The sequence below is a fragment of the Phodopus roborovskii genome, unplaced genomic scaffold (assembly GCF_943737965.1).
Source record: "Phodopus roborovskii unplaced genomic scaffold, PHOROB, whole genome shotgun sequence".
Taxonomy (NCBI): Eukaryota; Metazoa; Chordata; class Mammalia; order Rodentia; family Cricetidae; genus Phodopus; species Phodopus roborovskii.
In genome coordinates this window covers 29,166,958-29,271,347 of record NW_026126434.1, presented here as the reverse complement: position 1 = coordinate 29,271,347, position 104,390 = coordinate 29,166,958, and the positions used below count along the sequence as shown (strand labels likewise).

General features: G+C 48.0%; 7 protein-coding genes across 9 annotated transcripts; 1 reads left to right on the top strand and 6 right to left on the bottom strand.

The window, feature by feature from the left end:
• Positions 1–7,197: 7,197 nt before the first annotated feature.
• LOC127224283 (HLA class II histocompatibility antigen, DO beta chain) lies at positions 7,198–13,087 on the bottom strand. Its single transcript, XM_051187252.1, has 6 exons — positions 12,925–13,087; positions 10,906–11,175; positions 9,985–10,266; positions 8,930–9,040; positions 8,659–8,687; positions 7,198–8,497 (listed from the first exon to the last, which is right to left on the bottom strand). The coding sequence occupies exons 1-6, from the start codon at positions 13,013–13,015 to the stop codon at positions 8,465–8,467; spliced, it is 816 nt and encodes a 271-aa protein (XP_051043209.1). The 5' UTR covers positions 13,016–13,087; the 3' UTR covers positions 7,198–8,464.
• An 11,210-nt stretch (positions 13,088–24,297) lies between these two features.
• Positions 24,298–36,566, bottom strand: Tap2 (transporter 2, ATP binding cassette subfamily B member). Its single transcript, XM_051187251.1, has 12 exons — positions 36,489–36,566; positions 35,315–35,815; positions 35,115–35,229; positions 33,594–33,724; positions 33,159–33,364; positions 28,600–28,797; positions 28,365–28,493; positions 26,871–27,059; positions 26,606–26,779; positions 26,287–26,446; positions 25,427–25,563; positions 24,298–24,724 (listed from the first exon to the last, which is right to left on the bottom strand). Exons 2-12 carry the CDS (start codon positions 35,805–35,807, stop codon positions 24,545–24,547), a joined length of 2,112 nt encoding a protein of 703 aa, XP_051043208.1. The 5' UTR covers positions 35,808–35,815; positions 36,489–36,566; the 3' UTR covers positions 24,298–24,544.
• A 1,796-nt stretch (positions 36,567–38,362) lies between these two features.
• Psmb8 (proteasome 20S subunit beta 8) lies at positions 38,363–41,046 on the bottom strand. The gene is made up of 6 exons (XM_051187249.1): positions 40,825–41,046; positions 40,017–40,164; positions 39,787–39,898; positions 39,278–39,407; positions 38,846–39,050; positions 38,363–38,635 (listed from the first exon to the last, which is right to left on the bottom strand). The coding sequence occupies exons 1-6, from the start codon at positions 40,969–40,971 to the stop codon at positions 38,550–38,552; spliced, it is 828 nt and encodes a 275-aa protein (XP_051043206.1). The 5' UTR covers positions 40,972–41,046; the 3' UTR covers positions 38,363–38,549.
• A 1,023-nt stretch (positions 41,047–42,069) lies between these two features.
• Tap1 (transporter 1, ATP binding cassette subfamily B member) lies at positions 42,070–52,376 on the bottom strand. Of its 3 annotated transcripts, none has more exons than XM_051187245.1 (11): positions 51,736–52,376; positions 50,849–50,963; positions 50,633–50,763; positions 49,497–49,702; positions 48,789–48,986; positions 47,490–47,618; positions 47,147–47,335; positions 46,246–46,419; positions 45,891–46,053; positions 45,115–45,251; positions 42,070–42,689 (listed from the first exon to the last, which is right to left on the bottom strand). In XM_051187245.1, exons 1-11 carry the CDS (start codon positions 52,259–52,261, stop codon positions 42,480–42,482), a joined length of 2,178 nt encoding a protein of 725 aa, XP_051043202.1. In that variant the 5' UTR covers positions 52,262–52,376; the 3' UTR covers positions 42,070–42,479. The 3 variants fall into 3 exon arrangements, with proteins under 3 accessions (XP_051043202.1, XP_051043203.1, XP_051043204.1); XM_051187246.1 differs by having other exon boundaries at positions 51,818–51,997; XM_051187247.1 differs by lacking the exon at positions 51,736–52,376 and adding an exon at positions 51,080–51,720.
• A 426-nt stretch (positions 52,377–52,802) lies between these two features.
• Psmb9 (proteasome 20S subunit beta 9) lies at positions 52,803–58,146 on the top strand. The gene is made up of 6 exons (XM_051187248.1): positions 52,803–52,926; positions 54,418–54,485; positions 55,489–55,620; positions 56,144–56,273; positions 56,663–56,804; positions 57,550–58,146. Exons 1-6 carry the CDS (start codon positions 52,867–52,869, stop codon positions 57,675–57,677), a joined length of 660 nt encoding a protein of 219 aa, XP_051043205.1. The 5' UTR covers positions 52,803–52,866; the 3' UTR covers positions 57,678–58,146.
• Positions 58,147–74,990: 16,844 nt separating this feature from the next.
• LOC127224277 (class II histocompatibility antigen, M beta 1 chain) lies at positions 74,991–83,767 on the bottom strand. Its single transcript, XM_051187244.1, has 6 exons — positions 83,290–83,767; positions 79,814–80,095; positions 78,309–78,593; positions 75,829–75,945; positions 75,664–75,699; positions 74,991–75,348 (listed from the first exon to the last, which is right to left on the bottom strand). Exons 1-6 carry the CDS (start codon positions 83,339–83,341, stop codon positions 75,338–75,340), a joined length of 783 nt encoding a protein of 260 aa, XP_051043201.1. The 5' UTR covers positions 83,342–83,767; the 3' UTR covers positions 74,991–75,337.
• A 5,171-nt stretch (positions 83,768–88,938) lies between these two features.
• Positions 88,939–93,275, bottom strand: LOC127224276 (class II histocompatibility antigen, M alpha chain). The gene is made up of 5 exons (XM_051187243.1): positions 92,762–93,275; positions 91,046–91,330; positions 90,234–90,512; positions 89,903–90,031; positions 88,939–89,480 (listed from the first exon to the last, which is right to left on the bottom strand). Exons 1-5 carry the CDS (start codon positions 92,844–92,846, stop codon positions 89,476–89,478), a joined length of 783 nt encoding a protein of 260 aa, XP_051043200.1. The 5' UTR covers positions 92,847–93,275; the 3' UTR covers positions 88,939–89,475.
• Between the last annotated feature and the right edge of the window lie 11,115 nt (positions 93,276–104,390).

Sequence of the window (104,390 nt, the reverse complement as noted above, 5' to 3'; positions counted from 1 at the left end):
TTTTTTTTTTAATACATTTTGGTACATCATCCGTTTGTGACTTAGTTTTCTTTTACAATTTTGTCATTTTCTTTTCCTCTGACTTCAGTTGTTAACTTTTCGTTTTGTCTCTTCCTGTTTCCTATCCATTTGATTGCTGGGTTTCCAATTCTTAATTTGGATTTTCCTCTGAGCAGTGAATGCATGCATGATTCCTCCTGGCCTTGCCACTGCAGCCACAGCTCTGCTTCTTGTCCTTAGTCTTGGAGACAGTATACACTGGTTAATAGAACCTTGAGTGATCACATCTATAGCTTTGTATTCTATGTGTTTCTGTTTTCCTTATTAACCAGAACAGTCAAGTGTATTAAGACAAGAACAGAGAGGGCTTTCTGGGTTTCTTAGCTCAAGGTCACCTTCTCCTGCAACCACAGCACGGTGCCATTTCACTAACAAGGAGGGAAATGATTTTATGACTCTTGTTTCTGTAAATTATTAATTTTTCCCTACCTACTTCCTTTCTCTCCTTAAAACCATGATCCTTGGAGTTTCCCCCATTGAAGCCATCACTTCACTCCCTAGACTAAGGCTTCCCTAAGACTGGCCCTTCCGGTTTCCCCTCCCAGTTTGACCTCCTCTGACCCTATAGCAACAACAGAATATAGCACAGCTGTGTGGAAGACTTGTTTCCATAACAACCCGGCTCAGAAAGGATGGTTGTGTGGTTTTGAGACAGGTTCTCACTAAGTAGCCCTGGCTGTTCTGGAACTCACTGTGTAGACCAGGCTGGACTCAGACTTATGGAGATCCTCCTGCCTCTGCCTCTCTCTGCCTCTGCCTCCTGGGTGCTGGGGTTAAAGTTGTGGGCCACCACCGCAGCAGGCTACAAGGTTATTTTTATGAAGGTGGTTTTCTCTGTGCCTGTTGCCACCAGGCCCCTCTAGTCTCTTCTCTCCTTCTATCTTATATCCATGTGGTTTGCTGGGGTTAAGGATGTTGCCCTATGGGTACGTTAAGTCGAACATCATCTTTCCACGTTCACTGTTCCTATCAGTCCACATTCCTCATCTGCCTCAGAACATAACCCTTGCCATGCAGGGGAATTAATTCCGGTAAATGTGCATATTGCTGTGGAAGAGGTGTTAAGAAAAGGCAATGTGCCTTTTGCTGTGAGAGGGTTAAAAAGAAGACGCAGATTAAACCTAAGGAAGGTTCAAGAAGATAGAATTATTAAAATTAGAGAAAAATTATGAAGGAAAACTGAAAAGTAGAAAAGAATAAAAATTTAAACTACAGATGGTTCTTGGAAGAGACTAATAAAATTCATGAACACCTATGAAATAAATACTACCAGTGAGAAGCAGAAGGTAGGGCTGCAGCTGCAGCCACACAGACACTGGGTGGCTAAGACAGGAGTTATTAATAACTTTTTGCCAACAACACAACAAGAAGATAGAGACAAAAATGGAGACCTGGACATTTATGGCAAATGAGGTGTGCCCAAAGTCATGTGAGACCATGTGGGAAAATAGCATAAGTCCACACTACACATACACGCACGTCACACACATGTATACCACCCACCGCACTACACACCACACACTACACACCATACCACACACCACAGACACCCTCACCAGTGATATAGGCACAGATTAGGGCAACTTCAGACCTGAAAGTGGAAGCCATGAAGTGAAGGTCTCATGTATGAGACACAAACCAAGACAATAGAAAGGAGGTTGGCGACTCATGGAAAAGTGCAAGCCCTACAAAAAGGAAGGTGGGGGACAGCGAGCCAGTGGTGCAGCGAGTTTCTGGATCTAGGGATCAGAGAATATGGAGTGCAGCTCTCGCAGCCCATAGCTCAGTAGATCTGCTTGAGTCTGAAGTCATTTGGGTAAATAAATAAAATTACAGGAATAGACTGGGCGGTGGTGACACACGCCTTTAATCCCAGCACTTGAGAGGCAGAGGCAGGAGGATCTCTGTGAGTCTGAGGCCAGCCTGGTCTATAGTGAGTTCCAGGACTATGCAGTGAGACCCCCATCTCCAAAAGAAGAAAAGAACACGTGCAGAAATGTTGAGATATTGATTTGGTAGCTTAATCGGAATCATTTCCTTGTGAATTTCATATTAATTCTCTGAGCAACAAGATTATTGGGTCTAAGTGTTTTCCTGCTCGGTTATGGACTGAAATTTCCTGAAGGATCTCACAGACTGATTGACAGGTGGGCATTTGAATGCTGTGGATCAGGAGCTAAGATCATCGTCACCATCTTTAGTCCTCTAGTAAGGACTGTCCACCTCCACATCTGACTGTACTAGTTAATTTTCTTGTTGCTGTGGCAAAACACTTGACAAAAGCCAACCCACCAACAAAACTTAAGGAAAGGAGGATTGATTTGTCTTAGAGATGGAGGGTGCAGTCCTTCCTGGTGTTAAAATCGTGACAGCAGGACCCTGACGGAGCAGCTCACACTACATCCACACCCAGGAGCAAAGAGAGATGAGTATTTGTTCTTGGCTAGTCTCTTGTGTGTTCTGGGCCCTCAGGCTATAGAAGGCACTGCCCAAATTTAGGATGGGTCTTCCAAACGCACTTAACCTAGTCTAGAAACTTAGAGATATGCCCAGAGGTGTTTCTCCAGGTGCCCTTCACTGTAGATATCCCTGACACATCTGTGTCTCCTGAATCCTGGTGACCCAGGGCTCCCAATGCCCGGCTCCCCTGATTACCTCCTCCCTTTATCGATCAGCTTGGTTTGCAAAGGGTGTTTCCTGCTCTGGGTTCTACTCGGTGCTACTCTTGATCATGCCTCACTATCCTTTCTAGTTTCTCTCAGCTGACCCACCTAGTAAGGGCGAGATGTTTAGTCCCTCAAACCACCTGTGAAAGACTTCAGCTGCCTCCCTCCCACCTTGCTGTCTCCCTCCCCCAGCACATTCTGGGGCAGAAACCTAAGTATGACATCACAGCACCTAAGTATAATGTCACTGGGCATGACTTCGCCAAACCCAAGTATGAGATCAGCACACCCGTCAGGGACAATGATGAAAATAAAAATGAAGCTGGCATCCTCGTGGACATCAGGGTCCAACTTCTTTCATCTTTGAACATGTGCTCAAGCCAGAGACTCTCCAGAGAGCTCCCAGCCCTCGGCCTGAAGTGGGCAGCATTACTGGCTGCTACTGTTTCCTAGACAGAGCAGGTACAGGCTTCCCTCACTCTCCCCATCTTGCAGATGGCTGTGTAGGGCCTCTGGTATGTGAACAAACCTAATAAGACCCCTTTATAAATATATTCTATTAGTTGGGTTCCTGTAGAGAACCCTAATTTTTAAAAAAAGTACATAAATGCAAAAGGAAACAGAGTCGTTTTCATTTTCAGATGACTTACTTATCTATATAGAAGTCCCAAAGAATTTACACATAAACTGGATTTAGTAAATCTATCAGGTTACATGATGGCAGATGAGTATAAAAAATACATTGTACTTAGCTGGGCAGTGGTGACACACACCTTTAATCCCAGCACTCTGGAGGCAGAAGCAGGTGGGTCTCTGAGTTCCAGGCCAGCCTAGTCTACAGATCGGGTTCCAGGACAGGCTCCAAAGCTACAGAGATGATGGGAGATGTCATTCTATAAATATGTTTCTCTTATTGGTTAATGAATAAAGCAATGTTGGCAATAGGAAGACAAGATAGGTGGGACTAGGAAACAAGGAGGATTCTGGGAGGTATAGTAAAGAGAGTCAAGATGTAGAGACTTGAGAGAGAAGAGGTCCCGACCCTCTCTCCAGTAAGATAAGACCACATGGAAACACTTAGATTGATAGAAATGGATTAATATTTAAGACAGAGCTAGCCAATAAGAAATGCTAGTAACAGGCAAACAGCTTTATATCTAATACAGCGTCTCTGTGTGTTATTCAGGGCTGATGTAGCTATGGGACCAGGCTGGCCAGCAACACAGAGAGAAACCCCGTCTTGAAAAAAATAAACTAAAATAAACTATACTTCTGCATACCAGTCATGAACACACAGTGCCTCTCTGGCTGTGATGACCTCCCCACCAGAACATGTCCTTGCAACAAATTATTCTCCATGGCTTTCCAGAGGGGAAAAAAGATGAAACGCTGTACTGTCAGTGTGCAGAGGAAAGCAGGTCACAGAGTGTGATCCTGTGGGAGGGAAGAGTGCTGAGTACCTGACCTGACAGCACTGGCCTGTGAGCCCAGCTACTCAGGAGGCTGGAGCAGGAAGACCCCCAAGTTCAAGGCCAGCCTGAACTGCAAAATGAGCTCAAGGCCACTGAGGTCGACTTAGTGAGATCCTGCTTCAAACTTAAATCAAATAAAGTGGCCAAGGGGGCTATGGATGTAGCTCAGGGGTGTAAGTGCTGCATCCACAAAGACCCTGGCTTCACTCTCCAGCACCGAGGAGAAAAATGCAGGAAATCATACCGATACAGTTTGGTTGCTTTTGTCAACTAATTCCAGAAGTTAAATATTTAGGTATATGTCTAGCGCTGTCACCTCGCCTGCAAGAACGACGCTCAACAACAGGATTCTTCTGTAGCGTAGCTTTATTGTGCGGCTCTTACCGCGAGATGAGGAAGGACCCCGAGGAGGAAAAAGGGCTCTGCTTATATATGCTCAGAGGAGTCGTGTCCGTTACTGATTGGTGCAGCCCACGATACTTGTGACAAACACCCCATGACATGTGTTACGTTACGCATGCGCATTGCTATCCTTCGGGTGGAAAACAACCGTGCCTTGCTGGCTCATGGACAGGAAACCGGCGCCCATCTTCGGGAATGGTACTGCTGGCTCTCTACAGGTATAGATCTAACAAAGAATCCACAATAGTATATGGTAAAAATAACCCACTAATTAAAATGTCAAAGAAGGCTGGAGAGCACTGGCTGCTCTTCCAGAAGACCCAAGTTCAATTCCAGCAACCACGTGGTGACTGCACCCGAACGAATGCAGGCAAAAACTACTCACACACAAAATAAAATGAATAAATCTAATCAATACTAATCAATAAACAAATGAATGGATGAAGAAGCATGCTGTTTGTGAGCTAGAAGAGTTAGCACAGAAAAGATGGAACACTCTTCAGACTCGTCACCATCTTTGCAAACACAGACTGAGGGCAAGGGGTTAGAATCGCAAAAACTATCTTGAAAAAGAGTAAAGAGTTTGGAAAGCAATCAACCCAACTGTAAGACTTCTACTGCCACAGAAATGAAGATATGTGACACCGGCCAAGGACCAGGCACAGACCAACAGGGCAGAGTAAAAAACCCAGATGCAGGCCAATGCAGTATGTCCCAAATAAATTTTTAGCATTTTGTTTTTTATTGTGTTTAGTGTGTGTTTGAGTGTGTGTGCGCGCGTGCGCGCCAGCCACTGTGCTGTGCTAGAGGTCAGAAGTTGCCAGGTTTGGCAGCAAACACTTTTATTCAGGGAGGTATCTTGCAGCCCCTAAATAACTTTTGATATAAAGGTGAAACTGAACCAGGAGATGGAGGTGGTACACACCTTTAATTCCGGCACTCTGGAGGAAGAGGCAGGCAGATCTCTGAGTCTGAGGCCAACTTTGTCTACAGAGCAAGTTCCAGAACAGTTGGGACTACACAGAGAAACCCTGTCTTAAAAAAAAAAAAAAAATGTTAAATTGATGCACTACAGAGAAGGTAAGAGTTTTCAACAAATGGTACTGAAGAAGGTAAACATCTGTCAGTAAAAGGACCATGCCTGGTGGCACATGCTGGTAAACCTAGAACGTAAGAGGTGGAAACAGGAGGGTCAGGGGTTCAAGGCCAGCTTCAGGTACACAGTGATGCTGAGGCCAGCGTGAACTGCATGAAATTCTGAAATTCCTCTCTCTCACTCTCTCTCTCTCTCTCTCTCTCTCTCTCTCTCTCTCTCTCTCACACACACACACACACACACACACACACACACCTTCAGGCAAAAAGCAGAAAACATAAAATCTCAAGACTTCTAGAGGAAAAAAATCTTCAGGCAGGAATATAGAAAGAGGGGATATTGTGGGGAACAGAATCAAAACTGAACCAGGAAGGAGTTCAGGAAGAGCTGAAGTGGGGCTGGGAGCAGCTGGATTTCTCCAGTAGAGCCAGAGTCTCTTGGACCCCATGCTGGAGCACAGGAGACATTGCCAGCAGCTGTCCTCAGAAAGGGCAAAACAAACAAACAAAACCAGTTTTACATTAAAAATAAGCAATAGAAAATTGCTTTATTTCAAATAGTTCGTGTTCTTTATTGGTAACATGGTACAAATGTTGAGACCATTTGAAAATGCACCAGAAAAATCTCCTACCAACTAAACTATGATTTATTTCAAAGCAAGCTAAATGTCATTCAAAAAGTGTCTGTATACCCACGATCAAGCCATCCAAAATCCCAGTATGGATGGAAGGGACTGTAGCACAAATAATACTGGCTAGCTCAGTTGGTAGAGCGTGAGGCTCTTAATCTTGGGGGTCATGGGTTCGGGACCCACATTGGGTGCCAATATGTACCATGAATAATATAAACCCACAGACATATATTGGGGTTCAAGCTGAAAATCAGAAAAGCAAAGCAGCCAAGTCACCAGAGAGTTCTTACCTCTACTGAGGCTGAGGCAATCCTGTCCTCAATGTGCCTGGAGATGACTGCCAGCTCTGAGACCCTGCTCCTGTCTTATATACCTCTCAAGTACTGAGATTAAAGGCAAAATCTCTGTACTCTTTTAGACTGATTCACTCTCACATAACCCTGGAACTCACAAAGATCCATCTGCCTCTGTGTCCTGAAACCTGGGATTAAAAATGTGTGCCACTATTGCCTGGCCTCTAAGGCTGTGGCTAGCTTTGCATTCTGACCTTCAGGCAATCATAAGCAATATACCACTACAAGGACTTGTAAAGACCCATCCTTAGCTGAGGCGCTCCTGCAGGCAGTTGATGGCTGCTGGGTAGGTAGAGTCAATGTTCTTCAGGGATGCAGCCCCTGATAAGCCACACACACACCAGAAAATGTTCCCATGTACATACAGGCAGAACTAAGTTGACTCAGTGAATTAAAGCAAAAAAAAAAAAAAAAAAAAAAGCATATGAGAGGTAAATGTGATGGGAGGAGAAACTGGAAGGGAGGGGGATGGGATGGTATGAAATTCTCAATAAGAAACTAATGAAAAACATTTTCTTTTAAAACAAAATGATGGTTTATTCAAGGGAATTGCTGTTCCACTCATAACTCATATTTTTACAGCTGCCTTTCCATCTGCATACAACAGAAATACTTCTAATTTTGTGAAATTATTAAAAAGACTGTTACTTGAGTATCAAGACTTATGAAAGCCAGTGAATTTCATTGCGCTACTAGGGTCACTATTAGGTGAAATTAGTTCTTTGTTTTAGAAGTGTGCAGCAGTGAACACAACAGTGAACACAACTCCAGTGCAGGAATCACAGCAAGACACCCACAGTTTTCCCATCATAGACTTTGAACTTCTAGTGCAAATAACAGTGAATAGAGCAAACAATACATAATAAATGAAGAAAGAATCCTAGAATTGGACTGTCACAATGTAGCAATCCCTTTTAAATTACCAGATCTGAACAATTAGCATCAATGGTTATTGTAACATCATGAGAAGAGAAATGGGGAGATTAAATGTGACTACAGATAAAGACATGGCCTCCTATAGACACCAAAAGAATGAAAACAACCTGACCCTCACCTCTGCATCAGGTGCTAACTTACAGAAACTATAAAGGGCAAAAGAATGTGTGTGCAGGCAACAAAATCCAAGTGTGAGAAACTCTTCACCATAGGCAACTCAGGCTTCTCACCAAATTTAATCTTAACAGAAAGAAGGGATCAAGTAAAACATCTGGAAGGCTAAGAGACAACAAAGACTGGAGTGTGGTACTCAGAAATGTACACTTGGCTAAGAGGCTGTTTACAAAAACCCATGTGTATAGTGTGTGCCTGCAGGTGTTTATTGGCCAAGGCACATCATGATGACTTCAACAGAGGCTTCCAAGGTCTGTGTCTTGTTGAGCTGGTGATTACAAGGTTTTTGCCTTAAACAAGTCATTGAATTATACATCCACTACAATTATCTGTTCCTGTTTTATTTTACAATACAAGGGATTTTAAAGTAACTCTCTAGAAGACTGTAAGCTATGGTTGGAAGACAGAAAGACTGGGGATTCCCCACTCACAGGGTTAGGGTCAGACCACACAGACCAAAAACTCTTGGGACTAGAGTGAATTGGGTCTAAGGGAATTTCTGGACAGTGTCCTGGAAATGGAGACTACTGAAGTACAGACAGGAGGGAGAAGGACCTAATGGGAAGATGCATGACTACATCCCATGACTCTAGAGCCAGTCTTCTTTACCCAACCTAGGGCCTCAGGCTTTTAATACTTCTTCAGGCTCTATAGGGGAAGCTTCCATTAGGATCTTACTGGGAATGAGGTGGATAAGCTCTTGAGACCTGCAGAAACAATGGGAGGATCTCAGAAGGCTTTCTACTCTCCCATTCCAGAGACTCAGAGACAATGGCTCAGACAGGCACCCCTGTCTCCCCTACTTGTTCTGGCCAAAAAAAACTAGACAATGATCGGCCAGCCAAAGACAAGGAATGGGAAAACTTACCTCATGGTCTGACTGGGTCTCCACAGATGCTGAAAAGAGAGAATGGGATCCCCAGTCAGGATCAAATGTGATTTTCCTGGGTGTGGGGAGGTGGCCTGCAATGCCAGCACTCCCCTGTGCTGACCCCTGGACTCCCCTGGCTTTAAGAACACTATCACAGTGATAACCTGAGCACAGCCCACCTTCCCTCCCTCAGATCTTTACAGTGAAGGAAGCTGGGGGTGGAGAAGACACAGGGCAGATGGGAAGGCTCTCCTCGGTGGTATGTTACCTTTCCGAGCCTTGAAGTAGATAACAACACCCACCAGGAAGACAATTAGCCCAAGCAGGAGTGCTGCACCTCCAATCAGTATCTTTTTCCATGGATATTCAGGCTGAGCCACTGTGGGAAACAAGATTTAAACTCAATGGAATGATCCCAATACCGGATGCAACTTCTTTATTTATTTTTTGTTTTGCTCTGTTTTTTTTTTGTTTGTTTGTTTGGTTGGTTGGTTTTTTGTTGTTGTTGTTGTTGTTTTTCCTGTGTAACCCTGGCTGTCCTGGAGCTCACTCCGTGGACAGGCTGCCCTCAAACTCAGAGATCCTCCTGCCTCTGCCTCCTGAGTGCTGGGGTTAAAGGTGTGCACCACCACCACTAGGCTGGACACAACTTCTTAAAACCCCAAATTCTATCTTGGACTCTATCCAATGCTGCTCAGGAAAGAGTTAAATCTAGAAATGGAGTTGCCTCCCACCTGTCACTGGTGTGTGTGTGTGTGTGTGTGTGTGTGTGTGTGTGCGCACTCATGAGCATGTGTGTGATGTATGCATAGAACAGAGGCCGACTTCAGGTGGCATTCCTCAAATACCATTCACCTTTGCTGTTGTTTTTGCATCAGGTTCTTCTCTGGCCTGGAGCTTACTAAGTTAGCTAGGCTGGGTGGCCTGTGAGCCCAGGGACTGCCTGTCCTCACCTCGCTGGCCCTGGGACTACAAGCAGGCATTAGAGCTTCTGGGGATCAATTTCAGACCCTCATGCTTGCATGACAAGCACTTTACCAACTGCGCCACACCTCCAGCCCTGTCCCTGACTTAGAGCCCATGGCAGTGTCCCTAAAGACTAAAATACTAAAGAATGCTAGATCCTAGGGTTGGAGGCCTCCTTACATGCTCTGAGGATGGCTGCCTGTCCTGTTCTCTCCCACCCTAGCCCTAAAATTCTCAGATCAGGGGACATTGTCTTGTAATCAAGATGAACACAGAAGTGACACAAATTCCACAGGTCAAGCCCAGGAATAAAACAAACAAACTAACTAAGTAACTAAAAAAATAAACAAAGCTTACTCCACTCCACAGAAACAGGGCTCTGGAGGCTGGGGTGTTCCACGAGGCAGCTGTAGATGTCTCCAAACTGTGGTATCATTTCCAGCATTACTGTCATCTGGAAGGTCCAGTCTCCATTCCTAACAAGTCCAGTGGACATGATGCCAGACCTCTCCTCCTGTCCATTCCGAAACCACCTAACTTTTATGTCCCCGGGGTAGAAGCCTGTCACAGAGCAGAGCAGCAGGTTGTGTTGCTGCAGCAGCGGAGTCCTCTCTGGGAACACTGTCACCTCCGGTGGTACTAGCAAGAGAGAAGAAGGATCACACAAGGACTGGAGCATCTAGAGGTACTGTGACCCATTTCCCAGACCAGCCAAGTAGAAGCTGCAAATGTAGAGACCCCTAAGACCCCTAGCCTGAGAAGCATGTATGGGTGCCCACAAGGAGGATTAGATGCCTGTGTCCCCCACAGTCACCCATTAAATTTAAGAGTATACCAGTCCTCAAAGTCCCCGAGAACACTGGGGTTGCAGAACTAAGACCACGATGTCCTATCCTGCAAGGACTATGATTCACAACTGGGGACAGAGCATAGTCTCAGCCCCCCCCCTTACCTGTCACCCTCTTACCCTGGAGAATAAATTTCCTGTCACAAAAAAGCCAGCAAGGTAGCTCAACAAATAAAGGTGCCAGCCACCAAGACAGAGGACCTGAGTTCCATCCCTAGGACCCACATGATGGGGAGAGAACCAACTGCCTCAAGTTGCCCCCGTCCTCTGTGTGTTCACGGTGGCATGCATGGAACACACACACACACACACACACACACACACACACACACACACACACACACGTGGGTGGGGGAGGTAATTTAAAACATTTTTAAGTGCCAGTCACAAGGTTCTTGTGGAGAACACCACTAGGCCCTGCCCTCACTCACCCTCTCTCTCCACGGTGAAGGGGGCCCCCAGCTTGTAGTTCTGCCTACAGACCATGTTCACAGAGGCTCGGCTCTGCTCCAGGAGGTCCCAACGTCTGTTCCACTGCTCAGCATCAGGCTCCCCTAGCTCCGTCAGCGCCACAAACACCCCCAAGTCACTGTCAAAATGTAAGTACTCCTCCAGGTTGAAGATGAACCTGACCACGAAGCGCACCTTTTCTGTCCCGTTGGTGAAGTAACAGTCCGCCTTTGCCTGGATCACAAAATCCTCTGGGAACCACAAAAGGGTTAGGAACCAGCTGCAGCTCTGGGAAAGCCTGTGCCTGGTACACAATGCAGCACTGGAAAAGCCTGTGCCTGGGTATGCCAATGCAACTCTAGAAAAGCCTGTGCCCAGTACACCAAGGTAGAGGGTGCAGATTTGAGAGTCATTTTGACTACAACATGCCCAAAAGTATATGGTTGATGTCATCAATGCTCAGCGTCATTTATTAAAAATTTGAAACCTACAGGGAAAACAATTTCCAGAAGTAAACCCTCCCCTGTCCAACATGTGGGTCCTGGGGATTGGACTCAAGTTGTCAGGTTTGGCAGCACATGGCTTTACCCACTGAGCCATCTGACGACTCATTTCACATTTCTGAACACTGCACTCATGCTGAAAGCACACTTGGGACGGTATCCGTGGAGAGGAAAGGAGAGGGAGGAGGTGGGACAGGAAGAGAAAGGCTTTCTGCAGTGATGGCGCTCTTGAGTTCTGCGCTCAGTTCTGCACTCTTGAGATCGAGACACAGCAGGTAGATCACAGAAGAGCTGCATGAAAAGCTCCAAGCTGCCACTTGAAGGATAAAGGCTGTTGTGCTTGAGCCTTGGGTCTGCTCATGCCTAAGCTCAGCAGCATCCTCCAAGAATGCCCAGCCTCCGCCAAGAGTGACCTCAATGGACATCCAGGCTCCCTTGTCTTGGCCACTGCATTGAGATGATGTACCATCCTCCAGTCCCTCAGCATTTCTACCCTTTTCTGTTCCCTCTTACAAGCTAAAGAAGCAAAAGATATGTGGATTTTTCATCATTTTAAAATCTGTGCTGAAGCCTGGCCTTTAATCCCAGAACTCGAGAGAAAGAGGCAGGCCAAACTCTGTGATCTACAGACCGAGTTCCAGGATAGCCAGGACTACACAGAGAAACCCTGCCTCAAAAAACAAACAAGCAAAAAGAAGAAGAAAAAGAAAAAGGAAGGAAGAAGGAAAGAAAGGAAGGAAGGAAGGAAGGAAGGAAGGAAACCCCATGCTGATTTTTTTTTTTTAATTTGTCAAATGGACACGATGAACTCAGAGCATCTTTTTGTTTTCAAAGAAAATTATGTTCCCTCGCTAAGGCTTGTTCCTCTTCCGTATTTGATGCGACCCAGACATTAAAGGGGAATCTTTTCTTAGCATTATCACATCCTGTTTTCTGCTCACAGCCCCACATTTTCGTGGTCTAACAGTGCCCGTGTTTACATAGTCCATCTCCCTGGCTAAAAAGTAAAAAGTAAGTTACACACAATAACCTGAGGCCAAAGATAATTAACATATTCAACTTGTCTGGCTTCTTCCCTTACACCGCAAAACTGCTCAGTACAATGCTGAACACTTAGTAGGTGACAGGAGAGGTCATCTCCAATTCATGAGATTAAACAGAGTCGTCATAGGCATGGACTGTCACTTAGGAGAGTCAGCGCTCTCAGACGCTGGCTTTCACGGTTCTAGAATCTGATACCGATACATAAGGAGCCCAACAAGGGAAAACATCTCTTTCTTCCTTCCTCCTTTCCCTGGCATCCATGTCTCAGGTACGGGAAGTCCTTTCCAGGCAGCTCATTGTAGGTGATGAAGAAGGCCCGAGGGCTTCTTGGTCAGTGGAAGGACAATTGCTCTTTAAGTCAGAGCCACTCTATTCTGAGACTTTGAGCTGTAAAGCAGAGTAACCCCGCACCAATTGCAGCAAAGACACCCAGAAACAAATTGCTGTTCTTACCTGGGGAGTCTCTGCCTTCAGACATGAAGGAATCTGGCCTCATGAGGTTCACTAGGAGAGCCACCACCCAGGGGGCCCTCCCAGCACCCATTCTTGAGGGGACAATGACAGTAAAGAGGGTGGTAAGCCCTTTAAATGGAACTATCTTCCACACAACTGAAAAAAAAAATCACAAAGTATAGATAACTCTCCAGCCTCCCTGAGACTGGAACTGTCTATTAACCAATCAAGACTGAAGACTTATGCATCATTTGTTGCTAGGCAGAACACTTTGATAAAGTTGCATTATGAGAGCCAAGAACCAGTTACCTGGAGGGTCAGTGTCAGTGGTTTAAGTCAGGAGGGCAAAATGTCTACAGAGCATGAAGTCCTAGGACAAAGCAGATTGTTTATTGTGCATCCCCATTTGTAGGTCCCTGAACTATTCTGACCAAGAAGTGTCCCTTCCTATGGGGTGGCTGACATGGACAGCAGAAGATGTAGAACAAAGAAGATGTAGACGGCTTTGTGGACATGGCTTGAAGGGAGCCAACAGTGGACTTATCACAAGACAGAAGACAGATTGTACCATGTCTTGTATGCCAGTCAAGGGGAAGAGGGAGGAGGAAATCAAGACAGAAGGACAGACAGACAGAATTCTCAAAAGAATAACATCATGCAAATATATTCATAAGAACAAAATATAAGGAAGCATGGGGTAGGTCAACAAAATGGAGGGACGAGATTCTATAGAACACACTGGCTGGCTACAAACCCCAGTCTCATCATCATCATCATGACAATGATGATCATGATTGACAGATATTTTAATGGCTATAATACTGTGCTGAAAATTTCATGGGAAAAGATATGAAAATTAACCCACCTCTGCCACCTCAGACAGCTTTCTGTTGCTGTGATGAACACTACAGCCAAAGCTACTTGCAGAGGAAAGGGCTTATTTCACCCCCTGGCTTACAATTCATCACTGAGGGAAGTTGGGGCAGGAACTCAGGGAGGAACCTGGGTGCAAGAGCTGATGCAGAGGCCATGCAGGGTGCTGCTTACTGGCTTGCAGGGTGCTGCTTACTGGCTTGCTCCCCATGACTTGCTCAGGCTGCTATCTTATAGAACCCAGGGCCACCTACTTAGGGATGGCCCCACCCACAGTGGGCTGGCCTTTCCACATCAATCATCAAGTAAAAACAAAATGTCCTACTGATTTGCCCAGGCCAATCTGATGGGGGCATTTTCTCAACTGAGGAATTTTATCCTGTTGACATGTTTGTATACATGCATTTAAGCACCTAAACAAGTCACTGGACGATGGCGAATATTTGTAATAACATCACCCAGCCACCCACTTCTTCTTCAGAGAATACTCCACAATAGCTGAACTTCTCATTTCAAAATGGGTGAGTTTATTAAGTATATAGAAAGCAAAATAAATAGAATAAATAGCCAGTAGCAGAGAGAAATTGGAGGCAATATTAAACACCATCCATTGGGTGTTCAGAACATCCAGCAGAGAGGACTACCATTGCCAACTGAGAGGGAGCAAAGGGACCGTGCCAAATGGATTCCCAAGGAAAATCACCTGGGGAAGTGCATGGAGGCAGCCATCTGTGTTCCCATAGGTGGGGAAGAGTCCTAACTGAGTAAATATGCAGTCCTAACTGGAGAAAGTAAACATCAAAGAGCAACAGATAGAAATGACATCATCAATCAGAAGCTTAACAATCGCCCAACAGAAACTGAGGAAGCTGAGACAGTCATCTGAAGTCCAGACCAAAAGAGCCCAGGATGGAGGATTCTTCCTCTCCCTGTGAGAGCTTCCAACGTCCCAAGTCCACCACAGGCATTGCTATACTGTGTCTCAAGGATACTGTGTCTCTAATGCCCTTAGCTGTTTATTGTTTTCTTTTCTCCCTGTGGCAATTGGGAGGCCGGTAACATAGATAATAAAAACCCAGAGACAGATATTGGGGTTCAAAACTGAAGATCAGAAAAGCAAAGCAGCCATCCAATAGCTCTTCCCTCTACCAAGACTGAACTGGAGATCCTGCCTTTCCTGTGACTGGAAACCGAGTCTCACATGAGGCCCTTTGCTTCTTCCCTATATACCTCTCTAGTGCTGGGATTAAAGGGTTGAGCTCTGTTTCTCTTTTAGACTGATTCACTCTTGTGTAGCCCTGGGTGGTCTTGACACAGAGAGATTCATCTGCCTTTGTCTCCTGAGTCCGGGGATTAAAGATGTGCACCACCACTGTCCAGCTTGTATGACTAGTTGGCTGGCTTTGCATTCTGATCTCCAGGCAAGCTTTATTAAATCATAAACAATATATCACCACAAAGGCCAGCCTGATCTAGGGCAGGAATTTTGGGGCAGAAGGGAAAGGGGCCTCCTCACTTCCAGAGTCAACTTCCAATGAGCTTAAGCAGCAATGTGAGCGTAATTAAGTAGTAATGTGCACTCACCAGACAGGCACTGCACAGCCACGAAATAGGTTACTGAACAGTTGTACACACTTTAAGTGTAATAAGGGAATTTCAGGAAAGCACATTTAGAGAACTGCTCTTTGGGGAAATGTGATGCAGGAATATGTACACACCCATAGCACAACTTTCTACTGCTGAGATAAATGCCATGGCCAAAAGCAACTCCAAGAGGAAAGTGTTATTTGCCTTACAAGTCTCCATTACATTTCCACTTTTGAGGGAAGCCAACGCACGAACTCAAGGCAAAACCATAGCAAAAGCTATGAAGGAACACTGCTTACTGGCTTGCTCTGCCTGGTTTCTTATATAACCAGGGATCACCTGCCCAGGAGTGACCCCTCCCACAGTGAGCTGGGCCCTCCCACATCAATCGTCAATAAAGAAAATGCACCACAGGCTTGCTCAAGGCCTGTCTGGTAGGGACACTTTCTCAATCAAGGTCCCCTCTTCCCAGGCAACCCTAACTGTGTCAGCCATGGAGTGACAATGGGAAGTGTTCCTCTTTGTCTTTTGAATTTTCAGCCTCATTAGTGTTTTACACATTCGTACATATTAAAAGCAGAATAGTGGGAGAATAAATGTTAGCAAGTGTTTGAAGACTTGCTCACAAGTCAAAGTCCACTTTGTCCAAGGGTGAGACCCTGTCATGTTAGTGACAGTTTCTAGACTTGGGCTCTTATTTTCAGGGTTGTGATGGTCACACCTGCCACATGGGGTTATCTTCAGAATAGAGTAAGAAGATGCACGTCCTGCATGGGGGCAGCCATAGCATTCAGGAAGCACCCAGGGAACACTCAGTGGCTCATACAAGTCCCAGGAATGACCCAGTTTTCTCTAGGGCCACCAGATGGCACCAGACTCCCACCAACACTGGCCCCTAGCTCACTAGAATAAGAACGGTCTCCATCCCCCAACCCCTGACTACTCCACATTCCCTCCTGGGAATCCATGAAGCCTGTGTGACCTCCAGGAGGCCTTCCCACTGTGCAAGGCACAGAGAACAGGACAGACTGGAGAGCTGTCTAGATGTTTCAAAGAAACCTACAAAGCTTTCCTAAGAGTGCCCCTCCCCCACTCATATTTCCGTACCTGTCACCCTTTACCAAAAAAAAAAACCAACGTAGAATGGATCAAAGACTTCGATGTAAGAGCTGGAAACACAGGTACAGGAGATACTGCAAGATCTCCATCTCCAGCAACACGGAGAGGTGGGTGGGGGTGGAGAGTAAGAACTGAAAAGTGGGGTTGCAGTAGGTTAAAAAACTTCTGAAGAATCAAAGAAACGAAACAAGAGAGACAGACAGAGTGGGAGAGAATGCTTGACCAGCTGTCCACCTGACAGGAGAGCAATACCCAGAACATGCAACAATCTCAGAACTTCAGACACTTGTTTGTGGTGCTGGGAATCGTGCTGGGCCTTCCACCTGCCAGAATAGCACCGCCGCCACCAGCAGCCCTGAAAAGACATTATTCAAAAGAAGAAGTGCATGAAACCAGGGGGCACTTGGGTAAAGCTCAGGAAGCAGGAGGAGAAGGGGTTAACGGAACACATGGAATGTAAAATGGGAAGGGGGAAGAAAGGGATGGTATAAACCTGGATGGGGGAAGAAAGGTGTTAGTGAACCAAGGCTAAGCATGCTAGAATATGCCGCGGGGAAGCCTGTGCCCTTCAAGTGCTAACTTCTAAGTTTTTGTTTAAGTTCAATATTTTTAACCCTCAGGGAAATGATAACCAGGACTACATTGAGGGCAATCAAGATGGCTCGGGGGAGTAAAGGCTCCCACTGCCACTCCTGATGACCTGAGTTCAACCTCAGGCCCCAGGTGGTGGAAGACAGAACCAACTCCACGAAACTGTCCTCTGGCCTCCACACATGTGCTGTGGTGGGAGTGCACATCCACACATAAATAATAGCAATTATTAAATAAAATATGATAAAAATAAAGTTCTAGCTACATTGAGTCCAACTCACCTCAGTCTGACTATCAAGAAAACCATAGGAAGGGCTGGAGAGATGGGATCAGCAGCTAACAGCACTTCCTGCTCTTGCAGAGGACCAGGGTTTGGTTCCCAACACACATGAAGCAGCTCAGAGTCTTCTGTTACACTAGTTCCAGGGGATCTGATGCCTTCTGGCCTCCTTGGGAACCAGGCATACAAGTGGTACACAGACATACACATAAAACAAAAATTGATAGGTTTTTTTAAAGAAAGAAAAAGGCAACACTTAGAAGGCAGAGGCAGAGACAAGGGCTCGCTGTGAGTTCAAGACCCAGCTACATGGTGAGCCCTGTCTCAAAAACAAACAGAAAAGGGGAAAGAACATGTTTGTGGCAATAAGTGCTTCTACACTGCTGAGGATTGTGACTTAGTCCAGCCACCGTAAGAACAGGCATGGAGGCTCCTCAAAACATCAAACTTAAACCACCACACAGTCAAGCTGTGCCGTGCGTAGGTGTGCACCGGAAAGAATCAAAGGCAGAGCCCGGCAGTGGTGGAGTAAGCCTCTAATCCCAGCACTCAGGAGGCAGAGGCAGGCAGATCTCTGTGAATTCCAGTCCAGCCTGATCTATAGGGCTAGTCCCAGGACAGGTTCCAAAGCCACAGAGAAACCCTGTTTCAAAAAACAAGACAAACAAAAACAAGAATCAAAGTATACAACAGACACCTGTATACCCACACTTAGTGTAACACATTAGGTTGTGGAACAGTCTACAAGCCAAAAGGTAGGTTATAGAGCAGAGTAAAAGCAGCCTACACGCCCATTGATAGGTTATGGAACAAAGTATAAATCCATAGGTAAGATGTAAAACAAGCTACATGCACATTTGTAGTTGTGGTATAACAGCCTACAGGCCCACAGGTAAGTTATGGAACATCCCACATGCCCATAGATAAGTTGTGGAACAGCCTACATGTCCACAGGTAGGTGGCGAAACAGGTAGGTTATTTGGGAGTTGGCTGCTAGAATAGGAAAACTCGGTCTACAAAAAGTCACAATGAAGCCCACTTATGATAAAATTAGTGGACAGTAACTTTTTAGAATAAAGCTGGATAAGCGAGAAAGAAACTGGAGGTAATGGGAAATTATGCTGCAGGAGGCATGGGTGAGGTGAACTCTAAGTGAACCAGAGTCACTGATACCTGTGATTGGTAGACAGGCCATGCTGGAGAGGTTTGGCCTCTGTTTGGGGTGAGGGAAGCTTCTGGGTCCCCTGTGTGTGGCTCTGCTGGAACACACACACATACACACACACACACACACTCATGTTTGCCCAGCTGTAAAACAGATGGGCTGTGTGATGACAGGCCTGTTTCTAAATCTGTGAAGACTTGACCACGGTTGCTTTTTTTTTTTCTTTTTATTTCATTATATTATATTATATTTAGTGTGTGTGTCAGAGAGAGAGAGAGACAGAGAGACAGAGAGAGAGAGAGAGAGAGAGAGAGAGAGAGAGAGAGAGAGAGAGCAGCTTTTGGCTCAGCTTGCATATATGAAGGTCAAAGGACAATTTGTGGGAGTTAGCTCTCTCCTTCCATTATGTAGGCCCAGGGGATTGAACTCATGGCATCCAGCTTTGTAGGAAACACCACTACTCAGCCCTGCCACGTGTTTTATTTTTATTTTATATATGTGGGCCTGCATGTTTGTCTGTGCACCATGTGAGTGCAGTGCCATTAGATCCCCGGGCACTGAAGTTACAGATGGCTATGAGTGGCCATGTGGATGTGAGGAATTGAACCTGGATCCTCTGGAAGATCAACCAAACCCCTTAACCACTGAGCCACTTCTCCAGGTTCTGCTATATTATTTTTAAGATGCTCTTCCAGGTTTCAAGAATGACAAATGTTGGTATGATTATAGCGAAAAATATCAGAGACTCCTCAAAGACCATATTCCACAAGGGCTTCAGCTTCCCTAAGGTCACTAAATGAAAGAGTCCTTTTCACCTTTTAAAAGAGATATTTGTGGGAGAGGGGAGGACACTCTGGGCAAGGCTTCTCCCTCCTGAATGCTTCTCTCACCCTGCCTGGGAGGTGGGTGGGTCTCAGGCTGTTGTACATTCTCATTCCACTATTACGCACACTGCCTGTATGCTGCCAGGCGGGGAGACAGTGAACAGCTGTCCTGGCAGGCTCTAGCTAGCACTGGAAAGTACCTGCTGTTTCCAGGAACGTCTTAGTTTCTGTTTCCTAGAATAGGAGTGTGGGGATCCCAGCACTCCCAGCACTCCCGCCACTGGTGAGTGAGACTACTTCTAATTCTCAGCTGCGGATCTGTGGCAGGAATTCATTTCTCCAACAGACTCACTATTCATGGTCTGTGAACCTGGGCTCTGAGCCAGGGTCAAAGACACACAGCTTAATGAGATATGTGGCTTTCCCTGGGAGCTCCTGGCCAGGGGGACAAGTGGGTGGGGATCTTAAAGGAGGTAAGAACTGGCCTCCTGGAAAGGAAATCTCCCAACTGAGCATCAGGGAGTCTTTTCCTGAAAACCCCCCAGTTAACTTCCAGAAGGGCTTGAGTGAAGCTGGGAGGGCAGTCAGGGAACCTGCTGTGGCCTGGCCTGACAGGATCAAGAAAGGGGGGTTGGGGCCCCTGTGTGCTGGGCAAAGGCTCCAGGCCTAGATGCAGGTCATAGATAAGTGGCATCCTCCAAGGGCCCTCTAGAAAGAAAACCTGCCTTCCTGAACAGCTGGGAGAGGGAAACTCAACAGAAACCTCTCTGGAGATGGAATGATCTAAGTAAGGCTGTGAATGGCAGCTATCTTTTGGGGAAAGAATACACTAGATTTGGATCCTCCAAAGAGCCAATGGCTGTACTTGGTCTGACTTGGGTTGGAGATTCTGGACAGGAGATATAATATAACTGTATTCAGAATTCAGATTCCAGGTATATACAACACCAGCTCCAACAAGTGTGACCCTGTGCAGTGGTTGGTTTTAAATGACCACTTGCAGGCTGGAAAGGGGGGCTTGTTTAAAACACTCTTGCAGGGCACCTGAGTAGGATTCCCACCCAGCACCCACATGCTGGCTCACAGTCACCTTTAATTCCAAATGAGGGTATCCAATGCCCTTTTCTGAACTCCACAGGCACCAGGCACGCATGTGATACACATAAAAACAGGCAGGTAAAAAGTCATACATAGAAAATAAGTAAATCTAAAATAAACTATTTTCAGTATATGTGCTGCCGAAGCAAGCACTAAAAGAAACTATTTTTAATGCCAACTTGTCACATTGAACATGGCGCTTAAAATGAGATATGTCACCCATAGACCCAATGTTTGAATATTTGGTCCCAGTTGATGATGCTTGGGGGGAAGTGATACGGCCTTGCTGGAGGAAATGTGTCACTGAGGGCGGAAGTCAGGAGTTCAGTCTTGCCCTACCCCCAGTTTGCCCTCTACTTCCTTTGTGGATGGAAATGTGAGCTCTCGGGTTTGCTGCTCTGATACCAGCTACTGAACCACCCCACCATCACCGACTCCCTCTTCAGCCACAAGCAGGATGAACAATCCCTCCTGTAAGTTGCTTCTGGTTATGGTGCTTGGTCACAGCAAGTAGCTAAGACACCCAGGGAGAAAGTCTCAGTAAGGAATTATTTAGACCAAGTTGTCTGTTGGGATACCCTTGATCGCCAATGTTGGAGGGCCCAGTCCACTGATGATAACACCACTCCCTGGGCAGGTTGTCCTGGACCATGTGAAAAAGCTGGCTGAGAACGAGCCTGCCTGGCACCATCACACAGTGGGCGCTCTGGTTCCCACTGCCCTTCTCTGGCTTCAAGGTGAGTTCCTTGGACAGAGGTAGTGCTATGTGAAAGCCTGCCTGTCATCACAATGCTTGTCTTCCCTCACTGGCAGACTGTGGCCTGCAATTGGAAGCCAATAAACCTTTTCTCTTTGGTCAGACAAAATGAAGCTAAGCACCTTGAGCAAGTCCTCTTCGAGCCTCAGCTTCCCCACTCATTAAGATGGAAAGGATGAGAAAGTGGATATGGTAAATACACACATCTTCACTATGTGAAGATGTCTCTGTCCTTCCTCACCTGCCTAAGGCACCTTCTGATTGGTTTAATAAAGAGCCAAACAGCCTATAGCTAAGCAGGAGAGAATAGGTGGGACTTCTGGGCAGAGATAGGAACTCTGGGAAAGAATCTGAGGTGGAAGATTCATCAGCCAGATGTGGAGAAGTCGGACGCACGGTACTGAGGAGAGGAAGTAAGTCACATGGCAAAACATAAGTAAATATAAACAGGTTAATTTAAGTTTTAAGACCTACTTGGGAACAAGCCTAAGCTAAGGCCAAGCTTTCATAATTAATAAAAAGTCTCCATGTCATTATTCAGGAGCCAGCAGTCCAAAGAAAGACCTGCTACAAGGGAACCATGTTGCATAGTCCCTGCTCCCACTCATACTCTACAAATGCAGCTCTTAGAAATGTTATTAACACTGTTAACTCAAGAACTGTGTTGGGTTCTTGCACAACCATCCTGTAGTTTCCCCAAAAAATATCAGGTACAGGTCCAGGCATGGTGGCACGTGCCTTTAATCCCAGCATTCAAGAGGCAGAGGCAGGTGGATCTCTGTGAGTTTGAGGCCAGCCTGGTCTACACAGTGATGTTCAGGACAGCCAGGGCTACATAGGGAAACCCTATTAAAAAGGGTGTGTGTGTGTGTGTGTGTGTGTGTGTGTGTGTGTGTGTGAGTAAAGTTTTTCCTCCCACCACCGCTGGTCTTGTCCCGCTGCCACGCCTGCCCCAATTAACACACTGAGACTCTGTATTTGATATAATGCTGTTGGCCAGGTACTAGTTTCTTATCAGCTAGCTCTACCTTAAGTATTAACCCATTTTTGTTAAATATAAGTACTTCCACGTGCTCTAATCTTACCGGGGAATGGGGCAGGCGTCTCGTCTCCCCAGTCTCTCCATCTTGACTCCTTCCTACTTCCTCTTTCCTCCTTGTCTCCTAATCCCTCCTACCTTCCTTTTCCTATTAGTCAACAGTGCTTTATTCATTAACCAGTATGAGAAACATATTTACAGAATGACATCTCCCATCATCTCCTCTTTTCTGTCTAAATAAAAAGAAGGGTTTTAACCTTAGCATAGCAAAACATATAACATAACAGTTATCAAGTAAGAATCATAGTTAACAATATTTAGTTCATTAACATTTAAAAGATTTAAAGAAAATATTTCATCATCTATCCTATCTTTGTGAGTCTGAAGTCCTATATGTAACTTACCTTTAATTCTAAGGAAAACTATAACCATAACTATTTGTCTTTAATTCCCTCAAAGACCACAGAAGGATAATACATAAACTCTAGAAATGACAGAGACATCTTGCCTTGTCAGTCACCTGAAGTTTTTCTGTAATCTTTCATCTTCAGCCCATAGGCCATAGTGTGTCTGGCAGACTCTTTAGCAAAGCAGGAAACTTTAAACTGTCTTTTTGTACTGGCAATTTTTCAGTCATTTTTCTCTGTGTCCTGTAGACTGTCTGGCAGACTCTTCCATGAAGCGGGAACTCTGTAGCAATGTCCATCTTGAATCAGTAGTCACTTTTCTGTGGGTCCTGCATGTCCAGTTTACACAGCATAAAGTCAAACAGTCCAGACAAGAGCAGTATCTTGTCCAAAAGGCTAGTCTTACCATATTGGAAGTAAACTCCATAATGAGTTTCTTCAATGTCCATCTTCCTTTTTGACGCAGGTGGTGTTGCCAGGAGCATTTGTGCCTCATTGTCAAGAAAAACCCTAAACCACATTAAATGCCATATTCTGCAGGTCTTTGAAGGGGTTTGAAGAATTCCTATCTATCTCAAAGACATCTCTGTGTATCTTGAAAAACCTAAGTAACTTAACTCTAAGCTTTGACTATCATAGGTAATTATAATCTGTACAACATTATACATTTCTAAATGAGGTATATAAATACAATACCTAAACAAAAGGAGAAATATACATATCACAAAATTGACCTTAAATTATATCAATAAATGAAATTAATTCCAAAACAAAGTATTCATATCTATACCATAATTTACTTTTTACCTTTAAAAAGAGAATGATTGTGTTTATTAACCATTTATAACCAACCCCATAACCCCATTTAAATGAAAACAAACATTTATAAACAATATTTGGGAATTTGGGCGTTGTTGCTTCCAAACTACTTTTTGCTGGTAAAGGGCACTGTCATGGGGGATCCTAAGAAGATGTAGAAATCCTGACTGTAATCTGCAAGTTTGGCTTGTTCAAACTATTTTGAATGTTGGATCACCAGGGACATTGTTTCAGGGTGTCTGGCTTGCTCAAACCACATTATACATCTCCCATCATGTATGTGTGTGTGTGTGTGTGTGTGTGTGTGTGTGTGTGAGATACTGGTGAGAATAAGGAAGGTTACAGGAAGGCAGCCTTATGAATATTCGTGTGGTGTTGGTGAAGTAAATGGCAGGACTACACTTTGTGAGATGTCTATATGAAAGACATCTATATGAATGTGTACTTATTCTTATGTACACATTGTATGAGTTACTTTCCTGTTGGTGCAACAAAACGCTTGACAAAAGCAGCTTGAGGGATGGTTTAATTTGGCTCACATAGGGGACAGTCCGCCATGCCAGGGAAGGCAAGAGTGAGAGGCAGCTAATCACATGGCATCCACAGGAAGCAGAGAGATAATGCTGGTGTTCAGCTCACTTTCCCCTTCTATGCAATCCGGGCCCCCAGCCCAGGGGATGGCGCCACCTACAGTTAGGGCGGTTATTCCAACCTCAGTTAACCTCATCTAGAACTCTCCCACAGACATGCCCAGATATTTGTCTGTGATTCTAGGTGCTATGATAATGTCAATCAATGTTAACCATAGCATATATTAAGGAAAAACATTTTATACATAATTTTTATAATAGGCAGAAAATACTGTTTCTAGAACCTCAAAACACTCACTCCACCCATGACCACCCCATCCCCCAACTCTCACCCACTCAAGGTCACCAAAACATAAAAAGCCCAAAATGGTCCCAGTCTTTATCCTGACTTTTCAGCCTCCAGCACAGTCCCGTGGGTTTGATTCTGGCCTCGGTTCTGAGAAGCACTCAGTGGGTCTGTGTCCGGAGACCTCACCCTTCCAGCTGCTGCTGTACCAGGTGAGCATAGACATCCTGATCCTCCCTGAGCCGGTCATGCTCCACCAACTGCCCCTGTTTGAGCACCAGCACCTGGTCGGCGTTCCGAACTGTGTGCAGCCTGTGGGCAATCACCAGCACCGTCCTGTCCCCCTTCGATCTCCAGGCCTGCAGCTGCAGAGGACAGTCACAAGCCTCAGATAAAGCAAGAATGGGACACCATAGCTGGGGCATCCCCTGTGGCTGTGCAGGGGCTGACTCCTATCGCCTGCCCTTCCTGGCTGTATTGCTGCCACTGGGAAAGGCAGCTATGGAGGACCAGACACCCCACACCACTCTCCTTTCCATCCTGAGGATAGTTACTTTTCATTGCCAACTCAACTTAAGAAAGCCCAGGGCATGGGCAAGGCACATCTTCGGGTGTGTCTGTGAGGACTGATGCAAGAATCCAGAGAGGAAAAAGATTCACCCTGAACATGGGTGGCACCATCCCATGCCCTGGGTCCTGGACCACATGAAAAGGAGAGAAAGAGGGAACCAGCTGGGTTGCCAGCCTTCGCTCTCTGCTTCTCAATCCACCAAGATGTGAAGAGTCCAAACCACACACTCCCACAGCCATGCTGCCACTGTGATGGCTTGTGTGCTCTCTCAACCCACGAGCCAAAATGGCCTGTCTTCTAAATTCTTTTTCTTGGGTTTTTGGTCTAGCAACAAAAAAGTAATCATTGCAATTCATGTGATTCACAGCTCTGCAAGGTACAGACACTCTCCTTACCAGAGAGACATCTGCCCACCCCTGCCCAGTTCCACACCACCTGACCCTTCAACATATCCCTTAATTGCACTGTCCCCTGCCCTTCCCATACTGGTACTCACAGCCTGCTCACACTGGGTGTCCAGGGCACTGGTAGCCTCATCCAGGATGAGGACCCGTGGGTTCCGCACAAGGGCCCGGGCAATTGCCAGACGTTGTTTCTGTCCCACAGCTAACTGGTCCCCTTTCTCCCCTATCTCTGAGGAAACCAGAGAAAGTTCCTCTTGAGGCACAACAGATTAGAAAACGTTCCTCCCAGCTGGGAAGGACAAGTTCACCCCACCTTACCTCCCATACCCCTGACTCCCCTATCCCTCCACCCCTGTCAGCTTCTGTTAGCCAATCAGGAGGTAGCAAAGCCTGGCAAGAGGGGAACTGGCAAGGAGGGAGGGTCAACAGGATAAAAACATCACCCCAAAGTAAATTCCTGTGTGCATGCATGTGAGCCTGTGTGTGTGTGTGTGTGTGTGTGTGTGTGTGTGTGCGCGCGTGTGAGGCTGTGTGCCTGTGCCTGTGTGTGTGTGTGCGTGCATGTGAGGCTGTGTGTGTGTTATATGTGAGTCAGTGTGCCTCTGTGTGTGTGTGTGAATGTGAGGCTGTGTGTGTGTATGTGAGCCAGTGTGCCTCTGTGTGTGTGTGTGTGTGCACGCCCATGCATGTGTATTTACACATGAGATTGTGTGTGTGCTGGGGGTGGTGTATGTATGTGGACTGCTCTTCAGGCAGTATCTGTCTGTTTATGGAACAAAGTCTCTCACTGGCTTGGAATGAGACCCTAAGGAGCCTCCTCCTGACTCTGCATCCCCAAAACTGAGACTACTCACAGCCTGTTTTTTTTTTTTTTTTTTCCCCATAAAATGTATTTCAGAGATCAACCTCGGGTCCCCATGCTTGCAACACAAGCAGTTTATCCAGTAGATACCTGTGTGTATCCCATTAGTCATTTCCCCTATGAAGTCGTCCGCACAGGCTTCCCGGGCAGCTGCCAGCACTTGGGCATCCTCACAGTCCCTCAGGCCGTAGGCAATGTTGTCCTTGACAGACCCGGAGAAGAGCACAGGCTCCTGTCCCACCAGAACCACCTGTGCAGAGGGGATGCGTGCAGAGAACTAGTGCCTCCCTTCCTGTCCCTCCACTGCCTTCCTCAGGATGGACCCCAGCCTTTCTTCCCAGGGGCTGCCTCATCTTTTCTCCAGATTTGCGCCTCTCTCCTGCCCCTCCCTCTTGGGAGCCCCTCCCACCTGGCGGTGCAGGTAGTGGTGATCATACTGGACCAGGGGCTGCCCATCCAGCAGCAGCTGGCCCCCGGTGGGCTGGTACAGATTCTGCAGCAGAGCAGCGACGGTGCTCTTCCCTGACCCATTGGGTCCTACCAGCGCTGTCATCTTTCCAGGATGCAACGTGAACGTCAGGCCCTAGAAAAGCAGGGAAGAGATAAGGGCAGCTTCCTAGAGAAGATGATGCACAGGCTGCAGTCCCTGACCATGGGGTCTCCCGCGCGGGTACCTTGAGTACAGGCTTCTCCGGGCGACTTGGGTATGAAAAGGAGACGTCTTTGAATTCTACGCGGCCCTCCAGCCTGGAAGGGGCCAGAGTCCCAGGCTGGGGCAGATTTGGCTTTCTGTCTATGTAGCAGAAAACCTTTTCAGCGGCACCCACATTGCTCAGCATATCTCCATACATGCACACCAGGTTCTGGAAAACAAAAACCGAATGGATAGGTCAGCTGATCAGACCCCACTGGAAACCAGGTCCCCAGCTCAGCTACTAGCACACTCTGCCCAGCAACATGACTCTCCCTCCTTCTTATCCCCCCCCCTAAAAAAAAAAAAAAAAAAAAGAGCTTCTACCTTTTAATCTATGGCCTGGCTGAAACCAGGGTAGGGAATGTCGGAGGGGCTGCTTTTAGTTAGGAGTAGAGAGAGGGTGGCTTTGTCTTTGCTCTTTTGGCTACATAGCCCAGGCTGGCCTCCAATGATATGCTGTATCTCCCAGATAAAGAGCAGAGCCATGGGCTGGAGAGATGGCTCAGAGGTTAAGAGCACTGGCTGCTCTCCCTGAGGTCCTGAGTTCAATTTCCAGCAACCACATGATGGCTCACAACTGTCTCTAATGGGTGCCCTCTTCTGGCATGCAGGCAGAATATTGTAAACATAATAAATAAATAAATCTTTTAAAAAAAAATAAAAGGACACAATCATACCCACACAAAGAGAAATGCTGAATCCTAAAGGTTTCATACTTATCTACCAGTGGATAGGAAACAGAAACAGAGCTAGAGGTAAACACTGAAATAATACCCCAGGGGCTTGACCCACAGGAAACACCACAGGACAAATATCACATTCCTTCAACATATAGCAAGGTGGGGAATTTTAAAGCAGTAGACATGGAGAGATTGAAAGGACATCAACCGATCACACCATGTGGACCTGTGGAGATCTGAGCACTGAGTGTACTGGATGAATTTTAAAAAATCACAGCTAAGTTTTTGATATGGTAATAGCTTTTGAACTACATACTTCAGAGTTTTATATTCTAGAGATGCACATGGAGATAGCTACAAACAAGACTGTGATATTTTCAATCTGTTTCAAAATAATATGAGGGGAGCAAGGGCAGACCTAACACAGTGGGCTGTTAGGAGTAGGTTAGGGTTAGGGTTAGTATAAGCTAGCGGTAGGGTTCAGTTTTGGGTTGCACTCAGGGATAAGGTTAGTAGTGGTGGGGTTAAGTTAGGGTCATGGCTATTTGAGTTGTTAGGATGGGTTAAGGTCAGCATTTGTTTACAATGGAGTTAGGGTTGGGGTTTGAGTTAAGATTAAGGTTATGATCATTGTTAACTGACAATAATGAAAGTCCATTATAATGTCTTTTTTTTTTAACATGTTTAAAACTATCCATAAGAATATCAACTGGTTTGTTAAACAAATGCTCACAGCCCAGAAGCACAGGGGGAAGCACAGAGCAACAAGTGTGCACTGAAGGCATCTCACTCACCCGGACATAATGCCCCACTTCCTCCTGATAGAGCAGGAAGGAGAGCAGGCCTCCCCTGGTGACCTCACCAGCCAGGATCTGCTGTACACCACAGTTTAGGATTAGCACCTGCATGCCCAAGGCCATCACCTGGAGGGAAGGAGAGAGCAGTGAGCCCCCAGCCCAGTGCACTACACTGGTCCCCAACCTCCTTTGTCTGGCTCCTCATCGCCTGTCCCTCCACAGGCCGCCTCACCCTCCGTATGGCTAAATACAAGGCTCTTTCCAGGTCTCGGCGCCACCATAGCTGTCGACATTGCTCCAGGGCCTCCTTATAGCGGCTGACCTCCTGCTCCTCAGCCCCAAAGCTGCGCACAGTCTGCAGCCCTCCTACCGCCTCTCGGACCACCTGCCCAGCCTTAGCCACCGCATCCTGGATCTCTGTTAACACTGCCTGGAAAGAGACAGCGAGACAGTGCATAAGCTGGTTAATGTGTCAGAACACAACAGACCATGGGCTTCATTCCAGGGCTACACCCTGTTGCTTTGCTTGCCTTTCTTTCCAGAAGGAATATTGAAAGGAAGAAAGAAGAGAGGAGGGGAGGGGAGCGGAGGGGAGCGGAGGATAGGAGAAGAGAGAGGAAGGGAAGGGAAGAGAGGGAAAGAGGGGAGGGGAGGGTCTGGAGAGATGTCTCACTATTTGCTTTGCCAACATAAGGACCTGAAGCCCCAAGAGACCCTATCTTGCTCCCAAAGAACATCACCTGCCATGGACACACACCCCTGCGCCCCCATTGTGTATCTCACACACCCACACACACACCCCTGCGCCCCCATTGTGTATCTCACACACCCACACACACACCCCTGCGCCCCCATTGTGTATCTCACACACCCCTGCACCCCATTGTGTATCTCACACACCCCTGCACCCCATTGTGTATCACACACACCCCTGCACCCCATTGTGTATCTCACACACCCCTGCACCCCATTGTGTATCTCACACACCCCTGCACCCCATTGTGTATCACACACACACCTGCACCCCATTGTGTATCACACACACACACCCCTGCACCCCACTGTGTATCACACACACCCCTGCACCCCATTGTGTATCTCACACACCCCTGCACCCCATTGTGTATCTCACACACCCCTGCACCCCATTGTGTATCTCACACACACACACCCCTGCACCCCACTGTGTATCTCACACACCCCTGCACCCCATTGTGTATCTCACACACACACACTCCTGCACCCCATTGTGTATCACACACCCCTGCGCCCCATTGTGTATCTCACACACACCCCTGCGCCCCATTGTGTATCACACACACACCCCTGCACCCCATTGTGTATCTCACACACCCCTGCACCCCATTGTGTATCTCACACACACACCCCTGCACCCCATTGTGTATCACACACACCCCTGCACCCCATTGTGTATCACACACACCCCTGCACCCCATTGTGTATCACACACACCCCTGCACCCCATTGTGTATCTCACACACTCATGACAGAAAAGGAAGGACAGAATGTGCATTGCTGAGCTCTCACTGGTAAATACTGTAGGACATGTGTGGAAGTAAATCCTTCCACCTGATGTCAGATGGGGAAAGAGACAGTAGCTAAGAAAGATGAAGACCTGGCTGGCAAGATGACTCAGCCATTTAGACAGCTCACTGCTCCCCCAGATGACCAGGATGCAGTGCCAGCCACCCATGCCAGGCAGCTCTCAGCCACCTGCAACCACAGCTCCAGGGGATCAGGTGCTGTCTTCTGGCCTCTGTGGGCAGCCACACACATGTGCACACACATGCGAGTGCATGTGCACATACACAAATGATAAAACAGACCTTTATTTTAAAAAGGAGGACCTGTAATTAGAAATGGATCAAAGACCTAAACTTCAGAGTTGAAACTGTAAAAACTCTTTATAAAAAACTCTGTGTGTGCATGTGTGTGTGTGTGCGTGTGCATGTGTGTGTGCGTGTGTGTGCGCGTGCGCGCGCGTGAGTGTGTGTGCGTGTGCGTGTGTGCATGCGTGTGTGTGTGTGTGTGTGTGTGTGTGTGCAGGGACCTCTGCAGCTAGAAGTGGGCACTGGATAACTGGCTTGTGGTTGCTAGGACCAAGCCCCAGTCTTCTACAAGAGCAGTAAGGGCTCTGAACCCCTGAGCCACCTCTTCAGCCCCAATTAACTGGCTTCCTGATACTGAATTTGACAATGAATTCTTAAGTGGGACACCAAAGGCACAGGCAACAAAGACAGATAGGACCTGTCCACACTGCAGCATAGGACCCTGTCCACGGTGACACACAGGACCCTGCCCACAGTGACACACAGGACCCTGTCCATGGTGACACACAGGACCCTGTCCACGGTGACACACAGGACCCTGTCCATGGCGACACACAGGACCCTGTCCACGGTGACACATAGGACCCTGTCCACGGGGACACATAGGACACTTGCCCACAATGACACACAGGACCCTGTCCACAGTGACACACAGGACCCTGCCCACAGTGACACACAGGACCCTGTCCACGGTGACACACAGGACCCTGTCCACGGTGACACACAGGACCCTGTCCACGGTGACACACAGGACCCTGTCCACGGTGACACACAGGACCCTGCCCACAGTGACACACAGGACCCTGTCCACGGTGACACACAGGACCCTGTCCACGGTGACACACAGGACCCTGCCCACAGTGACACACAGGACCCTGTCCACGGTGACACATAGGACCCTGTCCACAGTGACACACAGGACCCTGTCCACACTGCAGCATAGGGCCTCATACACAGTGAAGAGCACCAAGATGCACCTTTGTAAATCAGATAAGAGGTTAGAGCAGCTGCTGTTTGGGGGAAGGCAGTTGTTCTAGGAATCTTAACTTCACCTCATGACTATTTTGCCTCAGGGCAGGCTGGGCTCAGCAGGGCCCTTTGCCTCTGAGCATACCAGTTATCTCCTGGGAGTTAACCACAGCATGCCCCAGCTGCAAAGTGGGTGCCAGTTTAAGACCTGTGCTCTATGTTGAACCCAAGATAACTCATGGCAAGACCACCAGTGCCTCCAGACCAGCAGTGACTATCCCAGGGCGCTGTGACATTTAACACAGCCTGGCCCTCACAACAGCAGCCCCTGAGAGCTCCCGTGTGCTCATTGCCCCTGCTGTCCCTGCTGTGGCTGTCCCACCATGTCTCTAGTCACCCTCTGCTGCTGCCTTTCCTGTCTCGGTGAACTCTGCCACAGCCCATGAGTCACTAGCCTACTCATGCTGTCCCCATCGTGCCAACTGACAACCAGAATATATGCAGAATACATTTTAAAAATACAATTTTTAAAAATATATGAAGAATGGCTTTTACTGCAAATTTTAAGTCAGGTGGCTGTGGCACATGCTTTTAATCCCAGCACTCCGGAGGCAGAGGCAGTTAGATCTCTGAGTTCAAGTCCAGCCTGGTCTACAGAGTGCATTCTGGAACAGCCAGGGCAACACAGTGAAACCCCGTCTCTCCAAAAGCCAAAAACCAGAACTCAAAATAAACAAAACAAAACTACAAATTTTTTAAAGTGAAAAAGGGCATATGAATTTCTTTTAGCCAAATGGCCAAAAGCAACAAAAGGAATTAGATGGACATCTCTCCATAGAATGTGTCAAAATGTCCCACAAGCATGTAAAAATACATTTTAAAATATTAACGGTTAGGAAAATGCAAATCAAAGCCACAATGAGCCACTGCTCCACAGCCAGTACGATGGCTTTTATTCACATTTTTAAAAGTAAAATGATAGTAGGTTTGTGGGGAAAGTGGGGAATGTGGGGAATCAGAAGGCTTGTGCTTTGAACGCAGTGTGATCCAAAAGTGAGCAACATGGTGGGGTTTTTGTTGTTGTTTGGTTGGTTTTGGCTTTTAAGAGACAGGGATTCTCTGTGAAGCAGTCCTGGATGGCCTGGGACTCACTCTGTAGAACCGGCTGGTCTCGAGCTCACAGAGATCCTCCTGCCTCTGCCTCTGCCTCCTGAGTGCTGGGATCAAAGCCAGCACCAACACCACCCTTCACCACAGGCTGGTTTTTACATCCTGAGTGCTTTCACACAAGGAAAGGACCAAGGGAGAACTGAATTCACTCAGGATTGCCCAACCCAAGTCCTCCCTCCTCTGCACTCCATCCAATTATGCATGCTGAGGTCAAAGGGGAAACTTTCTAGGCCTGGAGAGATGCCTCAGTGGGTGAGAGCACTAGCTGCTCCTCCAGAGGACCCAGGTTCAATTCCTGCATCCACACTATTAACTGTCTGTAACTCCAGATCCAGGGGATCCAACGCCATCTTCTGGCCTCCTGGGGTACTGCACACAGACGATGACCATCACACACAAGCAATACACAAAGTAAAAACAAATGAAATGTAAACCTCCTAAGGCATTCTTCACACTGATTCTCCAACATTTGTGGGAAGGGCATACATAGACTTTGAGAAGCTCATGAGAAGACACCACCTTACCAGAAAGATGCCTCCTCACCTCCCTCTCACCCACAGCTCAGCACAAGCAGCACTTGTGCTTAGAGATCCAGTGCACACCTCATCAACTCAATGGGTGGATGACTGAACTAGGAAAATGTGGTACAAGGATACCATAAACTGTAGATGCTGAAAAGAGCTTCTCTCTCTCTCTCTCTCTCTCTCTCTCTCTCTCTCTCTCCCTCTCCCCCCCCCTTTGTGAAATCTGCACGCCTCTACACTTTAGTCTCCTCTCAGAGCACTGTGACATGCATCTATACCTGATGGCGGGGGTTGTACACCTTCTCAGCTGCTATTGTGAGGGGCAGGTCCAGCAGCGACAGGAAGGTGAGTCTGGGAGACACCCGCAGCATGAAGTAGTAGAGTCCAATCACCTTCACCAGGCTTCGCAACAGGATGTTGGCATTGAAAGGGAGCCAGCGACTCATCAGGGAGGTGTCTGAGCTCAGCCGTGAGTTCAGCTCCCCTGGGGAGAACAGTAAGGATGAGGGGACCTGGACACTGCAGAAACCCAAGAACTCACTCTAAGACATCTCACTGACTCATCCTCACCTCTCACACTCCCCTCTCCCTACAAGGAGACTGGACTACACCTCTACCCTTCTCTAAAAGATGACTGCCAGACTGGGGGGGGGGAGGGGGAGAAGCAGCAGAACAAGGGAGAGACAGGACCCCACCCCCGATGCCAGGTTCACCTGTCTTGGTCTCCTGGAAAAACCCAAGGTCTTGGCGCAGCAAGGAGGAGAAAAGCAGCTCTCGTATCCGCAGGTTGATCCTGGACATGGTGAAGAGGAAAGAACCTCCTCGGCAGCCTGCAGACAGGGAGCTGAGGCAGCGGGCAGATAGCATCAGGGTGAGGTGGAAAGAGAGATGGACAGAAGGGGGAGGGAGGAGATTGGGGGAAGGAGACAAGGGGCAAGGGGGAGGGGAGAACATGTGAATAAATGGGTAGGAAGGGGTCAGACTCACACTTACAACCTGTGCAAACCCCGTGTGCTCAGGGACCCATGTGTGCTTCCTTTGGAAACAGCAACAAGTTCCTCCCTCCCATTCTGAAGACCACCCCCACCCCCAGTCACCTTCCATACTTTGGGAAATCCTCTTATATCAACCAACTTTTTTTATAATTAAAAACGTAAAGGAAGAAGTGTTTTTAAATGTGCAAAAGCAGGTGTTTTACAAAATATGGGCTTCAAATGCAAATTTAGTTACCATATTGGATAAGCAGACACAAAATGGGGGGCTTTGGGTGATCACAGTAAGAATGAAAAGGAGCCACCAGAGTGTGTGTGTCATCTGTCTGTTTGTCTGTATTGCATGTGGGTGCAAATAACTTCCTGGTGTATCTCTCTCTCTCTCTCTGTGTGTGTGTGTGTGTGTGTGTGTGTGTGTGTGTGTGTGTTCAAAGACTAAAGGTTGACATCACATGTCTTCCTGGATTGCTCTCCACCTTTTTTATTTTATTTTATTTTATTTTTTGAGACAGGGTTTCTCACTGAACCTGGATCCCAGCATTTCTGCTAGATTGGCCAGCCACCATGGCCTTGGGATCCACCTATCCTCACTCCATGCCCTGTTCTGGGATTAGAGACTCTCCCAGTGCTTGTATGGGAAGCACATGACCCACTGGGCTATCTCCCCAGGCCAGGCAGACAGTTCTGAAGGCAGAAACAGCAGAGTGGCACTAGACATGAGGCTGAGGCACAGAGCGGGGGTCCTAAATTTTGTGGATGGGGACAGAAAAGGGGGCATCTTAAGGAAGGGCCAGGAGGGAGTGTGGTGCACTAGTATCCTGAGTACAGGACAGCAAGGTGCATACCTAACTAGCGGCAGTGCCCCTGGAGCAACTGTTTATGAAACAGCTCAGTGTTGGAGAGTCACCTGCCTCAAAGAATACTTTTAAGAAATCAAAACACACTGTGTGGTCATACCTGGTGATGACCTAGGTCCCACTCAGACAGAGCTGACTCAGCATCCTCTGACCTCCAGTGTGCAGGCATGCTCCATGCTCACTCACAAGAACGGGGGGGGGGGGGTGTTTGTTTAGAACACACCCAAAACGGGCCAAACTTAAGAGTCCAGAAGAGGAAAATTCTCAGAGTAGATCCAAAATTATAAACGAAACATGTATATTTCATGTTGTGCTTTGTGCAAATCAGAGTCAGGATGGAGGGCGCCTGTCCAGACATGGGACCTGAAGTCAATCACCCACTCACCTCCCAACAGAGAATAGGCACATGAAAAAGATGGCGCTGGCAAAAGCATCTGGGTCAAAATCGCTTCCCAGGATGTCAATCACACGACCAGAATAGTGAGGAATTAAGGTCTCCCCTGAAAGAGACAAGAAAGATAAGGAGGCTGCACCCTGCCTAGGCCCTTCTCCCACCTCCCCCTCACTGTGGCCTCTCCCTCTCACCCAGCACAGCCAACACGAGGAAGAACAAAGCAACCAAAAGGAAAGGCAGGTCGGGCCTGGAAAGCTTCAGCAACCGCCACATCAAGCCTTTGTTGTTCTCCTGGCCTGGTTCCTTCTCCTGGGCTCCTGGAGGGCTCAGCACAGCCCACACAGCCCAGCTCAGCCCGGAAGCCCCATAGCCAGCCAGCAGCCAGCCCCAAGAGGCAGAAGCCACTCTGACTGCCGGGCCACTCATGGTGCCTCCCACGAGGGCTCTCAGTGAGAAAAACAGCGGGGTAGCCAGGCAGAGCAAGGGCAGAAAGGTCCCCATAAGTCCCAGCAGCCCTCCTACTGTTAGCAGCCCCCATAGCCCTCCAAGTCGCAGGGTGCCCTCCAGCCACAGTCCTGGAAGCCCCTGGGGAAGCATATTTCCCAGAGACCCCTGCAGCAGTGTAAGTAAAGCCATGTCCACCAGCAGCAAAGATGCCCAGGGCCTCAGGTGGGCTAGTGCCATGATGGGCCCTGCAGGAAGAAAGGGAAAAGTTCCAACCCTGGTTACAGGCCTCCGGCCCCAAACCCACATCAAGCTTCTCAGGTTTCCTCATTTTATTCGGCCTCACGGGAAAGGACCCCTCCTAGTCACACTTCTTCTGGGATAGATGGCACGCTGCCTGCCTGAGAGACTGGGGAAAGTCACAATACACACACACACACACACACACACACACACACACACACACACGGGGGGGGGTCTACTGCTACCACACCTGTTCCCTTGAAGCTTCTTGATGTTAACCAAGAAGACTCAGTCCCAAGTCACACTCCCTCCAGAAGTCCCCGGGTCTTTAGGGTGCAGTGGTGGCGGTATGTGGCCACAGAGGACTTGGGGCAGGCGGCGCCAGACAGAAGACGAATGACAGGGGACTCCGGGCAAGGGAGTGGGGCAGAGGACCTTGGGCAAGGGATGAGAGGTAGGGGACCTGGGACACTGGGAGCGGGACTTAGGACCTGGAGCAGAGGACCTGGGACATTGAATGGGGCAGGAGAGCAGGGCAGAGGACGTGGGGCAGCGAGTGCCCGGCAGAAGACCTAAGACGGGGAACGCTCAGAGGGGGCGAGATGGGGACGGGGACACTAAGGGTTTGGGAGTGGGCCGCACCTGCTGGCTCTCGGGCTCTCCCACAAAAGAACTCACCTGCAGAACAGCAGCTCAGCAGCACTTCTGAAATCTGCTTCTCCCCAGACTGAATCCCCCCCGGTGTGCCAGCGACAGTCTCGCTGTGAGGGCGCCCGGTCCGTCACTTTCGCTTTCACTTCACTGCCCAGGTCCGGGCGCTGCGCACAGCGGCCAGCAGGCGGCGCCTGCCAACCTACAGGAGGCGTGAGCGCCCCAGATGTCCAAGGAGGGTCACCCTTGTTGGCAGCTGCTAACAAAACTCTCAGAGGGTCTGAGATGCTTTGTGATGGGGGAAAAAGCCCAAACAAACAAAAAAAAACAAAGACAAAAACAAAAAACTTGCATGCCCCCGGTTACCCTCTCGAGCTCCGAACCTGTTTTAAGAAGCGCTCCTTTGGCTGGGAATATAGCTCAGGAATAGAGAACTAGGTTCACCTTCTAGTCGGTATGAGGAAGGGAAAGAGAGAAGAAAGAGGAAGAGAAGAGAAAGGGGTAACGGAGGAGGGAGGAGGAGAAGGGGGAGAGAGTGGAGGAGGAGAAAGAAGAAAATGGCGAAGGGCGAAGGGCGTGGTTCTAGGTGACCTCCCCTCCTCTCCCAGTCACCCAAACAGCAACAGTGAACTACATAGGACACCCACTTGGAGTCACCTTGGGAAAGGCAGGGAGGGGAGTAGGGAGAGGAGACAAGGGGCTTGTTTGTTTGTTTGTTTGTTTGTTTGTTTTCCAGGCAAGCTCGGGACCAGGGGTCTTGAGGCAAAACAATGGGCCTAAATAAAAAGCCTAGCCCCTATCTCCAAGCCCAAGGTTTGCTTTCACAGACTTCTGAGCCCAGGAGGCCCTGGCCCTTGTCCTCAGACTTCCTTCTCAGTGTTGCACCTTCGGTGAGAGTCCTGAGTCAGTGCCAGGGCCTGCTGCATGTGAGGGAGAGGCTGTTATAAGCCAGCACTACCAAACAGCTACAGTTTCAACCTGAATTCCTCCCCCAGAGCCCAGGTTATGGAAGAAATCAACCCTCTGGACCCAAGGGCAGAGCCCTTCCCTGTGAGCTCAGTGAGGCATTGGCTTCCTTCTCAGCTACAGAAACAAAGTGTCCTTGCTGAGCATGGCCATGTCCCTCCACCAAAGCAACACTCTCAGAGATGACTCAGTGGGTTGAAACTGCTGCCAAAGAAAAAGTAAAAATACATACATACATAAATAAATAAATAAATACCCCCCTTTGAAATCTTGGTGTGGCTGTCCATGAATCACTTTGTGTGTGAGGGGGTAGGGGAGGTGAGCGCATTGAAACTGGTCCTGCTACAAGGCCACCCTTATCTGCTCAGGGCCCTAGTAATGCAAGCTCCTACTTGGCTGCTCTGGCTCCTCCTCTAGCCCATGGCCTGGCTCTTGACCACTGTGCTTCCAGAAGCCCTAGGAGCCTCTTGTCTTTCATTTTTCTCTACTTCCCTCACTCCAGGGAGGCCTGCTCAGCTCCTCATTGTGATCTCACCTTGCAGCCGCAGGTGACACATCATGTAATTGAACCCCAGCAACATCTCTACATTCAATATCCGATGACACAAAGGTGCTGCTGACTTTATTCACTGTTTACAGTCATCCTAAAGACCTCCCAGTCGCTGCCCAAACATACCCAGGGGGCCACACTGGAGTCCCCAGAATGTGACACTCCAGGAAGGGCCATGGGCCAAATGAAATGGAAAGTGAGTGTCCAAAGAGAAAGATGATGGGCCCTCCTGAGAGGGGAGTGCCGAAGATGTCCAGGAAGAACCTGGTGATGCTCAATTACTTATCTGAGCTACAATCTAAGCCTCACTTGATTTCCTATTAGCTCTCTATCCCTCCCTGCAAAGGACCCCACAGCCTGACTCGATTCAGCCACAACACAGAGATATGTAATAACCGTTTTCTTTTATTATACTTAGAAGGCATCCCAGAATGGGGTGCTCGGTGAAACAGAGGTGAACCTGGCAGTCTCCACGGCCTCTGGGCTTTCTGTCTGCAGCCCTGGTTGGGCCCTTCTTTCTCCTGAGTCCACCATTCTCACAGGAGCCACCTGCCCAGCAGCCGCCACCATCACTAATTGGCATCTCGGTACTTGTGCATCAGGTCACTGACGTCTGAACTTTCCACTTTCACCCAACCATCTTCCTTCATGTGGTACACTGTGAGCGGTTGAGAAAAGAACATGGTGTCAACGCTTTCTTCAGTGGTGTGGCATGGGTGGCAGCAGAGGCTTACATGAGCATTGGCACTCACACACACAAGCTGAAAACCTTTTTCTGGAATCTGAAAATCTCCATTGCCCCTGAGTCTCCCCAGCCTAAAACCTCCCCACATCTCCCAGGTATTTGAGGGAGGCATCTGTCTCTTACTATTGACAACGCCTCCAGAATAGCAGTCTCTGTGGGTAGCATGCACAATAGCCCTGCGGCCAAGGTCATAGGCCTCTTGCGGACTGAGATCCTGCCGGTAACCACTGTCCATCACCCCATAGGCATAGCTGTTCCCGCTGCCAGTGGAGAACATCTGTCCTGAGAGACGAGTCCCATTTTCATCCACATAGTAGAGTCCTGGACCCTAGAAGATGGCAAGCCATCCAGAGTTAAATTTGGAAATGGCTTGTTGCTAATATAAAGACTCAAGTGTGCCTGGTGAAGAATGGGCAACATAGCCAATGGAGGCATTTGAGTTAAGACAGCACACTTTGATAAACATCACAACCTGATGTTTTGAAGAGGGGGGTCATGTTCAGTAGGTAAGGGACAGCTCATCCAGGGTGTGGAGCACAGGTGCAGGCCACCCACCTTCTTGTCCCAGCCACAGATCATGCTGCCCATGGAGAGGCCCATGCCACGGTACTGAAGCATCATGTTGGAAAGCAGTTTGGAGGCTGCAGATACGGAGATGCGCTCCCCATTTCGCAGGTAGTACAGCCTGAGGGGGGGAAGGAGGAGGCCTCAGGGGTGGTGGGCAGATTCAAGGAAGAATTGTAGAGATGAGCGTTTGAAAGGTATGAACTGGTACGACGTAAGAACAAGGGAAATATTTGGAATTTACGATACCTGAACCACATTTTTTAAAGCCTAGTAAAAAACACAATCCTACAGGATTGATGGTGTCCGCATTAAATAATCAATAGATTACCTGGCTTATAAGCAGTAGTGAGAACTAAGATTTGGGAGATTTTTTAATCGAACAAAGGCTTTTTCTTTTTCTTTTTTTAAATCCCTTATTAGGGTTAGGAGAGATCACCAGGGATAAGCTGTCTATGAGATTCAAGGACCTAACAAAGGAAATGAGAAAATCTGCCCACCTGCATTCCTTGGCCAATAGCCTCTCCCAGTACTGACAGTCAGCCGCACAGCCAGACATGGTGCCGAGCAGGTAAGGGTTAATCTCGATCACCTTGTTTACCCTTAAGGTGCCTAGAAGAGTTTGATATCAAAGGAATGAGCCACAGTGCTCCAACTCCATAGCTGCTCTGTCCTAATGGTGTGCAGGCCTCAGACTAAGAGACCGTGGCTGCAGAGCTCCAGTACTCACTGATGTAAGTCCCCGCGGAGGCCCGGGAATCTACTGCCACAATGACTCCATGCTGGAACTTGAAGGCTAGTGTGGTTGTGCCATGGGCCATCTCAATCTGAACATTCCTTTCTTGGTCACCACCAAAGGACCTCAGGAAGTCCGTGGGCTAAGGGAGAGGATGCAGAAAGGTGGCATCGAACACCTCAGTGGCAGGTTTTTAGAGAGTAGTGGCTGAGGAAGGGTCTCCAGATTCTCTAACCACCGATAGCCAGACTCTAGATAGTAGAGGGAAAGACAGGAGGCATGGCCACCAGCCTTTCTGGTTTCCAGTACAAGGGAACAAACGTCATTGTAACTGACTTCAAGGTGTGTTTCCCCATCCAAGACTCCTTCAGTTCCCACAAAGCACATTTTATTAATGTATGCTCATTTTACAGCTTGAGACCAAGGCTGCCTAATGTGCTCTAGCACACATACGGGTGGGTTGTTGAGGCCAGCTTAGCCGCCCGAGTTCATGGGTCTTCCAAGACAGTGTAGAGGTGGGAGTCTGTAAAGGCGGTGATTTGTGCAGTGTCTTAGTATGGATACCCCCATCTTCTCTCTCTCTCTCTCTCTGTCCCTCTGTCCCTCTGTCCCTCTGCCCCTCTCTCTTTCCTCCCTCCCTTCCTCTCCCCCCAGTGTTCATCTACACGTGGGTTCTTCAGGGCTGGCCTGGATGTTTCTTTCCTGGACAGTCTCTCCAGGATTCCTCACCCCCTCAGACCCAGGCAGACCCTGCTTCCTCTGCCTTCCTCTGGCGACTCTCAAGGGTCCCTACAATCCTCACCTGCATCCCCCGGGGAAGTGCGAGCTCCTGAGCTTGCACAGAGAAACTGTAGTGTCCCGGGTCCGAGCGATACCCTCTTTCTGCACCCAGGGCAGCCCACTCGGGCCGCTGCCCCCGAGCACCTCCGCACAGATCCAGTAACGCCATGACCGTTCAGCCCCGGAGATCCGTCGACTCTCCGACAAGGAAGTGAAAGCGAAAGCCACAGCACCGAGGGGAGGGAACCAGGCCTCCCCCCACCCCTGCCGCATCTCCTGCCTTTCCAAGAAGAGCCCAATCAATGGGTGTCTGAACGAAGAATGTAGGGACGAGTTTCCCTGCCCCGGTCGGTGAATCCAGCTGGAGAATGGGCCTTGCGATGGACGAAGAGGGGCGCCTTCAAAGGCCGCCTAGCAGTAGGGTACTTGAGAAGGCACCGGCCAGCATCCTCTGGAAATAGCGCAGGACTGGATAGGGTCCTGTCACCTAAAGAGAGGAGTATTAGGCAGCATTTCCTAGGCGTGCGTCTCAGGTCGTGCCTGGGGACCAGACAGCATTCAAATGAGCATCATTTTATAGAAACTGGAAAATAAAATGATAAATGGGCGCTCCGGGTCCTTAGATCCTGGGACGACGGGGGTAGTGGGGTGAGAAGACACCCCAGAGCGTCATTCAGAGGAAAGGTCATTCAAGGAGAGGGCGCAGTTCGGGTCTTTCCCTGTGGTCCCTCCCAGGACCCCTCCCTGCTCAACAGTCTCACCACCCTGAGAACCCGCCCTTCTGCCCTGGGCGCTCGCCATGCTCAGGTCCGAACTGAGCGTTCCTTCTTTGTGTCCTTCTAAACCTCGCCTCTCTTTGCAACTTGTGCGGACCTCATCTGCCCAGCAACTGCTGGCGTCACATTCACCTAGCCCTCTCTAAATGCAAGAGCTTTACTAGATAATCCTATCTGCTTCTATGAAGAGCGAGGTGAAAGGCTCTGAAAGGATCAGAGAGGATGGGGTGTGGCACCCTGGCTTCTCCACCTGCTGCAGGCCTTCCTCCCGCCTCAGCGAAGAAGAGCCAGGCTCTGCCATGCCTTGGGGTGCGTGGGGGACGGGGTGGTGCCTCCCGGTCCTGCTCAGCACCAGGAGTACGATGCTGAGTAAAATAAAAGAAGATGATAGGACCCAGTAGTAAAATAGAGTAGTGAAGAAGAGCTGTGCATGTGGAAGAGCCTTGGCTAACTCAGTGAGCCGTTTGTGGATGCAGAGAAATGGAGGAAGCCACAGTACAAAACACCAGTTTTATTATAAATACCAAGAGCCCACGGATTGTTGTCCATAAGCCAGCCTGTACCTTTGGTTAATTACAACCTGCTTCATTGTGAGAGTTGCTTCTCATCGGTTCCATTCCCAGCACCGCATAAGCCAGGTTTGTCGGTGCTGTGATACCAGAGCAACACCAGGAGGGTGGAGGCAAGAGAGTTCAAGGTCAGCCTGGGGTACCTGAAACCCACTCTAACTAAGGGGCTGGGGTGGGGATAACATTCACCGCAAAGTCCAGGCATTTCCTAGATGTTACATTTTATCTTGTGACCAACACTTGGTCAATGGGTGTGGCAATATCTTTGCTCCCAGGTTCTTCGCCACACAGAGCAGAAGATAGTGCAGGAGGACAGTAGGTCCAGAGGCCTGTCAGTCTGAAGGAGCCACAACAGCCTCCACCATGGCCCGGTAGCACCCTCCGCTCTTCTTCATGAGCTGCAGGTGGGTGCCCTGCTCGCAGACAGAGCCGTCTTTGAGAAACAGGATGTGGTGAGCCTGCTTCACCAGGCTGAGCTGCTGGGTGATTAGCAGCACAGTTGGAGAAGCCCGCCCTGGGTTCTCATACAGGAGCCGCTGGACCTGCACAAGCACAGACAGACCTTCAGGGCAGGGGCCTCTATACTTCCAGGGCTGGGATACACTTGTCACTGGCCAACAACCACGAGGGTGCTGATATTGCTGGTCTGAGTGCTTCTCTCCAAACCTCTGCTTTGTTAAGGCCTCTCCACAAGAGGTGGTACAAAGCATGAAATGGAGGGAACTGAGAACACGCGTCTACTCATAAGCATAAGCTGGGAATTTTTCATTTTTTAATTTTTCTTCTTTCATATAATGCATCCTGACTGCAGTCCCCCTCCCTCATCTCCTCCCAGCCCCTCCCTCTCCCCCATCCACTCCTCCTCTGTTTCCCTTCAGAAAAGGGCAGGCCTTTCAGGGACATCAACCAAACATGGCATATCAAGTTGCAATAAGACTAGCGTTCCCTTGCCCAGCCTTCATATGTGGGATTTTTTTTTCCATTCAAGAATATATATTAATTTATGTTCTGGGAATTTCACACATGTATATATTAATTTATGCTTTGAGATTTTCACACGCGTACAATGAAATATAATCCCCCCATTTCCCTCTTCTCCCCTCCCACAGGAAGCCCACACACACGTCCCCTTCCATACTACATACACATTCTTAATAACCCACTAATAAACTGAGACTCTTTATATTTAATCTGTGTGAGGATGTGTCCCTGTGATTGGTTTTAACGAAGAGCTGAATGATTATTAGCTAGGCAGAAAGAGGTTATGTGGGACTTCTGGGAACAGAAACCAGAGTCACCAGCAAAATGGTAGCTGAGCCATGTAGATGAAAAGATATGGGTTAATTTAAGTTATAAGAACTAGTTAGGAATAAGCCTAAGCTAAGGCCAAACTTTCATAATTAATAAGTCTCCGAGTCATTTTTTTTGTGATATGACAGCACAAAGAATAATTCGTCTACCAAGAGATGGCTCAGAAGTTAAGGCACTGGCTGCTCTTCCAAAGGACCCAGATTTGAGTCCCAGAACCCACACTGTGGTTCACAATCACCCATAACTCCAATTTCAGGGGATCCACCACCCTCTTCTGACTTTTGAGGGCACTGGGCACTCATGCAATGCACACACATATTCAGGGAAAATACTCATACACAATAAATAAATAAAATTCTCATACACATAAAATAAATATGATACTCATCATACACAAAATAAATGTTCATGCACACAAAATAAATAATATAAAAAGTAAAGAAAATGTAACTTAGTAACAAAGAACATGAGAATTCAGGCAGATGGCTTGGATTTGGATCCATTGCTCAATAGCTATGTGACTTTTAGAAGGTTAATCGACCTTTCTTAGTCTCTGCTTTGCCATCCTCAGACAGAGCAGAGCAAGGACTCCTGATGGAAAAATGAGTACAAAGGGCGGGATAGCATGTCTGTGGCACAGTGAGAGCTCAGCTCACATTGACACTGTTACAAGAGAGGCTCTTCTCCCTGGTTCTGAATGTCCTGGAGAAAATCGAATAAGAGCTGAGAATTCCAAAACTAGGTTTAAACAGTTACATTGATGGTGTAACTAAGTCAACAGAAACATGATCCCATGGGACTGAGACCTTAGGAAGGACGCAGCAGGCTATCCCTGCCCTCCAGAGGGAGCAGCAGGAAGATTTGCCATGGGTCTGTGTTGTGGAACATTATTTTAACAGGGCAAAGATGTGTTACATTTGTTTATGCTGTGGAATAGTATTAACTATTTGAAGGTGTGTTACTTTTGTTGATGCTGTATTTGTTTAACAATGTAAGGATGTGTTGTTTTTAATCATGTAAAGATGTGTTGTATTTGTTTCACCTTGTCTGCCTAAGGCACCCAATTGGTCTAATAAAAAAGCTGGACAGCCAATAGCTAGGCAGAAGAGGAATAGACAGGGTGGCAAGTAGGAAAGAATAAATAGCAGGCAGAATCTAGGCTTGAAAAAAGAAAAAAGAGAAGGGCAGATAGTGTTGGCGCACGCCTTTACTCCCAGCACTAGGTAGACAGAGGCAGGCAGATCTCTGTAAGTTTGAGACCAGCCTGATCTACAGAGTGAGTTCCAGAACAGGCTCCAAAGCCATAGAGAAACCCTGTCTTGAAAAGAAAGGGGGGAAAGAGAGAGAGAGAGGAAGAGGAGGAGGAGGAGAGAATGAGGGAGAAAGAAAGGGCCAGTCAGGCAGACACAGAAGAAACAGGTAAAGTAGGATATACAGAAAGAAAAAATGAACAGCCCTGAGGCAAAGAGAAACAGGTTGTGTAAGTTAAAAGACCTGGCCAGAAACAAGTCTAAGCCAGGCTGAGCATTCAAAAGTAATAAGTATCCTTGTCACAATTTGGCAGCTGGGTGGCAGCCAAAAAAGGAAAGCTGGTATGGCCTTCAAACCGAGTTTTAGAGCAAGATGGTCTCAGAACACAGATGACAAGAGGCTCACCCGTAGCTGGTTGTTGGCGTCCAGAGCACTGGTGGCATCATCCAAGATAAGCAGGCGTGGCTTTCTAATCAAAGCTCGGGCCAAGGCCACTGCCTGTCGCTGACCCCCTGACAGCTGGTTCCCAGTCTCACCCACCTCTGCAGAGAGAAGAGACCAGCTGAGATGTAGACAGGTGTACACACACACACACACACACACACACGTGCACACACACACATGCACGCACGCACGCATGCGCGCGCGCACACACACAGAGACTCTGATTCTCACTCACATACACACTCTGACTCTCCCCCCTCCCCCCCTCACACACACACACACACACACACACACGCACAGAGACTCTGATTCTCACTCACATACACACTCTGACTCTCCCCCCTCCCCCCTCTCCCCTCTCTCTCACACATACACACGCACACATGCACACACGCGTGCACACACACGCACACACGCGCACACACATGCACTCATGCACGCACGCATGCGCGCGCGCGCACACACACACACACACACACACAGAGAGACTCTGATTCTCACTCACATACACACTCTGACTCTCCCCCCTCCCCCCCCCCCCCCTCTCTCTCTCTCTCTCACACACACACACACACACACACCAGAGGCAGCTGGAATGGAGGCCCTGGGAGGATGGGTGGAGCTCTGAGGATGTTCACACAAAAACAAGAGTTTCACCTATGAACTGAAATCCAAAGGACAGGAGGAATTGACCAACAAAGGCAAGATTATCGGAGTCTGGGTCAAGATGGCAATACCTGTGTCATAGCCCTGAGGAAGTCCAGAGATGAAATCATGGGCTCCAGACTCCTTGGCCACAGCTGTGATTTCCTCCATGGTTGGATTTCGGATAAGGCCATAGGCAATATTTTCTCGAAAACTTCTTCCAAATAGCAGCGGCTCTTGTAGCACCGCGGCCACCTAAGGTAAAATGTGAAGAGCCACAGGCAGGAAACACAGGAGTGTTTTGGTTTAGGGTCTGCAGACCCACAAGCAAGTGGGCACATACAGCCAGTCATGTGTCTTGCACACAGCCCCCACTCTGTCCTTGATTGCCTGCACCCCCCCAACCTTCTGGCTTGATCTCCCCCCCCCCACTTCCTCCTTGCTCACCTGAGTGTGCAGGTAGTGGTGATCATACTGGACCAGGGGCTGTCCGTCCAGCAGCAGCTGCCCCCCCGTGGGCTGGTACAGATTCTGCAGCAGGGCAGCCACAGTGCTCTTCCCTGACCCATTGGGTCCCACTAATGCTGTCACCTTTCCAGGATGCAGCGTGAACGTCAGCCCCTAGAGGCCAGAGAAGCACATGGCAAAGGCTTCTTTAGCCTGGAGACTGTCACTGGATAACATGACATATTACCCAAGAGGGAAAATGAGAACATACACAGTAGTCCCTGGTCTCTGTATGCATGGACTTCTGGGCTCACAGCACCGAAGGACAAGAGAGAGAGGCTGGGGCTAAGGAAGGAATGAGCAAGAAGCATTACTGGGAAGTAAAACTGGAAGGTGAACAAAGGCTAAGCATTCCCTCCAGGAAGCAGAAGCCACAACTGCAACACAAATGGCAGCTGGAGTCACATGTGGCTGTGCCAACTCCTTTCTTATAGGAGCCTTCTCTTAAAATTGTTTGTTTATTTATTTATTTATTTTCATATGTGTGACTATTTTCCCAGCATGTATGTGTCTGTGCCTTGTGGCCACAGAAGTCAAAAGAGGTTGTAGGATTCTCCCTGGGACTAGAGCAGATTGTTGTGAGTCACCCTTTGCATGCTGGGAACTGAACTGGGGTCCTCTGCAAGATGGCTCTTAGCCACTGAGCCATCACTCCAGCCTCAGAAGCCACCTCTCCTTGAAGACTTTGTCATTGGAAAACCAAGCCCGTGCTTGGGTTGGGATGAGATATAAACACATGGTTGTTATCAAAGCTTTTGAGGGTTAGGAAGGACCTGGGCTGTCGGTAAGAGGATGGAAGGGGTGAAGCTGGGAGGTGGGATTCAGGATGGGAAGGGCATACCTGAAGCACCTGGACATCTGGATGGTTCGGATAGGCAAAGGAGACGTCTTGGTACTCAACAAGACCTTCCATGTTTAAGGGCTCCAAAGAGCCACTGAGTGGAGAGCAAGGACTCCGGTCCAGGTATTCAAATATTTTCTTTGAGGAGCCCACAGCCTTCTGCATCCAAGGATAGCTGGAGAGCAGAGCCTGCATAGTAGAGTGGGGTGGGTGGGACCAGGACGGACCAGATTTCTTGACAGCCTTCAGTGATGTGAAGAGGTAGCAAATCGCACAGCAGCACAGACAGCCAATAGCAATCAGGGACATCCGAGGCACTGCGGGGGGGGGGGGGGGAGCTCACCTCAACAGCACTGGTGAACTGCAGCTGGTAGAGAACGAAGGAGACAAGGTCCCCACTGCTCACAGCCCCTCTGACCACCAGCTGCCCGCCAATGTACAGGATTCCCACCTTCAGCAGCATTCCCGAGATCTACAAGGAAACCATGTGATACAATAGACTGGAATCATCACAAGAAAAGTCCATTCTCACAGACACGTAAGACAGGGAGAAAGGAGGGATCAAGGATCAGACTTGAACAACAGCTCAGGGGGCCACCATGTCCTACAGTTGCAGGCAGTACTGATCATCTGGAAAAGCAGTCTGTGCTCTTTTTTTCTTTTGTTTTTTCGAGACAGGGTCTCTCCGTGTAGCTCTGGCTGTCCTGTAACTCACTGTCCTCAAACTCACAGAGATCCACCTCCCAAGTGCTGGGATTAAAGGCATGTGCTCTTAACAGCTGAGCGGTCAGATAGTTCTCACTTGAATGAAGAGCCTCTGTAAAGCAGTCTCCCCCATCCCCACTCCCAAGGGACAGAGAGCCAACAGGGTTTATTATCCCTTTCTTGTTGCCGTTTTGCTTTTTCTATTTACTTTTTGAAACCTACATTTATTTATTTTTTTTTATGAGAGTGGATGCTATGGTGTACTTTGTGGGAGTCAGGGGACAACTTTCAGGGGTCAATTATGTCCTTCCATCCTGTGGGTTCCAGAGATGGAACTCAGGTCATCAGGCTTGGTAGCAGGCATCTTTACCTCCTGAGCCCTCACTCCCTACATCGCAGCCTATGATGCCTAGGAACTCACAGCAATCCTCCTGCCTCGGCCTGAGTACCGGGATTACAGATGTGAACCAACACACCAGTTTTCACTCTCACTTTTCAAAACAGGAAAACAGCCTGAGCAAAAGGTAATGTGTACATGGTTACAGAGCTGGTTGACGGCAGGATTGAGCCAGGAACCTCTAGTCGCTAGCTTTTAGTTATCTCTATGCCATTATTACAGATGCCCCTGGACACTGGCCTCGGGCTCCCCACTAGCTCACCCGCACAGTGCCAGCTTGAAGCACACACGGTGCAGGAATGTGTGGCTTTCTGAGCGGCAAAAGAAAGACCAGGAGCTCAGAGAGTGGTGTCTCACTAGTGCATAGGTTGAGTGGACTTTGTGTTCCTCTGTGGAAGGTGCTTCCCAGCATCAAAAAGCATGGAGGGAATTAAGGACAGAGAGCAGAGTGACTGAAAACCCCGAGCCACTCCTTCCCACTGGAGGAGGAACAGAAACAGGGTTGGGACAAAGGAGTGGACATTCATTCCCAGGACTTACACTCATGGTCCAGACTTCAACTACATAGGCCAAGGCCCCCTTCTTGTTGAGTATCTTCATTTCCTCCAGTTTCTGCCTAAACTTCTGGGCCTCTCCCTCCTCGTTGGCAAAGCTCCGCACTGTAGGCATTGCTGACAGGGCCTCAATGGCCACCTGCGTGGACTTCGCTAGAGACTCCTGCACCTTCATTTCCAGTGACTGTGGGGAGACAGGGTGTGCAAATGAGAAAGAATGCCAATACCTAGGTTACCTATGTGGAGATCAAAGTCAAGAGCCAGAGGGGCAGAGGGAAGAGGAAGGTCTAAAGCAACACTTCTAGGTAGAAGATATGCAGAGGAAACTAATTCAGTTTCTATAAGATTGATCTTTATTTTTACATCTGTGTGTGCATCATATGTATCTAAGTGGCCATGGAGACCAGAAGAGAACATCAGACTATAGATCATTGTGGACTGCCTGGTGTGGGTGCTGGGGAACCAAACTCGGGTCCCCTCTGGAGAAGCAGCTAGTACCCTTGACCCTGAACTGCCTCTCCAACCTGGGATGTGATTCATAAGGGTAGATTGTGGCCAGAAGTTAGATGAGAAGGCAGAGAACATGGCTGTGGATACAGAGCAGTGTGGGGCCAGAGGCAACAGGGACAGGGGCTCAGGATGCTGGAGAAGCAGTGGAAAGTCGAGCCCAAAGCGGTGTACCCTGAGAACGTACCTGGTACACTTTTCCCAGCTTCTGAGGTAGAAGAAAAAGCAGGGGCAGGGTGGCCAGGGTGACCAGAGTGAGGTACAGTGACCCCCAAAACATGAACGCCAGGAGACACAGGCCTCTCACCAGGTACCACATCAGTAGGTTCAACTTGTCACTAATAGACTCACACACTTTGGATGTGTCCTCGGTTACCCGAGATGTGATAGAACCTGCCACATTGAGGACAAGAGAGACAGTGAGTTCACAGAGACAAGGGATGCTAACAGATAACGGGGTGCCATGGTGGGCATGTCAGCATAGCATCCTGAGGAGGCTGCAGCTAGCAGGGGTAGGAGCTTGGGTAGGTGTGGGAACTTCAATGCAGGGACAGATAAAGGAAAGCTCTGGCAGACTTGTGTTGGCCTATAAAGAAGTTGATGTAGCTGGGTGTGGTGGCACACACCTTTAATCCCAACACTCTGGGGGTGGGGAGCAGAGGCAGTCAAGGCCAGCCTGCTCTACACAGTGAGGCCAGCAAAGACTACATGGTGAATTTCTAGTTCCCTGAACGCTTCCGGCTTCTCAAAGATCACGTATATACTGTGTCCTGCCAGTGGTCATTCCGTAGACATAGAGAGAAGCAAGGCTGTGGCCAAGAAAACAGAGACCCTGGGGTCAGGGTCTAACCTGCCTATGCAGGTCTCTTTTTAAATGAGGCAATTGAACATCACAGTTTGAAGTTTCTATCTATGGGAAATTGTGAAAGCAAACACCGTTTTTCTTAGTAAAGAGGACAAAGTTTTGCTCCGCGAGGCTTGGAAGGTTGCTCAGCTGGTAGAGCTTTTGCCTAACATGCAGGAAGCCCTGGGTTTTAAGACAGGGTCTCAAAAAAAGCGTAGCCTAGGCTGGCCACATATTGGCTATGTGGATGAATGACTTTGAACTTCAACCTCTATCCTCTGCCTCCATCTCCCAACCACTGGGATTGCCACACCCTATTTATATGATGCTGGGGGTTGAACCTAGGCATCTGTGTACATATTTATAAAGGGGGGCAGTCAAGAGTGTGTATGGGGGTATATGTATATTATTAAATGTATTTTGTATAATTGTATACAAAATTATACAATATGAATATTATGAAAAAGGTTATGAGAAACCTGCTGGGTTCTGCAGGAAAAACCCTGTCTCCTGGTGAAGAACAGCCCGAAACACCTCTCCATGTGCACGGCTGTGCATGTGGCCCATGGTGATTTTGTAGATGCCATCGCCAGCAAACTCCAGCACTGTACTAGAGAGTTGGAGAGATGGATGGAGGGTCAGAGTCTCAGCATCCAGTCCCCTCCACTCTGGGGTCCCATTCCCATCCTCCACACCTGGCTATGGTGAGAATGGACATGAGCCAGATGTTTCGAGTGAAGCTAGGAGCTGTCTTGTCCTGAAGAATCCAATCAGTGATGCGGCCGGTGAAAAACGGAATGGCCATTTCCCCTGGAGAGGGGGGGAGGATATCTCAGCCACAAATGTTATGAGAACACCACTTATGATCCCCCCCCCACTCCTCTCCCTTCACCACTGTCCAGAAAGTGGGAGCTGAGCTCACTGACCCAAGCTTGCTCAGGTACATCAAACTTTTCAAGGACTAATTAAGAAAGATGGTGGGTCCAAGGGGCTGTTGGTGGAGCATGCCTTTAATCCCAGCACTCAGGAGGCAAAGGCAGGTGAATCTCTGTGAGTTCAAGGCCAGCCTGGTCTACAGAACGAGTTCCAGGTCAGGCTCCAAAGCTACACAGACCCTGTCTCGAAAACCCAAATAAATAAGTAAATAAATAAATAAAATGCTTTTAAGAAAGAGGGAGGTTAGCAGGGCTTACACAGCATGGCTTTAATCCCAGTACTTCCAGGCAGAGGCAGGCAGATCTCTCTGGGTTTGAGGCCAGCCTGGGCCATTTAGTAAGTTATAGAACAGCCAGAGCTACATAGAAAGACCCCGTCTCAAAGGGAAAGAGAGGAGAGATGGCGGTGTGGAGAGAAACCATGACCCTAGAACTGTGCGGTGAAGCTCTGCTCCCAGGAAGACCCTGTCCCCAGCACCCTTGTAAGAGCTCCCACTCAGACCAGGGGCCTTCCCTTTCCGCCTAAGTTGCCTCCTTAGGCTCGGAGACTTCCTGGGAGCACTTCATTTATCTTTCTTTCTGCCTGTTACCGGAATCCTGCTGTCCCCCGTGGCCTACCCTTTCTCCCTGAGCCCCCCCCCCCTTACCGAGACAGGAGAGGATCAAGAGAAACAGAACCAGGTGGAGGCGACGCCTCTCCGAACCCAGGAAACCTAGTAGCCGAAGCACCACGTCTCCAGCGCCCCTGCGGCCGCTGGGCGCCCAGAGGCTCCCCAGTTTGTGCCATAGGGCGGCTGCGGGCAGTGCTGCCACATAACTGAGAACGAACGCGTCGAGGCGACTGCCCCAGTGCAGTACTCTGACGTTGTCACCCTTCCCGAGTGCTCCCCAGGAGGCCAGCTCTCGGAAAGAGGCAAGTCCCGGCTGGGCTAAACCCAGCGCTGCTGTCAGCGGCTGCAAAGCGGTCATCCATCCATGGGCTCCCGTGGTGAACCCGAGGATCCCGCGGACCCCCATCCCCAGGATGGCCCAGCGACTCAGGCCCACCGCCCAGATCCGGAGCAGCGGCATCCCCGGAACCAGCAAGGAGAAGAATCCCGGGAGTCCGGGCCGCAGCAGCAGCCAGTCGGCAAGCAGCAGCAGCGCTGCCGCCAGCCAGAGTAGGGCAGCCATCGAGCGCGCTGTCCAGGGTCTGGTCTCAGCCTGAGACTCTCGGTGTCCCGTTGCCCAGGAGTCTCCGTGGGAGGGAAGACCGGCAGGCCTGGCGGCGTGCGCGGAAAGTCCCGGGCATCTGCTGAAACTAGTGGCGCTGGCCAGAAGTGCAGGCGTTTAGCGGAAGGAGAAACCGAAAGCTAATCTGCAACCTAATCGCTAGACACGCCCCCTTCTGAGACCGGCGTGCCCAGGCTGGCCTGCTCCGGCTGTCCTGGAGGCTGCCGCTGAGGTTAGATCTGAAGTTCTGGCTAGCAGCCCTGGCTGGCATCCCGTTTTACTCCATCATCTTGTTCTCCTCTGGTTTCCCAGACTTCTTCCCATGCTTGCAAGAATTTTCCCATCCCAGGCCCCAGCCCAGCTTCAGGGCGGGACCCTCAGTCGTCACTTGTCTCTGGGCAGATTTGCCCTGATCAGGTTAGCTCAGAGCGCCAAGTGCCCAGTAGAACTGCCCGCCCCTTGCGAGGTGATGATGGGGCGGGACCGCAGGCTGAAAGCTGAGAGCGCCATGCGCGGCTGGCGATTGGAAAGCCTAGCTCTGCTCTGTTAAGCTCTGCTCTGTTAGGATGTTGCGGACAGCAGCACCTACCACCGGGTTGTTCCGGACAGGAGAAGTCCACACAGGGGTAATGGGTCTGGGGGTGAAAGTCAGCGGGTGGGGTGACCACAGAACCCTCAAGCCCTGGGAAGTGAACCAGGAGACTGAGGCTTAGGAAGCCTATGACACCCAGCGGTTCGCTCCACAGTGGACGTAGGGTATCCCTGTAGGGTATCCCGTGTGATGCCCGGAGGTCTGTGGAGGGACCCGCATGCGAAGCTGGTGGGAAGGTGCGTACTTTGGCTGGAGCTGGAAGCTTCTAAGGGAAGTTGCTACAAAGCGCTTTCGCTTTCACTCTGGTCTGCACAGTGGGGGCTACTGGTAAAATAAAGTGAGGGGCTTGGGGCCCCTGCGAAGAGGTGCTAAGAAAGTGTCCTGGGTGAAGGTTATATGAAAGCTAGTTGAGAAGGACCTACACATCAAACAGCTCTTTGCTTAATCTGGCCCGGGACAGCCTCCACCCTGAGAGAGGACATGCTCTCTGGGGTTGGGAGTGGGCGCAGGGGATGACCCACTGGCTCAGGTGCTGCCCTGCCCTGCTCCCCCTTCCCATTCCCATGCTTGCAGGAGAACTTTGCCCCACCTAGGAGCTGGGGAGGAGATGGGAGCTGGTTTCTGCTCTCTGGAAGCCACCAACCACACTCCTAGCATGGTTTGGGAGAGCAGCCACTAGAATGGAGTGGCCATTTCTGGCCTTTGGTTTGTGATCAGTACATCAGAAAGCAGACTCGGGGGCAGGGTCCCCGGAGATCAGGGTGAGGTTTGGAGTGGCCTGAAAGGTTGGGGAAATCTCCCCTGGCTGCCATGGAGCAGTGGAAAGTAGAACTCTAATCAATCAAGGGTTCAAAGTGAGACCTGTGTGAGCTTGGAAAACTCAATCTTGTCTGTCCATTTTCTCGGGTCTCTAAGGTTCCTTTTAGCTCAAGGGTGTGGGGGAGGAAGTAGATATGTCTTCATCCTTGTCACCATCCAGTAATTCTCTTCTTGACCTGCTGCTCTCCAGCAGCCCCTTCCCTCCTGCAGAGAAGCCCCTTAGATGAGACTTCTGCTGTCCTGCCTGGGCTCCTGGCCATGTTAGCCACTGACCTCTTCTGTGTTCCTTGTTCAGTGGCCCTGAGAACTCGCCCCTGATTAAGGGTGCAAGTAGGAGCTTTGGACCAAGAAGGACCTTGCCTTGTGTCACAGTAATTCACCTAAGCAGTGTGGACAGTCCCATCTCTAGGCCTCCTTCTCCTGACCTGCTCTTCCTCTCAGATAGATTACTTCTACCTCTCAGAACCCATCCTTGCTTCTCTTCTCCCAGGGAAGCTGGGGCTTTGGGAGTTGTTTCCCTATGCTCCACCACAGCCAAACTGTGCCGTCCCCATGCGGCCAGATAGAACAGCACAAAAACAGGGGGAAACTCTGGCCTGAAGGACTGTGTGACCTTTAGTCAGTCACCTGGCACCATTTCATCTTCCTTAGGATGAAGGGCCAGGGCACTTCTTGCTCTGACATTTCTTGCTCTGTGTCTCTGCAGACAACCATCATGGCGGTGGAGTTTGATGGGGGTGTCGTGGTGGGTTCTGATTCCAGGGTGTCCGCAGGGTGAGTATCATTAAAGAGATATGTATTGAGAAGGAAGCTGGTGGCCCCAAGTGCACATTTTCCACTTCTGAACAGTATGGTAACTGTCAGGGAAATGGAACTGTGTGCTTTTCAGAAAGCTATCATAGTGCAGTGCTTGGACCTCTGAGTTCATAGGTAAGGATCTGTAAGTCTGAATGTTTTGTAGCTTGGTGGTAAAGAAATCGTGTCTCCAAAGGACATGGGTAGGTTTTAGAGGGACTATGCTGTCTGCACTTAGGATAAAAATGGTTTTGTCAAGCAGGTATCTCAATTATTTGCCACAGTTGCATTTGCTTGGTCTCCCCTCCTGGCCATTTTCCTCCCACACAGTGAGCCTGTAGGATGAACTTACTGCTGCTTATGCCATGTTCTGTAAACTACCATAGCCCTCAAGGTGATTAACAGCAAAGGAAAGTCAGTAAGAAGCATATTTTTCTCTTTATTTTGTACAGGATTTCTCTATGTAGCTCTGGCTGTCCTGGAACTCACTCTGTAGAACAGGCTGGCCTCAAACTCAGAGATCCTCCTGGCCTTTCAAATGCTGGAATTAAAGGTGTGAACCTCCACCACCTGGCTCAGAGGCACATTTTTTTTTTTTTTTTTTTTTTTTTTTTTGAGGCACATTTTTCTTAACTAGGTGCTCTTTTTCTTGTTTTGATATAAAATATTAGTCTTTAAAAGTCTAAATTTGGAGAGTGTAATGCCTAAAACAGAGTCTTCTGTAGCCCAGGTTGGCCTCAAACTTGATGTAGCTAAACTGGCCTTGAACTCCTAATCCTCCAGCCTGCTCCTGTATGCTGTGCTGGGCTTTGTGCCTTCCAGGTAGGAACTATGCCCCCTGGGCCACATCCCCAGCCCAGTTAGCACGGTGAGTTACTTAGATGAGATAATGTCTTTCTGCGTTTTCTACTTTAACCCAAGCATTGCAAGCCTCACTATTCTCTTGTCAGACCAACTTGAATGTTTGGCTCCTTCCCAACAGAGAAGCTGTGGTGAACCGAGTGTTTGACAAACTTTCTCCTCTACACCAGCGCATCTACTGTGCCCTCTCCGGTTCAGCTGCTGATGCCCAAGCCATAGCTGACATGGCCGCCTACCAGCTGGAGCTGCATGGGTACATAGCCCCAGGGCCTGACTGCCCTCCCAGTAAAACTCCTCAGCTGTGTGACTTTGCCAGCTTTGAACTTGCACTGGGATATCTGGAGGCCGGTGCCCTGCTTCTGAGAAGAGATAGTCAGAGCAATGACTCTGCCTCCCCTATGGAGGCTTAGAAAGCTCACATCCTTGCCCTGATACAGGAAATCAGGAAGAAGATGGTGATTTGGCCCACTCCTAATATCAGGCAGTTGCCATATGAGAAACCAAGGTCATTGGGACGGAAGCAAGGCTTATCTGCTTTTACCCTGAAGGGCAGGGCCCTTAGAGTCAAAGGAGGGATTTATCAATAGGAGCGGGAAGGTGGGGCGGAGAAAGAGAGGGTGAACAGCTGAAGGCCTCTATCACTGGTGGTGTGGGACCCCGGCTCCCTTGGTGCAAGTGTGATTGGCAGAGAGGGTGATGGTGTAAGGGTGGGCCTTAGAACATGGTGCTGACCCTTAGAACATGGTGCTGATCCTTACTCCCAACATCCTCTTCAGGTTGGAACTGGAGGAGCTGCCCCTTGTTCTAGCTGCTGCAAACGTGGTAAGGAATATCACCTACAAGTACCGAGAAGACTTGTCAGCGCATCTCATGGTGGCTGGTTGGGACCAACGTGAGGGGGGCCAGGTGAGTGCGTCCCTTCCTGGTCTCAGAGTTCCCCACTTCTCTCTTCAGAGACATGGAAGTCGTATGTCATTCTGGCAATATGGTCTAAAGACAGTTCCTCTAAAAAGCACACTACAGGCCAGGCGTGGTGACACACGCATTCAGTCCTGGCACTTGGGAGGCAGGGGCACTTGGACCCCTGTGAGTTTGAAGAACCTGACGTAGATAGCATTCCAGGACAGCCAGGGCTACACACTGAGACCCTGTTTCAACATATAAATAAATTAATTAATAAATAGATTCGTGCTGAGGGCTGGATTGTTGGGGTCCCAGGTCTTCATGTTTGCTCGTCTCCATGGAGGAAATTGTGAGGTGGTCCTGGACTCTGACCTGCAGGAACCTCTTTCTAGGTGTATGGAACCATGGGAGGAATGCTGATCCGACAGCCCTTTTCCATCGGTGGTTCTGGCAGTACCTACATTTACGGTTATGTGGACTCTACCTATAAAGCAGGCATGACCCCTGAGGAGTGCAGGCGCTTCACCACGAACGGTAACTGACCAAGGGAGTGGTGGCCAGGGAGGGTTTATGGGTACAGAAAGAAAGTAGATTGTGAAGAATCATAAAAAGCATACATGGGTGGCCATCTCATGTCCAAGGTTTTAAACAGTATTTACTTAATTTTGTATATGTACATAAGTGTGTATGTGAGTATGTCTGTGTGTGGGTTTGTGCATGTGTCTATGGAGGCCAGAAGTTGGTCCCCTGGAACTGGAGTTGTAAGTGGTTGTGAGCCACCTGATGTGAGTGCTGGGAACCAAACTCGGGTCTTCTGTAAGAACAATAGTTGCTCTTAGCCACTGAGCCATCTCCCCAACCTCACCCTGAAAAACTGGGAAATGTTTTGGAGAGAAAGGGAGTAAGACAATGCTAAAAGAGATGGAGTTCTGGGGCAGTAGGGATGAATCCGGGTAAATCAAGTAAGGGTATAATATCACTGCGGGAACCAGCGATATGCTGGGCTAGCACTGCCCCGTGCTCCAAGCCACCTCACGTGAACTTGATTGCTCAACATTCAAAGATTTGGACAATGTGTTAATCTGTAGGTAGCCTAAAGCAGAGCATGGTGGGGACATTTACAGTAGGGACTCGGGTGATGCTGTTTACTGAACATTTCTGAAGATGCCTCTGTAGGATGAGTTTTGAGGGAGAGGTGGCATATGATTGGAAAGCAAAGGGAAAAGATGTTAAAGCTAAGCCATTTTCTGCTCCTCTCTCCAATGCAAACCCTCTGCAGCCATCACTCTGGCCATGAACCGTGACGGCTCTAGTGGGGGAGTCATCTACCTGGTCACCATCACAGCCACTGGTGTGGACCATCGAGTAATCCTGGGAGATGAGCTGCCAAAGTTCTATGATGAGTGACTTGTCCCCAGGCTCCCCTGTCATAGAACCAGCACTGGTGTCGAAATGGGCGTCAGAAGGAACTGTGGGGAGAAGAGCTTCCTTCCCAACCCAGACATCAGTGCGCCCTTCTCATTCCTTTCTTAAAAATAAACTTTATTATTAAAAAACACTTGCAAATAAAAATAAATAAAACATAAATAAATAAGTAAATTTCAAAGAAATGAAAACATCCAACACCAAAAGTAACCAGATCCAAAGCCTTCAGAACTCAATGAACTTCTATGCAGTGAAGAGTTGGGAGTCAATACAGGAGCTGTGATGCTTCCATTAAATTTCATACCTTATCATTCTTTCATTCTTTATCTCTAAACTAAAACATCTTCCCCAGAGAAAGGAGGCCTCAGACACCAGAAGAAAAAGCCTCATATATGAGAGGTTACTGTGTACAAAAAAAAAAAAATAAATAAATAAGATTTATTTACTCTTATTGTATGTGTATGTGTGTTAATTTTTTTTCTTCATGAATATGTGTAGATCCCTGCAGAGGTCAGAAGGGCATTGGAAACCCTGGAACTGGAGTTTAATTATGAGCTGCCATGTGGATACTGGGAACTGAACCTGGGTCCTCTGCAAGAATAGCCAAGTACTTAGCCACTGAGCCATCTCTCCAGCCCCTGCATGGTTTTTTAAATACTGTAGACCAAGTGCCAAGGAGATGGCTCAGTCAGTAAAGGACTGGATGTGCCCAAAAGCCTGAGACAAGATCCCCCACACACACATACACACACAGAAGCCAGGCATGGTGGCACCTGCCTGGGACCTCACTTCTGGGGGGGCAGACACAGACCCATGGAACTCAATGGCCAACCAAATCAATAAGTTCCAGGTTCAGTGAGACCCTGTCTCAAAAGGTAAGGTGGACAGGGACTGAGGAAGTCACCTGCTCTTGACCTCTGGCCTCCACATGCATACAAGATAAATATTTTTTTTCAAATAATGCAAACCATAAAAGTTTCTGCATGACCTCTGGGTGCAGCTCAGAGGTAAAGCTCACAAAAGGAAGGTAAATAAGATTTCACTGTTGGTCTCACAGATGAGGGTACAGAATCATTGTCCTTTGACAGGCAGCTGTCATGGGTCTCCTAGAAACACATATTAAACACAGCTGCCAGTTCCCACCTTTGCATGTCCTGAGGCCATGCCAACCACCCGCTTCATTCTGCTGCAGTCAAATGAAATCCCCATGACCATGAGGTGGTTTGCATCTCCAGTACTCAGTGCTGTTTTTCTAATAAACAACTAAGTGAACAAGCATATTAAACTGAATCATGAGTAAGACTGAAGGCTGAGCACACAGAATCAAGGTACTCTGAATGGTCCTGTGCTGCTGGAAGGGAGTACTTGTGGTTGGGTATCTAAAATCACAATGCCTGGAGTTGCTTTGTTGAAATTGAAATGAAAGCTTAAGAGCCTCTCTCCCATGATGGCCACTGAGAACTCTGGGCAGGATTCAGAAAGCAAGAACTGAAAGTGGACAGTGAGCAGAGTCAGAACTCCCAGCCTTCCCTGAACTCAGCCACACTGCATGGTTGTTGCTCCGTGGCAGCCAGGAGGGAGGTCTCCCTAGAGAGAGGAACTGAGAAAGGACTGCAAGCAGGACAGTATGGGGACTCCCCAAGCTCAGTTAGCCTTGAGCCCTCAAGCCTGTGACATGCCTGAACCAGCACCACACAGACCCCTAGAAACAAACAAATATAAATGTGTTCAAACTGGAAGGCTTTCTTTTGTTGCTAGCGATCCAATAGCTATCATTACATCCTTCATTCCAAGAGTTTGAAACATCTACCAGAAGCAGACAGTTTAAAAAGCAACCGAGACAAAACGATAATAAGGGTAAGAAACACAAAGAAAGCCAAGGTGGAATCAAATAGATAGCTGGGCAGTGGTGGTTCACGCCCTCCATCACTCGGGAGGCAGAGGCAGGTGGATCTCTGTGAGTTCAAGGACAGCCTGGTCTATCGCGGTTTAATAAGGATCAGGATAAACAATCAGGCCGAACAGATGTTTATTTAGGGAGAAATAACTCACAACATAAGACAGGTGAACACCAACAGGTTCCTGCTTCCAAGAATTCCTCTGGATGTTATCCTATCCCTGTGCAGCAGGCAAGAGAGCACTCTCCAGCACCTCCTCTGACCTAGTTCCCCAGGTCACTTCCGTCCCTGGCTCCACCCCCCAATGGGTGTGGTCAATGCCACCAAAGGAGACAAAATGAATATCCCCCTACACTGGTCTACTAAATGAGTTCCAGGATAACTAGGGCTGTTATGTAGAAAAACCCTGCCTCAAAAAACAGTCAAGCAAACAACAAATACACAACATAAATGTCAAGAAATAATATGACCAGCCAGATGATTCAGTGGGTAAAGGTGCTTGCTGCCAAACCTGACTACCCAAGTTCTGTCCCCTGGACCCACATGGTCAAAGGAAAATGCCAACTGCTTGAAGTTGTCCTCTGACCTCAGGGCACACATGCATCCTGCAAAATAAATAAATAAATAGTGTTGAACTGGCTTTTCACTGGTTGGCAGATCCATGTAAAATACTGAATAATTTTGAAAGGCAGTTGTTAACCACTGGCAACTTGATGTTAGCTGCAGTGGAAATGCCCATACTGTGGAAGTCAAAAACATTACCAGTTGGGACTTTTTGGGTTCTCAAAGGGCTAATTTGACAGGACACATATTTGTCACAAGCTATCAACAGGCAACAGTTGATGCTGAGTCACAAGGCAGTGGAAGAGAAGAAAGAAGACTAATAAAATTCTGTCTTTAAATCTCCACCCCAAATACAAAAAGCTATATTCAACTTTTAAAGCCACGTGGGACAGGGACTGAGTGGTTTACATGTCCCTAGTCAATTTCAGAGAGCCAGATAGATGCCTGAAAACTGTGCTCTGTAACACACTAAGTGAAAGACACTTAGAACATGGCAACAAAATGATGCATCACATCCTCATGCTTTGGAAACTAACAAATACTGGTAACAGATATTTAAGACAAAACCACAAATGAAATAACCCATTGGGAACTGTCTTGTAAAAATGTTACATATTGAAAATGTTACTTGTGACCAATCCCAGCACCAGAGGGGCAGAGCAGGCAGATCTCTGTAAGTTCAAGGCTGATCAGGAATAGACTATGAGATCCTGTCTTCAAAGGGAAAAATAAGTCACATGTCCAGGAAAGCACAGGCTGTGGATAAGAAGTGAAGCCATGTCTATAGAAAGGAGGCAATGGAAGGAGCAATGTGATCAAAGTACATTTCATACTTGTCCTAGTTAGGGTGACTATGGCTGTAATGAAGCACCATGACCAAAGCAACCTGTGGAGGAAGGGGCCATCTGGCTCACACTTCCCCATCACTGTTCATCATCCAAGGAAGTCAGGACAGGAACTCACACAGGGCAGGAACCTGGAGGCAGAAGCTGATGCAGAAACCATGGAGGAGTAAGGTTTACTGACTCTGACCTCTGCACATGCACCAAACCATGCACGGTGTGTGGGCTAGCACATACATGCACATATACATGCACACACACACACACACACACACACACACACACACACACACACACACTGTTGTCATGAATGCAAGTAAAATAATTTTAAGAGAAAATACATTTTTTATTGTAACAAGAAAAATTAGAAGTAAATGACCTAAAAATTCTCAAAAGTCTGAGAAAAATCTGGGGCTAGTGATGCATGTCTTTAATCCCAGCACTTGGGAGGCAGAGGCAGGTGGATCTCTATGAGTTCATGGCTAGCTTGGTCTGCATAGTAAGTTCCAGGCTAGCCAAGGCTACATAGTCAGACCTTGTCTCATAAAATAAAGCAAACACCCGGGAAAGGTGCTGATTTGATGGCTCTGCAGTTAAAAGTCTTCTAGCTCTAGCAGAGGACTCTGGTTTGGTCTCAGCACCCAAATGGTGGCTCATAACCATCTGTGACTCTAGTTCAGGGGGACCTGCAATCTCTTTGACCTCCTGAGGCACTGCACACATATACTTACAGGTGAACATATACTTACTGGCAAAACACTCATCCACATAAAATGAATAAATCATTTTTAAAAGGATCACATACTGCTCTCACCAAGAGAGCTCAGTTGCCAGGACCACACCAGGAAGCTCACAGCTGCTTCTAATGCCAGCCCTTTACCAGATCTGTTGTCTTTACATTGTGAAGTAGACCCAGTGAGGGGTTTCATCTACTCTGGGCCTTTGTGCATGGTTGCAACTAGGCCTCTGTTGTTTCTGCCATGGCCCTCAGCTTGGCTTGAGCCTTCAGGTCTCCTAGCCTTCATGACAGACTTTATTGCTGCCAAGACTTTAAAGAAACCTTTGAAAAGACTTTTCCCATGATCTTGCACAAGTCCATTTCATTCCAGTGGGAACTGGCCAAGATTTAAAAAAAAAAAAAAAAAAAAAAAAAAAAAAACTTCCAAATGACCTTGCAAAGCAAAACCATCTCAGGACAAGGCAGGGAAGAGGAGGAGCTATGCCAAAGCCAAACATTTCCAGCATTTTTATATGTTAGCCCGGCAACTTTAGTTTAGGATACAATGAGTTCTGTGCTCAATTTGTTTCTCCTTAATTTTAAGATTTATTTTATTTTAAATTATGTGTACATTTGTTTCTTCATATGAGTGCAGATGGCTGCAAAATCCAGAAGAGGATTTTTATACAGTCCAGGGCCCCATCCCAGGGAATGGTGTCACCCACTGTGGACAGATTGTCCTGGTTTAATTAATCTTCTCAAAATAACCACCAGGCATGCCTAGAGGACTGTCTCCCAGATAATGCTAGCTCTCTCTCATCAAGCTGACAATTCACCCACCTTCATATCAAGATCTAGGTCATTACCTAAATAAGTGGACATCAAAGCCCGAGCAAATTGAGCCCAGATTAGCTATCACGTGGCTCTGATGAAACTGACTACAGGATAAACATTAGGTAAAGGGAAGAAATTAACTGAGTGTTACCTCCTAGAGTGGATCATAGCTTGGGTGAGACAGAAACCATGCCAGTGTTGCATAATCGGGATGAACTTTTTTGTCCCAAATGTTGGCTGCTCTGATTGCCCTGGGAAGCACACAGAGGACAAGGAACAAGAGTGAAATTTTTCATCTGAACTCGGCGTGAATGAAAAGTTTCTATGTTCATCTTTTATTAAAAGACTCACTTTTATTTGTGTTCCTGGTGTGATCAGAAGAGGGTGCCAGGTCTCCTGGAGCTACAGTAACATGCAGTTGTGAGCCACCCAACGTGAGTGCTCAGAACCAAACCTGGGTCCTCACCTGTGTCCTCTGAAGAAGCAGTGTGTGCCTGCAACTGCTGAACTGCCTCTGTGGCCCCCTTCACAGACATCCTACAGGGCAGTTGCTGTCCTAAATCCAGTGCAGATGTGCAGGAGGACAGGTCTTCTGCCAGCCACTGAGGGCTGTGAAGCTGCAGAGCCAGTGACTGGATGACTCCACAGTGGCTCTGACAACCATGAGTCACCAAGCCCTGGAGAGAAAGAGACCGCCATGTCATGGCTAGGATGTGGCATTGAGAGATGATTGTCTCATAAGCAGTTATACTCATTAGCCCCTAATAAATGGGCTAATCCACTGATGAACTCACAATTTCATCATTATTGGAAAGTAGGAGATGGGTCTTATCAGAGAGAGTAGATCATGCTTTGGAGGGGCTCTTCTTCCCCACATCCTTCCCATTTATCTTTTCCTCCTGGCTGTCATGATGGGAGCAGTTTTGCCTTACTATGTTTTCCATACCATGATGCCCAGCCTCACCTCATGCCAAGAGCCATGGTTGGACTTAAGCTGGAACCTCTCAAACTATGAGCTGAAAAAAAACCTATTCTCCCTCTGTTTATATTGGACACTTCCCCCACAGAGCAGAAATCCAATGCACCCTGATGTTAGTTGCTGCTATGTAACCATGATGTCCAAACAGCGTCTTAATATGGCATGCTTTTGCCACTGAGCACTTTGGGGACATTCTAGTGTAGAGCAATTGCTAGATAAGATGGCATCCATTTTAACCATCCAGGATGAGACGACAATATGATGGCTATGCAGGATAAGTGTTCCAGTTCTTAAAATATACATGGCAAAGTATTTAGGGGTGAAATGTCAGACTGACCAACTCACAGGTTGCTGACAAATAGTTTCACAAAATAGTTGCTTAGTGGTAAATGGGTAAATAAAATGTTACTTATTCAATAGTGTGGAGGAAATGGAAGTAACTGTATGACAACACATGGGTGAATCTCATAGAAATGACACATTCACAGTAGGACCTCTAGTAGGCACACACCTCTAGTCCCCCAGCACTCAGGAGGCAGAGGCAGGTGAAGCTCTGAGTTTGAGGCCAACCTGGTCTTCAGAGTGAGGTCAGAGTTTCACAGGGAAACCCTATATTGAAAAACCAAAAGGAAGGAAGGAAGGAAGGAAGGAAGGAAGGAAGGAAGGAAGGAAGGAAGGGAGAAAGAAAGCTCCCACTATACTTTCCCACAACCTATCTGTGCTAGCAAACCATTCCAAAACTTAGTAGTTAGAACAAAAGCAGCCATTTTTACTGATGTGTTGAGCTGTGAGTCACCTTGGTTCTAAGAGCCACTGACATATCCCATGAAGCCACGAAGCAAAGTTCTCATTCATTGACAGTTGCCACCTCAAGGTGTCTGGGCTATGGACACTGATTTATTACATTGTTTCAGATGTGGAGATGTCAGGGTGCTGTGGAATTCCCCTGCTTCATAAGTCTCACCTTCTTAGAAATGTAAAAAAAAAAAAAAACTCGATTCCCCCTCCATACCTTTTCTGAAGTTGGGGCACAAATGCAGGAACTGAGTCCTGTCTATGCACCTGACACTTCAACTCGAAAGAGCAACATAAGGAAGAGAGATCCACACTGTTGCTCATTTCTCCAGCAAAGGGCAGTGGGAACAGAAGCAGGGGCTGGTTTGGGGGGAAGCAGAAGTATCAGGGGAGTTCCTGGTGCAGAAGTGGCCCATCAGGTGGGGTCAGACATCTCGGCACTGAAGCCAGTTCCTCCCCACAGGACAAACAGAGACAGGGTGCAGATGGGTGAGGAGCAAGGGGGAAGGGATGCCATCTACCGGGTCATGTGTGGTTCCAATATTTCCCTTTACCCAAACAAGAAGAGCCTCCCATACATTTCTCCACATTTCCTTCGAAAGCCAAACCCAGCCAGGCCTGGGGGTGCACACCTGCAAACACAGCGGGCAGAGACAAAGGCAGGAAGAGTAGAACTGTGAGGCCAGCCTAGGCTCTCTCAAATGAAGCAAGATGGAGCACAGAGGCGGAAGAAGGAGGGAGGGAGGAAGAATGGAGAGGTGAGCAGGACTAGAGGGGCCGGCAGTTTAGACAACACATTGCACCTATCGTGGACCAGAGTTCGGTTCCAACACCTTCGCTATGAAACTCAAAGCCTGTAACTCCAGCTCCAGAGGGTCTGATGCCCTCCTCTGGCCTCTGTGGTCACTGCGTTCACACGTGCCCATGTGCGCGCGCACGCGCGCGCGCGCGCGCGCACACACACCCACCCACCCACACACACACACACAGAGAGAAGCACACAAATAAAAATAAAATTGAAGCCAGGAGGTCGATGGTGTCGCGTGCTTTTAATCCCAGCACTCAAGAGGCAGAGGCAGGTGGATCTCTGTGAATTCAAGGCCAGCCTGGTCTACAAAACAAAGCTACACAGAGAAACCCTGTCTTGAAAAAAATCAATAAAAATAAATAAATAAATAAAATCGAGTCTCTAAAAGTATATTTCTCAAAAGTTTTCAGTTCAGCTTCATACATTGTAGTTTTAGTGAAATGGCCCCCACAGGCTCATATATTTTAATGTTTTGTCTCCAGTTGGAGGAGCTGTTTGGGAAAGATTGGGAAGTGTGGCCTTGGAAGAGGATTGTTACTGGGGGTAACACTGAGATTTCAAAAGCCCAAGCTATTCCCAGTTAGCTCTCCCCACCTCACCTCTGCCTTCTGCTTGTGAATCAGCTGTGAGCTCTCAGCTATTGTTCAGCACCACGCACGCCCGCACGCCCGCACGCCCGCCCGCCCACCCTCCTGCCTGCCCGCCTGCCTGCCCGCCTGCCACAATCCCTGCTAGGACTCACCCTCTCAATAAACTCTTTCTTCCAGAAGGTGTTTTGGTCACAGAGCTTTGCCACAGCAATTGAAAAGTAATTAAGATGTGTATTCATTATTTCTTTTATCTGCTTTGTTTTAAGATTCAGACAAAGTGAGGCATGGTGACATATACCTGTAATCTTAGAATTTGGGAGAGTAAAGCAGGGAGATCTTGAGTTCAAGACTAGCCTGGGTGCCAAGACATGATGGCATACACTTTTAATCCCAGCACTCAGGAAGCAGAGGCAGGTTGAGCTCTGTGAATTCAAGGCCAGCCTGTTCTACAAAAGTAAACCCCAGAATATCCAGGACTTCAGAGAGAGTCTGTTTCAAAAACTAAAAAAAAAAAAAAAACAAAAAAAAAAAACCTGTGATGGGAGATGTCATTCTGTAAATATGTTTCTCTTATTGGTTGATGAATAAAGCACTGTTGGCCAATAGGAAAGGAGATAGGAGGGACAAGGAGACAAGGAGGAAAGAGGAAGTAGTAGGGAGGAGTCAGCATGTAGAGACTGGGAAGAGCAGAGGCTAGCCCCACTCTCCGGTAAGATGAGACCACATGGAAATACTTAGATTAGTAGAAATGGGTTAATACCTAAGACAGAGCTAGCCGATATGAAACAAGTAACTGGCCAACAGAATTATATCAAATACAGTGTCTCTGTGTGTTAATTGGGGCTGGTGTGGCAATGGGACCAGACCTCGAAAAACCTTACTCCTAACAAACCTGGGCCAAAAATAATCTAACAAAAGAAAATATGTTTACAAGAATTTTTAAGGACTTTTAAATTTTACAGGTATGTGTTTTGTGTTTTCCCTGCATGTGTGTGCACTGTGTGTGCGTGTGTGTAATATATATTCATGGTGTGTGTGTGTGTGTGTGTGTGTGTGTGTGTGTGTGTGTGGTGTCTGGTGCTCAGAGAGGCCAGAAGAGGGTTTGGATTCCTGGGACAGGAATTACAGACAGTTGTTTATAAGGGGTTTGTGTGGACAATGGGAACCTAACCTGGGTCCTCTGCAGAATCAGCCATCACTCAAACCTCTCTAGAGAATTTTTAAGTCCTCTGTTACAGCTTGACAGGTTGCAATGTCCCCTTAGTTGGGTAAATTTCTTCTAGCAATTTTATTCTCTATAAAAATCAAGGGTACAGAATACCTGGTGGGCTCAATCCCACAGAGCCAGGAGGGGCCCTTCTCTGTCATTTCTCTCAAAGGTCCCAGTTTTTACTGGGCGACCACAGCAGAGGCCTTTGGTGCTAAGAAAGCAGAAAGTGTCATCTGTGACCAGAGTAGAGGAGCCACCCACTTATGACTGTTTCACCAAGACCTGCCTGTCATCGCTCTGAATTAAGAATGCATCTTAGACAGTGATGCTTCAGCAAATGTCCACCATCTTCTGTCATAGAGCACACATTTTCATTTCTACTGATCAACAAGGCTTTTTATTGTTATTATTATTATGTTTTCTCAAGACAAGGTTCCTCTGTGTAGCCCTGGCTGTCCTAGAATTCACTTTGTAGGCCAGACTGGCCTCAAACTCAGAGATCCACCTGCCTCTGCTTCTCAACTGCTAGGATTAAAGGTGTAGCCCACCACAGTCAGGCAACAAAGCTTTTTAAATCTAGAAAGTAAGTCTTCCTCAAAATGAACTTATTGATAATCAGATACAAAATAAGAATAAAAGTGTAGACTAACCTGTCATGAAAACATATGCAGTCAGTAAAACACCAGTAATATTCCGCCCAGAGAAACATTGCCAAGTGTCCTAGTTTGGTTTCTGTTGCTATGATGAGTATCATAATCAAAAACAAGTTGGGGAGGGAAGGGTCGATGTGGTTTACATGCCCGTTCACAGTTCACAATTGGTCACATGGGGCAGGAGCTGAAGCAGAGGCTACGGGGCGGACACAGCTCATTACCCATGGTTCACTCAGTTTGCCTTCCCACACAACCCAGGCCCACCTGCCCAGGGTGGCACCTGCTGGAAAATGGCACCTGCCGAGGTGTGGCACCGCCCACAATGGTCTATTCCCTCCCACACCAATCATCAGGAAAGGAAATGCCCACAGGCCAATCTGATGGAGACATTTCTCAGTAGAGGGTCCCATTTCCAGATGACCCTAGCTGTGTCACGTTAGCAAAAACCTAACCTACACACCAAGCAAGATGTGTACTCCTGTTTTGCCTTTTGTTTTTCAGTTTTTCCCACACTGTAAATTTGATACTAGAATTGCTCTTACACCAAGAATGGCGAGTACCTGATTGGTCCAGTCTGAGCCATGGAAGAATCGGCCTTTGGCGCCACCTAAAGGACAAATGGGTATTGACTGCCTGATGAGAAATTGGGGAGTGTGAAGAGATAACTTGATGCTTTTATTATCCTGAATCCAAAGTATGAAGCTGAAAACGGCCACAGCTAAAGGAAGTTTCAAAGGAAACTGGTCTCTTTTATAAGTGAACATTAGCCATTGTTAGAACTTCTGCACCTCATGTCAAGCGGTTGGAAGCATCCTAAACTCCCAGACGGGTAGTGAAAATGTGGTACTTACACAAGATGGAACATTATTTAGCTGTGAGACAATGAAATGATCAAATGTTCAGGAAAATACCTGGTCCTGGAAAGTACATGAAGCATTGTTACCCAAAGCCAAAGGGGGAAAAGCATGCATTCTTCATTATATGCAGCTCCTAGTGGATAACATATAAGTGTGTTGTGCAAGCAAGAAGGGTGGCATTAGGCCATGAGGAAAGATGGAGTCATGGAAGAGAATAGAAAGCTGTTTTTCCCTAGTTTCAACTGTACTTTGTGTGTGTGTGTGTGTGTGTGTGTGTGTGTGTGTGTGTGTGTGTGTGTTTGGTAAATGCATAAAAACTAGCTTTGGCTTTGGTAGATTTTGTAGTGGATAATTGCTTAAAATGCAATTTACATTGCAGGTGTAAACCCTGTGCAATCAGCATAGCCATTGTAACTGTGCTCGCCAAGATGGATAGCTTGGGAGCAGGCAAGTGTTTGATTTTTTTTATTTTCAAGTTAATCACAATAATTATTTTAAGAGAGAAAATGTTTGCTATCTCAAATTCTAGATTTCATGATGCCCTTGGCCTCCTACCTCTCTAGCTTCAGCCCCTCAAGTACTACACTTGCTGGGTACACCTGTAATCTAAATTCAAGAGAGTGTGTGAGCAGCACAAGTATGAACAGCACGAGTGTGGAGTCTTCCAGACATGAGCCTACAGTGAACTACTCAGGCCAGCATGCCAGCCCCCACGTGTTTTCTTAAAGTATAGTTTCACCTGTGTGTTGACATCCATGTGACACCAAAATTCTAATTTACCAAGTCCTTGAGTTTTTCCCTCTCACTTCAAAGGAAATAAGAGATTTTTTTTCTGAGTCAGATAAAAGTAGCTGGCCATGGTCCAGGAACACCAACTCCGTTTGCCTCCACTACGGGAAAGCAGTTACATAAACATTTTACAGTCACAGGACAAAGGGAAGTCATAAATCAAGCTGTCCCCCAAATACATTAGTAAGAACATCAGGGCAAGCTTTTCACAATGAAGCAAGGAGTCTCAGCTGTAGACCCTACTGATAGTTGAAAGGACGTGTGGTGGCTTGCTTTAACTGTCAACTTGACACACTCACAATAACCTGGGGAGACACTCAATAAAGGACTCCACACTGGGTTGCCCTGTGGGCATGTTTGTGGGGGATTGTCTTGATTCCCTTAACTGATGCTGGAAGAGCCTGCCCACTGTGGGTGGCAGGCATCATTCCCTAAGTAGGCATCCGGAAGTGTATGAGAGCAGAGGGGATGAGCTGGGTGTAAGCATACACTCATTTCCCTCTGCTCTTGACTGCGGGTGTGAGGTGATCAGCTGTTTCCAATGGCTGTCTTTACATTCCCACAATGATGGGGGTCACCTGGAGCAGAAATAAGCCCTCCCTCCCGTGTTACTTTTTTGTCTATTTTCTCATATCCGCAGAAATTAAACCAGGACAGGTGTCACATCAGCTACAGAGCTGGACTCCAAATGGCTCTAAGGGCACTGAAGATAGCACAAGTTGTGACTCTAGGGTCTTCAGCTCGGCTCTCGGCAGCCAGGAAGTTCCCATCAGTGAGCCAACCTTACAGAATCTTTGACACGGTGTGATCTTTTTTCTTGAAACATTCAAATAACCTTGTCTTATACCTATTGAGCCTGGGGCTGCAGAGGTGCAGGATCTACAGCACAGAAACAGCATCCCACAAAGGGAGAAGTTAAATTTTCATTTAAAAAACCATTAACATGATGTAGCCTGTAGGTGTCAGCAAAGACTGACCAGGAAATGCAGCTGACCTGAGCCAAGTGGTTTTCTGGGTTCTGTCTTGTGTCTCTTTTCCCTCTGTGAGCCTATTGGCCCTGTGTTCTCTAATTCTTTCTGTCTTTCTCTGTCTCTCTCTGTCTCTGTCTCTCTGTCTCTCTGTCTCTCTCTCTCTCTCTCTCTGTGTGTGTGTGTGTGTGTGTGTGTGTGTCCATAATCCTCAAGCAAATGCAGCTCTAGATATCCCTTGATGAATTCTATTCACACCACTAGCCAGTTCCAGGAGTCTGGGTTTGGATCTCACTGTGGGGAACACACAAACACGAGTCTGAGAAGAGATGTTAAAATTTCTGTTTATACGCAACTGGCCACAATGCCAGGAAAATGTGTCTTCACAATCTGAAAGCAATGGAGCTGAGCAGGCAAAAAAAAAAAAAAAAAAAAAAAAAAAAGTCAGGTGAGGGAGGGAGGGGGCTCAGTTGGCAGGCTGCTTTCCTGGTGTGCGGGAGGCTCTGGGTTTGGTCTCTAGATGTGGTATGGGATCAGGAGTTCAGGGTCATCTTTGCTACACAGAGACTTAAATGCTAGCCTGGGCTAAATGAGACCTGGAGTGGAGAATCAAAGTAGCCGAGTGGTTGAGGGTCTCCAGGCTGTCCTGGAACTCTCTCAGTAGACCAGGCTAACCTCAAACTCAGAGATCCTGCTGCCTCTACCTCCCCAATGCTGGGATTGAAAGTGTGTGCCACCACCCCCAGCTTTAGGCTACCTCCACTTTCTAATGTAGCCCCTTTAAACAGATTATTAGTCTATTCATGCTAACACATGCTTGATACAGTATGTGGGTGGATGCCAGGGGACAACTTCTGGAGTTGACCCCCCTCTTCCATCCTGAGAGTCCTGGGGATGGAACTCGGGTCATCAGGCTTGGGGATCAAATGCCTTTGCCTACTCTACCATCTCTCTGGTCTTATGAACTATTTCTTAAAAGTATATTTGGCCTTGTACATACACCCTGAGAAAGGTTTCTTTGGATCCACTGATAGCATTTGGCCAATTTTGGTGAACCCACCAGGACTGTTTCTGTCATTGTCATTAGAGAGTGGTTGTTTTGTATAATTCCAGTAAAGGGAGTCGACCCAGAATTTTGGGGCTTCGCTAACAACAGTCAACAGAGCTTAAGTTTCTCCAAGGGAGACAGGTGTCTGACACATCCTGGAGTTTCAGGGCATTTGGCCTCACTGGTAAAGTGTACATTATCTTAACGTTATTAATATCAGCAGGAACAAAGCGATCCAATTAGCTGGACATAGTTAATACTTTTTCATAGGAGGAATTACTGGTTTGGGTTCTAGGAGTTTAGGTTGTTACCCTCCCTGGGGGTTCCCCTAGGCAGCTCTAAAATAGGGCCCTGTCCATCTAAAATCTGGAAGTGTTTTAAGCCAGGTGTTTATAGTAGACAACAAGGGACCCCACTGGGGAGGTGGTGAGAATTTGAATATTTTCAAACGTGCAGACTTGCTTTGAATAAAGTAAGAGGTTTTGGTCAGCAACAACCACAACAAAACTGTGGTTAGCAATGGGACATAACACCACAGGCCTCACAATCACCACCCTTACCACACAGGAAAATATACCATCGGGGATGCTTAATTTTTAAAAGCTTTTTAACATTAAAGAAATGTTTTAAGATATATATGAGCCAGGTGTGGTGGCTCACACCTTTAGTCCCTGCACTAAGGAGGCAGAGGCAGGTGGATCTCTGAGTTTGAGGCCAGCCTGATCTACACAGCAGCAAACTGTGTTTCCCCACCCAAGCATTTTCCTCAAGGTTGAATCTCTGTTCTCATAGCCCTGTATGCTAGTGGGTAGGATTTGTGTTTCACATTAGATCTATGCCCTGCTTGTAGAAGTACCTTCCTGGGGGCTCACACAGAGGTCAACCTCTCACTGTTTCTTAAATTTATTCTATTAACATGAAGGGGCCCAAGACGCTGGGGTATCACACCAGGCATGTCTTCACAGATAAGCCAAATGAGGTTCCTTCTAACCCAGCAATGGACTAATATGGTAGAGAACCTGGTGACTCTATGAGGATGCACTCAGAGAATTCCTGAGCTGAAAGGCAGCATGGCTGTAACACCCAAGGGAAGCCACAGGACATGCAGGAGAAAGGGGCTGCATGTTAGCCAGCAAACATTCTGAGAACAAAGAACAGCATCCAGAAATCCAGCTTGGAATAAACCAATGAATTATTGGGAGCCAAAGGGAGGTCCAGGCTCCAGAAGGAATTCAACTTCCACTTGAAGAGATGGCACAGGACCCAACTCATATCTGTTGCCAACATGCAGGCAAGACATTCATACACATAAAATAAATACATCTTTTAAAACAATTTTTAAAAGCAAGGCAAAATGATCAGAATTTAAATCAGGATAAAGTATAGTAAGATTTGTGTGTGTGTGGTATAGAGGTCAAATCAGTCAACCCAAGATTTCTTGGTTTTGTTACAACTTTTCTATAAGTTTGAAGTTTTTTTTTTTTTTCAAAATTAAAAGTTCAAAATCTTTGAGTTAAAACACTAAAAAACTGCTTATCAATAAATAAAAACTGAAACACTACTATGAGAATTTAGCATAATTTTGTTGCTAAATGTGGGGCTTGTGGAAAGAAAAAAGACAGAAAGACATTGCAGTGGGTATGGTGGACACAGATCATACAGGGAAATAGTCACCTTTAAATGCAATGATCAGGAACCAAAATAAAATAAAAGTTAAGAGTCACGTGAGCTGAGCACAGGTGAAGAGGAACTGTGCAGGCCAGAGAAGGAAGGAAAAGGAAAGATAAGAATAGCAAAGCAAGCCAGGCTTCGGAGGCGCACACCTTTAGTCCTGGCACTCAGGAGGCAGAGGCAGGTAGATCTCTGTGAGTTCGAGGCCAGCCTGATCTACAGAGTGAGTTCCAGGACAGGTTCCAAAGCTACAGAGAAACCCTGTCTCGAAAAATCAAAACAAAAGTAAAAAGGAAAAAGAATAGCAAAGGCAAACTCTGAACTCAGAGCAGTGAAAGAGATCAAAGAAAACAAAAACTAGAAACCCCACATAGATGAGGTGTTCCAAAAAAGAGAGTGAGGAACCCCACTTCAGTGTAAGGAATCTGCATTACACACACACACACACACACACACACACACACACACACACACACTGAGCAAGGAAACACAAGAGAGAAAAATGTATGTGCTTCATAAAAAGTATATACAAACCTTGAGTAAAAGTGAAGTAAATGAAGCCAACCACAGGATGAGTGGCTAACTGGGAGGGAGTGTGGGGGGCTGTGGGAGTGTCACAGCAAAGTGTCTGGGGGCCAGAGAGATGGCTCAGCAGTTAAGATCACTGTCTGCTCTCCCACAGGACCTGGGTTCAATTCCCACCTCCCCTCCCCCAGCACACATCCCTCCTCCTCGGCCATCCTCTGTGAGCCTTGCCCAAATCCATTTGAATTAATGAGTGCGCTCTCCACCCCTTGATTTCTCCATCTTTTAGCAGCAGCCACACCCTAATCACCAGAGTCCTCCTGAGAAAGCTGTGGCTGGAGCAGGGATCATTGTTTGGGGAAAATGCAGTGACTTTGGATGTCAAGGTTTATGTTGAGGGCTACCACGCTCTCTCCCAAGCCTCACATACATGGAAACCATCTAGGACAAAGGGGTCTAGTCCCAAGACCTCCTCCTACTCACACCTGCCGTGGTGAGAGTCCACAGTTTGTCTCATCAGCCCCTGGTCTCCAGAGTTCCCACATAGCTGCCCACACACAAATGTGAGCGCAGTCCATTGCTCCTACAGCCACAATCCTGTCGGGTGAAACTCCTTCCAGGCTTACGTCTTTTCATTCATTCCTTAGGTTTCTTTTCTTGATTTTGCTAATAATTTATTCCTTCCTGTGTATGGGTGTTTTGCTTGCATATGTATCTGTACTGAGCAGGGTCCTCTGAAAGAGCAGCCCGTGCTCTTAGCCACTGAGCCATCTCTCCAGCCACACATTTCTTTTTCTTGCTGGCAGCTGGCTTCCCAACTCTAATTCCAAAAGCAACTCCACAAACCAACAGCTGCATCTCCACTGGTAAACAGACATCACCAGACAGCCCCCTCTCCTCCAAAGATGCAATCACCCCTTCCCTATTACATTATGGGAGAAACAACCTGGGCCCTGAGCAGGAACAACAAAGGCCACTATTGTGGGCTCACTGAATGTTGGGTGCATTCTTGGCTCTTTATAGGAATGAACTCATTTACCCTCAGAAGATCACTTACAGGCTGGCAAGGTGGATAAGTGAGTGAAGGCACCTGATGCCAGGCTAGCCACCTTAGCTCAACCCCTAGAAGCCACACAGTGGGAAAAGAGAGCCCACTCCAGCAAACTGTCCTTTGACATCTAGTGACAAGGGCCCTCACATACATATGTGTGTACACACACTCATACACATGCATACATGCACACTCATGCACTCATGCATGTATGCACACACGCACATACACACAGAGTAAATAAAATGCAGTTTCAAAAGGCTACTTATGAGTTGAGCTATTAGCCCCTCCCCATCCCTCACATGTTGACTCTATCCCATTACAGCTTAATTTCTCCTTGCAAATTATCATTTCAAAATCTGCCTCCAGTTGTTTCATGCAGGTGGGAAATCAGGAGGTACCACTGGCTATGTCACAGGAGGAAATCATCTTCAGCCACACTCTGCCACAGTCCTTCCCTCCTCCAAAGCCCCTGGACAAATTTGAGGAAGTCCAGTAATTCCACCAGTTTATTTCTTAGGCATGATCACTTACAACATACTGTCCTCAGTGATGGAGTGGGCCTTCCAGGAGGCTTCGGGCCCTCTCTACTGGCAGGCCTTGAACACCCTCTTCTGGAGGACCTTGAACCCCCTCTTCTGGGGGGGGGGTCTCGAACTCTTCCTCAGATCTGTTCACCTCAGAAAACAGCCTGGGACAATGATGTCATTATGAACACCCCCCAAACTGCTAATATTTACATGGGGAAGGGGAACTGACACAAGAAAGCAGGGTGTCCAGAAGACGTGAGGGTACGTGGAGGCATCCTCAAAGATCTCCTTCTCAGTGTGGGATTCTGTCCTCTAGTGCTGTCCTGCAGACAATAGAGAGGTGGTGTCCCACAGACCCAACGTTTGTCTGTGTCACCACCTGATGCCAGAGCCCTTCAGACACTGATAATGCAAATTCCCAGCTACCAATCACTAAGACAAAGGCATTCCATCCAGCCCTCCCCTCCCTCGGGTACTCTGGGGTACTTCCCTCTCTAGAACCATCGATGCTTGCTTGAGTGATGTCTTTGTTAACCCACCCCCTTTGTTAAATGGTCCTTACTGTGAGGACCATTAACTGAACACCCCACCCCATCCATTCTGAGGACCTGTGAGCTAGAGACCAACAGGAATGTTACCTGCTGGGTAAGTAGATCCAGGAAGAGGGACATAACCTAGAAGAGAAAGACACCAATTAGACTGGTCCTTGTGGCATTTCCTTACAACAGAAGACTTGGGAGTGAGGGAAATGATCCCAGACAGAAAGTGAGAAGGAGGAGGAGGGCTCAGGAGCAATCACTCACTGGAGAAGCGAGACTTCCGCCAGTGGAACAAGCCAAGACAGAAGATGATGAAGCCCAGGCCCAGGGTGACGGCAGACACGGACACCTTCACCGTCTGGATGGGGGACAGTCCGACTGCTGCAAAGTAATGGAAATCTCTTAGAACCATTGTCTACAGCTTAGGCTCAAGCCACTCGATTTCCTTCAGCCTGCACCTATAAGGGTCAAAGGTCTTTATCCCAGCCCAAAGGGTCTGGGGCTTACCAACTCACTCCCAAGAAAATGCCTCTCTTCAACCACACCATCCACTTCCCGAAAAGCCCTGGGGAAACTTCCCAGAGTCACCCAGTTTCTGCATGCCCCAGCCCTCCAGAGCCCCCACCCTATCCCCATCCCCAGGGAAGGGGCTCTCAAGGCATTCTCTGTGGCTCCTCTACTCCCAGGGCACCCTCCCCAGCAGCCGTGGGTCTCTCAGGCCTATAGTAGTGTTAACTCCCATCTTCACTCTGAACAGTTTCCTGTTAAAAACATCTCCCTCCATCCCACCTGTGGTGAGATATTATTTATGATGTATTAAAGCTTGCCTGAGGGTTCAGAAAGCAAATTCAACCACAGGCCATAGAAGCCAGGCACAAACCTTTAATCCTAGCAGCCAGAGGCTAGGAGGTAGTGGTATACACCTTTAATCCTAAAATGACTCAGGGTTAAGAGATAGACTGATCTCTATGAGTCTAAGGCCATCCAGCTCTACACAAGAGTAAATCAGTCTAAAAGAGAATTACAGCTTACACCTTTAGTCCCGACATCAGGGAAGTATATAAGACAGAAGCAAGGTCTCAGAGATGCATTAGTTCTCCAGCCACACTGAGGAGAGGCAACAGTTTGAGACTTGGTGAAGAGCTTGTGCATGGATCGGTCCTTTCAGCCTGAGCTAGAGGTGAGAGCTAGTGGCTGGCTGCTTTGTTTTTCTGATATTCAGCTTAAAGTTTGAACCCCAATATTGGTCTTTGGGTCTTTTATTTTTCGTGTTACACCCACCCTATGGTCCTTCACCATCCTGCTTGCCAGAGCTGATCCTACTCTAAACTATATCCCACTTGGATTCTTAGCCCAACATGAGAAGAGAATCCTACCACCAAAGGAACCCCTTGTATGCTCTACAAAGGAAAGACCAACCCTGGAAAGTTCAAGGGCAGGTGTGTTCTACTCTCCCCTTGTTTCCCGTCCGTGATGGCTGATTTTGTGTCAACTTGACACAGGCTAGAGTCATTTGAGAAATGGCAACCTCAACTGAGAAAAGGCCTCTATAAGATTCGGCTGTAGGGCATTTTTTTAATTAGTGATTTATATGGGAGGGCCTGGCCATCGCTGGGCTGGTGGTCCTGAGTTCTATAAGAAAGCAGGCTGAGCAAGCCATGGAGAACAAACCAGTAAGTAGCTCCCCTTCATGGCTCCTGATCTGTATGAGTTCCTGTCGTCCTTCAACCATGGACCAGGGTGAGCCAAACAAACCCTTTCCTCCCCAACTTGCTTTTGGTCATTGTGTTTCCTCACAGCAATAGTGACCCTAACCAGGACACCGTCCCCTCCCAGGAACCAACTAGAACCAACAGCAGACACACTCCCCACAAGGGAAGGCCTGGCTCCGCAGCCAGAGTGGGCCCCTCCTCCCCGACTTTTCCTAGCTGCCCTTCCCCTCCCTAGTTTTTTTTTTTTTAAAGTTTATTTATTTATTTTATGAACGAGTGCTCTGTCTGCATGTATCCCTGCAGGCTGGGAGAGGGTACAAGATCTCATTACAGATGGTTGTAAGTCTCCATGTAGGTGCTGAGAATTAAACTCAAGATCTCTGGAAGAGCAAGCAGTGCTCTTAATCTCTGATCCATCTCTCCAGCCCCTCATTTCTTCCTCTCTTCTTTTCCAGTAACCTCCAACTCGGTATGCCCCCCTCATTATGCATGTACCTTCTCGTTACCTTTAAGTACCCCGTCCTAGGGTTCATACAGTATCAATGAGTACTTTATCAAGAACTTAACATGTCTACTTAAGTGTCTACCAGCCATGGCTTTATTTATTCCCTTAGGCTCAAAAAAGTTGCCAAATTCAGCACAGCCCTGTCTCTAATGAGAGAAGATCCCATTCTTCTTCAGTCTTCATTATATTTCCAATTCCCAATCCTGGCCTCACGAGATGACTGAATATTAGAAAAACTAAAACAGCAAATTCCAGAGCTTTGTTCCGGAAATGCTACCAGATCTACATTCTTTGGGGGAGACAATCAGCCTCTATTCTTTCCCTCAAACAGATGGGAGACATCCATGCCACAGTTGCAGAGAAATGGCTTCTATCCTTTAGTTCTTGACCTTAACTCTGGTTGCAAACCCTCAAACTTCCCATCCCAGCATTCCCTTCTCTACCATATAACAGGCATCCATCCATGTCTCACTCAGCCAAATATATCAACGTCCCTTTCCCAACCACCAATGTTCCCATACACTTACTCCAGTCCTGACGGACTGGCTCAGAGGTCCCACTGTGCTGTACCACACAGGTGTAGATGTCCCCATAGGTGGGGGTTAAGGCTAGGTAGGAGACAGTCTGGTACGTCCAGTCTCCATTGGTCTGGGCAATATTCTCTTTGATGTTGTGGGGCATGACAAAATTCCCATTCTTCATCCATGTAATGGTCACATCTGCCGGGTAGAAGCCCCAAACATAGCAGGCCAGCATCACAGGCTCCCTTGTGTTAACAGGAATAGTTTTGGCTACTTGAACAGATGGTGGTCCTGTGTGGGAGAAACAGTTATGGTTTGAAGGAGTCCCCTTTCATCCCTTCAAAGACTTCTCCAGCCACTGAGTGAAAGGGAAACAGAACAGAATGCACACTCCCTCTTTCTTTTCTCCTCCCAAGTCATGTCTGATCACAATGGCTAAATGCCATCTGGGCTATGAGCTGTCTGGACAGAATCTGTGTATTTTCTGAGATGGTGTCTCATATAATATCCCAGGCTGGCCTCACACTCACTATGTAGCTGGGGATGGTCCTAACTCCTGGTCTCCTGCATCCCTCCAAGTACTGGTACCTCAGGTCTGTACCGCCATGCAGGTGACAGACTTAAGACTGCCACCTTCTACCAGCTCATCCTCCCAAGTGGCTCCCTGCTTGCCTCTATCAGAGTAGTTTTTGAGCAATGCCTTAAGCAAAAATCCAAGAAATTATGTTAAAATACAGACTCCCTTGGCTTCACCTAAAGTATTGCCTCCCTGTCTAAAGTGGTGCCCAGTGACTTTCAGCCAAGGACTCTGACCTATGGAGATCTTAAAAATCTGCTTACAAACTTTAAGCTGTTCTCATGGGTTATTCTCAATTGTAAAGGATTTGGGGAAGAGGACAGATGGCATTGGAATCCCTGGAACACCTCCAGAAGTCCCCATATCTACACCCATTTCAAATATGGAAGAACAAAATCTGAGCTAAAGAACCAGGAACAAGCCAGGCTGGGGACCCAGGCCTGTAAACCCAGCTGACTGGGAGGCTGAAACAGGAGAGTTGCAAGTTCAAGGCCAGCTTGGGCAACTTAGGGAGACCCTGATTCGAGACAAATAGGAGAAAGGGGCAAAGACATAACTCAGTGGTAGAGTGTCATTTGTCAGGTATGTTCAAGGCCCCACATTCAATCCCCAGTAGTGGGGGGGGGAACTCTTTAACTAAAATAAATAAAAATAAGAGACAGGTACATTTTGGGGGAAGTCACAGGGTTTCGGCCTCTGTGGCTCCTGCTTGTGGCCCTCCTGTCAGCCCCTTCTCTTTGCCCCTTCCATCTTCTGTTCCGTCTGCATCAGCCACTGCTCTGTTCCCCTCGATGGCCTTCCAGTTCCTACATTCCAGGCCCACACACTGTTTCTTCCTGCTCAGGCATCAACCCTTCTGATGCTCAACAATCTACTCGTGCTCTGCCCCCCTGGCCACGCTTCCAGATTGCCCCTCTGCACCCCCTCTGCTCACTGGTTCTGTGGGTCAGCGCATCCCAGAAGGGCTTGGTGTTTGCGGTACAGTCCTGTAGCCCATTGCCCAAGCGCCAGAGCAGGGCCTTATTTTCGTTGAGGTTATCCGAAATTAATACAGCCAACTTAAACAGCACCCCAAATTCACAGGGAACTATTTTTCCTGCCTCTGGGTCCCAGCAGGCCAGCAGGTCTTTGTTGAAGGCAATACAGTATGTGAAGTCCTTCGGGGTCCCACTGTCATCCAGCAGGCAGGTGCTTTCCACATGAGCCACAAAGCCACCTGGGGGGGGGTGCAGAAAACGGAAGATGGATCAGTGTCTGCTTGTCCCATGGCATGACTGCAAAAGGAGTAGATGCATTTTCTGTCCTAATATCTGCTTTTTAAATTTGTTTCCTGACAGAGCTCTGAATCCCCAGGAACTGGGTAACTGCAGGGTGTTTTCTTCTACTGGGGTAAATCTTGGTCCTAGCATGGTGCCCAGCATGTAGTAAGTGCTCTGTAGACTTGTACAGGGTCAAAAGTCAAGAATATTTCCAGCACAGAGCAAGGCTGACTCTTTTTCTTTGACTCCATTTCCTTCTCTCTCCTTTCCCTTCCCCTTTATCCATCTGTCTGTCTCTTTTTTCTTTCATTGGAGAGAGTCACACTGTATAGCCAGACTAGCCTTGAACTCGTGGCAATACTCCTGCCTCAGTGCTGGGATTACCCCTGTGCCCACCACACTTGCTTGACACTTTATCTCCCTGTCAAACATGATCTGAAGATCGTGTTTGGGAAGGGGATATCAGTGGAGAGACTGAGCCAAGATTAGAAGCCTAAGACTCATATCTCCACCCTTGTGAAGCAGCCAGGTGGGGACAGGAGGTTGGGTTAAAAAATAAGTCCTGCTCTGTATACATAATTATTAAATAAATCTTAAAATAAATGGATAAATCCTGTTTCTGGGTGCTGGTGGTTCACACCTTTAATCTCAGCCCTCAAGAAGCAGAGGCAGGAGGATCTCTGAGTTCGGGGCCAGCCTGATGTACAGAGCAAGTTCCAGGACAGGCTCTAAAGCAATATAGAGAAACTCTTGTTATGAGTATGTTTTCCCACCGGCCTAGTCCCACAGCCGCTCCAGCCCCAAATAACACACAGAGACGCTATATTAGTTACAAAGATGATGGCCTATTACTAGCATTTCTTATTGGCTAGCTCTGTCTTAAATGTTAACCCATTTCTATTAATCTAAGTATTTCTACTTGGTCTTATCTTACTGAAGTGAGGGGCATGAATTCTACTCTCCCTGTCCTATAGTCTTGAATCTCCTCCCTCTTCCTCTCTCCTCCTAGTCTCCTAGTCCCACCTACCTTGCTTTCCTACTGGCCAACAGTGCTTTATTCATTAACCAATAAGAGAAACATATTTACAGAATGACATCTCCCATCAAACCCCTTCTTGAAAAACCAAACATAAATAAACAAATCCTGTCTATTTGATGAAGCCTAAAAAACCCAAAGTGTGGGGTTCTGACACCTTCCCAGTCTATATGCTGGGGGGGCATGCCCCACCCCCATGGAGGCAGAAGCTACTGTACCTGGGGTCTGTCTGGACTTCTTCCTGGACTGCCCCACCAGCTTTATTCTTTCAAATATTCCCTGTGGGGCTGGAGATGTGGCTGAGTGGTTGAGAGCATGTGCTGCCCTTGCAGAGGAATGGGGTTTGGACTGGAGCACCCCAGTTCCAGGGAGTCTGATGCCCTTCTGGGTTCCTCAGGCACACACAGATGTGGTGAACTCACAGATGGGCAGGCATACATGCACGCACACACACACAAACCCTTACAATTAATGAACAATGATAAACTATTTGCATAGATTGTATTCCTTCTCTATATTCAAGCCAAGGGGCTCTATCTCAGCCACGCTGGACAGCTGTGGGCGATCCTGAGTTTACTGCTTGAGCTTGTCGGTGGACAGGAGACTGTCTCGTGGGGTTGAGCCTTCAGTCAACTGGCCTGTGTTAACTTCTGTTAGAGTCAGCACTGAATTAGACTGTAGGATGTCTATCCAGTCCAGGAGAATTGGGGTAGAGGACCCATCCATCACAGGAGTGCTGAGTTGTTATTCTTGGGTTTGTTTTTATTTGTTTGTTGTTTTCTGTACTGAACAGAGAGCCCAAACTGCAGCAGTCAAAGAGTTCCCCATCTCAGGCAGCATCTGCTGACCACACTGCCAGGCTGGGGACTCTGACAGCCTTAGGAAAGGGGGAAATGGCAGCAACAGAGACATTTTTAGATTCTTTCCTCGAATTTTCAGCTTGATACTTGACTATTTACTTTTTAAAGATTTATTTATTTTGTTTTATGTGTGTGGGTGTGTGGGAGCACCCATATGTGTGCACCACGTTTGAGCCCAGTGTCATCAAAGGCCAGAAAAGGAGCATCAGGTGCAATCAGGTCCTCTGGACCTGGAGTCACAGATGACGGTGAACCACAGTGAGTTCTGGGAACTGAACCTGGGTCCTCTGCAAGAGCAGCCAGTTCTCTTAACTGCTGAGCCACATCTCCAGGCTCTGAAACTAAATATGGCTACTGTTTTTCATCTGCAGTGGTATTAAGTTTTACAACAATATATTTAAATCAATCAGATTACCAGGCTTTCTTGATATAACAACAGCAAACCAAACAACAAACTAAAAACAAAACAAAACAAAACAAAAAAAAGACATTTTAAAGTCAACCTCACTTGTCTACCAATATAATATAAGACAAGGTGATTAACTCTCACATCCGGCAGAGGCATCCAGTTTGAGATTGAGCTAGAAATTCGTGCACAAAACTGAGAACAGCTAGCACTGGTTCCTCTATCTGTGAGGCTGAGTGACCAAAGAAGACAGCCCCAGACTCCTGCATGGTAAGCCTGGATGTCCACCCCAAACAGACTTTCAGAGCAGCACATTATTGACAGGGAGATAAAGGGTCAAGCAAGCACTGAGGCAGGAGGATTGCCATGAGTTCAAGGCTAGTCTAGCTATACAGTGTGACTCTCTCCAATGAAAGAAAAAAGAGACAGACAGACAGACAAAGGGGAAGGGAAAAGAGAGAGAAGGAAATGGAGTCAAGAAAGAGTCAGCCTTGCTCTGTGCTAGAAATATTCTTGACTTTTGGCCCCGTGCAAGTCTACAGAGCACTTACTACATGCCGGGCTCCATGCTAGGAACCAGGATGAAGCAGTACACAGTCCTAACCTACATCCCAGCAGGGACATCCACTTCACAGTCTACAAAACTGATTCATTATTAAAACGGCTGTAACAACACAGTCCAAAGTGCTGAAGGAGTGCCACACGCAGAGGGAGACTGGCGCTTCTGGGGCACTCAAACCTGCTAGCAAAAAATGAACGTGTTTTACCCCAATCAGCAGCAGGGGGAGGGTCCAGCAGGGGATGAGGGTTGGGGGGGAGGGAAGAGGTTCCCAAGAGGGGATTCCTTACCTACTCCCATACAGCCCAGACTGAGGCCCAGCAGGAGTGGCAGCATCGCCATGTCCCACGCTGTGAAGGTGCAGGAAGGTCAGGCCCCTGGACTGTATCTTGCAGGGGCCTCCAAGCCTCTCCTGACCCAGCCTGGATAAACGTCTCCACACACGGAGGAAAACAGGGTGCCTGTTGCTCAGGACCACTGTTTTTTGATGCACAAGTGTCCCCAGGTCACTCAACCCCCCTTAGAGTCTAAACTACTAACCAAATCCTGGGTCCCAGAGGAAGAGTTGTCAGATTAGCTAGGTAGGCAAGTCAGACCAATCACTGAGTGTCTCAGCCTAGCATCATCAGTTGCTAGGTAAACCTCCTCCCATTCTAGGCTTTGCAAAGAGGCCTGTAGGTGGTTTCCTGAGGTCTGTGGAGGTAGTCTCTGAAGTATTCCCAGGATATGCAAGCCTGACCTGCCCACTGAATTAACTTTCTCCTTTCATGCCCTTCCAAAAGGCCATTGCTAGACAACCTTCTTTGTCTCTGAAAGGGAGGTCACCTAGGAGGTGCTGCATAAACTCCTGTCACTCAGAAGACTGGTGGCAGAGGTGGGGCTGTGGGGAAGGAAGTTGCCTGTGTCAAAGCAAGACTGTGAAGACAGAAGCAATCCACCTCAGAGGGCAGGAGTGGGTCTGGAAACCCACTCCCTCTGGGACGGCTTATCAGGCTCCCTTTTCTTCCTTGGGGGTCAGGAAACTCCGCCCTCCCCCCCCCAAAGCTCTCAACTTCCCCGATTGTGTTCCTGAAGCTCTGTTTGTCTCAAGCTGGTCTCCAGATTATGAAGGAACAATGGTGAGATGTGGCACACTCATACTCTTCTGGAAAAGATAGCATCTATTGAACACACTTTGCATGTGTGTGCACATGTTCCTGTATGTGGGTGCTTGTGTGTCTACAGGCATGCACACACATGTGTGCAAATACATATGAAGGCCACAGGAAGAGCTCCTACCTGGTGGGATGCTGTTGTTTAAGACAGTGTCTCTCACTGGCCTGGAGCTTGCCAAGTAGGCTGGGCTATCCTGGAAGCCAAGGGATCCACAGGCCCCGCCTCCCTAGCACATCTGGCTTTTATTTACTTATTTTTAATGAGGGTCCTGGGGTTGGACTCAGACACTCACACTATGCAGTACTTTACCAACTGTACTTTTTCCTTTCAGTTCTTAGAATTCAACTCAGGGCCTCACACAAGCCAGGATGGATTTTAAAAGGCAATTAATTGCCTCTTCCATCCAACTGTGAATCAGACAAGTGATAGTTTCTCCTCATGCATACAAAGACTTAAATTGACTCTTCACCCCACCCCTCAGATGGCTTTGAGGGTTCCTTTCACAGACTCAAAAAACAGTCTGGAGGCTCACACCCCAAGTTTACAGGTTTTAACACCTTTCCTTAAACTACTTGTATATACACACACACACACACACAGACCACATACACATTCACACACATACACATAGACACATACATATACACACGAGTATATACACATACACCATATATTCACACACACACAGGGACACACACTCACACATACACTTATCACAAACATGCTCTCGCACTCACGTCATCCTGGGCTGGGAAAGGAGGAAGAGAGGAGCCCCCTTCCTCACCCCCCACCCTTATCCCCGCTGCTGTCTATGCCAACCTCTCCCCTTCTCAGGGTTTCCTCTGCTCCTGGAACAGCTGTCTCCTCTACTTGTTGTTGTGACAGCTTCAAAACAATGTGGCTCCCCAGCCCCAACCCCTTTCCCAGAGTGCCTGCCTACCCTTGCTCCTAGAGAAGCCCTGCTGTGCCTCTTTCTGGACTCTCATGGGTGTGGCGTGGCCACTAGGCTGAGTGGAATCACCTCTGAGGTCCAGCTCTCTGCTCCAGCAGTCAAAGGAGATGTGAAACCTTGTGAGACACCACAGGAAGCAGTAGGAGATCTCACTTCCACATTCCTGTGAACATGGAGGGAGGGTTTAGAGTCAGAACAGGAAACCCAGAGACCTGTGCTCAGCAAAGCCGTTTCCTCTTCCTCTGCTTCTGTCAGAGACACAGTGATGTCCTCCCAGTTGGTTGGGATACCTCTGCTGTCCTGTCCTCTGTCACTTTACCACTGTGCAGGAACAGGACCCCCCAGCCAGGGTCCCATGCACCCTTCTTTTAATGTCACCGCATGAAGACACACACACACACACACACACACACACACACCACCTAGCCTGGTTCCCACATGCCTGCAGGGGGTAACTGGGGCTTATTTGCAAAGTATTATAGAAAATCATTTGCCATAGCTGGGAAAGATGGGTTCTCTGTAACATGAGTAATTAAACCCCAGACACAGATGTTGGGGTTCAAGCTGAAGATCAGAGAAGCAAAATGGCCAGCCACTAGAGAGCTCTCACCTCTCCCAATGCTCAGATGGAAGGAGTGATCCTGTCTTCAGATTGCATCTCCAGGCTGCACTGCTCCTCACCAAATCTGACTGCTCCTGAGATTGCACTGAGCTTATATTCTTTCTAGTGCTGGGATCAAAGGTGTGAGCTCTGTTTCTCTTTTAGACTGATTCACTCTTGTGTAGCCCAGTGTGGCCTTGAACTCACAGAGATCCATCTGCCTCTGTCTCCTGAGTATGCCACCCTGCTCAGCTTCTATGGCGAACTAGTGTGGCTGGCTTTGCATCCTGATCTTCAGGCAAGCTTTATATCGCCACAGTTCTCAGGCCCCAAACCATCCCATCTGGGGCTAGGTAGGAAGTAGGAGAAACCCTGATGTCAAAGCCAGTTAGCAGGAAGGCCAGGAGAGAGCTCACCAGGGGCAAGGAGGGCAAGGCGCCCTGGGTGAAGGTGCGGGGGGGGGGGGGCACACCTTGGCTAACAGGCTAGATTCACATGGAAGGGAAGGCACTGGCATCCAGGCTGGGCATCACTTAGCTCCCAAGCCTGGTAGGATTAGAAGGTGCTGTTGGGAGTGTGCAAGGGAACAGGCTGTTTGAAACAGAAGTAGGTACCAGTATTAATACTGGAGAAGGACATGAAGTCACAGATGCGGCTTACGCTTTCCCTGGGGTGTGGCCTTAACCATAGGAATCTCTTCTAGGCAGTTTGTAAATTCTCTCCATGCAGGTTCTCAGCTTCCTCTTCTGACAGATGGTTTCAATTCAAGACCTCATTTTATGACAGAAAAACAATATGCTGAACCAGTCAATCATTTACTATATAAAACCAAGAGCAGGGGACCAGATCACAGGGCTCTGACAGCCAAAACTAAACAATTCTGCTCAGGGAGCCAAGAAGTCAATTGTATGCAGATTTTACTGGTCAACAGCCAACTGGAAAGCTTTTTTTTTTGGGGGGGGCAGCCTCCGGGAGCTGGGATTGATTACAGGTGTTTGCCACCATGCCCTGCAGAAGCATTTTCAGTACTTGCTCCATCCCAAGTTACTGCATAGAATAACATGTCCCCAGGAGTCACAAGGAAAAGCTGAAAATACAGTTTTAAAACTGACAAAATGGTGTGGCATGGTGACAGAATCTGGAAATCCCAGGCAAGTGCCGGCATCGGTGGATCATCCCAGCTACATGAAATTGTCTCAAAAAGGATCAAACTTGACAAAAATGTCTGAAGTAGTTATTAAAAGAGAAAGGAACCATGAAAAGGGATTCAGCCTCACGATGAATACAAGAAAAGCCAATACTGTGAGATTCTACCAGCACCCACCTCATTACCAGTGACTCCAGGTGTTGGTGGGGACAAAGGGACAGCCATCTTGCTCCAATAACCAATCTCTGGCCTCTGAACTGAAAATTGCAAATTTGTTGGTCAAAAATCATTATCAAATCATCACCCTGGAAAGCCTACCCTTGTAAATTTGATGAAAGATAGAGTAGGAGCTGGAGGATCAGATGGGGGCAATCCCAGCACTTGGGGGAGGAGCAGCAGAGCCAAGAATTCAAAGTTATCTATCCTCAGCTACATAGGGAGTTCAGGGCCAGGCTGATCTACATGGGATTTCAACTCAAAGGAAGAGGAAGCGCAGGCTGAGGACAGCCCTTAATGCTTCTAGGTTAAGCAACATATCCTGGAGTGCTCTATCCGAGTCCACATCCCTTCATCCTGATGCACTCAACCCCATTTGATCTGGAAGCAGGGTCAGCCAGGCCTGTACATGGATGCAAGAATGACTGATGAGAGAGGCAAGCAGGGTGGTACCCCTTGCAATCCCAGCAGCAGGGGGATGCAGGCGGGGTGGGAGTGGAGGGTCATTTCAGCTACACAGCAAGTTCGAGGCCAGCTGGGGACCAATGAGCAAGCATGCAGTCCTAGCCTGTCACTTGAGGCTGGGAGAGGAGTTAGCTAGAGTTAGATACAGCAGGTAAAAATCTGGTAAAGTGCCAGTCTTTAATCCCAGCTCTCCCGGAGGCAGAAATGGTAGATCTCCTGTGAGTTGGAGGCCAGCTATAGTGGCACCTTGCCTTGTCAGTGAACTTGCAGTCATGCCACACCCTTTGGGCATGGTTTCAGGGCAGATGTGACCCCTTCAGGTAGAGGAGGAAGGGGCACATGCTCACTTGGATTTCGGAGAGCATCGGAAGAGCAGAGACTGCATCTCCTGCAACAGGAACACCTCGGTGGTTATTTACTCTTATCTATGTAAGTCCTATTTTCATTTTCATTTATCTTGGATCTGGAGAACTCATTTAGCCCCCTCCCTTTCCCCTTCAGTCAGCCTGGTCTATGTGGTAAGTTCTATGTTAGCCAGAGCCATACAGTGAGGCCCTCTCTCTTGCACACACACACACACACTAATAATAATAATAATAATAATAATAATAATAATAATAACTAATAAAATCAGTTTTAAGCTTTGATTGGCAGGAAACTGCTGGATACATTTGAAGTAGAACAGAAACCAGGAAGCAATGCAGTCCAGATCCACAAAGGTAAAATGGGGATAAAAACAAAAGAATGAACAAGGGCTGGCAGCTAAAGCTCTTGCTGCACAGTACAAGGACCAGAGTTCTGGTCCCCAGAGCCCACGGAAAAGCCACAGAGACATGGCGGTCCACTAGTAATTCCAGCCTCAGGAGCAAGGGAGCAATGCTCAGAGCATGCTGTCTAGCAAGATGAGGTCCAGCGGAAGAGCCAACACCTGGGAAGAACTGGATGGTTTCCCTTAGAAACAGAGATGGCCTTGCTAATTTCATGAGTTAGCCTCAGCTGCCTCCACAGCAACTCCCACATCCCACAGAAAGTAAAGAATAAAGTGTGTGTGAGGCAGTTTATCAGTAGTGGACGTGTGCCACGGGCTCCCACCATCTGCCTGGACAGGGCCCCACGGTTGTCCAAGGAGAGTTCATGAGGCCACTGAACACCTGCTTGGAAGACCACTTGCTTCTCTGACCTCTGCCCTCTGCCCTTGCTGGCTGTTCCCACTTCTCTTTAGGGGGCTCAAAGATGATGTCTGTACTGAACTGGCCAATCAGAGAGCAGCTAGAGGCGGAGCATTCTATCCTTGAACTCCCATTGTCCCAGGTACCCTGAGGGCTGAAGGGAGTTAGATGTTCATCAAGGAAGAAACTTCACTGGTAACGCAGCATGGAGGGAAGGAGTGGGACCAAACACCAAATTTCCTCAACCATTTTATTGATTATTGGAAACGCTCTCTACCTTCCTCTTATGTATTTTACACAAGCTGATGAGATAAAAAGCCACCATCAACTCCGCTGAGATCAGGGTACTGGAGTTTGGTTGGGAGAGTGGCTTTCCCTCCAGGTTAAGGTATGCCGACTGTGAAATGAGTCAGGAGTCCAGAATCAAAACCTACAAGTAAAGAAGGCATAGTGAAATGGGGTACAGCTTGGTGGCAGAATGCTTGCCTAGTGTGGAAGGGAGAGGTCAAATTAATGTTAAGAAATGAGATTTATTTCTTCAGAGTGGGAAGGTATGAGGTGGTAAGAAGTGGCGCCCTGGGCTCCTGATCTGGACTCTTCTGGATGCAACTTCAGGGACAGCAGAGCCCCCAAGTGAGACACCTGCACACTGACACACAGCCTGAGCTGTCCCAGGGTCTTCTGCTCCAATGAGAGTCCCTGGGTAGGCACAGGGACCCTGGGCATCCCTGCTGGCAAGGCCTGTGCTGTTCCAAGCTCTGGTCAGAAGAATCAGTCTGAGGAGAAAGCAGGGTGAGGGAATGTCACCAGGAGGCCCTCTTCCTCCCCACCCCACAGCACACCCAGCTGAGACCTTGCTCTCAGGTCATCTCCAGGCATCTTTTTTTCCTCCTTTCTATTTATTCTTTGTGCCTTTCACATCAAGCATCCCCATCCCTTCGTATTTGCCCTCTGCCCTTCCAGGCATCTTTCTTACAGGTCCCCAGTTCACCTCACCCCATACTCAAGCTATTTCTGGGGTCCCCGATAACTGTGTAACAGGGTCCCCAGATAGCAGGATATAGCCTTGTCATGCTGTACACAGGCCTTCATACCCAAGGGCTTGTGTATCACTGTATGCTCCCCAAACCAGAAGAGTCCTGGCACACCCATATTGGCATTCTTGTGCCTGGTTCCCTCACTTTCCCAAATTACTTACCAACTGAACAAGGCTTCTTGGACCATATGAAGAAGGCAATGCCCATGATGATGCCCAGAAGGCCTAGGCCGAAGGCCAAACCACACAACACATTTTCTAGGAGATCTGAAGGGAGGGCATTCTGGGGTACTAGAGCAGAAAGAGTGAGGTCAGCCTGGAGGCCAGGCTGAGGGGGGGGGCACTCCACCCAGGGGGACTTGGAAATAACAAGGGAAAATTGAATCAGGGAAGCTTGAACTTGGCTGGAGTGAGACTAAACAAGAGGGCCCCTCCCGTGGGCTTGAGCCTTTCTACCCCCAAAGGACCTGACTTCCAGAGGAAAGGGCCTCACCCCAGTGGGCAATTGGTGTGTAGCTGTCAATCTCATGTGTCACGACACAGGAGTAAAGGTCAAAGGGTTCCGGTGTGAAGTTTAAGTAAGAGAAAGCCTGGAAGGTGAGTCCATCGATGGCTGAGATGTACGTGGGGCTGGCCCCCTCCACGGGGACAAAGTGATGCTTCCAGGTCACAGTCAAGGTCGGCGGAAAGAGATTGCTGATGAAACAGACCAGCGTGTTGGGCTTGCCAAACTCCAGGGGCTTCAGGGTGTACACCTCAGGCACAGGCAAACCTGGTGGGGGACAGGTGCCAAAAAAGAGGGCAGATGTTTGGACAATGCCACTGTCTGGAGAGAGTTGAGACACATGGAGGGGGAGAACAGAGGTGAGGACATCTGGGGCTCCAAGAAGAGATTCCAGGCAGGAAATGCAACTAGGACACTGTGGACTCCTCTGTCTGACTTCCTGTCTGTAGCCAGGTTAGCATCTGACACTGGCTTCTTGTGAAGTGCAAACTCACCCTTGGATTCCCCCATTCTCCCCTCCATTTTGCTGGTACAGTAAAGAGAATGCTGGCACTCATTCCGTGGGGCCAACTGGTCCCCATAACTTCATTAAAGTTCAGTAGATTTTCAATGCCTTCGACTGCCTCCTTCCCACAGCAGACACAGCACACAGACTGTAGCTGATGGAGAGGAGTGTTGAAGCAGAAAAGAAAAACCCCAAGCAGAACAAGGAAGTGTCAAAGATGAGAGATGATGTCAAGGAGAAGTTTTGGGGACTAAGACTGCAGTGCTCCCCCCCAACTCCACTCTTTGTCCCTGACCTCTGGACACTGGGATTAGCCCTTCCAACTGCGGACCGATTTCCTGGGTCAATATTTTGCAGAAGTCTTTGTCAAATAAAATGGCAGAGGTGTCTCCCTGTTGCTGAGCCCAGTCAGCAAAGTCAGGCAGCCGGGGTACTCTGGTGTTCTGGGAGAAGTCGTAGGAGAAGAGCTGATCTTCGTCGTAGGACTCGGAGAGCCCTATGCTGGGATTCCCATCCTGGCAGAACACAGTGTGCCGAAATGTGTGGTTTTGCAGCTCATCCCACAGCACTGGAGCAGGGGCTGCAATAACACAGTTGAGTTCAGGGAATTTCTCTTTAAGGTGGAAAACAGTAAGGTCCCCATTTTGGGGGTGCAGCAGAGATATGGCCTCCTCCCTCATGCACCTGCTTCTTGGATTCCTCCTCCCAGTGGAGCAGAGGGAGAAAAAATGAAGGAATCTTTCCAAATCTTACACATAAAAACCAACTGTCTATGCCTGGAAAGAGCAGAGCCAGGCATGGTAACACACATCTGTGATGCCAGCACTTTGCAGGAGAAGGGAGGGGCATCTAGGGTCCAAACTCAGCCTCAGCTACATATAGCCAGCCTGGGGTGCACGAGACTGCCTCAGAAAATCAAGCAAAAAAGAAAGCAAACATCTTCAGAAGGAAGCAACAGACTTCTGCTATTACTTCCCTGCACCTGCTCAAGGGCACCAGCCTCACCACCCACCTCCCATCCCCCCAAATCCCCCACACCCAGGGTGCTCGTAGTGAACCTGAACTCCTACCAAGCCCAGGACCCCAGCGTAGTGGATGCCTTCATCTAATTCAGAAGCCATGGGTGTGACGCCTTCCTTGAGGGGTGTGGGGAAGGACCATGACCTCCTTAATGATGTGTCCCTAGACCACTGGGTCACAAGTGTAAATAAAGTAAGGCAGTCTCTGGACTGGACCTCCTCGGCCACTTCAGTGTCACCTGGCCTCTCTGATGGCCTATTCCCTGACTAAACACTCCAGACCGTGCACTGACAGAAGGGGGGGGGGAGGGATGACCTGAACTGACCGCAGGGAAGAAACAATCTTTGAAACTCCTGACAGGGATCCCCAGGACAGAGGGAATCTTTTTTAACGAACACCCAGAACTGCTTACATCTGTAAGGAGTAAGGTTTTTCCGCCCGATGCCTGCTCTTGTCCCGCCGCCGCGCCAACCCCAATTAACACAGAGAGACTCTGTATTAACTAGTATGAGAAGCATATACAGAATGACATCTCCCATCATACATCCTGCCCCAACTGTATCTGAGAAGAAACTAAGAGGCATGTCAAGAACGACAGACTAGCTTAGGATACTGACTGGGGGAGTGTAAATCTCTGTGCAGATGTCTGAAACTGGGTCTTGCTATGCAGGTGAGGCTGGCCTTGGACTCTGGATCACCCCGCCCACGCTTTTCTAAGTGCTGGGATTACAGTCCTGCACCACCACACTTGGCTCTCACCCTTCTGTCGTTTCCCTACGTTGTGAATTTGCACAGGTCTCCTAAGCCAGCCAATCTACTTTCTTCATCTGAAAAGTCGCCAGCACACAGATGGAACGTGTGAAATACCTGGGTTGCTTGCCATCTGTGAACAGCACCCCTCTCCCCCAAGTCAGTTACAGGTCCACTGCCATAGAGCCCCTCCCCTCTTCACTGAGTTCGTGAGGCACGCAGAGGGGAGCCAGTGTCTTACCTTCGGGCACCGCCCAGGAGTAGGGCAGCAGCCACAGAAGCTGCAGCAGGTGCCAGCAGGCTCCTGGCTTCTGCTCATGGTCCATACCTTCACACCCTCAGTAAATGGGAGCTACCACCGAGTCCAGGGTGCCCAGCTTCCTCCCAGATCCACATCACGGTTCCACAAAGCATCTCCAATAGCCGCCTGTCTCATTTCGGCTAAACCAATCACTGAAGCGTAGAGTTTGACATCATCAGTCGCTGAGGAGAGACCCGGGGCCAGCCACCTCTTGAAGACTTGCCTCTGAGGTCAGCTGGGCCGGGAAGGCAGCCCAGGAGACCTCCGCCTCCTGGTGGAAGGTTCGGCTCCAGGAGGTGGCTGTCTGGCTCCTCAGGGCAGCGCCGCCTGGCTGCAGAACCCCATAACCGGGCTGAATCGCACTGAACATGGGGCTACAAATCCCAGCGGACCTCTCATTTTAGGTCAGCACTTGGAACCAACTTCACCCTGCATATATCCAGTAGAAAATTCCAGAAACACAATAAGGGGGGGTGGGGTAGGGCGTATTTTGTTGTGCTGTCTGGGGTGGGGGAAGAGACAGGATCTCATGTATCCCAGGCTGACCTCGAACTCACTTTGTATCTGAGGATGAACTTGAACTTCTAAATCAGCCATCCTTCACCTCCCTAGTGCTGGGGTCACAGGCAAGTACCGTCATACTTATTTATTCCGTGCTGGGCACTGAACCCAAGGCTTTGCAAGAGGAGTTGAAACAGGGTCTCACTCTGCAGCGCAGACTAGCCTGGAATTCTCTGTGATCCTCAGGCCTCAGCAACCATAGTGCCAGGATTGCTGGTAAACACCATTGCGCCTGATTCGTTTGGTGCTGGGAACTGAACACAGGGCTTGAAGAAGGCACATATGGTCTCACTATGTAGCCCAGGCTGGCCTTGAATTTTGTGAACTTCCTGCCTCACTTTTCTGAGTACTGAGGCTACAAATGTGGGCCACCACACCCAACATGACAAGTTTTGAGTTTTGCACCATTCTGAGCCTCCTGTAAGAACTCACCTTACCTCACTCCGTCTGCCCGAGGTGTGACTTGTTTGTCCAGTGTCTCACACCATACTCGTCATCTGCCCATGTAGAGTCACTGAGCTACTTATGGGTTAGACTGTCACTGAAGTGCATGCCTGTGTCCTGATGACCCTTGTAACTAAGAATGGCCCCAAAGGGCAAAAGGAGAGGAGGAGACTTGGAAACACCAAAGGTCAAGTTTTAAAAGGCTTCCTATAAGAGCAAAGGTGAGAACTGTGGCTTAGGGAAGAAAGGGGAAAGTGATTGACATGAGCTAGTGTGTGTGTGTGTGAGAGAGAGAGAGAGAGAGAGAGAGAGAGAGAGAGAGAACATGCATGCACCTGTGTTGGTTTACATGAGCTAGCATGTGTGTGTGTGCGTGTGTGTGTGTGTGTGAGAGAGAGAGAACATGCATGCACCTGTGTTGGTTCACATGAGCTAGCATGTGTGTGTGTGTGTGAGAGAGAGAGAGAGAGAGAACATGCAGGCACCTGTGTTGGTTTACATGAGCTAGCATGTGTGTGTGTGCATGTGTGCACGTGTGTGAGAACATGCTATGACACATATGTGGAGATCAAAGGACACCTTTCATGGGTTTGTTCTCTCTTTTCACCTTGGGTTCCAGGAACCAAACAGGTTGCAAGCTTCCCCAGCACACATTTTGACATGCTGAGCCATCTTGCTGGCCCCTCTCTTAACATTTATAATAGTGTGTTACTAAGGAGTTCTGTCTTACTACCATTACTGAATAAGCTTTGCTTTATGTATGGAAATGAACTGTGTATGTGCACACAGATATGAGAATTAGTTCCTTGCATTGTGTATGTGCAGATACAAGTGTGTATTAGTTCCTTTCACGGCTCATGTGCACACATATACAAGTGTGTGTTTGTTCCCTTTCTTGTTGCTGTGGTCACACAGCTGGCGTGCAATGGCTTAAGGAAGAAGGGTTTCTCTTGGTTTAGGGTTTGGGGGGGAGACAGTCTATCATGGTGGGGAAGGCATGGTGGCAGGAGCAGGAGGCCACTGGTCACATGACAGTGCTGGTAGAGCACTGTAATGGGCCGAATCTTCTATTGGCTCTCAGACCCCATGTCTTCCTCTGAGACACCAGGAAGGTCTTTCTCCCTTTTATTCAATCTAGGACACCAGCCTACAGGCTAGTGCTGCTCATACTTAGAGCAGGTTGTCCCTCCTGATTAAACCTTCCTGGAACACCCTCACAGATACACCCAGCAGTGTGTTTCCATGGAGATTCTAAATCCAGTTATGTTGACAATTAACATTAAATTGCCAATGTCAGCAACATATGCCAGGGAGCTTAGGTCTGTACTCAGAGCCAGGCCATCCAAGTCAGTGCAGGTCTTCAGACAAAAGAAGACAGCACAACCATGGCACAATGCAAATGGGGAACAGCTTCATCAAGATGAACAGGCATCCCCTAGTGGTGATGGAACCACACATGTGGAAATAACAAGCTGCTAGAGCCCATCTGTCCCTGGACAAAGAACAGTTTGCTGGTGTGGACATCCAGGTTCACATGAAGGGTGATAGTCATGTGGTCCAGTTTCATGCTCTCCAATAGCCCATCTCCAATGCCCAGAAATATGTGGATGATGCTTTGAAAAAGGAGATCAAAGATCCTTGGGGTGGAGGGAAGGCTCAAGCAATAATAGCAGCAGCTACTCTTCTAAAGGACCTGCGCTCAATTCCCAGAACCCACACAGTGGCTCACAATTATCTATAACTCCAGTTCCAGGGGATTTGACGCCCTCTCCTGGCATTCATGGGCACCAAGCACACACATGGTCCACAGTCATACATGTAGGAAAAACACTCACACATAAAGTAAAAAAAAATTTAAAAAAGACATCATCACCAAAATGGCAGGGCCGTGTTAGTAGCCAAACTGTCCCTGCAAAGCCAAAGAGTCTGGAGGTCCTGGTGCTCATGCTCACCACTAGAAATCCTACTGATAGGCCCATCCTGAACTCCAGGGTTTACCTGGGTGATACACACCTCAGGATGTTGATGTTCTCAGGGGAATTAACTGCCATAATGTGTGTGTGTGTGTGTGTGTGTGTGTGTGTGTGTGTGTGTGTGTGTGTACTGTCTGTTGCTTTAGGCATTTGCAGAGGTCTTGAAATGGATTCCTCACTATCTTGAAATGTCCCCTGAAAGCCCATGTGTGGAAGGCTTGGACCCCGCTGATGGTGCTCTTGGGAGGCCGTAGGGACATTAGAAGGTAGGGTGAGTTGGAAGACATAATGACCTGACAAACTCATTGCCACCCTCCCCTCCCTCTCAGCCACTCTGTGGTACCACACACTCCCTGCCATGCTCTGCCTTGCCATGGACTCAGAGGATGGAGCTGAGGGACCATGAACTGAGACCAGTAAATCTTCCTTTTACACGGTCTCATTTTGTCACGACAATGGGAACCAGACTCTATCAGGCATGTTCCTGACTTTAGGAGCAAAAGGACCAAGGATTGACTGCAGATGCTATTTGTTTACATGAGAATGTGCCAAGGGTGATGCTCAGGGGGAGGACACTTGCCTGGCATGCCTGAGGTCCTGGCTTTGATTCCCTGAACTGTGGGACAAGAATGTGTCAAGACTTTAGGAGATTTTATGAGACTGGGGGAATAAAGGGGCACAGAACTTCAACTTGAGACTTAGAATCACCATGGAAACAGACCTCTAGATCCTTCCATAAGGGAGTTTCCAGGTTGAAATAACTGAAATAAGAAGACACTCTAAGTATGGCTCTGGCATCATGCATGATGCTGGGGTCCTGCCCCGAATAAGGAGGAGGAAAGGGCTGAACATCAATGTTCCCATCTGCTTCTTGACTCCATGTACACCACAGCCAGCTGCCCTCACTCCTGAGGTTATAACTTCCCCACATAATGGGCTGTCCCCTCAGGCTGAACCAAAACAAACCCTGCTTTCCTTCCTTACGTTGCTTGCATTAGGTATTTTATCACAGCAGTAAGAAAAGAACCTGACATAAGAGACCAGAAGGAAAATCATTCCTGCCAGAATGTGAGAGAAGAGAAAAGCATTCCAGGGCAAGGGGTGGGCAGATGCATGAGAGGCAAAGGCACCCGCAGTTCCTCTGCAGCCTCTGTGACATTGACATGACAGTTTGCAAAGTTTTTCCACATGTTCCTATGGTGATGAGACACATTGTGATATACTAGAAACCCAGGCAAGAGCTAGCCATATAGGCCTTGACACAGCACAAGGAGAGGCTGACTCAGCCAGCAATACTGATGTCAACACTAGGGAACATGCTAGGGATGGATGTAACTCGGGGGTAAAGTACTTGCTCAACATGGGCAGGCACTGAGCTCAATGCTCAGTGCCGCAAAATAGATGGATAGATGAATGGATGATAGATAGATGATGATAAATAGATAAATGATAGATAGATGGATGGATGGATAGATAGATAGATAGATAGATAAACAAAAAATAGGTCATGGCACAAAATAACATTATTATTATTATTATTATTATTATTATTATTATTATTATTATTTTGAGAGAAAGTCTCATTATATAGCTGTGACTGGCATGGAATTCACTATGTAGACCAGGTTGATTTCGAACCCATAGAAATTTACCTGCCTCTAACTCCCAGAGTGCTGGGATCAAAGGCATGTTGCTACCACAAGCAGCCAAATTCAGCATTTTTGAGTAATTGTTCTGATATTTCAACAACTGGAGTTTGAAATAAACAAAAACATAGACCAAGTGTCTAGAGTGAAGCTGTTAATGCAACCTTCCTATCGCAAAAGCTTAGGATGAGAAAGTCCCATATGAGGTTACAATCAAAGGAAATGGGCTGGGACATTGAGATAATGAGGAAGTAGGGTCTGAAGGATTTGGCTACTGAGTACTCAGGGAAAGATGAAGAAGCTAGGCTTAGTGGTGCATACCTGTAATCCCAGCTACTTCAGAGCCCGGAGTACAAGATTGCAAGTCAAGGTAGGGTTACAGGCTAGCTTGAGTAACTCATTGAGAACCTGTCTCAAAAAAAATTTAAGTGGGTTAGGGAAGGATATAGTTCAGTTGTCTAGGATGTGTGAGGCCCTGAAATAGGGGAGGGAAGGGAGAGGGAAGGGGGAGAAAGACAGAAAGAAAGAGAGGGGAAGGGAGAGAATAAATATGATCTTAAGTGTGTTAAATTTGGGGTGCTGTGGAACCCAAGGGGGTGGTGAGGTGGGTGGAGATGGATCCCAGGTGTGGATGTTGAGGCTGACTTGGGGAGCTGTGAGTACGCAGAACAAAGAAAACAGAGGGTCAAATCACCAAGTAGACTGTGCAGAAGGGGAAGGAGGTAAGAAAAAGACACAGGCTTACAGGGGTCCAACCTCATCAGCACCACCCAGGGCCCAGGCAGGAACACTGAACCATGCCTGGAGTTCAGGCTGGCCTCAAACACATAGCAGAGAGGTCTTAGCCTCCAGGTGCTGGGACTGCAAAAGAAGAGGGAGGTGGCTTGCAACAACCACAAGAGATGGGTACATAGAATCAGACGCTGCCCCAGCTATTGAGCCAGAATCCCCGTCCTGTCTGCATCTGCAGCCGCCCAGTGGAGACATTGCTATCACTAAACCATCCGCTGAGAAGCTGCCACTAAACACACAATCCCACAGAAGGAGCTTCTCTCAGGAGGCTGGTGTCCAGACCCCTAGCATGGCTACCTCCACCAAGGGCCACAACTGTTAATCACCTGATTGGAGACTAAAGCAGAAAGTTTCTGGGTTTTCCTTCCATCTTTTGCCAGTGCTGTCTGCTGGTAGAATCTGCAAGGGATGCAGCCAGGAAAGCCAGGAGGGAGACCTAGTTCTGGAGGGTGGGTGCAAGGGTGCAGAGAGAGAGAGAGAGAGAGAGAGAGAGAGAGAGAGAGAGAGAGAGAGAGAGAGAATCTCCCACTGTATATGCTAATCCCTAAGAATCTGGCAGTGCCAGGAGCACCTAGGGAGAGGAACAGGGCAGCAGCAGTGATAGAAGGGGGATGGCAGGGTGAGCCTCGAGTTACCCAGCACTGCTCTGAATGCAGGAAGTCTGAGAAGGGTCAGATCTGGCAATTACACGATGGAGGATGCATTGCTGAAAGAGCTCTCTGATTTGCAGTAGGAGTCAACTCCAGATTGTGGTGGGCTGAGGAGTGGGAGGTGAGGAAGAAACTGTGGCTGTATGCTTTAAGTTTGATAGAGAGAGAAAAGAGACAGAGGGAAGGGGAGAGGCAGTGAGAAAGATCTAATGTGGCAATTAAGTAACCCAAGTGTTCACATAGGCGGTCAGTGTTTCTAAGACAGGCCAAACCTGTGCCCCCTTTTGTGCCAGTTACTACTCATCACAGTAGTAACTGTAGCCCATCGCAAAAACAAAACAACGCTGAGAGCTCCTGACAGGTGGGACAGCAATACGCTTGTGTGCCTGTTTATAGGTGTCTGAGTGAGGACACGGTCCAGGGAACGGGTGGTGGGTACAGTATGTAGATGGCTTGCACTCCACCAGGAGAGACACTGGGCGCACTTCCTTCCACTTACAGTTCTGGAGGTGGAACCAAGAGCTCATGCAAGCATCCTAGACAAGCATTCTGCCTGGGAGCCACAACCCCAGCCACCCACCTGGAATTCTAAACCGGAGCCCGCAAACTTTCTGTGAAGAACAGATTAAAAAGCCTCTCTGGCTGCCAGGAAAGGCAGCATAGGCAATGAGACCAAAGCGTGAACAAGGCTAGGCTCTGCCCACCCCCGCCGGGCTCGGCCCTGGCCGGCTCAGCTCCGCCCCCACGTTTCTCAGGCCTCTCCCTCGTTGACTCCCCTCTTCTGCTCTCTACTGATGTTCCCTAAGTTCTGTCCTCAACTCGCTTTTTATTTATGGGTACTAAAATGTGAATTTCACATCATTTCCATGTGTCACAAAACATTCTTGCTTCTTTTAAAAAATCATTTTTTTAAAAATGTGAAACCATTCTTGGCCATACGAATGCAAGCAATGGGCTGGCTTTTGCTCACAGGCCCATACTTTAGTGAATGCTGTTCTGTGTGTGTTCAGAATTAGGGTGGAAACCCCAAATAGTCATCTTTCAGCAAAGCCCTTCACCCCTTGCACCTACGAACTGAGGTCAGGTGATAAACAGTGGTCCTGAAACAGCAGAGAATTCTGAGCTCTTCCGGACTGCAGAAGAAAGTGGGCTCCATGGGAGGGTTCAGAAGCAGGTATGGCCTACTGGGCAGGAGGAACCACGCAGAGGGCTTCAAGTTCTCCATAACCAGCCTCATCAGGAGTGGGCAGGGCTGGGTAAACTTCCTCCACAGGCTACAGTCCTACTATAAATAGAAACAAGTGCGGCCATTGTAGCCTTTCTACCCACTGTCACCAACAATCTCCATGGAGGCTACCTCAGAGCCAGCTCCCTAGCTGACCCTCCCTAGTTTCCTGACCCTCGGCAAGCCAATGTTCCTGAGAAGTTGAGCCATTGTGTCTGCCTTTATACCTGCTAATATCCCTCCCTATCGGTAGGAGATGGTCCCCATGTCTCTGTTCTGCTTGTCAGGTGGATTGTGAGCAGAATGCACATTTGACACAGTTGGCCTTGCCCTCTGTCTTACTCTGATGCTGAGGTCCCTGGAGGCGGTCTCTCCTAGTGCCCCTCCCCCTCTCTGGCGGTCTCTTTTCTGTCCACTTCATGGATTCCAAGACTTTTCTTCCAGTTTCTTCCTTGGTTTTGTTAGGAGGTGCAGTCTCGCTGTAGCCCAGGCTGGCAGGAAATTCGCTATGTAGCACATGCTTTGAACTAGAATCAATCCTCTTGCCTCAGCCTCTCAAGTGCTGGGATTACAGGCGGGAAGCCACACCTGGCTTTAGGAACTCAAGTCCTTTGGTGCTTTCTCTTCAACCTTTGCCCTTCTTGCAGGATGCAATAGCCCTGAATGGAATTTATGGTCTCACTCACTCCCTCTCAGGTTGCCTCCCATTTGCTAGGGATCTGCTCTGGAATCCACCAGGCCGGTCCACTGCTTGTAGACGCCGCCACTTGAAAGTTGAGCAGTTCCTGTTGGACTGTTTTGTCTAGAGGGAACCATGTTCCTCATGGAATAAAAATGCTACCCGTTAAGTTGACTTCAGCGGACCCAAAAGAAAAGACATTCCAGAATGGTGCTGCCTATAAAGGCTGTTATTTACAAACAAAAGAAACCAATTCTGGAAGCCAGGTATGGTGGTATATATGCCAGAAATCCCAGCACTGGGGGAGACTGGAAGATCATAAATTCAAGGCCAGCCTGGGCTAATAGTGAGGTGCTTCCTGAAAAATTCAACAGAATAGGATAGAGAGGAATGGGAAAGAAGAGAAGAAAGGAGAAGGGAGGAAGGTAGCTAACCCTGGCCAATGTAATTTAGAAGTAGTTACAAGATAGACTCTGGCTCAGCTTGTGGGATCTGAACAGTCCAGGAAGTCACCACTAGAGAAGGACCACATGAGCAGCACACCATGAGTTGTCACTCCTGGGCCACAAAGGCCTCTAGCCTGTCTTAACTTTCTCATTCTTTCAGAGGGAAGATCCAACTGGTTCAGCTTGCATTAGGGATATGCCCACTCAGCCCATCAGCGGAGGCCAAGCACACTAGCACCTCTTAGTATTTCTAGAGTTGTCGATCAACCGCCTCAATACAGTTAGCTACCTTCAAAATAGCTAACTGCATGAGCTCACTTGAGGGACACAGTTGTGCAAGCCAGGCATGATGGGCCACACCTCTAATCCCAGCACTTGGGAGGCAGAGGCAAAAGGACCAGCACTAATTTGGGGCAGCATAGCCTACATAGGAAGTACAAGGGCTGCCTGACCTGCAGGGTGAGCCTTTGCTTTGTATGTGTAGCTGGGTGTGGTTGTGCCCTAGTCCCAGAACTCAGAAGGCAGAGGCAGTGGAATCTCTGGGAGTTCAAGGTCAGCCTTGTCTACAGAATGAGTGTCACTCATAAGGAGTTAGCATTGATTTACTAGTTAACATTTTATACAGGGGTTTAAAGTGATTCTGTGGTGGCTGTTGTGTTCACCAGAGAAGATTGATGGGATACGGGGTTAGGCCAATGGAAAATCTTTGTTACCAGCTGGGGACTACACTGGGTGTTTGAGATCCCAGTGTATCCCTAGATTTTTCTCAGGATGAGCTTCTAAAAACAACAACCATGTCCTGGGCTGACATACGTCCGTTAACAAGAACAATTAGCCAGAATCGGAACAACAGAAGCCAGAAAGCAAGGTTAGTGCATTTAGAGACTTTCCCAGAACTATGGACTTTGTTGGATTAGGTCTTTGTTTTCATTTTTTTTGGCAGGTGGTACTGTCTACGTGCTGAGTTTTACAGTCTGAATGGTACTCCCATCATGGAGTCACTTGTGCAAAGGTCTGGGGCTCTGTTATGTGAAATCACCTTCCTTTTGATGTAATTACATTAGTCATTATCCCAACCAGCATAAAAAAAAAAAAAAGCAATTGTTTAACATCATCTATCTGTGTTCATATACAACAGTTACCTCAAAGAGGCCAGAGAAGGACATTTCAGATACCTTAAAGTTTTTAAAAATGCCCTGGGGGGGGGGAAGGGAAGCTGGTATTCTTTTATGTTCAGCCAAAATTCACTAATAAACACTAGTCAAGCAGTCCACAGGCAGATCAGTTTAGAAGTTTAGCCTCTATGTGCTCCCTTCCAGCATCTTCCAATTCCTGTAGTCCAGAGCTCAGGCAATGACATGGTCGGCCGTACAGTTACCAGTGTCCCAACAGATTCAACTTTCTCAACCCAGTCCTAGTAACCAACCATAATAGCTCTTGAATTTGCTTCCCACGCTCCTGCATAAGGGTGTTGTGACCAGACCTGAGGCCTGGTGAGTGCTAGCAAGCACTTCATCAATGAGCTGCATCTCCACCCTCACTCTTGTTTGTCGTTTAAGATTTATCTTTTGGCTGGTCTGTGGTAGCACACGCCTTTAATTCCCAGCACTTGGAATGCAGAGGCAGGCGGATCTCTGTGAGTTTCAGGCCAGCCTGGTCTACAGAGTGAGTTCTAGGAGAGCCAGGGCTGTTTGTTATACAGAGAAACCCTGCCTCAAAAATACAAACAAACAAGTTTACTTCAGTTTGAAAGGTGTGGTGGTGCATGCCTGTCATCCCAGCACCAAGGTGGAGGCAGGACATGGTTCAGCCAGCACCGGGAAAGACTGGCTCTTTTCTAAGTGTAGGTAGCTTGACTTTATTATTCTTCTCTCTTGTTTGTGCCAGGTTTCTCAATGACACCCAGTCTCTTAATCCAAGGTCACCAAGAAGTAAATTTTCCTGTGAATCTATCCACATCGCTCTCATTCCCTCCTCTGACATCTGGTGTATTCCTGTGCCTTCTCCTCCAAGTCTAAATTATTTGCCCTGGGATTCCAAAGCCCTATCTTGACCCTTAGCATGACCCTGGGAGCACTCACCAGAGCCCCAATCTGACCCTCAGCCTGACCCTGGGAGCACTCAGTATCAGGAAGACTCCAATTTTTCTTTTGTTTCTATAGCTAGATACCCATGACTGAGGAATTTTAAAAGGATAGTGGTGCTGGGTGGTAGTGGTAAACGCCTTTAATCCTAGCACTCAGGGGGCAGAGGCAAGTGGATCTTTGTGTGTTGGAGACCAGCCTAGTTTACAAGAGTGAGTTCCAGGACAGGCTTCAAAGCCACAGAGAAACCGTCTCCAAAAAACAAAACGATAGTGGCTCTAGAGGCTCTAGACACACTGTGGCATGATGGAGGGCACCACATGGAAGACAGGACAGAGCTCACCTCTGTAACGATATCATCCCATGTGTCACTAAAATTCCTTTCCAGGGAGAAATGTAAGCTACCTCTTCTCCTAAGCGTAAGAACTGAGGTACAGTTCCACCAAAGTTCACCCTGGGGAGCAAATGTTGAGCTTTCTTATAGAGCATAGGTGAGGGTTACTTAGGGATGAGGGTGCTTCCTCCCCAGCAGGTGGGATCAGGAAAGCCATTACCCAGGGGAGAAAGGCCTTCCCTGTAGCTGCACAGATGGAACCCTTCTTGTTTCCCGTGGTTGGCTGTATAATCAAATGCTCTCACAAGACCATGAGCTGTTTGAGGCTGAGCTATACACAACAGGTGGTGGGAAGCACCTTCTGGCCCTCTCCACTGCTCCATAATGGGTCAGTACGGATCTTTCTTTTGACTGCCAGCTCCCAAAAAATGACAGAGACTTTTTATTAATTATGTAAAGCTTGGCCTTATTCCCAACTAGCCCTTAAACACAAATTAACCATTTATGCTGTGTTCTGCCACATGGCTCCATACTTCTCTTCCATACCATATGTCCAGTTTCCACAATGTCTGGCTGGTGACCTCCCCCCCCCCCAGATTCTTTCCCAGAGTTCCTATCTCTGTGTGGAAGTCCTGCCCAGCTATGAGCCATTCAGCTCTTTATTAAACCAATTAGAAGGTGCTTTAGGCAGGTGAGAAAGGACAGACACATCTTCGCATAGTGTAATAAAGGAAT

Bases quoted from the DNA above. Each gene is read 5' to 3' on its own strand.
- LOC127224283 (XM_051187252.1), bottom strand. From the start codon at position 13,015: ATGGGTGCTGGGAGGGCCCCCTGGGTGGTGGCTCTCCTAGTGAACCTC. The intron at 9,041-9,984 runs GTAAGCTTTGTT...TGTTTCCCACAG, and splicing joins CCCTGTTTCTGTGGAGTGGA to TGGCTCAGCCTGAATATCCA. The intron at 8,688-8,929 runs GTAACATACCAC...CTCTCTTTTCAG, and splicing joins CTACTTCAAGGCTCGGAAAG to CATCTGTGGAGACCCAGTCA.
- Tap2 (XM_051187251.1), bottom strand. From the start codon at position 35,807: ATGGCACTAGCCCACCTGAGGCCCTGGGCATCTTTGCTGCTGGTGGAC. The intron at 33,365-33,593 runs GTGAACCTGGCA...TGTTCTCCCCAG, and splicing joins TTTCCAGGAGACCAAGACAG to GGGAGCTGAACTCACGGCTG. The intron at 28,798-33,158 runs GTATAGATGCAT...GTCTCTTTCCAG, and splicing joins TGTACAACCCCCGCCATCAG to GCAGTGTTAACAGAGATCCA.
- Psmb8 (XM_051187249.1), bottom strand. From the start codon at position 40,971: ATGGCGTTACTGGATCTGTGCGGAGGTGCTCGGGGGCAGCGGCCCGAG. The intron at 39,408-39,786 runs GTGGGCAGATTT...TCCCCCCCTCAG, and splicing joins CTATTGGCCAAGGAATGCAG to GCTGTACTACCTGCGAAATG. The intron at 39,051-39,277 runs GTGGGTGGCCTG...GCCATCTTCTAG, and splicing joins TCTGTGGCTGGGACAAGAAG to GGTCCAGGACTCTACTATGT.
- Tap1 (XM_051187245.1), bottom strand. From the start codon at position 52,261: ATGGCTGCCCTACTCTGGCTGGCGGCAGCGCTGCTGCTGCTTGCCGAC. The intron at 50,964-51,735 runs GTAAGGGGGGGG...CCCCCTCTCCAG, and splicing joins CTTGATCCTCTCCTGTCTCG to GGGAAATGGCCATTCCGTTT. The intron at 46,420-47,146 runs GTATGCCCTTCC...TCTGGCCTCTAG, and splicing joins CAGATGTCCAGGTGCTTCAG to GGGCTGACGTTCACGCTGCA.
- Psmb9 (XM_051187248.1), top strand. From the start codon at position 52,867: ATGTTGCGGACAGCAGCACCTACCACCGGGTTGTTCCGGACAGGAGAA. The intron at 54,486-55,488 runs GTGAGTATCATT...CCTTCCCAACAG, and splicing joins GATTCCAGGGTGTCCGCAGG to AGAAGCTGTGGTGAACCGAG. The intron at 55,621-56,143 runs GTACATAGCCCC...CATCCTCTTCAG, and splicing joins TACCAGCTGGAGCTGCATGG to GTTGGAACTGGAGGAGCTGC.
- LOC127224277 (XM_051187244.1), bottom strand. From the start codon at position 83,341: ATGGCGATGCTGCCACTCCTGCTGGGCCTCAGTCTGGGCTGTATGGGA. The intron at 75,946-78,308 runs GTAAGTGTATGG...ATTACTTTGCAG, and splicing joins GCCAGTCCGTCAGGACTGGA to CAGTCGGACTGTCCCCCATC. The intron at 75,700-75,828 runs GTGAGTGATTGC...TTTCTCTTCTAG, and splicing joins GCGGAAGTCTCGCTTCTCCA to GTTATGTCCCTCTTCCTGGA.
- LOC127224276 (XM_051187243.1), bottom strand. From the start codon at position 92,846: ATGGACCATGAGCAGAAGCCAGGAGCCTGCTGGCACCTGCTGCAGCTT. The intron at 90,513-91,045 runs GTCAGGGACAAA...GTCCCCCACCAG, and splicing joins GCTAATCCCAGTGTCCAGAG to GTTTGCCTGTGCCTGAGGTG. The intron at 90,032-90,233 runs GTGAGGCCCTTT...TTTCTGCTCTAG, and splicing joins CACACCAATTGCCCACTGGG to TACCCCAGAATGCCCTCCCT.